Genomic DNA, 129,333 nt, shown 5'->3' with positions numbered 1-129,333 from the left:
TCAGTAGTTTTTGCTGTTTTTCAATAAGCTTAGAATGCCAGAAAGTCAAAATTTTAAAACTACTATTGTATTTTTCAGTCATCCCTACCTGATACAGTATGTGCAAGTGTAGTATGTTTGTAGAGTGCAAAGTGCATATGTACCACTTGGGTGCTGTAGCATTTTTAGGTACCAGTCTTGCACACTTGTGCACTACTATAAGTAGCTTATAATTCTGAGTAATTCCATTATCAGGATTTTAATGAGTCCTCTCTTCTGCTTGTACTGAAAACCATGAAAAATGCATGTTGCCTGTGGTGGAAATAAGTGGGCTATGCACAACATCCACATTTTCCAAAACAAATAGTGGCTGACTACTAACTGGGGAAAATTGTAAAGAAGGAGACTAGGATCTGCAAAACTGATCTACTGTAAACAGTCTCAAAACCTTAAGAAGCTTTGGATGTTCTTTATGCTCCACACCAAATATATGTGTGGGAAATCTCATTGCAACAGCAGAAATATAACTGTTTGTGGAGCCAAAGATCCAAGTGATCATGTGTTTTGTTTGGTAAAGGACAGTCTCTTTTAGTTAGCAATATACAGGATATTATATACAGTTTAGCTTTTCTAGTAAGCTAAGCTCTGTGGAGCTTATGGGATTCTGGCTCTGTGCCTCCATGTGCCACTTCCAGCTAGAGTGCCAGGAGCACCACGTGAAGACACAGAGCTTACTTCCTGCAGTTCCTGGTGCTGTGGCACACCACTAGGCTGGGCCAGACTGGCTCCATGTTGCACCATGCGAGTCCTAGCATTGCAGCTGAGAACCGCATGCTGCTAGGAGGTGACGTGTCAGGCTGGCCCAGCCCCATGCCACACCATGTGGGTCCTAGCTATGCAATGGGGAACTGAATACTGCTGGGATGGGCTAGGTTGGCTCTGTGCAGTGTGGAGTCAGTCTGGCCTGGCCCATCCTCTCAGTGGCATGCAGTTGATGGCTTGAAAAAGATATTTAGAGTTTTGCTTTTTGGGAATTGATTTATAGGTATATCTAATATAATAAAAGCCTCAGTCTGTCTGTCTGTAATACTTCAGCCCAACTGCGTGTGTGCACACCAATTGGCTGCGAGGGCCTAGAGTGTTATGGACAGAGGGAGCGAGGGGGCTCTCCATGCTGCCGCCCCTCCCCCACAACAACAGCTGGGGGGGGGGGAAGAGGGGAAGGAGAGAGGGGAGCGGGAAGGGAAAGTGGGTGTTTCTGGGTGGCAGTGCCCCCCGCCGCTGCCGTACCTCCCCCCCCGCCACCACCATCCAGCCCCAACAACAGCCAGCAGAGAGAGGGAGTGGCAGGGAAAGGGGCTATGTTGCATGCTGTCAGGTGTTGACAACCACTGCCGCTTGCAAGCTCCTGCCCCCCGCCCCCTGTTCCTGGGAGCTGGCACTGGCATGGGATGGAGCGACAGGGGGGGGCACATGGGACTACACTAGGAGCAGTGGGGGGGGTTGGGGGCTGCACAGGGCTGGATGTGGTGGGGCAGGGGATAAGGTAACACCAGGTCACAAGGCCCCAGAGTGGGGGGCTGGAGTTTTCTGGTTTTGGGGGAACAGACCAAATTAAGACACCAGAAAAGCTGCAAATTAGGCGGTGAGCATACAACAGGTTTATGAAAATGGGATATTGGCTGACAACACAGGACATGGACAGTGTGACGATCACAGAGAGAGACCAATTGGTGACAGCCACGGATGAAGAGTCATCAGGAGGGAAGGAGAATACAAAAGCAGGGACCTGAGAGTAACAAAGGGTCCCTCCCCATCCTCATCATTTGCCCAGGTCCTCCTCCATGCCCTCCTCTGAGAGAAGTTCCTGTCTCCATCTCCTGGGAGGGGTCCCCGAGGCCACCATGGACAGAGGGCACACCACCAGCCTGTCTCATCCACCCCACTGGGGAGGTGGGCCTCAGCATCCCACTTCCAGCCTGCTGACATCTGACACCTAAGAGAGAGCCTTCAGAGTGAAGCCTGCATCCTGGCCAGATGTTTCTTGACTCAGTTCAGCAGTTGAAACTTCACCATGTCCAGCTCTGAAAAAAGACAAATTGGAGAGTCTGGAGGAAAGCAAAAACATTAGAAAGTTTAATGTGTTTTGAGGACAGGTTGGAAGAATTAGGATTCTTTAGTCTGGAGAAGACCAAAGGGTTATTTGATAGAAGTCTTAAAATACAAAAACAGTTGCTATAAGGATGATGGTGATCATTTTTTCTTTGTGACAACAGGTGACAGGTAATAACAGGCTTAAATTGCAACAATGAATTTAACAATTGTTGATTTAGATTCAACAACATGAATAATTTTCTTTGAGAATAGTTAACACTGGAGCAGATTTCCTGGAGAGGTGGACTTCTATCACTTGAAATTTTAAAGAGCAGGTTAGCCCAGGGGGGTCCAATTACTTCAGCTGGAAGACCGCATAATGAATTTTGTTGAGCTGTCAAGGGTGGCATGGGTAGCCCTGCCTCTTGGCAGTTTCCCTACCCCCTAGTCACCTTCTTGGGACCAGAAGTCCCACTCCAAACCCCTGATCTTTGCCGGAAGTCCCTCTCCTTGCCCCAGAAGTATTCCTTTTGGGAGGGGAGGGGGACTGCCATATTGGAACAAGGCAAAAACCAAATCATACACTAAAAAAAAAAAAATCAAACATCTACTATAATGTTTTATTTTTTAAAACATTTGTTTGAATAGTGTATATAGAGGTGGTTGCATAATATCTGAAAATAGAATTACTCTTTTATACTGTGTTTAGGGGAGTAAGAGGATAGAGTGTGGGGGGATGTGGGTGTGGTAGGTGGGATGTGTGTGGGAAATTGTAGGTGTATGTGGGTGTCAGCCCATCCTGTTTCCTCCCGGCAGTGCACAGTTTCCCCCTGGATGGCTAGGGCCCACACAGCGCAGCATGGATGGGACGGGCCTGGTCGGACTGGCTCTGTGCTGGGCCACACGGGTTCTGGCCATGCAGTGAGGAACCGCATGGTACCGAGATGGGCTGGGCTGGGTTGGCCCTATGCTGTGCCATGTGGGTCCTGCAGTCAGGAACCTTTGGCTCTGGATATTTAGGACCCAGATGCCTTGTTCTGTGGGGGAGGGGACCAAGGCAGACTACTAGGGAATCCTACTGAATACCTTCTCCTTATTCAACACTGAACTGTTTATGACTACTTTTCAAACATGATTGTCCAACCAGTCATGCAGCTGCCTTTACAGTGTTTCACCTAAACTGAATTTCTATAGAGTTTCAAAGAAGGGTCTAAAAGACCTCACCAAACTTGATTTACATCACATCCACTGCTTCCCCTTCCATCCATCGGCATGTCCACACATGCAAGCATGTGTGCCTGCAGCAGCTCAAATAGAAGCGGTGCAAATTTGACTGGGGCTTTTTGCCTCTGCACATGTGCTTGGACATGCACTTTGTTGCGGAGCAAATTGTGCCACTTGAGACAAAATAACCCTGCCTGGCTCCTCCCGGATCTGCAGCCAGGGGAGCTAGAACCTGGGGCCAGCACCTGTGCTGTCCCCAGCAGTATAAAAAGCTGCCCTGTTCTGGCTCCATCAGTACAAAAAACTGCCCTGGCAAGTAGCTCAGGGCTACTCACTTTCAGGAGCTTCTGGCGCCCAGCCAGTTGGTACCTGGGGACACTACCCCTTGTGCCAGCTGGACAGCTGAAGCAGCCCTGAGAGTTCCCTGCACCCTCTACCCACTGCAGCAGTCTGGCAGTGGGGGCTGCTGCCTGGTTGTGACCTGCTGCCCACCTGCCAGACCTGGATGAGGACTGCACAGTCAGTAGAGGCATCTGCCCTTCTGGGCCAACTGCCAGTGGACTGGGCTACAGAGTTGGCCTCTGTGCGACACTGTGGGGCTCTGGGGTCTCCTGGCAGATCACCCCGAGGCAGCAGGGGGAAGGAGGGCCTGGGCTGGGGCTGGCTTTCTACCCTGTGCTGTGTGGGCAGGGCACCAGTGACTCAGCAGCTTGAGCTGCCAGTAAGTGCTTGGGGGTTTTGCAGTGCAGGGAACGTTTTTTTGTTCCCGCACGTGCCTCTTGCCCAGTCTCAACAGGGTTTGAGACTGGACAAGAGGCACGTAGGCTCTCATCTGAACACGTCCCATGAGTCTTATCATTAACACCTTGCCATCAAAGGAAATCAGATAGACAACTTTCTCTTGACAAATCCATGTTGGCTGTTAGTTATCTTGTTACTCTCTTGGTATTTCCAAATTGATTGACTGGTGATATGCTCTGATGTCTGTCTGTTTTTGTTTTTTTTTTTTTTTTAAGTATTTAAGTTAAATGCATCACTCTTAACTTCTTGAGCTGGTATGTCTTTCTGCCTCTTGTTTTCAAAGATGTACCCTTTGTTTACCCCTTTCCACCACATGTGAACTTCATGAATTTTCAGATTCAATAGCTAAATGGCTCTACAATTACTTAAGCCAAGTCTTTGAGTACTCTGATGTGAATCTCTACTGATGCCACTGAATTAAAAATATCTAGTTTATACAATCAGTCTCTAAGTACTTGTTCTTTTTCTACTTTAGGCTAATCACCTACCTTCTTTTCCTTGATGCTGTTATGCTAGTCATCTGATATTTGACCCTTTTAGTGAAAGTAGAAATAAAGAAGGAATTAAAAGCTTTAATTTTCTCCATATGATCCATTATTAATTTGCTGTCCCCATTCAGTGAGGTACCCTAAACTTTCCTTTTTTCTTCATTTTACTACTCAGTTATTTACAAAAATGTTTTCAACTGGGTTTTATTTATTTATTATTATCCCTTAGGCCCCATATACATGTTACACTTAAGGCATGAATGCCTTAAGTGGTCACCAAGCCACACATTAATTCAATTAACGGCATGATAAAAAGAATAAGCTACAAAGTTATTCCACAAAATGTATGTAATAACTTTGTAGCCACTTACAATAGTAAGTGCTATTAACTGAAGTTGTGGCCAGTGGGCCCTATGGCTGTGAACCCCATTAGCTGATCAGATATCCTAGCTGGGGGAGCCCATGTGCACCCCAAAATCTGGGAGCTCCTAGCTGGCTCTAGCTCCCAGCTGTAAAGGCACCCCATGCATCCCCATGGCTAGGCGACTATAGCTGACACAGGTGACTGGTAGAAGGGGTATGGGTTGGGGGGGGTGTGCCCCACCCACAATTGGCCCCTGACTCAGCACTGCTCAGGAGGGGACAATTTTTTGTCACACGGGCTGGTAGTGTGTTGTGTGTGGGGGGGGGTGGCGCTAAGCTGCGGCACAGAAGTATAGGAGTGGATATGGGGCTTTTGGCCTGCCCACAAATTGTGCCCTCCCCACAGACTCAGGAGGCACCAGTCATCCCTGACAGCTGATGTGATGGCAGGGAGTCAAGGTCAGCTGATAGGGGATTTCAGGTATGGGAGTGTATGGTACACCTCTGTGGCTAGGAGTTATCAGCTGAGGAGGCTCCCAGCTGTTGGATCTTGCTTCATGTCTGTGCAGGGGGAGCCTGGAACTGGGCTTCCCATTCACTGGCAATAAGGTGTGATGAGATATGATTTGTAATCCCAGTCAAGCCTCCTGCCATGCATGAGAAGTATGGCAGGAGGCACGATTGTGTGGATCGTTCATTAGATCCCATTCCAGCCTTTACCTGCACATGTAGAGGAGGCCTTACTAGCCATGCCTGGCCTTTTTTACTTTGTCCCTATTTATACTGTTCATACCATATTCTTGTAGTCCTCTGTCATGGGGAGAAACAAGGGAGAAAACCCCAAGGAGCCACAGGGGAACCCTGGGAGCAGGAGCTGGTCAGGGAAGGAAAAGGAAAAAAAAAAGAAGAAAACAGAAAAATTCTTACCTATAGCCAGAACCGCAGCGAAGCCAGAAATGGCGGCAGGACCCAAGTGGCTCGTTAGCCGCCTCTTTATACAGCTGTGGCCAGCTGATAACATCAGCTGCAGGAACCGGAGATAAAAGGAGCCGCGGGCAAGGAAGAAGGGGAAAGACCAGCTGGAGCACCAGAAGGAGAATCTCTCCCAGAATCCCCATGAAGGGGAGGACTGTGGGGGTTTGAATCCTGCAGCACAGGAGGAGAGACCCTTTATGAGGAAAACACTGCCGGCAGCGACGCAGGGGGCAAGAGTGCTGAGTGGAGACTGGGAGACAGAAGAGAGCAGGAGAGGTTTGAGACCTGGAGTTGCCTGCATAGGGTCAGCAGAGTCGGCAGAAGCCAGAACAACAAATCAGGTGGGACCGTAGAGGGCTCGGGCAATTTCCAGGGGGTACCCCAGGTGGAGGCTGAAGGGCACAGTCAGCGGGAAGGGCGATGGAAGATGGGGACTAGCCACATAGAGCCGTCTCGCCAGGAGACATGGGGGAGACACGCCGAGCGGGATCACCAGGGGTACAGTGAATCCTCAGGCTTGATAAAGAGTGAAGGGGAGGACTTGGAAGCCAACAGGCTGACCCAGACCCAGTCTAGGCTTGTCAAGGGTCTTAGGGGCTGGAGCCAGTTGGAGTAGGGCAGTCTGTAGGAGCAGGCGAAAAAGGGGGCAAAGGCCATCCCTTAGTATCTCATATTTCTTCATCGGTGATATTCTTTTTGTGTTTTTTTCCATTGCCCACTTTTGGAGGGGTGGCTAGGTGAGGAGCCCAGGTAGTTTACAGCCACAGGCATGGCCAGCTGGCTGTGAGGTGAAAGGGGGCAAAGTGGGCCTTTGGCCTGACTATCCTATAGCCTACTAGGAAAAGGGTGTGAAGCTTCAACTATTGGAGGGGCTTGGCCAAAGATTGTCAGGATTCAGCAAGGTGGGGTGTAAGGGCGAGGTAGAGGGGAGGTGGAGCCTCACAGAAAATTACTGTCCAGCGGTCCTATAAATGAGAGACACCGATAGCCAAACCCCACCACCGGGATAAGATCGAAGTCGTGGCAGGCAAGATTGGGGAGAGACTATCCGGGTCAAAGACACTGACTTGGGGACATGTAGTGTGTGACCAGATGTTCAAAGCCATGCAGGTACATCTTCCTTAGTAATATAGCCAATTTTCTGCTTTTGGTAAGACTTTTTAAAGTTTTAAAGTCATAAAAGAGCACATTTCAACAAGGATGTGGAAAAACTTGAGAGGGTCCAGAGAAGTGCCACCTGTATGATCAGGGACTTGCAAGACGAATCACACGAGGAGAGGCTGAGGGACTTGGGCCTCTTCAGCCTACAGAAGAGAAGACTGAGAGCCGACTCAGTAGCAGCTTACTGCTACGTCAGGGGAGTAACATCAAGAACTCGGTGAACAGCTGTTCACCAGGGCACCCCTGGGGAACACCAGGAGCAGTGGATACAAACTCCTGGTAGGCTGCTTCAGGCTCAATTCCAGGAAAAACTCCTTCACACTCAGGGTGTCCAGATTGTGGAATAAACTCCCTCCGGTGGTGGTGCAGTCACCTATCCTGGAAATTTTCAAAAGGAGACTGGACAGTCACCTCACTGGGGTCACTTGACCCCAGTTGGCTTTTCCTGCTTAGTGCAGGGGGCTGGACCCGATGATCTACAAGGTACTTTCCAGCCCCTAATAATGTATGAATTTAGACAGGAAGATCTCTTGCTATACTTCCTATCCTTCCTTCATATGCTCACATGTTCTTAATAGTGTCCTTTAAGGACAATATAGTCCTTTAACCAGGGATCTGGCCTACCCATAAACTTAAATACATATTGAATCCAGCCATTCCTGAGAGAACATGCTGCAAAAAAGTATGAGATTATAATGTAGGGTACAGAGAGATTATTTTTTTCCAATGTCACACTAAGTTGATTCAGTGAATAGTAAATAGTGGAACTGCATTGTGTTAGTGAGTGAAAGTTGGAGAGTCAAGCTGATTAATCTACTTTCCAGGTAAAAAAGTGATAGTAAATCATCAGCAACTATAGTAAAGCCATGAAAATGTAATTTATTTTTAACTATTAATCTTGAATCTAAATAATGTCATTATTGACTCTACATTTTCTGTAAAGAATGACCTCAAAGTAATTAAATGATAAGAAAATATAAATTAGATTTTGAAAGGTCCTTCAGTTTTTGATGGTATATGAAGACATTTAGGAAACTTGGTATGTTAATTTTAAAGTTCCACTTGTTAGGCATGGGAAATCTTTTCCTTTGCTCTTAATATTCTATGGCAAAAGTTTCTGAGGTGAAGCCTCACTCACCAAGATGCTCAGGAATTGACCCCGTATGTCTTCATGTATGCTTATTTGCCAAATCCATAATTTTTAAAGGAAAAACAATTTTAAAGTTACACATAGAATTTTTCAGAGAGTTTTGCTGTGTCAGAACATAATTGAAAATCTGGCACCATTGAAGTCTGGTAAAATTCCTACTGACTTAAGGCCTTGATTTCACACTGTGCCCTGAACATTTCACCTGCAGCTGACTGAATGAGGCAAGCTATTCTCCACTATACTGCACAGATGCAGCAGTATATGCGCTCAGCTACAGAATTGGAGCCACCATTTATTAATTAATTTCAGCAAAATACCCCATTACCTTTTCCCTCCGTTTAGGCTCTGTCCCAGCAAACATGAAGACCTGTCATTAACAGTTTAAATATATGAATAATTCATAGAATCATAGAAGTAGGGTCAGAAGGGACCTTGTAGATCTTCAAGTCCGACCCCCCGCCTGGGCGGGAGAAAAGACTGGACTCAAATGAATCCAGCCAGGTAGGCATCAAGCTTCCTCTTAAAGATCCCCAGGGTAGGAGCCAGCACCACTTCCCTTGGAAGCTGGTTCCAGCTCCTAGCCGCCCTGACTGTGAAGTAGTTCTTGTGGATGTCTAATATAAGTCTACTCTCTAATAACTTGTGTCCATTGTTCCTTGTCATGCCAGGGGGCGCTAGGGGAAACAGTGTCTCCCCTAAACCCTTCTGGTCCCCCTTAGTGAGTTTATAGACAGTCACCAGGTCCCCCGTCAGCCTTCTCTTGTGAAGGCTGAACAGGTTCAGGTCCCGCAGTCTTTCAATGTAGGGTCTGCCCTGTAGTCCCCAGATCATGCGGGTGGCCCTCCTCTGGACCCTCTCAATGTTGTCCACATCCTTCCTGAAATGGGGCGCACAGAACTGGACACAGTACTCCAGCTGTGGCCTGGCCAGCATCACACAGAGGGGGGGGATCACCTCCCTGGCTCTACTTGAGATGCACCTGTGGATGCATGACAAGGTCCGGTTAGCCCTGCCAACCGTGACCTCACATTGTCGGCCCATGTTCATCTTGGAGTCAATAATGACTCCAAGATCCCTTTCTGCCTCCGTGCTCTCCAGAAGGGAGTTTCCCATTCTATAAGTGTGCTGCTGGTTTCTACTGCCTAAGTGCAGCACCCTGCTCTTGTCAGTATTGAAACGCATCCTGTTTATGTCAGCCCACTCCTGTAACCTATCCAGGTCTTGTTGCAGTCTTTCCCTCCCTACTAGCGTGCTCACCTCACCCCAAATTTTGGTATCATCAGTGAATTTAAACAGGTTGCAATTCACCCCGTCATCCAAATCGCTGATGAAGAAATTGAACAGCGCAGGCCCCAGGACCAAGCCCTGGGGGACTCCGCTGCCCACTTCCCCCCAGGTTGAATATGACCCATCCACCACCACCCTCTGACTATGACCCTTGAACCAATCTGCAGTCCATCTGACTGTGTAGGCATCAATGCCACAGTCGCCTAGTTTTTTAATGAGGATGGGGTGGGAGACGGTGTCAAAGGCCTTGCTGAAGTCTAAAAAGACTACGTCCATGGCAACACCTGCATCCTTTGCCTTTGTGACCTGATCATAAAAGGCAATCAGGTTTGTCTGACATGACCTGCCCCTAATGAAACCGTGCTGGTTGCCCTTGAGCATCATCCCTGAAGCTGGCCCATCACAGGTGTGCTCCTTGAGGATCTTCTCAAAGAGTTTCCCAAGGACAGAGGTAAGACAGGCCTATAGTTGCCCAGGTCCTCTCTCTTTCCTTTTTTGAAGATGGGGACCACGTTAGCTATTTTCCAGTCATCCGGCACCTGGCTGAAGCACCATGAGTGCTCATAAAGCCATGCCAAGGGCCCTGCTATAACCCCAGCTAGCTCCCTTAACACCCTGGGGTGGAGAGCATCTGGACCCACTGACTTGAACACGTCCAGCCCCTCCAAAAGCTCTCTAACCCAGTCCTCCCCAACCTGAGGTCTGGAGGCATTCCCCTCGAGTCCATCTGGCATCACAGTGGGGAAGTCCCGATCCCTGCACAAGAAAATGGACATGAAGAATTGGTTAAAGAGTTCCGTTTTCTCCTCTGGTGCCACCACCAGATTGCCCAGTGTACCTTGCAGGGGCCCCACATTACCCGGTGCCTTCTTCATCCTCCCTATGTATTTGAAAAAGGACTTTTTATTATTCTTGATCTTGGACGCTATTCGTAACCCTATGTCCACCTTAGCTTTCCAGACAGCCCCCCTACAGGCCCAAGCAGAGGAGGTATACTCCTCTTTGGAGAGAGCACCCCCCTTCCACTGGGTGTACGCAGCCTTTTTGGCAAGCAGGCATTCCCGGACGTCCTTGGTGAGCCGGGGTGGCTTTCGGGCACTCTTGCCCCCCTTGCATCTTGTTGGGATGGACACCCCTTGGGCCCTGAGTATTGTTTCCTTAAGGAACGACCACTCATCCTGAACACTGAGTTCCCCTGCCCTCAAGGACCCCAGTGCCTCTCCCACTAGTCTCCTCAACTTGTTGAAGTTGGCCCTCCTAAAGTCTAGGGCTACCGTCTTGCTGCAGGCCCTTGACACCCTGTGCTGGATGGTGAATTCCAGCAAGCCATGATCGCTATTGCCCAGGTGGTCAAGAACCTGGAGGCCCCTTCATAGCCTGTGGCCAGGACCAGGTCCAACAGGGCGTTTCCTCTGGTGGGACTGCGCACCTCCTATGATTCTGTGATTCTATACCACGTGCCACACAGAGGCTGCCCATGCTCATGCCCATGCCCTTGGCCATACCAGCACCCAGGTTAGCCACCCCTGAGCTACTGTATTCTGTGTAGTTTTGGGCACTGCAATTCAAAAAGCATGTGAAGAAACTTGAGAAGATCTGAAGCTGATCAACAAAGATGATAAAGGGAAGGCAAGCTGTATGAAGACGTAGGCATGTTTCATTCAAAGAAGACCTGATTACAGGCAGACTTGATGGCAGTTTTAGACTTAATCTCAGAAAAGGTCCCTCACTATCAGACTAGGACTGTGGAACAAGCTCCATGTCAAAGATGTAGACTTCTCTGTAGGATGTTTTTGAGAGAAGGCAGGAAAGCGTATCCTGTTTTTGTGCAGTGAGTTGGACTAGATGATCTTTGGAGACGCTTCTAACCCTGTGATTCTACAATTTTATGATCTAGGTCTGAATGAAATGCATCAAACATTTAAGTGCATAGTATTTTTCAGTTCCAGTCAGTTTTGTAATATAGTATACAGGGAGTCCTTGGACTTATGACACAATTGATTCCTGAAAACCTCATCTTAAAACCACATCTTAAGTCGAAACGTTGTAACTTGGAATCAATTTTCTCATAAGAAACAAAGTTATAAAAGGGATTCGTTCCTGAACCAAGGCCCGATACCCTATTTTCACCAAAAATACCCCAGAATTTTGTACTCGATCAATTATAGATGACTAATATAGCTACATTAATGTATTTATTTTGTAAATAGCAATTGTATTGATTTGGAAGGACATCTTTGAGGTAACTTTGCTGGACTTTTTGAAGAGTTCTTGGCTGGAGTGTTCTCAGGAGTTTTGGCTGCAGGTTCTTCTGGAGTTTTGTTTGCTTTCTTAAAGAAATTGTCCAAGGAAGTTTGGACAGACGTTCTCCGGGGATATGAGCAACACAGTGAACTTGTTCGCTGGCATGGCATCGCATCAGACCAAGCATTGTAAAATCGAAACTGACATCATAAAGTTGAAGCAGGGTGTTAATTTATAAATGTTGCAAGTGCGAAACGTTGTAACTTGAACCGTTGTAAGTTGAGGACTGCCTGTACTTCCATTAAAGGTATGCTAATTGTAACAGCAAGCAACTATTTTGTACCAGCTTGTACTCTGTTTAACTACATCAGGGAAGAAACTGTCAAAGTGATGTTAAATGAAACTGTCAAATGATGGGGGCTAAGTCAGAATACTGTTTAAGTGCATACCTCAGATAAATGCAGAGACTTTTTTTAGTCCCACAGCTATGTGCTTAAAAGGATTGTACTGTATGGCTGTGTTTATTGCTGGTTACCAGTGGTTGGCCCAGGCTATTTGTAAGCTTGAACATACGCAGTAACATCTTAAATTTCTGTGCATCATAAAATGGGCTGTTTGTTGGATCATTTTTAGCATTGTAGTCTGACACCTACTTAACGCTCAGTGCATGTGATGTGCTATAGAGGGGAAGCCAGGAGAATTAATGTGGATAGTTTTAATTTTGATTTCATTTAACTTTACTCTTTTATTAGTAAAGACCTGCAGTGTTACCAGCCTCCAGCTCTCAAAAACAATGTTGTCTACTTTCTATGCCTTTAGGGTACCGTTGTGTCACACTCCCCAACGCTCAGGAGCGCTATGATTTGTTTGGTTCTGTTGAACAAAAACTGAAATTCTCATGGAGGTTCATTCCAGAAATGGAGGCAGGCACACCGGCCTTCACCCTATGCCTCTGCCCTGGCACCCGAGTGCCAGCTCTTCCAGATCTGGCTGCACAGCCTGGGCCCTGGCCCCTGGGCCTCCAAAGCCCAGAGGCAAGGAAGCCCAGGCCGGGAGTGAGAGCGAGCCAGCCCCTCCACTTGAGCCCAGCAGACATGAATGCCTGGTGCCCCTGGAGCGGGGGGGGGGGGGGGCACGGTGGAGGCAAGTGGGGAGCTGCTGCAGGCAGCCGTAGCACCGTTGGGGGTGGGGAGGGGTGGGGGTGGGGAGCGCTGACCAGTGGTTGGCAACTACCCACAGACACTGCTGGCAGCCAGCAACAATGACAGATTGCCCACAGATCCTGCCAGCAGTGTGGGCGGCGAGGGGTGGCAAGCAGCAACCGCTGACGGAGTTGGTGGTGCCTTTTCACAGGGGATGTGCTGCCACGCTCAGGAGGTGCACACGCATCCCCTCCACGTTGCCAGTGCCAGCAAATATCGCAAGACCCGCTGTAAAACCATACGCCATAGTGACAGCGAGCCTTATTCAACCCGTCTTCAAGCTAAGCTGTCCCAGTGCAACCCATGGTGCTAACTTAAGATGACAGGAAAGCTGAGCTAGGCAGGAGCTCAGGAGGTCACCTAGTCCAAGGGCTTGCTCAAATAAACCATTTCAGCCAAATGTCCACGCTGCCCTTCAGCACTTCCAGGGATGGAGGTTGAACAGCCCCTCTCAGCCCCCCCAGACCAGGGTCTGAATTACAGGGGAGCCTGGGGGGGGGGGGCCCATAAGAGACAGGAGCCCTCCTGTAAGACTTGAAAATCCTAACGGGGGGGTCTCCGAGTCTATTAGGGGCCCATGATGGGCAGCCCAGACCTCCCCGGGTTCAAACGAGCCGCCCCTGCCCCCTCCCCCTGCAGCACTTACACCGCCCCCGGGCCCTTCGCGGCGGGGCGGGGCCGCTCCGCACCCCTCACGCGTGTGCGCCGCCCCGCCCCGCCCGGCGGTGGGGAGCAGGGAGCTGCCGCCCCGCGCCGCTCGCTCGCTCGCCTTCCCTCGCCCGCAATATGCCTCCGCGGCCCGCCGGCTCCTCGCCATGCCGGGGAGCAGCGGCCGCGTCCCCTCCCGGCGCCGGGGGCTGGCGGCCGCGGTGCTGCTGCTGCTGCTGACGGGGCGACCGTTACCCGCCGCCGCCGCCGCCGCCCTCAGCTCTGGCCCCGGCCGCCCGCACCAGCCTCCGCAGCCCCGCGCCGCGCTGCCCGCCACCGCCACGGCTGCAGGTACGGCCGGCCTCGTGCTGCCTCCTTCTCTGACCGCCCGCACTTGGTACTTGTCCCCGCCGTCACCACCCCCTCCCCCGAGAGGTGTGAGCAGAACGAAGGACGACCCTGGACGACCCCCCCCCGGGGTGGCACTGCCCAGCCGGAGCCAGGCCCCCAGTGCTCAGGTTGTCCCTTGGCAAGAAGGGAAGGATCCCCGGGGCTCGAGCGGGTTTGGGGAAGGGGGTGAGAGACCGCCAGCACCTCAGCAGAATCCATCTTTAATATCCCCGCATCTCCCCGCTGCTGTGAGATGCTGGGGGGCGGGATGCATCTCCTCAGCTGTGTAGCTGTTTTCATTCAGCAGCTCTTCAGTGACTGGATGCTGGTGTTTGCGGCTGGGTGGATTGGGATGTGCAGGCCATGGGCCAGGGATACCAGTGTAGCTGTTTGTTGTTTTTTTTTCCCCTTTCTGATTCCTCCAAGGTGTCGCAAAAATCTTGCAGTGCGTTTGTGGTGGCATCTGCTGCGCCCAACGGGAACCTCAGGTTTCTTGCTTGGGGTGTGCGATGCTCACGCTCGAATGTGCGCAGGTTCCTCTGATGGCAGAAAAGGTGCTGTGCAGAGCAGGGGTTCTCTAGTTTGCCTGGTTTTATTTGAAATCCCTTTTCTAAACATTGTGAAATGAGCTGGCTGGAGTTGGCAGCAAACACTTGTGTGCTTGTAGTGCTGTCTTTCATTCAAAGATTTCAAAATGCTTTCAAACATTAATTATTTAGGCCCTTGCAGCACCAAGGCCCCATTTGGGAAAATCACTTCAGTGTCGGTTCAACTTCGTTTTTCTTTAGCAAAGCACAGAGGCAAGGGTCTACTATCCCTGTCTTCTAGGGAATTTAAAAATGCACTTGCAAGTACATCTGCTAAATTCAGGTCCTATTGTACATAAAAAAACAACACAGTCATAATTTTAACCCATTTACAGATGGGTAGGCTTCAAGTTGAAATGGAACCTAGGACTCCTAGATTTGAGTCTTGTATTCTAATGACCAAAGCATGTACAGGAGGAAGTAGTTGCTATTGATATGAATGCATTTAATGGTGAAAATCAATGTGTTTGTTCCTTTTTTTTCTACAATAGCCAATAAATTAAACAAGCATCAAGCAAGTTGTAGACAAATGAGTTTAAAATGTTTTTTGATGCCACACACACCTAATTAGTTTTTCATCAAAACACAAAATGTTGTTCATCAAAAATGTTTAAATGGAGGAAAACACTAGAAGCAAAAATGTCTGGGGGAACTACAAACCTATGGAGGTTGGTTGGTTTTTGTTTGTTTGTTCTTGTAAACCAAATACAAAATTTACCAAGTTCGGTTTCTTGGATCATGTTAAATAAAGCTGCCATTTATGACCAACCAACCCTAATTAAAAGGTTGTGTCAACATTTCTGGCTTGTGTGGTAAAGAGTTTATTTATAAGAAGCGATTTTCCTGTGAGGTCACTTAAAGGTTTAGATTAATGGAACTATGCTGTTAGATGATCTTCGTCTTGTTTTATTTTAAATAATACTTCTGGATGTTGGGATTTCATAGAGGCCAAAATAGTTTGTTACACAACTTCCATTATCTTTTTTCTTTTGAAAAAATAATTAAATACATTGAAAGAGAGGGAGAGACAGTCTGTACAGAATGGACTAGGCTCATTTTGGCCCAGGACTGTCCCACTTTCCAGTGACTATATTAAACTGCTTCACTGCCTCCTTGCTTGGTCCTCTGCTCTTGGTGGGGAAAAAGGGGCAGCAGCAGTGGAAGCTAGGTGAGGGAGGAGGAAACAAGAGACCCAGAGAGCAGCAGAAGGAGTAGGCAACGGCGAGAGGTAGTGACAGCCAGAGGGGACTGGTATCTGGCCCTGTGTGAGGAAAATGAAGAGACAAGGTTATAAGGGTGGTGCAAGTGCACAGGGTGAAAAAGTTAAGCAGTCATGGGCTACCAGTTGGAAGAGGCCTGATTTTAAGTCCGCATAGAAGCTGTATACACAGAACAACTGCCATCGGAGGTGGTTCAAGCACCTACATTGAACACCTTCAAGAGCAAATTGGATGCTTATCTTGCTGGGATCCTATGACCCCAGCTGACTTCCTGCCCTTTGGGCAGGGGGCTGGACTCGATGATCTCCCGAGGTCCCTTCCAGCCCTGATGTCTATGAAATCTATGAAACAAGGGAGAGGACTACAGGAAGAGAGACATGTGGTTATGGCTAAGTTCTGTGCTTTCTATACAACTAAACTCAATTTGATCTCTTCTGAGCAAGTCACTTACACCATAATTTTGGCAAATGGCTGCTAATATGTGTTACTTTTATTGTGCTAATGCGATAATGCTCATCAGTCTCAATTAAAGACCAGAACTCTGTCATGCTAGATGTTGTACCTGTCCAGAGAGCTTGTGTCTTCCCTGCGTCCTCAGTGCTGAACACTCAGATTATTACAGACATTTATAGCTACCTAGCTGACATCTGACGACAAGGCAATAGACTTCAGAAACCTGAACTCAGGGCTGAGTGCCAGATGCTATGAATTCAAACATCCTGTGTTTAGTCTTAAATATTTCTGTCTTTCAATATTCCAGTTTGTAAAATAGGGCCATTTCTTTGTTTGCTAGGGGAGATATGGACATAGATTAATGTTTCTGAGGCCTCCGACACCGTGAAGGCCAGGAGGTAATGAATAATTCTGTATGATGCAGAGTCTGGATGGTGTGTAATAGACAAGACGGGGGATGCTAATTGAAGGATAAGATGTCTTGGGCAGCTGCTTCAGCCCCAGAGCAGATCTGTACTGGATAGACTGCACTGGATGAGTTGGTCTATGGAAACAAAATAGTGATTGTATAAGTAAAGACTGTAGCGTAACACAGATACATAAAGGGACTGAGTCTTTATTTTGATATTTTCTCATTTTGGAGAGCTTGCTTTGTAACTTTAATATCTTCTAGCATATTTCAAATGTAATTGACATTTTCAGATTACCTATAATACAGCTAAAATCAGTATGAGATGCCTGTCCTATCATTTAGAAATCATACAAGCAAATAAATAACTGCCCGTTATGATAGCCACTACAACCTGTATCCTCTCTATCCATGAGCTAAAAATAGATGGAGAGAGGTGGTTTTGAAGTATGATTGAAAGGTTAAGAAACTGAGGTCCAGAGGACTGAGTAGGGGCTAAATTCCAAAACCAAAGACCTTTATGTTGAGGGAAATTTAGCTGGTTCAACATGGCTATTTTATTTTATTTTTTTTAAAACTCTAACAGCATTTTACAGGGGGAGAAGCAATCTCTCTTTTACATATAGGAGCTTTGTAGAAAGTGGATGAATGAAACAGTCTCTGAATAAGTCAGGGGTGGGCAAAATGGAGGATCTGGCTGGTGGTTGGACTACCATTTCCCAGTAGCCCTTGTCCTTCATGGCTGGGGTTGGTTTCCATGCAGATTCAAGCAGCAGTCACAAGGCCAGGGTTTCCGTGGAGACCGGCCCCAGCAGCACTGGCAGGGCACGCAGCAGGGTACAGAGCTGCCCAGCTGCGATATTGTGGCGGTGGCAGTGTGGTCCAGAGCCGGGGCAGGGGCATGTAGGCAGCTCATTGCAGCTCTGTCCCAGAGCCTTGCAATGGTGACGGCATGGTCCAAAGCCAGGGCAGAGCCATGATCTGCTGCCTGCATGTCCATGCCTGGGGCATGCAGGCTGCAGATCACAGCTCTGCCTTGGCTCTGGACCACGCTGTCACTGCCACAGGATCCCAGCCAGGCTCCAAAGCAGCTCTGTGCCTTGCTGTGCACTCTGCCAGCAAGGGTGGTTCTGGGAAGGGGCTTGGGGAGGGGTGGGGTGGGTTATAGCCACCTCAAAATTCCCTGTACCCAGCCAGCCACCCCTCCCAGCAGCACCTCAGCTGCCCACCCTCCACAGGTGGTGGCAGCTAAGCCTGATCCGTTCCTGCCCACATCACAACCCCCCCTGCCCCACCATTCCCTCCCCCCAGCCCTTGTACCAGGAACAGGCTGGTGCCACTGTTCCCTACCTGTGCTGCCGGGCCTGTCTGCACAAAAACCCTGGCCCTGTGCTATCACAGCATGACTGCTGTTAGGGTCTCCATGGAAACTAGCCCTAGCCACATGGGAAAGGGCTGCTGGGCAATGGATTCTACTGCTGGCTGGATCTGGCCCACAGGCTGGACTTCGCCCACCCTGGAATAAGTACTTGGGAAAAGGAAAGATCTCATAACTAGTTGAAGCTTCCCTCCGAATGAGATACATATGTATAAAGGGATAAGCACATGCTGCTATAAATAAATAAATTAACATTTATGTGAAGCTTTTCATCTTCAAAGCACTAGCAGTCCTCTCAGCAATCCTTTGTATTTATTTTTGCTTGGTGCAATATTTTCTTCCCTTTATGCCTGGAGAAATCAAGACACAAAGATGTTTATGTGACTATTTCAAGGCCACACTGTTAATGCATAATATTGGTGTGCTTGTAGAAGCATTTTGAATGTGTTCCTTAGAGAATTAAAGAGTTACTTGTAAAGTCAGAACACGAAACCCATTATTTTTTGTATTAAATTAAACCCTTATGAAGAGTCATAATCAGAACTGGCTTTTTTGGAACTTGAATTTTTTTGAAAATTGTTCAGGCCTCCAATTAAAAAAAAAAAAAAGTTGTCATGTTCTTTTTTGTTTAAACATTTGTGATTAGTAATCTGCCACAATTAGAGAGCTAATCTCAATATTGTGATGGTCTTTTCCCTTTTTTTTATTTTAGAAGCATGTTATTCAAGGAAATGTAGTGAAAAGGAAGGCTCAGGTCCTCTGCTGTCAGAACCTTTAACAAGCTTGTCTAAGATGACATCTTTCCTCTTGTGAATAGGTTACCTCTTTTACAGCATTTATTTTGGGATTGTAAGGATGGCCTTGAGTGTTTCAAAGACAGAGCAGTAGCAGGAGGAGAAACATCATTGCCCAGCCAGGCTCTACAGGTATTTGCAAAGTGCAGACAAAATAGAAACCTCTCAGGTATAGGAAAGAGGTAAATATCTCCCAAGTACAGGGTTGTGCACTGCAGAGTCTCATGCTTTCTATTAATTTGTTATTATAGTCCATTCCTTACTGGATGGCAGGCTACTAAGTATCACATATCCAGCTCTTCTATCTCTCATTTCTCCCAAACTCAGGTGCAGTTTTTTCTGTTTGATGTGGCATCTTTTGCAATTGCTGATTATTTGAGGAAATAACTCTCTTGGACTTTTTCTGTTTTTGGAATATTGGAATAGGAAGCATTTCTCTATCTCAATCTCTCTTGTAGACTAGCTGAACCATAGATACATAAGCTTTTGCTCATGAAAGCTTATGCATCTTTGATTCAGTTAGTTTATAACAGGGGTCCATACAAGCTACAAGGTCCATAGCTACTCTGCTTTTCGTCTGACTTCAGACTAATGGATCTAACTACCTCTCTCTAGCTTCTTTCATGCCATATTTACTTCTCTCTGTAGAATGAGCTATGTGGCTTCCTCCTTCCAGCTACCCCCTCTGCTTTGTGGTTACTGGCCACAGACTTAGTCTTTGGCAATAATTTCCCCAGTGTCATGCATTTTACAATGGCCAAGTGCTGCTAGGGTGTTAGTGTGTTGTGCTGTTTTCTGTAAAAATCCTTCTTGTTGGTACTTTTGATTTGTTTCTTCTAGTGGTTTGTATCTGTGTAGGTTAGGTGCTCTTCTGTAATCCTTTGGTGCTGGTAGCTTGCTTTTGCTGGTCAGGGGATTGAATTTGCTGAGCTTGAAAAAGTGGTATTTTATAGGAACGCATTGAGTTTTCATCTTATTAGGTTTTCTTTATACAGTAGAAAGAGTGTTTATGCCTTTGAGGTATGTTAGAGATTGAATGTGCTTTTCTCTATCTTCAGTAGGTGAGAAGAGGTGGGGAAAAAAGCCTGCTCTGCAGATGTCACAGGAGGTGTACAGCCTGAGCAGGTACACTGAGAAGGGCTCTGTGGGAGAGTTCTGCAGCATCAATGTGAAGAAAAGGAAATTTATGTAGCAGTTTCATGACTGATAACTGCATAGGACACAGATCTCTGCTTTCTAGGTGAGGGCTGTCTAATTAAGGACTACTGATGCAACCAGCTGGCATATTTCCCATCAAAGGAATTAAGATCCATTGTCTCATGCTGTCATTTCTGGGGTTAAATTTCCTGCAGATGGCAACATGGCTTTCTCAGCAGAAAACTATTAGAGCCAGAGCTTAACCAGTATGAAAGCATAGAAAAAGACTTAAGTATTAAAGTTTTTGAAAGATTACTAATATTAAACCATACCAATTTCTTCTTATGGTGGACTGAGACAGGATATCCTGCAGCCTTTATATTCCAAGGCTGACTTTTTGTTAGTGTTAGATTGTTTTGTTTGTTGCATTTCAAACTTATGCCCCTTCAAGTGACTAATACCTCCAGCTGGTGTTACACAGCTTGGATTGTGGTAAGATCAGTCTGCTTCACAGGGCCAGTATGAACAAGTTGTAGTCCTCCAGCATTCCAGGATGCACTGCTCTCAGCTTCTCCCATGCCCCATGGACGGTCTGTCTCCTCAGACACTACTGCCCCAGATGGCTGGAGAGTCAGGTGCAGGGGGCAAGACAGTTTTGTATTCTTTGTATTCAAAACATGTATTCAGAATGCTCAGTCATTAGAAACAGCAAGAAGAGATAGCTCCCCATGGCTGTGACTTTTTTTAGTAGCTCAGGAAGCTAGGACAAAATTATATAAAACTATAAAACTTGGTGGAGATAGGAAAATAGTGTAATAAAGGAATGAGATAAGGCAGTATGAAACTGCGAGGTGATGTAACCATTAGATGAGACAGTAACATATAGCAAAGGAGGAAAAAGAAGTTTCTGCTTATCTATATTTATTTTCCTGTATGTTCAATGACATGATTGCTCAGCTGCTGGTAACAGTAGCAGAATTTGTTCACAATATGGAAAGGAAGATGCAGAAACAAAAGGAAAATACAAGTCTGTTCTTTAGCAGGGGAATATGGAACAAAGATGTAAACCATCAGATACTGACAATGAGAGAGTGAGGCACTGAGAGAAGATGTCATTATTATAAGCCCATTAATTGTACTGTAAGTTCATGAAGCCAGTTGTATTACAGAGTAGTAGTGCTAGTAGAGTAATGTTGCAGTATGATTCACAAAACTCAAATTTCTCTTAATATGTTTTGTAAAGAGTGGGATGCAGAGTAGTGGAAGAAAAATTTTTTAGGGTTAGAGCTCAGACTTGGAAAATGGAATCTGTGATTTTGTCCTGAAGAACTTGTGACAGTTTGTAAGATGTGGCAAAAGTGAGCGTAACCCAGTAAGGGTAGGCAGGTTGCTACAGGTGGCAAGATTGCAATTTCTGCACTGCTTTCCTTTTTCTGTTGGTTCTGTTCATTTTCAGTAATTTGTTGACAGACATTAAATCTTCAAAGACCAACCAGCATGTGAAAACTGCTAAGAGAACTACTGTCAGGCTGAAAAGAGGGCAGCTCCAGGGTTTGGAATACAACTGTTGATCCGTCATCCAGGATCTGTGATGTGTTTTATTTATGAATTAAGTGGTAGAGGAAACCATTAAGGCCGAGTTATATGCAAGAGGCAAGTTGACTCAAACTACAATTAATCAAACTTAGTGCACATTGTTTTAAGCATAGCACCCTTGACAAAAAAGGAAAGTACTCTTATTCCCAGGGGCCCTGAGGCACAGAGGGATTCAGTGAGCTTAGGCTACTTAAATAATTTGGTGGGTCACTGACCCAAGTGAGTGACTCAAGGTCACACAGGAAGCGGGGGACTGAATTGGGAAATCCAGTCCCAAGCTAGCACCCTCATTGCAGCATCATCTTTAAGACTTTTGGTATGGGTGACATATTACTGTTCTCAATTAGTGTTCAGGAGTATTTAACATAAATGTAATTGTAAGGCTTCCTCTGCGGTCTCCCAGTTTACACTCTCCTTTCTTCCCACAAAAGTGCTCCATCATAGTAGCATTTTCTCCAGAAAGATAGGCTGAAAGCTGTTCCCCACAGAGCTCATCAGAGCCATTCTTGCAGTTGACTGGAGAGGTCACTGGTATGCCACTTAAGAAGCTCGATATCTTCTCTCCTGCTTTCTCAATGGGGAAAATGGAATGTGGCTCTTGTTCTGAATCCAGATTATCACATTACATGGTACTGTACTAGAACACTGAGCTAGCTTCTATTAATATAATTGATTTGGCATTCTTGATATAAGAGTAAAGTGAGATGAGCCTTTCTACTTTAGTATGTCTTCCAAATTTCATTTGCATTTAAAAAAATGACAGACATTACTTGACTAAGTGCAACATAAACCAGCAATTATTGTTTATTTAAAAACTTTTCTGTATCTATGTTGAACTTCCTTCTCTAGTATGCATGGAGAAATGTATGAAGAAATTGATATTACAGCTATTGTTGCATGACTGGGGACTATGTCTAGAAGTCTGAGAGATGTTCAGAAACCTCTCTCCAGCTAGGGAAGAGCTGTAACTTGAATCCACTTATTCCTGATCGGTGTTCCCTGCAGCCATGTCTGCATGGGCATATTATAGCAATCTTGTTTATTAACTCAGACTAAAGTTTTATGCCATTTCTCTTGTGGGATTCATTGTAGGATGTCTACCACATAATACAGGAACTGTGGGTCTGAGGGATAAACAAGCCCCCCCTTCATGATTCCTCTTCTGGTGTCCATTAACTTTTCTTGGGTCACTTTCATAACTGGTTTCAGACATCATGGAGGGTGAGTGCCATGATTGTGACAGTTATTAATTTGAAAAGTTTGATAAGCATCCATCTGGAGCCTTGCAGATTTATGGATTTGGCTTTGTGGTTTCATAGAGAATCTGATAACATGATATAGCTAATGGAGGAGAAGGACCAAGAGAAATATTAACTTCCACAGAGCATTTATGTATAGCAGCTTCATTCATAGATTCATAGATGCTAGGGTCGGAAGGGACCTCAACAGATCATCGAGTCCGACCCCCTGCATAAGCAGGAAAGAGTGCTGGGCCTACATTACCCCAGCTAGATACACATCCAGCCTTCGCTTGAAGACCCCCAGGGTAGGGGAGAGCACCACCTCCCTTGGGAGCCCGTTCCAGACCCTGGCCACTCGAACTGATTGGGAGGCACCGTGTCTAAGCTCAGTTGAGTAAACTGGGACTGATGGGACAGAATAGTGATGCAGAACTGGGAGGACCAGCAGTGGAGGACCGTCATCATGGCAAAGGCTACTCACCTAGAAATCTGAGCAGAACTTGCAGCAGAATATTTTTCATCAAAACATTGAAATGCTATTCCTATTTTCTTACTCAATACAATTTTCTTAGAGGTTTTTTTTCCAAATTATTTTCTTCAAAGTATAGATCCCCTGCAACTTGAGCAGAGCAAAATAATAACTATGGCTAAGTACAGACGGTCAAAAATCCTGAGACTAAACTGAGTCAATAGTCACAGGTTAGTTAGTCTAAGTGGTGTAGATTAAACCCATAAGCAAGTGATCAGACATTCACTTTTGATTCTGGGAATACAGCCACATGCCAGCAGTGGCTAGGCCAGAAGCCAGGGGGTGCTAGAGCATGTTTCTCTGCTTGGCTGTAGCAGGCAGCTTGGGCCAAAGCTAGTTGGCCCACCCTGTGAGGGGAGTTTGTAGGGGAGGTACAAAGCATCCTGGGATGCTGGGGGACTGTGAATTAACTTGAATCTGGAGAGGATCTGGAACAGAAGTTCAATTAACTGATTTAACCTAAATCAGTAAAGTCTAATGTTACATCCATCCAGGTTTATCTTAAACTAGTTTCAGCCATTTTGAAAGCGGTTTATGTGCTGGGCTAGGGACAGAAGTTACATGTAAACTGGTTCAAGTAATCAGAAACTGTTTTAAACTTGTAACAGAACAGAAGTTCAGTGCACATAGACAAGTTTCAAAATGGATGAAGCTGGTTTAAAATAAACCTGGTTGAATGTAGAATCCAACTTACCTGATTGGGGTCTCACTGGTATATGAAACTTCTGTCCCAGACCCCTTCCTGGTTTAAGTTAAATCATAGTCTCCCAGTATCCCATCATACTTTCCCTCTGCTGGGTTGGGCTGGGCTGTGCTGTCTGCTCCAAGAGAAATAGGGTTACCATATTTCCAGTATCAAAAAAGAGAACACCTGTGGGGGAGGAGGTGGAGTAGGGGGAAGAAAGGGGGAAGGGAGATATGATTGTGGGGGAGAAGGGGGTGCAATGATATGTCCATGTCCTGCCTCTGCCACTCGCTCCTAAGCCATAGCCATCCCAGCCCTGCTGCTGCCTCTCACTCCTGACCCACTGTACCCTGCCCCGTAGCCTGACCAGTGCCTCTCACTCCCAATCCACAGCCTCCAGCCAACCCCAGCCTTGCTGTCTCCGCAGTTTGCACGCTAGTTCATACACACTCTCTCTTTGGCTCTCTTACCTGTGAGCAGCTGCCAGACCCGCAGACAGCATGTGATCCCCCAACAGCCAATCACCTTGCTCTGCTGCTCCCAGCCCCAAGCAGCTAAGCTAGAAATACCCAGGAAAAGCCAGAGGCAGAGAAAAAACCTGGATATTTGCTTGCCTTTTAAAAACCTACCTGGACAGAAGTACAGTGGGCCAAAAAAGAGGACATGTCTGGGAAAATCCAGGTGTATGGTAACCCTAGAGAAGGGTTGTTGAGGGGAGGGGGTAGAGAGGAAGGGACTGTCCCCTCCCAGGCAAACCCCAGCTGGGGTCTAGGACCAGGGAGGGGGGTTAAAGCTGAGTACAAAGCTGCCCTGCTGCTAAACTTACTGAAATTTACTGTTGGCTGTGACTGGACTACAAATCCGAGAGGCACCTGGAAGCAGGAAGAGGAAGTGATGAGTGGCCCTGCAGAATCCTGCTGCTATGATTCTGGACTGCAAATTCCACAGACCTTGGGGGCAGCAGGAAGAGGAAGTGAATATACATTCCATGCTGGTTATGTGCCAGAGAGCTGTGCTGTAGCGTCCCCCAGCCTCTGGCCTGAGCCACTACAGGCATGTGGCTACACTTCCTGAATCTTCAGTGATTGTGTGTCCAGTTGTTTCTCAATTTAATCTCTGCATTTTACACTAACCTGCAAAGACTGCATCGATTCAGCCTCAGGCTTTTTGACTGTCTGTGCTTAACCCTGTTGTGTTATAGATTTGAACTGGTTCCTGATCACTTATATCAGTTTATGTGCAACTTCTGTCCCTAACCTATATGAACAATCCTGAGAGACCTGTTTTATCTTGTGATGTGTATGCTAAATGAGTTCACTGTCTTTGTCTTAAATTCTCTTTTATGTCACCTCCAGATTAGCATAAAGTATATTACAAAATTAATAGCATGTAAGTGAATTATTCTAAGCGCTAATGCCTTGATATTTCAAAATGCATAAAATGTTTCTTTAGCCTGCTTTGGGTCATTTACCTCATGAAATCTGAACTTTACTAAAAACGAACATTTATGAAACTATGAACAAGTGTAAAATTTCTAGGTTTTTGCTGCTACAATAAACTTGTTTCATGGAGCTCCCTGTGGTTCAGTGGTAGACTCTGTGCTTGCCACACAAGAGACCTACGTTCAGTTTCTGGATGCTTATATAAATACAGCTGTCGTCTGTGGAGGTACCAATTGTCTGGACTCAGTTTGGCCTTTGGATTCTGTCTCAGTGGCCTAAAGGGTAGATGGAAGAAGGTCTGGGCAGCCTCCAGTCCAAAAGCTCCTGCCTAGGTATATCCATCAAAGATCTGGGTGATCTCTCATGCGTACATCATGATCTGGAAGGGTCAATAGTTACCAAATGTGTTTCATAACTAGTGCACTTGATTTCTTTCTTTCTTTAATCCTTGTAATGGCCAGCATCTTGAATTGGGGAGGAAGAAGGAACAACTAGAGAAAGAGGTGATGGCATTGGCAAATGTAGCTGATAGTTTAGAGCTTTAATGCAGCAGGGATATTTAAGTATTGTGGCGTGTCTGCCTCATACCATTTTGAGCACATGGGAGGTAGAGGGTAAGTGCTGACCAGTTGGCGAGAGCCTTTTTCACCTTTTTCCAACATATCAGTAGACATCTTGAACTTGAAAAAAGTAGATTATGTAGTAGCTTTGAAACTTGGCTCATAGGACTTTTTGATGGAACCTCTCAAAATGTTCAGGCTGGCTACTGAGGGTAGTCTTCTCCAGAGGCTTTTCAATATGATTGCCTGGGTGTTCAGATAGGATTTGAGGCGGGAGGGGGGGTGGAAATCTATGGCATACATGGGTCCAACGGTACATTTGGGCATATTGAACATGCTGTCTTTGCTTTCTGCTAAGTAAAAGCATTACTTGCAAATATATAGTTTAGTTCTTCACAGTATGACCAGGTAGTGGGAACATTATCAGAGATCCTGTTCTGCTGCTTTGTCCTCGGGACTTCTGCAGCCGCTTTGACTTTGACTTAGCACTGTGAAATGTTCCAGGAGCATCCCATCTTGGACTGAGTGTTCATCTTGTCAAGAGAGAAATCATGGTTAGGATCCCTGAAACTGGCTTTTCAATAAGGTATCGGGGGAAACAGGAATATATTTTCTAGAATGCATAAGCATGCTCACTGCTACTGAACATTGAAAAGAAGCATTTTTACTTCAAGTCAGCAAGTAAATGTAGAAGTAATATCTGATAAAGATAACTGAGGAGCAGCAGCAGGAATATAATTATCAAAACAGTTGAGCCAGGTATCTAGTGATCAAGTATGTGGAGGTTTGTGAGAAACGGATTTGTAAGGACTATTTGAGGTCTTGTGAAAACATTTGAGTCTATGTGAACTCCGCTATGGAGTTCCTTTTCTTGTAAGGAAGCTTACTTGCTAAGAAATAAAGACATTATATAAATTGGTTTAAAATCCATTACTTGGGTACAGAGGATTTGAATTGACCTAAGTACAGTGAATCTGATGTAATATCTCTAGGTACAACAAGACTGAAGTGAAGATATGACGCTTCCTAATGTCACATTCTCTGTCTACTCCCAGACTTATTGGTCTGAGAAATAAATACTGCTGTAGCTGGACAAAGATCTTACTATATTTGCTAATCAGTGGTATTACATCATTTTAGTTTTAGTAAAGGTTCTTTGCAAATATTTGTAAATATTGGGTGGTTGTCCTTAATGAAATTCTTGAACAGGTATTCTTTATAACTGATAAGAAATATGCAGTGACATTTGGATAACTAGCCTTTTAGTTATATTGCTCCTATTTGAGTTTATACAAGCACATCTGTCTTGAGCTCGAAACCTTAAGGGCATTTAAATGTCATGCTTCAAGAAGGCACTATTTGTTTTCCTGTGGTTTTTGGTGCATGGAAATTAGTATGTGGAAATTGTCATGATTTGACATCTTGTAGCTGTCAAATTAAATTTAATTTGCTAATGTATTAATTCTATCCATTATGCAAGTAAGGAATATATATTTTTAAAGAGTTGTAATGGGTTTTTCCAGAGGAGATCTGGATGTGCTGATGAGAATCAGAATGAGCTAAGTCCTGTTCCACTCTGAAAATTTACCCTGATAGTATTGGAGTGAGAAAACACACACTGTCTGATTTGTAAGGTATGGTATAGTTCCTTCAAAGGAAATGCTTGTTCCATTAAAAAAATATAAAATTAGAAAACAAAAAGAATAGGAAACATTTCTGTACTGACAGAATAAAAGGGCTGGATGATTTAATAACACCTTCCCATATCTAACTTATATGGTTTTATGATGATGCTCAGAAGGAAATATACACCCTGTATTCCAGAACGCTACTTACGTAATAGCTTTTTGCAAAAAAATTTCCAGGATACTGATAAAGAATGCAATGCCATTATTCTTAGCCCAGTACTTTTTAGTGAGAATATTTCTTAAATTCTTTTCTATACCATCAACTTCATTCCAATATAAAATGGCATGGACATTATTTAAAAAAATAAAGTAAGAACAGCACAGATTTAGCAATAGCCAGTGAGGGGACGGAGATAAAAAAAAAAAAGATGTTCCCAAACAACCGCCCCCTTCCCCCCTTTGAAGTGCATGTACAAAGATGTCCTAGGGATGGGAGAGGTTAGACAGTTAAACAATAAGCATATTTATACTGATAATGCATTACTGGTTAACATTTAGTGCAGGGGAGCAGTCCAGCAGGGAAGGGAAATGAAGCCTATGAAGTTAAAGAGGAAAACAGTAGGTGACCTAATGACTTATCAGTTAAGCAGTTAGCTGCTCATTCACAGGTGCTCCCTCCCTCCCAGTGCACCAGTGGCTGCAGTGGTCTGGGAAAGCCCGTTTGCCTGCTGCTGCCATTCACAGCTTCAAGTAGGTTGTGTTGTGTGGTGGGGCTTGCCACTGCTGCCTCTTTCTCCCCACCCCCCATCAAAGGCCCCAGGGAGCAGCTCTCAGCAGCAGCCACATACAAGCTTCTGTGTATCAATTAACCGTTTAACCAATATATGTAGAGGAGGTTAAACGGATAATTTTTTTATGATATTTACATCCCTAAGATGTACCTGCTCTTGCAGTATCTTAGAGATTGTGATGGCAGAACTTACTTGTTAAAGTACTTCCGATCTCTTGCAGCTCTCCAGTTTATCTTTATTACGCATATATAAGGTCTTATTGTTTTATTACAGACTGCTTACATCAGAAATGCTGAGACATTTCAGTTTAGAGAGAAGATTTTTATGTGCATTAAAGAAATGAATTTTGAATAATTGAAAACTTCCAGAACAGATTTTTTTCTTTCCATGTTGAGTCTTTGTCTTCGGGAAAGATAATCTTTTAGTTTTCACAGTAACCAACGCTCTAGAAATTATGCAGTTAGGTATCTAATTGTCGCACTGAATATTTACATCAAAGAGAAAAAAAAAAAAAGTACTGTTACCACAGCAACTTCTCAACTAGGCGTAACTTCACTGTGATGCACCTAGAATTTACTAAAGTCTCTCTAATGTTTGCAGTATATGAAGTGAAGATGCATATATGAAATATACCCCAAGCATATACAATTTTAATCAAGTTTTTATTTTGTGACTTGAATGAGGCAAGGAAAAATGGTATGTAATCATGTAACACAAAACTATGACAATACACATGTACAAAAAGCTTTCTACAGAATGTCATCCTGAAAATCGCATATATCTGTAAATATTATGCTACCTAGTTCATAAGAATTTTATATCTGTAAGGGAAGGTTTTCCTCTAAATTTTTAATCTGTGTGTTTTTCTTTGTGAATTAAGCAATACTAGAAGAGTTGTGTCCTTACTTGGTTGAATGATTGTTGTACTTCTTACCAGAGGGAGTGGCATGGTAACATTCTCATGTACGTCTCTGAACGTCTGTCTCAGGCCTTTCAAGGAGGTGTTTACCTGTCACACAGCAGAAGCAAAGCAAAGAACTGGAGAGACAGTAATCTAGGCACATGAACAGAGAACAGCAAATGGGAGCTTGCTTTGGGGCTCACCAAAATCCTTTGAAATATCACAGGGAAAAAGGTTTCTTTCTTTTATGTTAAGGATGTAAGAAAAAAATTGCATACCCTTTAAAAAATGAACTCCTGTTTTACAGAAGGAACCTGCCTATTGAACTTGACACACATTCATAGATTCATACATGTTAGTTAGGGTTGGAAGGGACCTCAACAGATCATTGAGTCTGACCCCCTGCCTAGGCAGGAAAGAGTGCTAGGGTCAGATGATTCAAATGATGACCGTTCAAATGATGCTTAACTCTTATTTCTCCTTGAGAAAGCACTCGATATTAACATGAATTAATGAATTAACAGATTTCCTGTTGATATAAGATAAAACATTAAAGACCAAATTAGGGTGTTTTGTAAAGTTTCTAGTAACCATATACTGTAGCTGCTAGCAATTTTTGAAATTTAGCTAGTCATATTTCGTAATATCTCTGGAATTACTGTATTTAAAAAAGTCATGTAGGGAGTGTACTGAAGAAGGTCTATGTATTAATGCTGTAGTAGAGCTAATTCTTACAGTAGTACGGGGTGGCCAAATGCGGCCCAGATGCGGCCTGCCAGGCCATTCTATCCAGCCCACAGGGCCCCTAAAAAATTTAATAAATTAATATTTATCTGCCCTAGGCTTCCTGTCATGGCCCTCGATGGCTTGCCAAAACTCAGTAAGCGGCCCTCTGCCCAAAATAATTGCCCACCCCTGCAGTAGCATATATCACTTCATTTTTTTTCTCCTCATGTGACCTAAAATGTGTCAGTGCTGTCAGTAAGCATATTTCTCATATAAGGACAGAAGTGTAACTAGAACATTTTGAACCCTGGGAAAAACCCTGATGCGGTAGTTTACCCTCCTTAACTAGGGAGGGTGAGCACCCTCCCTGGGTGCAGATTTAGAGGGGGCACCTTTCGCCCTGGAGTTGTTGCTACAGCGGGTACAGCCCAGTTGTGAAAGTTGAGAGTCCCTGCACCTAGCAGCATATGGGTGAGGAAGAGTCGAATGGAAGGGTCTCCCTTCTCCTTGGGGTTTTTGCCATGGGAGGCATTGATCTCTTTTCCCAGTGCTGTTTGGAGGGAGGCAGCCTCCCGGGAGCCTAGACCACCAAGCTTCTTGCATTCCTCACCTATCCCCTTCAGCTCTCTGATGGTCAGCTCCCTGTCCAGAGTGCTGCAGGAGCTCGTTGTTCCTCTGCCCTTCTGGAGGTGGGTATGGGGGCTAGGCATGGGATGGTGAACTCTGGAGAGTGGTGGGGAGGTTCATCCTACCTTTCACAGGAACTCGAAGTCTATGATTGATAATGGTGTGGGACTCAGTCCTCCAGTTGCTGCTGCTACAGTTGGGGTGTGGAGTTCCAGATCCTAAACTTCAGCAAATATTTATTAATGTAAAGGTATTGTATATTCTGCAATGGATGCTGCAGTTACTTTAATAGCAGGGAAGTACCTGGGTCACTTACCACTAAGTTATCTATATGTTAAGATTACTATTAATAATAACAGTCTACTTCATTCTGTGTTGTAAATTGCCAGTCAGCCGTTTATACATTGTGTTTCATCTTGAATTTAGAGCAAATAATAGAGGGTACAGTATGATTTGGTTGACAAGGTTGAAAATACTTGCAACTTATTTGTTTAATTTTGCAAGTGCGAGGGAGCTAATTGAAGTCAGTGAGGTATTAGGGCCTTAATTTCACCAGAGTTTCTAGAATGAATCTTCTGCTTGTGTTTTACTGAACATTTGGACTGAGGGTTTAATTGAAAGTCTCGCTACTGACAACTAGATTACCAAGCCATTGGGTAAAGGCAAGGTTCTGTAATAAATAATATATGTGTTCTGTCCATTTCTCAAATTTATGATTTGTGATGTATGGCAGGTGAAATGTTAATGTGCCTAAGCAATCAATATGTCTGTAACTTACTAAAAACAGATAGATCATTTAAATCCAGAGGTCCAGGGTGTTTAGCTATTCTATAACATTTTACATTATTTTTGCATATAGGAAGTTATATTGCTTCTAGCACAGTTCTGAGGAGCCGTTAATTTTATGCATCAAGCCTCCCTAGTCTTTTTCTGTTCAAAGCTATTTATCTAAGATTATTTCAGTGCATATTTTGGAAGTTAGGCCTTCTTCTGACTTATTTCTAGAACAGTAAAATGACTGTAAGTGCTGAAAGGTTGTTTATATATTCATGATGGAACGCCCTGGCTTAAAACTAGGTAGGGATATGGAGTAGTTGGCCTGTTTGTGGAATATGTAATTGGAAGTATTATAAACCATTTCACTAGCACACATTTGACAAGCTAGTGATAATGCTTTTAGTTATCAGAATGAATTCCCCAGTGTCGATGAGCCACATTAAGTCCTGATTAAGGTAAGACTTCCTTTGGAATCATGGATGAATTTGTCGACATTAGTTTTACTGCTAAAAATATTGGAAGAAGAGCTTAGAAACAAAAGGCTAAGAAGCTTCAATATAAGTCTAAGGTTAAGCTCCTAATTCATCTGTCTAAAACGAACAGCCAAATGCTGTCATTGACCTAGCAGGTACTGTTGGGTAGTCAGTGCTATGAAAAACAGGTCACTTATTTAATTGTCACTATGGAATTTAAGGGCATTGTTTTAGACATCTATTTTTAAATAATGGTCAAGATCTCTGCGGTATAGGTAAATAATTTCTATAAGCTATCTCCATCACTGTAAATAAATAAAAATAAAAGGTAGGGCAAAGAGATGGGAATTTGGGCACCCCTGTGATGATACCTTTAACCTTGACATTTGTGTATGCTGTGTTTTTTAGACTGCAGAAATGTCAGCAAATTCAGTGCTATATAGTTTTCTAAAGATTTTTTTTCTCTTCAGAAGTGATCATAAGTCATTGTCCTTTTTCTAATCAAGTTGAATTATGAACCCACAATATTTTTGTCTGCTACATGCATTTTATGTAAAATTATTGGATAAACCAGTATTTTCCTCACTTCAGTTATGCCACACTGTATGCCTAAGAACATTTTCCTTGCATTAAAACATTTATAAAATTATAGCTAAGATATGGATAAATGAAAAATAGCTTTTATTTGGAATCCTTATATTGTAATTAAAATATATTCTGAACAAGGCAGGAATTTCTATGCAGCTTAAAGAAAAGAGGTCTTGGATCCCAATAGTTCTACATTATATATCATAATATTTCATCTTTTCCTCCTGGTGGGACCAAGATTGGGACTTTGGTTCTTTACTGAACCAGATGACAGAATGTCACCCACTAGCACCAGTTTCTTTCAGGACCCTGGATTTTGTTTTGGATCTAACAGTTACTTGTAGAACTGTCTGGTTTATTTTGTGATGGGTTCCTAGTTTATAATTGACACTGCATTTATTGAGTTTCATTTACTTTGCTGAATTTGCAGTGATTAATTTGTGTACTTCCATAAATATGCCTACTGCTTTAGAAAACAAGATTCTTTCCTTGTGGGTTCATAATCTATTACAAATGCAGAGCAGAGCAACATGGAAAGAAGGACATAGATATCTTGGGAATCATAAAGAAGGTTTGGAAGGGGCCTCAGGAAGTCATTTTGTCCAACACTCTGTTCAAGGTAAGTTCTATCTAAACCACCCTACATAAATGCTAGCTGCATTGCTACCTGCTCTTAAAATCTTCCAAGGATGGAGATTCCACTGCCTCTCTGTGTAAGCTAGTCCAGTGCTTAGCCACCCTCATGGTGGGAAAGTTCTTCCTAATATCCAATATAATTTCCCTCACTGCAATTTAAGATCATTGCTTCTTGGTCTTCTCTTCTCTGCAGTAAATAAGCCCAGTTATTAAATAGCTTTTCTTCTTGGGAAAGCCTTGCTTTTAGAGTAGAGGCACCCTGTATTTGACTTGAGGCACTCTGCCATAACTTTTGCATACAGCAGCACCACATTTTTAAAAAAAAAAAAGGGATTTATTACATTGCTTACTTCCTTGCAGAGGGGTTGGGCAGGCGGGGCCAGGCAGCAACTAGGCAGAAATAACCCTGAGTCTGCACTTATCTCCTCGCACCTCATGGCACCAGGAGATCTTGCAGCACTTCAGCCTCAGCACCCTGGTTAAGACTTTCTAAACCCAGGACAGAACCTGGGGAACCTCACTAGGTAGATAGATACCTTTTCCCAGTTAAATACATAGTCATTGACTACTTATTTTGAACATGATGATTCACCTACCCACCTAACAGAAATTCTGTTTAGACTGCATTTCCTTAGCTTATTAATGAAAACCTCCTGTGTTCTCATGTTTCCTTTTCTTAAAGATGATCATTATTACATCTGGCTTTCCTAGTCATTTGGGGCCTCACCTGACCTCCATGAGGTCTCAGAGGTCTCAAAGCCAGTAAGACTGAAATTACTAACCAGTAGGGCTGTGCAAGACATCATCATTTTGTTTTAATGTCCATTTTGCTGTTTTGAAGGGGCGGTATTTCGTTTTGTCATTTTGTCTAATTTTTGAAGTGCTGTTCCATTTTGTTTCGCTGTTTCAACACGTTTCAATGTTTCACCCATAGATTATAATGGGGAATCCTGAAAATGCTTAAAACTTTGACGTTTTGTGCCTAATTTGGATGAAAATTGCAGGGATGGTAGCTCCTTCTGAGGGCATGGAGCCTGCCCGGTTTCAAGGAGATAGGTGCAGAGGTGTCTTGGAAACCGCACCTCAAACTGGAAAAAGCAAAGCTCATGACACTTGCTGGCAGTGGCAGCCTCCCTTCATCCGGCATGCAGATCTGGGAGCCTGCACCCCAGGAGGGCTGTGCTGGACTCTTCCTGGGAGCCCCGGATCTGCACGGGCCCCCAAAGCTGCATGCAGGATGACAGGAGGCTGCTGCTGCTGCCTGGAACTGGCGCTGGGCACAGCCTGCACCCAGTGCCAGAGAAGACTAATGCTGCTAGCCCCAGGCAGCAATGGCAGCCTCCTGTCAGCCAGCCTGGTGGTGGGAGGCAGAGAAGAACCGGGGATGCGTTCCAAGCACCTCTGTAGCCCCATGGAGTTTGGACCAGTGGCGGGAGGTGGAGCACAGCCCTGGCGCTGCTTGCCTTCCGCCACTGGGCTGCGGTCTGATTGGCTCCATTAGCCACATGGAGTGCAGCCTGGCGATGGGAGATGAGCAGAACTAGGACTGTGCTCTGTCTCCTGCTGGTGGGCTGACCTCCAGGGGCTCTGTAGACCCACAGTGCACAGCCTGGCAGTGGGATGCAGGCAGAGCCAGGGCTGTGTTCTGCCTCGTGTCTCCAGACTGAGCTCCATGGGGCTGTGAAGCCGATTGAAGTGCAGCCCAGCAGCAGGAGGCAGGCAGAGCTCCAGTTGGCTCCTCCAGCCCCACAGACCTCAGCCTGACGGCAGGAGGCAAGGAAAACCAGGGCTACACTCTGCTTTGCCACCGCTGGGATTAGCTCCCTGGGGTTGCAGAGCTGCTTGGAGCACAGCTCTGGCTCTCCCCTGCTTCCTGCCACCAAGCTGCTTTGACACTTGAAACGTTTTGAAACTTTTGAAATGTTTTGAGTGCCCTCATTTTGTTTCAAAGCCTTTCCAAAGCTTTTTGTTTCATTTTGAGGTCTCTGCTTCGCGCTCGAAACTTGTTGAAACAGCTTTGAAATGAAACACTCAGCAAAACTTCACACAGCCCTACCAGCCAGTTCCTTGAGTACTCTAGAATGCATCTAGCTTCTTTAAGTAACCACTCACCTGGTTTTCAACTATGCTAGGCTGCTTATCTCCTTTCCTATCCTTGCTGTTAACTTTACTCATTGCCTGATAGCTTATCTTATTTTTGAAGGCTGAAGTAAAAACGGCATTAATACGTCAGCCTTCTCTTCTTCATCCATTTCTAGATTACCATGTGTGTTCAGCAAGGGGCTTACGCTTTCCTAGGTCTTTCTGAAATAACTGCAGATTCCTTCTATGCCCTTTGCTCCAGCTACATCTCAGTTCATGTCTTGGCTTTCCTGATTTTTTTTTTCCTTACATGCCTATGCAATACTTTTGTATTCTTCCCTAATAATATGGGCAAGTTTCCACTTTTTGTAGGATTCTTTTTGAGTTTCAACTAGCTGAAGAGTTCACTGCTTAATTAGGCCAGTCTGTGGCTGTATCCTTAATATTACCTTCTTGGGTACGACCAGCTCTCCTTGACTCCTTTTTTTCCCTCAAATTTGCCTCCCAGTTCCCTGAGTTTGTTCAGGGCCGCTTTTCTAAAGTCAACTCTATGGGCTCCTGCTCCAATCTGTGCTAATTATCATACAGACTCGATTGAGCTGAATGAGCTTAAGTTAAAGTGGCCTCACTTCTGTTAAGAAGTGCAGGAAGCTGAATACACAAGACAGTGCAGTGCATTAAAGTGTCCCCCCACCCTTACCCCAGAACACATGTAAAGTTGCCCCAGAAGATCAGGATAAACTGAAGCCTGAGGCTAGTTGGCAGACAAGGGTGGAGGGAGTTGTTCTAAGCTAAGGACCAGAAAGACATAGAGAAAGTGTAAGAAGGAATCAGTGAAGATGAATAGGAAGAAATGAAAGCAAGGATGAGATTTACTGTTTAAAATGAATGGTTCAAAAATTGCCTCTCCTGTATGCTATTGTTTGCATCTTTTGCAAAGAAATATCCTGTTTCTGAAGACAGCTGCTTTAAGACCATCCATCTGGTAGGAATTTAAGGCTTGAAAGTGTAAATTATTTACCTGAGTTGCTTTTTGCTGTATAAACTGTGCAAGTTTGGTTGTGGGAGTAGTAGCAGAAGTCCCTGTAGTACATTTAATGTTGTATTCACTCTGGGATCTTTTGTTATTGATAATGTGAATCTCAGGTATTTTCAAGCCCAGAGACTGAAATATATAGGGTGCAGTGTGGGGGAGGAATATTTTTTGGGGAAAAAGAGTTCTGAAAGTTGGAACTTTTTAAAGTTTGTGTTAAGTGGAGCACTGACAACTGCCAGAGTTTTATGTGCTTCTTAATTAAGAACATTTCTTAAAGTGCCTTCTAGTGCTGTATAGGAGCTGATGGACCATTGGATGAAGTTGTCTTGATGCTGACTCAGAATTTTTAAAAATTATCGAACATATTATCCTTAGTACTTAGAAGAATTTTTGGGCTGTTTAGTGAAATCTTATTGCTGCTGTGGAGTCCCTGCTGGAAAGTGCTGTCTGTTCAGGAATTTGGAGACACATCCCCACAGAAATATTAAACTTGATTAATTGCTCTGAATGCTGCATAGAATTGAAAGACGATAAATTTTGTTTTAATAGTTCTATTTTTTTTTTACCTTTTGAGTATGCTGGCTTTCAAATCTCCACAAGTCATGAAGAAGTATGATTAAAAATGTTATACATTGTTCTGAGTTACATTTTCTGTCCAGTTATGCTTGGATTATCCACATAGTATTTTGAGGCAGCATACTTATGGAGAAGCAACATTTTATTAGGCAAAACAGCATCTGGCCTGGTCTTTGACAATTACATTTTTCCATGTGTAGCACGCTAACTAACCATCTTGTAACCTCAGGAGGTCATCTAGTCCAACCCCCTGTTCAAAGCAGGACTGTCCTCAACTAAATCATCCCAACCAACGCTTTGTCTAACTGGATTTTGAAAAAATCCAAGGATGGAGCTTCTACCATGTCTCTAAGTAACCCATTCCAGTGCTTCACCACCCTCCTAGTGAGAGTTTTTCCTAATATCCAATCTAAACTTCCCTTGTTGCAACGTGAGACCGTTGCTTCTTGTTCTGTCATCTGTCATCACTGAGAACAGTCTAGCTTCATCCTCTTTCGAACCCCCTTCAGGTAGTTTGTCTGCTATTAAATCCCCTCTAAGTCGTCTTTTCTGCAGACTAAATAAGCCCAGTTCCCTCAGCTGTCTCCCAGCCCCCTCACCATTTTTGTTGACCTCTTCTGGACTCTCTCCAATTTGTCTACGTCCTTTCTGTGTGTGGTGGGTGGGGGATGGGGATGCAATACTGGACAGTACTTCAGGTGTGGCCTTACCAGTGCAGAATAGAGTGGAATAATTACTTCCCTTGACCTGCTGGCACTGTTCCTACTAATACAGCCCAGTAGGCTGTAAGCCTTCTTGGCAAGGAGGCCATTTACTACTGCTACAAAAGGCACTGTTGCTCTCTTCAAAGCCAAATCCTTGCCTCTCAAAAGTAAATGGGAGTTATGTCATTGACCCCAGTGGAAATTGGATTGCTGGAAACAAAGCTATTCTTCAACGATTCCCCTTGTGCTCCGACCAGATTGTTGTTTGAAGTGAATACTATGTTTTAAGAACTGTATCTGAGGACATATTTTGGCATTGATGCAAAGAACATAAGAATTACCATTTACTGGGTCAGACCAGAGGGTCTTGTTCAGTGTCCTCTAGCAGAGGGTGAATTGGGTATGACCAGGGTTTCCCCCCTCCTTTCCCTGCCCCCACTGTTCCTCTCTCACTTGCAACCTCCAACATTTAAGGTCTAGGAAGTTCTAATTTAGAGGCTGTATCTTTAACTCCCATGCTCAATAATTACTGATGTCTGTTTCCTCCAAGTATTTGTCCAATCCATTTTTTAATTTGTGTAAACTGTCACCTTCCACAACCTCTGGTAGCAGTGAGTTCCACATTTTAATTGCACAGTGTGTGGAAAAAACCCTTTCTTTTGTTAATTTTAAATGTACGATCTGCTACTTTCATTTTTTGGCCCCTACTTCTTGTATTGTGCGATAAGTAAATAATAAATCCCTATTTTTTCTCTTCACCGTGTAGTATTTTGTAAACCCTTATCATGTCCCTCTCCCTCCCCCCTGGTGTGTCTCTTTCTTTGAAGAGGCTTAGCTTCTTTAGTCTCTTCTCATATAGAAGCCCTTCATACTGCTGATCATCCTTGTTGTCCTTCTCTATATCCTTCTGAGGTGAGGGAACCAGAACTGGGCACAGTATTCAAGGTGTGGATGCACCATGCATTTATAAAGGGACATTGTGACACTTTCCATTCTGCTTCCCTTAAGTCTCTAAAACTTTGTCAATTTGATGGCAGCTGAGCCGATGTTTTTAGCAAACTGTCCACAGTGACACCCAGATCTCTTTTCTGTATGATAACAGCTAATGTAGAGCGCATCAGCATAGGTATAGTTGGGATTATTTCTACCCAGGTGCATCACTTCCCACTTAACTACATGGCAGATGAAATTCAATGTAGGTGTCCATTTGGTTAGTCATGCCAGATCCTTCTGTTGTCCCTTAGTCCTCCTTGATCTTTACCACTTCAAATAATTTTATGTCACCAGCAAATTTGGCCACCTCCCTACTTGCTACTTTTCCCAGGTCATTTCTATGTTAAACAGCACTGGTTGCAACATGGATCCCTGGTGGACTCCACTATTTACTTCTTTCCATCCTGAAAACTGATCATTTATACTCACTCTTTGCTTTCTATCTTTGAGCCAATTTCTAATCCATGAGTGGACATTCCATGTAATCTCATGACTAGTTAAAAGCCTCTGATGGGGGACTTTGTCAGAGGCTTTTTGGAAGTCCAGATGTACTGTATCACTGGATGGTCCCAATCCACAGCAGATTGACACCCTTAAAGAACTCTAGTAGGCTGGTGAGGCATGATTTTTCCTTTGACAAATGCACGTTGATTTCTTCCCAGCAACTCGTGTTCATCCATGTGCTGAACAATTCTTTTTTGTATTATTAGGATTGTTTCTACCAGTTTTCCAGGAACACTGCTCTGTATCCTGTTCCTCTAGAGAAGTGGTTTTCAACCCTTTTTTCATTTGCAAACCCCTAAAACATTTTGAATGGAAGTGTGGATCATCCTGCATTTAAAATGAGCTCAAAATACCATTAGATTACAAAGACTGTACCGTGAAGATTGTGGCATCACTGCAGAATGGATCATTCAGATTCAACTGGGGCAAAGTGTGCTGATCGGTTTTGGAAGCTGCTTACTTCAATAAAAATATTCTCATAGTATCAGTTTGTACTTCATGTACTTTACACAGCCAAAATAAAGTAGATCTATACTATGTAATGTCACTCCAGCTTCTTCATAGTTGAACACTAGGAGAACAGCACAGGCATGTTAAAGTCAAATTTCCCATCAGTGACTTCTTTTTCTTTCACAATATATAAAGTTATTTCAAGCATTGCTCATTCCTCACTGAAAGGGGTAATGGAAAGCATGGTACTGTATTTGTGCCTAATACTTAAGAGTGAGATTCTACACCAGGGATGTCAAGCTCACATTGTGTTGTGGGCTGGATCCAGCCTGGAGCACAAGAAAATGACAGCAGTGGCAGCTCCAGCTCAAATCTGGAGCATGTCATGGCAGTGGCAGCTCCAGTTCCAAAATAGAGCATGGGGTGGCAGCAGCAGCCCCAGCCACATGCCCCATGCTGGAACTGGAGTTGGAGCTTCCTAATCACCTTGTGCTCCAGCTCTAGCATGGGGTACGCAAGGCACATAACAGGGGCTGAAGGCACTCCCCACGCTCTGCTGCTGAAGCTGCTATATGCCCCCAGTTTCCAGTGTCCCTCTGATAATCAACTAGGCTGGAGAGAGTGGCCCGTGGGTTGTATGTCTTATACCTCTGTTCTAACACAAACTGTAGCCATAACTGAGTCAGCAACTGAGTTAAAATATTAGGTCTCCTATGCAGTTCCCCAGGTCAGAAATTGTCATGTATGTGGGTGCTATCCTGGTTGATTTTTTTTTTTTTAGACATTTTTTTTTAATAGTGCAAGACAACACTTCTACTCATGTTAGCATTTGCATTTTTACATATTGTAGAATGCTGTGTATGCCATAACAACTGTTCATTCTGGGTTTTAAATTCTAAAGAAGTTGTTTTTTTGTTTGGGTTTTTTTTGTTAAAGTTCATTGAATTTCTGTAGTTGCCGTCTACAAACAAATTAGTTATAGATTATATCCTTTCTTTTTCTCCTTTTGATTATTTTAGATGCCTGAAAGTAACTTTATGGCTTTTTATATTAGATAATAAATGGTAGTGATATAAATTGAAAGCTAAAATTGACTAATATAAAATATTTTACATTGGAGTTTTTCATTTTTCTATGGCTTTCTAAGCATTATCTATAAAAAAAAAAAAAAAAAAAAAAAAATTAAATAAAACCAAAACAATTTATTTCCATATAGTTAGTGTGTGTTACTTTTTACTTTGAAAATTAACTTATTAAGATCTTTCTTTGACCAATGATTTCTATTTTAGCTTTTGAATCAGATTTGCTATTAAGAATATAAATAATTATTTGTATGATATGAGGAGATATGTGGGCTTCCATTAGCAACATAATTCAATGCCAGTGATACCAGTTAAAATGTGCAGAACTCACAAATAAGTTTGGTTTTTTTTCTGAAATAAAATACTGTAATAAAATTACTTTGAGGTCACTTATGTCATATTTTAGACTTCTGGAAAAGCAGGATATTCTTGCACAAAATAGCGCTTTTATATTAATAGCATGCAATAGTAAAAGAATTTAACAAATGGCTATAATCTAGGTTAGTCTTTTCAGTTGGATTTGCAGGTAACTTAATATCTGTGAAAAGCAAATTGGAAATTGGTTAAAGAGAGCTTATCCCTGTATTTGGTAATCACTGTCAGAACATAACTATAAATTAATTTAATTAGATTTTAAGGGTCACTTATTATGTCATTTTAATGTACTGTGCAAAGCAATGAAATCTGTAGGGTATCAGCGCATTGTACTGAACTAAAAAATGGAGAGTAACAGCTGAATGGCAGTGCAATGTAGCAAGAGGCTTACTGCAGTATTAAATCAGCTTCTTGTCAATTAGTTGCTGTCACAGTTCACCTTCAAGAATATGGTGTGTGTGTGTGTGCGCGCATGTTTAAATATTTGAAGGTATTAATAGGTTCTTTTTCAAATATGCTTATTTTGCTACTCTCTATTATATGGGGGGGGACAAATTTTATTCCTTTGGGGACTTCTTTTTTTTAAAAAAAAAGCTCTGTCATGGACATAGGCCTGCATATTGACTAAGTTAACTTCCTGTTTGACAGCCCTGCATGATTACTATACATGCTGTGTTGCTAATGCATGGCAAGTCCTGATATTCTTAGAACATCTAATTTCCTCTTTACAGGTCAGTGCACCTTTCATATATCTAATTAGATTGAACAGAACTACCACAATTGTGAAGCATGAAAAAACAATGATTGGTCATTCAGTTAAAACCAAAGAAATCTCACAGCATGGTGCTTTCATCTTCCCAATAGGGTGGTAATCTTCTGTAAACAGTTTTAAGTCAGCTTTGCATTTTCAACTAGGATATTTTTTTTCTAAGCAAAGATGAGGAAAAAGCCTCTTAAGAGATGAAATACTTAATATGTTAATCTTACCTCCCATTCCCTCCACTGCATAAAACACTTACTGCATGGAGGAAACTTTATATGCCTAGAATGTATTTGCTTGTTTGAAACCAAGGCTCTCTTACAGTTCCATTTAAGTTAACAGTTAGCATTGTTCATCTATTTTGCTAGGTGTAGGGGGAAAACTTCACAACTTGAAACAGTGAAAAATGTCATAGTTTGGGTCTCAAATCAGAGTGGTATTACAGCCTTACTTGCCACATCTCTCCTAAGCTAGGTGCATTTAGGAGTCCTATTGTTCCATTTGTTCTACTGGCCAGTCAGTCAGTGGTACTAGAATTTATAAGGGTGGCTGCCTCGGTCTGAGGCAAAAAGGTGCTACTGGAGCCATGGACCACTAGCAGGGAGCTGTAGGGTACTGGAAGTAATATCTAGCAAAGGGATGCTTAGCTCCTGCAGAAACATGTTACTTGCTCCTTGCCTACTGCAGCTTAAAAACATAACAGTTACCAATGCCAAGTTGAGCCACAGCAACCAAGAAAGAGAGATTCCGCTCCAGTTAGACCAGGGGTGTCCAACCTTTTTGAATGTGGTGCCAGATCATGAACTTTTTATCACCCAGTGGGCCGGTAGGAGTGGGTGCTCACATGGCCTGTCCAGTCCGGCTGCAGCCTGGGGGCACAGGGGTCAAGGGGTGCTGCCTGACCCCAACATGTCCTCCCTGCCACCAGGGTGGCCTTGAGGATGTTCCCACACCTGGACACCTGGGCTCAGCAGCCAGGGGACATGTGGGGGCTCTGCAGGGGGGTGTAGGTTGTGCAGGGACATCCCCCTGCTCCCTCTCCCCTGGGGCAGCCCGAGCCCAAGCAGCAGGGGTCCCTCCCTCCCCAGGGCCCACGACTCACCACCCCTAGCGCAATGTCTGCAGGTATGGAGGTGGGAGCGGTGCCAGCTTCCCGCCCCAACAGCCACAGCAGCATCATCTCCTGTGGGCCCAGCTGCAGCATCCATCTGCGCCCCCTGTGCCCGCCCACCTGCTGCACTGCGACCTTTTCCAGCCCATGTGGCCGGTGGGGACCGGCACAGGGCAGGGCCGGCATGCAAATGAGGAAGGGAGGGGCGGGACTAGGAACAGAAACCCTGCAGTGTGGGAGAGGGGAGGAGCTGGCATGTAAATGAGGAAGGGAGGGCGGGGTGGGGTGAGGAAAGAACAGTGAAATGAGGGGGGAGGGGAGGAGCTGTACTGTGTTGGCAACATCAAGCTGATGCGGTGCATGTGGGAACCTTGCCCCTTCCTCAGCCCTTCAGCAGCCATTAGGAAGCGGCTGAGGGAGGGACAAGGAGTTCCTGTCGCAGCACCGTGGGCCACAGAAAATGGCTTGGCAGGCTGCACGTTGGACAAGCCTGAGTTAAACTCTTGTTCCTGTTGAAATGCCACCTGTTAGTTTGGAGTCGCTTTTCTCCCCCTCCCGACCACATCTGAGAGTACTAGAGGTATGATAGCCTTTCAGATGCATGACTTTTTTTCTTTTTGTTTTCTCACATGTTCCCTGGTTTTGCCCAAATACAGTTAAGTCCTGGAAAAATGCAAATGTCTGTCTAGATGTTGCCAGGACATAAGCAGTCAGTCTGGGTCTAGTGACCTTGGCAGTATTCTAAACATAACCATTTACTTGGATAAATATTACCTTCCCTCCGTTCTCCAAATTTCAAAATTTGAGATAAATGTCTTTTCATCCAAGAAGCTTTTCTAGTTTTTCCCACATTTTCTGTTGACAAATATCACTCTTGTGAGTAACACGGAATTTTCCCCTCTTTCTTCAGATATAAAATCTTATGGTAGTAACTCTATGAGGGCTTTAATGCAAAATCTGTTTTTCTGGTGTCTGATTTGAGAAATACCTGCTAGAGATCCCTGTATGAAACCATAATTGGCTCGTATATTCTTCTTTTTGTTTTCCTTCCGCAACAGATTTTTTTTCCAAGTGACAACTGAGACTGATTATCCTCATCCCGGAATATGTTGAACCATAATGTAACCATCTCCCAAGTGTTGATATGCATTGATATGAGCAGCAGAGAATACAGGCAACAGCTGTTCAGGAATTGGAGGCAGTGTCATTAGAAATATAAGCAAACTGCACAGACACAGTAAAAACATCAATTTTGTATAAATCCCAGTGTTTTTTTTTAATTTAATCCATTGATAATAGCTATTGCTTTGAAGTGGAAGCAAAAATGGAAGTTGTGTTCTTTACTTGGTACAGCTCCATAATATTCTGCTAAATAAATAATGTGTGTGTCTATTTGAAGTTTTCATTTGCATATCCATGGCCATATCCTTCCCAACAGTTACTCCAGCATTTTATGTTTTCTCTGCTGAGTCAGGTATATAGCTGATATAACTAATTTGCCTCAAGGAAAATCCAGGGAGATGAGTAGTAGCTGCAGACTGAATGTAAAAAAATCATACATTTACTCTGTTAGGTTATGATTATGTGAGTAGGATTGTAGAATAGTCATTCTTGCTTTACATTGTGACTGCTTGCTTATTATCTCATAGTTAAAAAGAAGGCAGGGTAGATTTGCACCATAGACCAATCAGATATACATCAGATATGTCTGATTTAGTTTGTAAGGTTCAGCTCCACCCTGCCTTTTACCTGAGTTCAGACTAACACAGTTAACTACTTCTGTCTGCTTGTGCAAGGCATTTGAAATTGTCAGTCAGAAAAATACTGAGAAGCCCAAATAATGTTTGTTTGTTTGTTTGGGTTTTTTTTAAATTGCTGCTGCTCATACAAATGCAAGGAATAATCTCCATATTTTATTAGCTATGATAAAAATATTTTGAAAAACAAAAATATGATAGAACATACCAGTCTTAGCTGTTTTTACCCATCAATTAATGTTAATTGCATTTTTTGTGATGGTCTAGAAGAAGGTCGTTAAATAGTTTACATAGTCCACAAGAAAGTGGTTAAATGCCAAAACACTGGCATTTCTAGTAGACCTGCCAAGAGAGATATCTTGTTTCTTTTAAAACGATGACAATCAAGATAGCTAAGAATTTATTTTTCTAATTATAGTTTTGTCAAATCCATTTAATATCAAGATATAGCCTACCTGTGTGGATTCATGACATATATTTGTGGTCACCCAAAATAAACATGAAAGCTTATTAAGTTGGGTGATGGTATTTATTTTCTAAAGCTTCAGTGTTATAACATGATTATCCTGCAGTACTTCATAATTTTGTAATATTATTCAGCCCATTTTATTGTTCATAATACAACACACTTGTAGTTCATGGCCCTGCATTCTCACCCAAGGCTTGAAATGAAGTCCTTATGTGAACGTCTCTGCGAATTACAGAAATGCAAGGCTGTCTTAAAAATAACTACAATATTCTTTAAGGTAAACTGAAAACAGATAGTCTTTTAGGCACCTTCTATTTTTTGTGCAGAAAAATAGTGACATTTTTAATCTGCATAATGTTCCCAACTAAGGAGAGATATACATGTCTTAATAGCACATAGAAAAAGATATCTACATTATGTATTATAATGATTTTCAGCACTAATTGAATTTGCTTACAACTAGAAAGAGTATAACGTTAACAATATCATTACTAGAGCTGGTTAAAGTAAATAGGAAAATTTTCTCTGCGATATTTGTGAAAAGCTTTTTTTGTTGTTTGTTTTTTGTCAAAGAACATCTGTGACCAACTGTAACAATCAAACTACCAGTGGTTGTAAGGACATCAGTATTTATATCCTTAGGTGAAGAAGTATTTATATGGGAGAATAATTGATCAGGTAATTACTCTTTCAGGCCCTTGCTGTAATAGCACTGTGACAGGAGTAATCCATTCATACTGGAGACCTGTGATTCAGTAATCACTCCAGTGTATTAGACCTGTATATGTTTCAGTGTACATTGGCCATGTTTATCCTTTCTTCTTTACCCTTCCATTAAGAATATTGAGAGAGATGTAAAAAAGCAAAGCAAAAAACCCCTCCATTTTTCAAGGAAGTAAGAGGTGATAAAAGTCTTGAATTAGCCTTGAATAAGGCTAATGTGCTGCTGAGGAGCACACCTTCCATCACTTTACACAAACCTGTGAAAGAGCCAAAATATTAGTAATGTTATATTTTTCTCACTTTGTCCTTATGTAATGCCCTTACTACAGTATTTCAGAGTGTTTGAGTATGCAGTCTTTCTTGAAAAACATGAACATATGCTGCCACACAAAATCATACTTATGTCTGAAATTTCTTATCTATTGTCATTAGGAATGACTCCCAGGATGGCTATAGCCAAAAGAAATTAGGTTAGAGAGAGAAATATTCTTTCATGTTATTTTGTGCATTTGGCTGCATTTTGTTGGCTGTATGGTTTTCCCCTATTTTGAGTAGGTCTTTATACATTACAAGGCAAGAGAAAAATGTATTTAAAGATAGAAATATGATTGACAAAACGGGTAAGGCAAACATGCTTGTGTGGAACCTAAATTGCATTTTTACCCTCTTCTTTAAATTGACTGTATAGTAAGTCGACAGTGGGTGCATCTACAGATACAGTTAGCATGCAGCAATAAATTCCAGCACATATTGTGCCAGCATTTATTGCTTCGGGCGCTGTGGCTGAATTGTGCACCCAGGACTGCAGCACATTGAGCCGGTTTGGAGCAGCCGTGCCTGGCAAGAGGCTGTAGGGGTCAGCCTGCCAGCCTGGGGCTGCTCCGACCTGGATCAATGTGCTGCAGAGGGGCTTGCTGGGGCACTAGGGTGCTCCAGTGTGGGGCTAGCCTGAAAACTGCCCCAGCACTAAAAAACCGATGTTCCCCAGCCAGCCCCATCACTGTTTACACTTGTGTTGATGCAGAGTAAATAACTCCACCACAGGATAGTACTTCTACAGAGAAGTATTGTCCTGCAGCAAAGTAAATTAGTTTACTCCATCCTAATATGGAGATGCCAAGACACTTACTGCAGAGGTAATTAGGCATCTCTGTAGTAAACATTTCATGTAAAAGTTCCCAGTTTCTGTTTTACTGAGGGAAATCTGGGAAGAGGAGAAAGGAAAAAAAAAATGAGAAGACATGGTTTCTTTTTGCAGATATTGCAAAATTTTGAATGCTTGAATCAAGTTATGATCACAGCTGTTGTTCGAACATAATTTTGCTAAAATAGAACATACCCACTTAAAAAACAAAAACAAACAGCTTTTGAACAATTGCATTACTTTGTGAAATTTAGGTTTCTTTGAAGGACCTAACTCCATCAGGGGTAGATCCAGGGGGTTGTGGCAGTGTCATTGCACCCTTCCTCCAACCTCCACTGCCACTGTCCATATTTGATCTGGGTGCACCAGAACCACCCCTGCCCCTTGGCAGGGGAGGGCAGATTTCCACTTACTGCACCTGCTTTTTCCTGCCCCCCCGGTGTCTGTCACTGGCTGGTGCTAGAAGGAACCCACCCTATACTACCGCCACTGTCCCTGGCTGACTTGGGCATGGGGGGCAGCCCTAGAGTCACTTCTGTTCCACTCCAGCCATGGGCTGCAGGGAGCAGCTGTGTAATGTGCTGGGCTTGGCAGGTAACAGTGGTAGTATGCAGGTGCCTTTTGCCAGCGGGGAATACTGGCAGGCACTGCAGGAGCACAGTTGTACCCCCTTTCTACCATCACTGTCCTCAGCTTCTGCCCCAACCCAGCTGTGGGCTACAGCTACATGGAGTGCCAGACTCAGCCAGGGATAGCAACGGCAGCGGATGGGTTTTTTCTTCCTCCACTTGCTCCTGTCCAGTCCTCCAGTATCCACAGCTGGCTCCAGCCACACCTTGTCTCATAGTATAAGGGGCAGTGTGCTGCACCTCCTTTAGAAAGTCTTGGATATGCCTGTGGACTCCACTGAGTAAAATAAAACCCAGAGCTAGGAAAATGTCTGGATTTACCACCAAATAAGGCTTAAAGGGAGAAAACCTGGTGTCCAGAATTGTATTTCATAGCAACCTTATGAATACAGAAACAATGTTCAGGATAACAGCTGGACTTTAAAGCATATTTATATTTGGAGAACAAGAAAGTTTCCTTCGAGAATGTAAATGTGATTTTTTTTTTCAAACATTTCTTTCTGAAGAGATGTTGAATAGCAAAACACAAATCTGTGGTATTAAAAAAGAGAAACCAAATCATCTTTATGTAATTGTATTAGTAATTATTCCAGCTCTGTTTGTTTCTTTCTGCATTTCGCATAGTTTTTTATTTGACCATGTTCATCTTGTTGCAGCTCTTATTCCATAAGCATATTCGCATTTAAAACAATTTAGCACTTTGGTTAGTGCAGACAGGAATTTCCTCCCCACCCCTTCTACTCCCCTCTCCCACTTTCACAGGTAGTTAGGTGTCAGATTAATCTGAGATCAAAGAAAAGGAAAGTGAAAATAAGAATAGAAAGAATATTGTATTAAAATGTGAACCTGTGGTGATCAGACTTCTTTTAAAATTCTTTGACAATTCATATAGTGCTGCTGCAGGTCAATGGCTGCTAGGTGTGAGATAGCTACAGAAAATGAACCGTGTGGACATTTTAGGCAGGATTGTGTTAGATGTCACATCAGTTAAAATGCTGGCAAGCAGGTCTGTGCTCAGCCTCCCACAATTGAATGGCAACCGGTGTAGCTTCATTACTGGTAGCAAAATTAAGAAATATAAAGAAACGAGATAGATTAAGCAACATGTAAGGGATGAAGGATAAGTGATCCGTAAGAGAGATTAATGACAAGAACGGTAGGATATGACTTACAGATAAGATACTTTATCTCTGTATTTCTGAAGTACCTATCATCATAAACTCTAGTCAAAGATTTAGGTATACCTTGGCAGTTCGAGTAAAGACCTTTTTTTTCTTCAGGAGAAGCATTAGTGTTGATTTAATGTGGGTTCTTTGGAGGAAGGCTTTTGCTAAGATGTACTGAATTCTGGAGGGCTTGTTTTTGTTCTCATTGCCAGAGTAACAGAGTTCCTGGGGGAAATACTGCAATTTAAAACCCTCTGAGACGTGTTGCTTCTCTAATGCTGTGTCCAGAAAGCCATTTGTGGGTTGTGTAGTTTGCACAGGCAGAGCTGTGCTAACTTTAGTTGAGCATGGGCAATAATCTTAAATTAAGCCAAGATGGTCTGGCCTGCTAAATGTAAGTTAGCAACTGGACTGCATTCCCTGGGTTCCTAGAGGGCTTATTAGCTCAGGTTGAAGTGTATACAGTCACATCTTCACTGCCACTCTTTGTGCTAGCTAGACAGTGGGGGAAAAGCTGTTCAGGGAAGTGCGGCATTTCCTTCATTGGCAGTTTTCAAGAAGAGGTTGGATAGGCATTTGCATTTGGAAAACACATAAAAGTAGCGCATCCTGCACTTGTGCTTGCGGTTGGCCTTCAAGTCTCTTCCAGCTCTGTGGTTTTCTTTTCTTTTTCTTTTCTCACTCCAGTCTCTTACAGCATGTTCATCTTCCTCTGTATTGACAATGTCTTCTAACACTTGTAGTAACATACCTCCACTACAATGCCTCCCCTTTCAAAATTAGGTCTATTCATTTTGCCTAATGAATGAACTACAACTAATTCCTTATCTACACTGCAGTTCTACTGATCTCTTATCTTGTTTAGCTTGATTTTATATATGGATCCTTACTGAATCATTTACTGAAGTCTGATGTGTTATATTTGTGTTATTTGTGGGTTCAGCAGGGGTGCTATAGTCCAGGAATGGGTTAGACTTTATTAATGCAGTAAACTAAATGAGAGGAATATAATTGGGAGATGGGAGATAAATGTGTTATGGAACTGCTTGGAATCTTTTGATCTCTACTGTATTTCCTTCAACAAATCTAAAAATCAGCTGTCTTTTCAAAGAAAGGTATCAATCCAGTTAGTGTGGCATGATCTAACTTTGGTAAATGCATATTGTATTATTCCATTTTCTATTGTCTCCATATTTTTAATTATTCTTTCTTTTAACAGTTATTTAAAAGCCTTGCGTGCTACTGAGGTCAGAATAAAAGACTTGTAGTTTCCTGGACCACTTCTTTTCCACTGTAGGAAATCTGTAAATCAGTGGTTCTCAAACATTTTAGCCTCGAAGCACCCCTCACTGGACTCAAGGCACCCATCAATATGCTCAAAGCACCCCTTCATAACTTCTGTGAATTGAATGGAACTCCACTTACAAAAACTAATTTATTTATTAGTGTGTTTACAATCTTGCAGAGGTACCAGGAAGGAATTAAGTCTGTCTGTGCTTATCGGCTTATCTCTTCCTACCTTGGTTATCTCTTCATACCTCCTGACATCCTGGTAGAGAATCACAGCTATAAATAGTGAGACCTCTAGTGGTTGTCTTTATCTCTTTTTTCAGAATCCAACTGCCATGGAAGCAGTGTATACATTGTATGGTATGTTTTATATAATAATCAGTTATTCAAACTCCATTGTGTATATGGTTCCTTTTTACTACATACATTGTGAACAGGGCAAAAGACATACCCTATAACTAAATTGAACTTTAGTGGATGCTTTAAAGCTGCTAGAGAAAATCTTCTATAAAATAAATGTTTTCTTGTGTATGGATATACTCAGCTGTTTCTTGAGTTTAATAAGTATGTTTAAGAATACTGATTTCTAATTTAGGTACCACTCAATTATGTACATGCATTTACTTCTTAGAATGCTGGAGAAAACGTTCAACAACATGTATTATTGACTCATGGGTGGCTGTTGCATCATTTTTGTGTTTATGATAATTAACACTAGACTGATCCAAGGCAGCTTTTGTTATACCTCTTCACTCTGATTGACCTATTATGTATGCTGTAACAAATGTAAAGAATTACATGCTTAAAAAGCGTGTGTCACTCAAATGTCTGCAGTTTATTCATTAAACTATTTAATTAAATTCAAAGGCACTGATTAGCAAATTATGTTTAGTGGTAGAAATAATTGTAAACGTACAAATACAATATTTCTTATACTAAAGAAAACAGTTACGTTGATTTAATACCTTCAAATATGTTGTTTAGCAGTTGATAGCTATATTTTTCTTTGTGGAAAAAAACATTTTCTGCTGCTTAAAAAAACACACATGATATTGTTAAACAATAAGACAACTGTTCTTTATACAAGCATGTTAATGTTGTTTTAATTAATTCAGTCTTCTCCACAACCAAAATACTTGGAAGATGGGGTTATTCAAAGTCCACCTTGATGAAAGTCTATAAATATTCCAATCTGTAGTGATGAAAGAATTTTATTATTCATAAAGTATTCATTTGAGTTGATGCTAGCATGGTATTCCCTCCACTACTGCATTCCAGCTGCCTATGCAGAGGTTCCTTAATAGCTTATTTGGAATCCAGGATGCAAGATTAATTAAAGTAATGCTAAACATCTTGAGAATAAGTGTTGCATGGAGATATTACCAATGTTCCCTCAATTCACAGCACACTGCACAGTCACTATAATTATAATGTCTGCAAGATACTGTGAGTATCACAAGGGAATGTCAAATCCTCTAATTAGCAGCATTTAAAAAGCAGAAAAATACAATATAGCAACTGCTTATAGAGAAGTGAGAATTTGACTTGACTGACAGGATAAAAATCTGATGGGGAGCAATAGATTGTGACTAACTCATTGTCCATTTTCCTACAGATACAGGTACTCATTCTAGATAAATTCTTACACTTACATGAATACATTCTTTCTCAGGCAGGTCTGCAGATTCTAACAGTAGGTCTTCATCTTACCCTGCTTCTTTTGGAGTTTGAGGATCTGTTGTCACCGCAAGCCAAAAATTAAGCTGCCGGTGATGTAGGTCTCCCTTACATGTTACAGATATTGCACAATTAACTTCCTAATTGTGCAGTTACTTAAGACCAGCTACATGTGCAAAGTAAAAAGCTATAGCTATAGATTTAGACCTTGAAAATGTGTACTGACTTCAAAGCTAGTTGCTATCCAGTTTTAATTTGTATGTGTAGCAGGGTCACAGCCACAGGAGTACACCTCCCAGCCACAAGAGTGTACCGTGCCCAGCCTGAAACCCCTTTGTCCTGAGGGTCAAGGTTGCTATGATTCCCAAGGCTCCGAGGTATATGAAACCTTCAGGATGTGGGAAGTATAGCAGTTGTGATCCCCAGGGCTCAGAGGTGCGTGAAATCATCTTGTGTTTTTTTATAAAGTTACACAACATCACTTAATACATTTTTGTAAATTACATGAACACTTTGCTTTCTCTGGTATAACTATGTAATAGTGGTAAAATAGCCCCCCTCTACATGTTACAGGTATTGTACAATTAACTGGAGACCAGCTATCACACCATGAAAATCTCCAGCCAGCTATAGAGTTATACCTCAAAAGATGTGTACTAACTTTATAGCTGGTTGCTATCAAAGCTTTAATTTGCATGTGTAGCAGGGTATTTCTCTGTGGCTGGGAGCCCCATTGGTTGAGCTGTAGGGGTGCACCATGCCCAGTGAAAAAAACTCAAGCCCTAAGGATTGCAGCAACCACAATCCCCAGGGTATGGGGGTTTCAAACACCCGCAAGCCTTAGAGATTGTGGTAGCCAGGATCCCCAGAGTCCAGGGATACATGAAATCCCTGGACTCTGAGGATCGCATCTGCCATGATTCCTATGGCTCTGGGGTGCGGGAAAACCCCTGAAGCTGGAGGATTGCTGCAGGTGCCTTCCCACCATGAGGGGTAGGATAAAACCCCCAAGGCTGGAGGATCACCATAGGGGTGATCCCCCTGTTCTGGGAGTGCAGTGATTCTCCAGCCCTGGGGGGGTCTCCCTGCACCCCGGTGTGGGGAGATCTCCCCTGTGGCAATCCCCCAGCCACAGGGGTCCATGGGGTGCTCCCACAGCTGGAAGACCCTGAACAGCATGAGGCTCTCTGCCACAAGAGCTTGCTTCTTGCTGCTGCAGGGGGAGCCTAGGATTGGGCTTCCCCTGCACCGGGAAAAAAGGAGCAATGGGACCTAATGTGCTATTCCACAGCCATACATCCTGCCATGCATATGTGGCATGACGGGAGACACAATTTTGTGAACTGTGCATTAGTTCTCATTGTGCCTTTACCTGCTCATGTAGAGGGGGCCATGGTAACGTGAAAAAAGGATTATTACAGTTGTCTTTAAGTATTACAGTTATCTTCAGCCCCAGCAGAGTCTGCTAAGCTGCCAGATCCTGCAGGCAACACAAGCTTAACTGTAGCTACCGCCCTCACTCTCCCTAAGACGAAACGTAAAGTGTTTGTCATGGGAGACTTCATCCTGAGGGGGACCGAGGGGACAATCTGCCTCCCCAACCCCTTAGCCAGGGAATTCTGTTGCTTCCCGGGAGCCCGAATCCGAGACATTGCGGAGAAGATCCCTAAACTCCTCCAGCCCACTGACTACTACCCTATGCTCCTTATCCATGTGGGCAGCAGTAACATGGCTTGGAGCGCTCCCGGCCAGGTCATTTCATAGATTTCATAGACATTAGGGCTGGAAGGGACCTCGGAAGAACATCAAGTCCAGCCCCCTGCCCAAAGGGCAGGAAGTCAGCTGGGGTCATAGGATCCCAGCAAGATAAGCATCCAATTTGCTCTTGAAGGTATTCAGTGTAGGTGCTTGAACCACCTCCAATGGCAGGCTGTTCCTAACCTTGGGGACTTGGACGGTAAAGAAATTCTTCCTTATATCCAGCCTGAAATAGTCTTTTAGTAGTTTATGACTGTTCAACCTCATCATCCCTTGGGGCGCTCTGAACAAATGTTCCCCCAGATACTGGTGGTCAACCCTGATAAACTTATAGGTGGCCATCAGATCACCCCTGAGCCTGTGCTTTTCCAGGCTAAAGAGTCCCATGGCTCTCACCCTGTCATCGTAAGGTCTGTTTTCCTGACCTCTGATTATGCACATGGCTCTTCGCTGGACTCTCTCAAGCTTCTCCACATCCTTTTTGAATTGTGAAGCCCAAAACTGGATGCAGTACTCCAGCTGCGGCCTCACCAAGGCCGAGTACAAGGGGAGAATGGCATCCTGGGATTTGCTTGAGAAGCATCTAAGGATGCAAGCCAGCATTTTGGTCGCTTTACTAGCTGGAGCATCGCATTGCAGGCTCATGTTCATCATGTGGTCAATGATGACCCCCAAGTCTCTTTCTTCCATAGTGCTAGCCACTGCTGAGCCTGTAAGGATGCTGCAGGTTTTTCTTCCCAAGGTGGAGAACCTTGCATTTATCGGTGTTAAACACCATCATGTTCTCTTCTGCCCATTTGCTGAGCCTGTCCGGGTCAGCCTGGATCACCCACCGGCCTTCTGGTGTGGGTGCTTTGCCCCAAAGTTTGGTGTCATCAGCGAACTTGGCCAGTCCACTTCTGACTCCAATGTCCACATCATTAATGAAGATGTTGAACAATATGGGTCCAAGGACAGAGTCTTGGGGGATCCCATTGGTCACAGGACACCATGACGATTGACTTCCATCAATTACTACTCTTTGGGTCCAACCATGGAGCCAATTTCCCAGCTAGCAGATCGTGGTGGACCCAAGGCCACAATTAGCCAGTTTCGCCAAAAGGTGATCATGGGATACCAGATTGAAGGCTTTTTTGAAGTCAAGATATATGACATCAATCTCTTCTCCCTTGTCCAGGTGACAGGTCACCTGGTCGTAGAAGGAAATGAGATTGGTCAAGCAAGAGTTACCTGCAACAAACCCGTGGTGGCTATCCCTTAGGATGTTGGCGTCGGCCAATCCATTAAGGATGGCCTCTTTAATAAACTTTTCTAAGATCTTCCCCGGAATAGAAGTCGGGCTGATGGGCCTATAGTTAGATGGATCCACTTTCCTCCCTTTCTTGAAGATCAGCACCACATTGGCCTTCTTCCAGTCTTCAGGCACTACACTAGAGCACCAGGAGTTTTCAAAGATCCGTGCCAGGGTCTGGGCTATGATGCTCGCCAGCTCCTTGAGCACCCTGGAATGTAGATTGTCAGGACTGGCTGACTTGAGGGTATCCAGCTTCTCAAGGTGTCCCTTCATAAGGTTACCATTAATGGAGGGCAGGAGATCTCCCTCGCCTAGACCGCCCTGTCCCATGGTGGGCATGGACATCCCATGGGACTGATGAAAGACAGATGCAAAGTACCCATTTAATAGGTTGGCTTTTTCCTCAGTGTCAATTGTCAGTTGCCCCATCTGGTTCAGCAGGGGTCCAGCGTTACCCTTGCTTTTCCTCCGGCTCCCCACATATCTGAAAAAGGACTTTTTATTGTCTTTGTTGCTTGAAGCTAGTTGGAGTTCAGTTGCAGTCTTGGCTTTCCTGTTTTGCTCCCTGCAGGACCAGACCAGTGCAGAATAATCCTCCTTGGAGGTGAATCCCATCCTCCATCCTTTGTAGACCTTTCTTTTTAGCCTCAGGATGTCTGCTAGGTCCCTGGAGAGCCAGGGGTCTGCTGTGCCCTCTTGCTGCCTTTCCTCTGAGATGGAATAGACTTAGCTTGTGCATTGAGGATCGTTCCCTTGAGGAGGAACCACTCTTCTTGAACTCCCCTCTCCCTGGGGTTGTGGTCCTTTAGGGCCTGACTGACAAGGCACCTAAGCTTGTCAAAGTTGACTTTTCTGAAGTCAAGGACTTCTGTGTTGCTGACTGACTTGCCAGCTTTGCGACCACTTAGATTTTGCTGAGTGATCCTCCCGCAAGATGTCCGGGTAATCGAAGACCCCCATGACAACCATGGTCCAGGAGCATGCCACCTCAGCCAGTTCCTGGGCAAACTCCTGGTCAAACTCAGGACTTTGGGTGGGAGATCTGTAGTAGACTCCCACCATTGTGTCCCCTGTGCCATGTTCCCCACAGACTTTAACCCAGAGGGTCTCCAGTCATCCACACTGGTCGCCAATATCAGCTTGCAGGGACATATAGCTTTCCTTAACATAGAGAGCTACACCCCTACCCCTTTTATCTACACAATCCTTCCTGTATAGGGTTTAGTCATCTATACCTGTGCTCCAGTCATGGGTGGAGTCCCACCAGGTCTCTGTTATCCCTATGACATCATAATTATTTGCATTAAGCAGGAGGACGAGCTGCTCCTGCTTATTCCCCAAGCTCCTGGCATTGATTATGAGGCTAAAGGGTCTGGGGCCACAGGTGGTGTTTTCTTCGATCTCTCAGTCTCAGGTTACGGGGTGAGGGGGAAGAGGAGGTAATAAACCAAAGACTGCAGCGCTGGTGTCATCGGGAAGGCTTTGGCTTCCATGACCACAGTCCGCTCTTTGGTGAGAGAGGAAGGAAGCTGCTGGGAAGAGATGGCCTCCATCTTTCTCCGCTGGGGAGGCGGCTCTTTTCAGCCAGACTGGTTGACCTGCTCCACCGGGCTTTAAAGTAAGCCTGCCGGGGGATGGGGGGACTACTGCCACTGCTGGCCCACTGAGCAACTCTTGCAAAGCCAGCAGGCCAAGGCACTTAAGAGAGCCTATCCCTGAAACAATCTGCAGGCAAGGCTGGAGCCCCCAAGGGGACACTTGCCTGCCTGTACACAAATGTCAGGAGCTTGGGGAATAAACAGGAGGAAATTGTCCTTCTGCTTAACACAAATAATTACGATGTCATAGGGATAACAGAGACCTGGTGGGACTCCACCCATGACTGGACCACAGGTATAGACGGCTATACCCTGTACAGAAGAGATCGAGTGGATAAAAGGGGCGGGGGTGTAGCTGTCTGTCAAGGAGAGCTATGCGTCCCTGGAAGCCGATATTGGCAACCAGGGTGGAACATGGCGCAGGGGACACAATGGTGGGAATCTATTAAAGACCTTCCACCCAAAGTCAGGAGCTTGACCAGGAGTTCACCAGGGAATTAACTGAGGCCACATGCTCCTGGTCCATGGTCATCATGAGAGACTTCAATTCCCAAAAATTTTGTGGGAAAACCACTCGGCTATATCCGAGCGGTTGCAAAGCTTTCTCTTGTACATGGATGATCTCTATCTGACACAAGAAGTCTGTGGGCCAACGAGAGGTAAAGCGCTGCTCAACCTGGTACTGGCAACCAGGGACGACCTAATTGGTGACCTAACAATCAATGAGAAGCTGGATGACAGCAACCACGAGCTGATCACCTTCACCATCTGCTGTAAAGCTGGCAAGACAGCAATACAAAAGTCCTTGACTTCAGGAAAGTTGACTTTGACAAGCTCAGGAGACTTGTCAGTGAGGCCCTAAGGGACCACAACCCAAAGGGGAGGGGAGTTCAGGAAGAGTGGTTGCTCCTCAAGGGAGCGATCCTTGATGCACAAGCTAATGCTGTTCCATCTCGGAGGGAAAGCAGAAAAAGGGCATAGCAGCCCCCTTGGCTCTCCAGGGAGCTAGTGGACCTTCTTCAGCTAAAAAAGAAAGACCTGCAAAGGATGGAGGATGGGATCCACCTCCAAGGAGGATTATTCTGCACTGGTCTGGTCCTGCAGGGAACAAACCAGTAAAGCCAAGGCTGCGACAGAACTCCAACCACCTACTAGCTTTTTATTATCAAGGATAATAAAAAGTCTTTTTTTAGATATGTGGGGACCTGGAGGAAAAGCAAGGGCAACATTAGACCCCTGCTAAACCAGAAGGGACAACTGACGACCAACGCCCAGGAAAAAGCCAACCTACTAAATGGGTACTTTGCATTGGACTTTCATCAATCCCACAGGACACCCCTGCCCATTATAGGACAGGGAGGCGCAAGTGAGGGAGATTCTTTGCCCTCAATGAATGCTAATCTTGTGAAGGAACACCTTGAGAGGCTGGACACCTTCAAGTCAGCCAGCCCTGACGGTTTACACCCTAGGCTACTCAAGGAGCTGGCTAGCATCATAGCTCAGCCGCTAGCACGGATCTTCTATAACTCCTGGCGCTCTGGTGAAGTGCCCGAAGATTGGAAGAAGGCCAACATGGTACCTGTCCTCAAAACTGGGAGGAAAGTGGATCTGGCAAATTACAAGCCCATTAGCCTGACCTCCATCCCGGGTAAGGTCTCAGAAAAAATCATCAAAGAGGCCATTCTTAACGGACTGGCCCATGGCAACAACCTGAGGGATAGCCAGCTTGTGAGTAGGTCTTGCTTGACCAATCTCATTTCCTTTTACAACCAGGTGACCTATCCCCTGGACAAGGGAGAGGAGCTTAATATTGTATATCTAGACTTCCAAAAAGCCTTCAGTTTGGTATCCCATGATCACCTCATGGCAAAACTGGCTAACTGCAGCCTCGACCTCACCACAACCCGCTGGCTAGGGAATTGGCTCCATGATTGGACCTAGAGGGTGGTGGTTGACAGAAGTCAGTTGTCACGGTACCCTGTGACCAGTGGGGTCCCTCAAGGCTCTGTCCTTGGGCCTATATTGTTCAACATCTTCATTAATGATGATTAATTGGAGTCAGAAGTGGACTGGCCAAGTTCGCCCATGATACCAAACTCTGGGGTAAAGCATCCACACCAGAGGATAGGAGGGAGATCCAGGCTGATCTTGACAGGCTCAGCAAATGGGCAGATGAGAACCTGATGGTGTTTAACACTGAAAAATGCAAGGTTCTCCACCTTGGAACAACCTGCAGCATCCTTACAAGCTTCACAGTGCTACGCTGGCTAGCACTATGAATGAAAGGGACCACAAGATGAACATGAGCCTTCAATGTGATGCTGCAGCTAGTAAAGGAAGCAAAATGCTGGCTTGCATCCATAGATGCTTCTCAAGCAAATCCCGGGACGTCATTCTCCCCTTGTATTCGGCCTTGGTGAGGCCGTAGTTGGAATATTGCATACAGTTTTGGGCTCCACAATTCAAAAAGGATGTGGAGAAGCTTGAGAGAGTCCATAGAAGAGCCACGTGCATGATCAGCAGTCAGGAAAACAGAGCTTACAACGACAGGCTGAGAGCTATGGGGCTCTTAAGCCTGGAAAAGCACAGTTCTCAGGAGGATCTGACGGCCACCTATAAGTTTATAAGGGGTGACCACCAGGATCTGCAGGAATGATTGTTCACCAGAGCCCCCCAAGGGATGACAAGGTTGAACTGTTATAAACTCCTGCAAAACTGTTTCAGGCTGGACATAAGGAAGAATTTCTTTACTGTCCAAGCCCCCAAGGTCTGGAATAGCCTGCCATCGGAGGTGGTTCAAGCACCTACTCTGCCTTCAAGAGCAAATTGGATGCTTATCTTGCTGGGATCCTATGACCCCAGCTGACTTCCTGCCCCTGGGACAGGGGGCTGTATTCAATGATCTTGCAAGGTCCCTTCCAGCCCGAATGTCTATGAAATCTAAGTTGGAAAACAGGTGTTCAATGGGATTGTCAGTTTTCAAGAGGTGGGATGTTTCTCCTGGGATGAGATGTTGATGTGAATGCTTTTATTCAGGAAAAATCTTTTCAATATGGTGAAGGACTGAAAGACGCAGCATGAACTCTGGTTATGATGCAGAATATTTTCCTGACTCTGGATTATTTAGCAGAACTAGTAACAGAAACCACCTTTTTTTTTATATTTTTAGACTCATTCTCAAGAAGAAAATAGTTTGTTTTAAGTGAGTATGGTGCTATGGTTATTGATTTAGCTACACCCCTCCACCCCAAGTTCTGGTATCAGTGTGTTACCACCTCAAGGCATCAGAACCTCATCTGTCTTTGGGTAGAATCCCAAGATTACTTCATTCAAAACAGATCCTGTGGTATTATATAGATCAAACATGCTTAGTTTAAGAGTTCCAACTTGCTTAGCCTACCTTGGTTCTTTCTCTTGGAAGATTTGTCACCAGTGGGTTCTACTAAACCACAAACAGCCTTTTTTTAATTAAGAGTTTTGCCAATTGAACCATCGGAGCAAATAATAAAGTAAGAGTAGTTAATCAACAAAAAATCTGCACAACTTTTGCACAAGTCTTGTGCTCCTACCTGTGCTTGAAGTGCATGTGACTGTTTCACACCATTTAGTAGAATCTGTATGCATCAGAATGTTCCGCACACTGTTCTCAAACACCTGCCTCCTCTCTTACCTGTTTATGGTCCTTTTTATCTATGGGTTCCCAGCATTGTCTGTAACTTGACTAAAGCTAAGAAAATAGAATCCTCCTGGTAAAAACTTGGCATTTTCCTTTAGCCCCTACTTTTAGGGGACCTACCTGGGAGCCTTATAAGCAGCCTGTCCTGTTTGCTTATTTGTGTCCACTGCCTGCCTTATTCAATCAAGAATGTGTGGAATGAACACCCAGTGTCCTGGTTGACATTTAATATTCCTAAGTTATTTCTGCCACTCCACAGTTCTCTGTAGGATAAATCATTTACTTTGGGTTAGGTCTATACTACAAAGTTTCGTCAGCAAAGTTTAATAATTTTTTTCACACACCTAACTAATAGTTATACCAGCAAATCCCTAAATATAAATGCAACTTATCCGAACAATCTGTCTCACCATAAAGGGGCTTTGCCAATGTAGCTAAGTTGGCAAAACTTTTGTGTTGTAGTCTTATATTGTATTGGTTTTGGAAAAGGATAAAACACCATCATGGGAGGCTTTTTCATAAAAGATACAGGAATGTTCTATTACTGTTATAGATAGATTTTGTTGGAGTGGCAGCATTTGTTGCTTGTGAGTTTATTTCACTAAATTACAGTGATGCAATGCGCTCCCATATTAATATTTTTCCTCTCAATCTTGGTAGCTTACAATTCCAAGGCATTATACCACATGTCTTACAAAGTAAGCTTTGTAAAGAGAACATAGAAAGAGGAATGAAAAATCACTCTACAAAAAGTGTCCATTGTGTGTTCCATCAGCATCACGTGTGCTTTGGGTAGTGCTGAATAACTGCAACAACTGTTTTGGTTGAACAAATGCATTCTGAAAGCTAAGATTTGGCACGTGAGAAAAATCTTTATCAAAATGTACAGTCAGTTCATCACAGAGTATGGTCAGTATAAGACAAATGATGACCTCTAGGTAAATATGCTTAGTTACTAGGGCTTATGACCTGTTGCCTTTTTCCCTATCACAGGATCTGTGTTTATACTGAAAGTTCAAGTAAATGACTTTGTCAGTCATCAGTACCTACGCCAGGCAACTGTAGAAGTGTTTGTTAACTACACAAAGACAAATTCCACACTCACTGGAAACAATGGAGCAGTATTGATAAAAGTTCCCTACAAATTAGGACTCAGTTTAACTATTGTATCATACAAAGATGGCTACATGTTAACACCCTTACCATGGAAGACTGGGAGAATGCCAAGTAAGTAAGACTCTTAAAATATTGTTATTCCATGGAATGTATATACAATTAAAATGTTTTCCTTTCTTGGATAATCCATTTAATTGTCACCAACTGAACATGATTGAGTCAAGTGAACCGAAGTTACAAGTGAACACAAGTATAAGAGTTAGTGACCCTTCAAGTTTGACAAATTTATGTGGATTTTTAAAATAGAAATTCTATTAGTTGTTGAAAATCCAGTAAGAAAGATTATTGCAGTGGGATGGCAGTATTCTAAGGGATGTGTTTGGGAACACATTTGTTTTGCTCATTGGAGAGTGAGCAAAGGGTCAGCTATGTATTTCAAAGTTCTTAAAATCATATAGTACCTAGAGGCAAGAATGTTGCTTTGCCTCTATGCAACTGCTCTGATTCCTTCCCTCCACCATCCTAGTCAGAAATGGGTATAGGATTTTACACATGGGGGGGTGCAGTTGCAGCAGCTGGTGCTGCACCCCCATCTCCCAGCTTCCTTCACCCCTTTCCTCTCAAACCAGGGCAGGCAGACCACACCACAGGAGCAGCAGCTGGGGACTTAAGTCCCAAAGAAGGTAAGAATGCCACAGCTTCCCTTCCTCTCTATGCTCAGAGGCCCATCCCCTTCCCTCCTGTTTTTCCCTCTTCTCTCCCACCCCAGCCTACTGCTTCTGAGCTCCACAATATCCTGGTGGCAAGGGGAGCTCTTTTTCACTCCAGCTGGGTGGCTTGGGAGCTGAAGTCATGCAGGACCATGGCAGTAGGAGCAGTAGTGGGCAGATATGTTTCTTCTCCCTGTGCCTGTCCTCCAGGCTTCTGGAGAACACCTGGGAGGAGCAGGCAGAGTTGGGAGGAGGGCAGGGTGCTCATGCATCCATTGCTACCCCTGGGCTGAGCCCAGCCCCCATGCAGTACAGCTGGAGTGGGCAGGAGCTCCTCTCATCCCCAGAACAGCAGGGACACTGGCAGCAACAGGCTGGGAAGAAGGGAATGGGGAGGGAGAAGTTGAGGCAGGGAAAGGTTGTGCCTTTGATCATGCAGAAGAAGGGAGGGTGGGGTATTTATAATTTCAGGACTTAAGTCCCCATCTGCAGCTCTTGTGGCATAATCAGGAAGGAGGCAGGTGGCCATGCCACAGCACCCCCTTTGGATCCACCCCTGATTCTCGTCTGCAGTACATCTTCATGTATGGCCTGTTTTTAAGTGTTTCATTTTGTTCGCCAATATAGTTCTCTTATGAGGTGGTTAAAGTGTCTTTTTGTTACAGAGAGAGAAATAGACTGTCCAGGAACTTAAATCATGTGTATTTATCTACAGACTATGTACGGCATGAGGCATGTAATGTAATCTTCACTGCTCGGCCTGTACTATTCAGCCATAAACTAGAAGGGGCCTATTGCTCCATCTGTTTTCTTTGACATCATTCCTCTTGACAACTGGTTCATCATAGTTCAAAATTGTATGTTTTATCTGAACTTTTTCTTCAACATTTCCAATCTTAACCACGTTTTCTTAATGTGCTCTTTTTCCCAGTATACTCATCTGTGACACTTTCATTGTTTCCACAAAGCCAAGCTAATATATGGCTGTTTGAAGATACTGTTTTAATTACTGGAAAACTGTCTGGTAAGTAGTCCATTATGCAAACTAGGATGTAAACAGTTTGTGTGAAAAACTTACAAAGCTTAACTAATGAATGCATGTGTTTTTGCTGAGAAATGAATATAGTCTGGAGAGAAGGCAGAAGTCTTTAGAGTCCTGATGCACTTTAAAAAAGAGCTAGTTCATGGCCAGCACAGTTACTAATGCAGTTGGCCTCCTGAGTATTGTTCATCTCTAGTAAAGAGAAGTATGCATGTTACTTATTACACTCGGGGCCAGATTCTTTACATATAAATTGTCAGTGTTCTACTGAATGAGGATTTACATAGGCAAAGATCTGGTCTTCAGACTCTGCATTACTATGGTAACTAGTAAATCTCCCTCCAAAAGTTCCAGCTTTCCATAGATATGAATATTGCTTATAGCTTATGCAGATATTAGGCTGTTATCTTTGTAGTCATTATCTTATTATCTCCTCCCTAACTTGTAAAAGATTTCAAATAGAAATCTACTGATGTTTGATGTTGTGTGCATATGAATAGTAATGCATTTTATGTTGAGGTGGGAGGTGGAGAGTGGATTAAAGATGTCTTCTTTGGAGAAACAGTGCTATTATACTAGGAACATAAGATAAGTATATTTTACTGCTTTTGCATTATTTTACTGCTTTATAAGCCTTTGGTGAGAGAAACACAACTATTTATTTGAAATGTATACACCTCAGGGAAGGTAGAGCCTGGAGAAGGCATGCTAGAGTTGGGACTTAAGAGTGAGGGTGGGAAAGGGAAGAGGAGCTCAGCTTTCCGATAACATCATGGTGTGGAGTGATAGTGGCAGGTGGTGGATTAGAACTAGACAATAACAAGCATAGAGTAGTGGGATGCAGTAGGTTTTATGCTGAATGAATTTCTAGATTGTCACAGTGAAAAGTGTTAGCTCTGTTTGAAACCTTGCTAATTTAAAAATGTTTTTCTTTACAGATGCCAAATCTCAACCAAGTGTTCAGTTTCCCAAATATTTAATAAAACTTCCAATAAACCACCATATTACAAATGTGACAGCCTATCTGACAGTGCCACAACAATTTTTGAAAGTGGACAATTTTCTCTACACAACAGGGATCCTTCAAAATAAATCGGGTATATTACCTTTGTTACATCTAAGTTTGTTCTCTGTGTGTGTATGTATGCATGCATTTATATAAAAATGTGTATATATGCTATGGAAGATTCATTCTTTAATAATGAAGGCCTGAAAGAGCTCCCGTTGAATTTAGTCGACTTCTTTCTGAGTTCCATAGGATCCAGAATTGATATTATAAGTACAGCAAAATTTTATCTGGCACCCATGGGGAATCGGGGGTGCCAAATAACAAAATATGCCCACTACCTGAGAGGCCGCCTCTCCTGCTGCCCCTCCCTGGTGCGTTGCTGCCCCCTCCCCCAGCGAGGGACAGGGAGAGGGGCAGAAGAGAAAGGGGGAAAGAATTGTTACTGTGGGGGCTCAGCAGCACAGGCTGCTTTGCCCCGGGCCGTGGGGGCTCAGAGAAACTGTAAGTGCCACAGTGGGCACTTCTGGTTTCACTTTTACCTTACAAGCTGGCATGGCGGTTAATAGAGCATGCCAGCTTGTAAAGTGCCGGATAACACAGCTTTTACTGTACTATACTACAGAGGAGTAACTCATGGCCTTCTACACCTACCTGCATATCTAACAAAAGAACATAATATGCTGCTACTCTTACCTCCTGCAGAGATAAATATGCTATTTTCTGTCCAGACTAGTTTCCCTTATAGGATTATAACACTTTTACTGTATTGTGGCAAGGCCTTAAACTGCAGTGTTAGCACACATGAAACTCCCATTCATTTAAGTGGAATTTGAAGGTGTTGGCTATGTTCTGTGTGTTCTGCACATTACAAAATACCTTACTGTGCCTGAATTTGATGCAATATAAATTGCAATCACTCTTGAAGTCACTGGAATTTCAGTAATTTATGGGCAGATCCTCAGCTGATGCATTTCGGCTGTAACTTTTACCTATTTGGGTTTGGAACCATGTCACCCAGCATAAAAATAACAGGGAGACTAATCTATCTCAAATACTTAATCCATGTTGTTGTATTATTGACTTAGTTACAGTTGATCCGTGTAAGCCTGTTTAAGCATAGTGACACCAGCTAGGCACTCTAAACATACAAAGAACAAATGTAATAATATTTTCCACACGTGTCTATAAAATATCCTTTCAAGGCAGAGATTCCATGACTTGGTAAAAATTACTTTTAAATATTACCTTTTTAAAGCAAACTTATTAAGGCACAAGCAGAATCAATACTTATTTACTATTATGTCCTAATCCACCTAGTTATGTTGCTATCCAGAAGATCACATTGGAACCAACAGAGGAAAATAGGGTTGGAAAGGACCACAAGAGTTCAACCTCATGCTCAAGGCAGGATAGTCTAAGCTGTCCCAGACGACTAGTATTTCATCACCCATTTCTCTTTTTCAAATACACAGCGACACACTCAAATTCATTGCGGTTCTATTGTTCCCTTGATTTGCAGGGGATGATATTAGTGATATATAGTTTCTAGTTAACTCATTTGTGTGTCATACTCTGGTTTGTTTAATCTGCAATTAATCAAAATATTCACAAATACCAGTACCTTATTTATGTGTGGATTTTTGAGGATGCCAAGAAAAACAAGTTGTTTTTAATGCACCTTTTGAATTTGAAGCCTCAGATGATAAACAGTGTTTCTCACCATTGAGCTTTTCTTTAATTCTTTGATGTATTCTTAAATTATTCATAGGATCCCAGAGAAATAGCTTGTATCCTAAGGCAGGTAGGGGATAATTGAGATCTGGTGTGCTGGTGGTTCTCTCACAATTGGCTTCTAACAGTGTGCAAAGCACTAATATCATTCTGATATTTAATAATTCTGTTTCAGTCTTCAAAAACCTGTCACACTAGATTCTGAAGCTTTTGTATCATATGGTGTTTATTGTTGCATGTTAGTATAAAGAACAAGGGAGCACACTTGCAGCCTGCACCATAAAGCAGGTTGCTTTGAGTATTTTGACAAGCCTTGAGTACTGTACCCCACGGTCAACTCTACAAAGCAACATCCAAATAACAAATGAAACCTTTCAGTAAAGTTTTATTATTAAACCTGCTTGATACATTTGCAAAGTTCTCAGTAGTCACTTAATACAGGAGTTTGATTTTGATTATCGTTTATATTTATACCTGTCCATACATTTAGAACTCAGTTTTTTTCTGAACAGGTGTATTGTATTTAAGGTAGAATGAGGCTTCTGAAGCCTGTAATTAAAAGCCTCTCAACAACCAGAATTTGCCAAATTGTGTTCTGCCAGCACTGTTGAACCACTTTTATTGTAACTATATATTTTGTTGTTAAAATTTTTGAATAGGTATAACTACAGAATGGTACTCTCAATAAAAGGTGACCAAAGAAATGCTTGAGTTTTTTTCTCAAGCTATATTGACATCTTGTGATCCATATATTCTTTGATGGGTTGCATTTTTTTTCAGTAAATTGTATTTTTTTTTTATAAATACATGCCAGTATGTGTAGTTATAGGAAGTTATTCCATATGTTTTAGGTTTTAAAAGTATTGAATTGACCCCTCTTGCTGCAATATGTGTAAGCCTCCTTTCTGCTGGAAAAGAATTGAAAGTGAATGGTCCCATTCATATTACATTGCCTCTTCTACCTACAAATAATGTAAAATCAGGAGATGCTATACCTGCATGGACATTTGATCTGAAAACTGGTATGTTTTTGATAAATCCTTCAGTATACAGCTTTAACATTAACATTAATGCTATACTATATTTAGTATTAGAATGACGTGGGGTATATCTGTGTCTTACAGAATAATATCCAGCATTATTTTTTTCTTAGTTGGGTCACAAATATTTTGGGAAGAAGTTCTCAATTTTAAACACGCATCTTAAATTTAGAGGGAGGTCTCCCCCACCCCCCGGGAACATAACTGTTTTAACTGATTCAAACAAAAACACTGATGTGAATGTTACAAGTATCAAGAATCATGTGGATGACCTTCATTTTCACAATAATATAATATTTGGACATTAGATATTGTAACAGTATAAATGTAGTGCATGCTATGAGCTTGAACAAAAAGTTGAAATTAAGGTTGTTTGACTATATTGTGTTCCAAAGTCATGTCTGTAAGGGTTGCTTGAAATAAAGTGACAACACTGGATGTGACACAACTTAAGATGACTTAACGTATTATTTTTTATGAAAATAGAATATTTTAGGCAGAACCATTGCTTTTTCTAAAATGTAATATACAGTATCTCCATGTAAAATATTTATAGTAACAACTATACTGAAACAGATCAGTAGTCCACACCAGGAATGACCAACCTGTGGCATGTCTCTCAGGTGGCACTGGCAACCTCTGCGTGGCATGCAGCGGATGTGGAAGGGACCAGGTAGTACAGTGGCAGATAGCAGAGCAGCAGATCGGACAGGGCACATGGTAGGGGGGAAAGCAGAGCAGTGAATTGGTCATAGAAAGTAGTGGCAGTTCACACAAAGGAAGGGGGATTGGAGTAACACTCAGAAGGTGTGGTGCTTGATTTGTGGCCCACGTGCCAGAAAGGTTGCTCCCACTGGTCTATGCCATCCCAGGGTGTGATTCAGATGCACCAGGGACAGGCAGAACTCTCTCTAAAGCATTATATAGTCCTTTTTCTTGGGTATCCTGAGTCTAACTGGTTTATTTCTGAGACAGAAACCTTTATTATTAATTTTTTTTTCTGTTAAAGTGCATTGAAGTATGCCCCTTTATATTAAAATATGTGTCCCTGTATTTTTCTTAGTATGTGCTATTTTCTGTGGAGTAGAGTGGGGAAGAAAAATAAAGCATGTTAACTTTTATGAATATTCGCCCATTTCAGATGTTTTATTTCACTTGAGCTAGAATTTTTGCAAAGCTGAACATCATTGGAATTGAATTTTTTTCCCATAAAAGAAGATCTCTAAAACGAAATGTAAACCCTCTGTACTTAGGGTTAATATATAAGTTATGACCATTTTGTTTTCTTCAGAACCCACTTTACAAAATTCCTGGTATTCTAAAGTGAGATGTGTTGTTCATCTCCTTGCTGTTCCCCTTAGCATGTTCTGGTTTGTAAAACAGGTTGTTTTCCACTCTTAGAATTTCAGGCATGGGTATATTTATTACTTAACCAAGTATGAAGTATGTTTCTTTTTGTCTCGTCTACAAATATGTGAGCATATGTTGCAGGAGAATGGCAGATCATAATGCTTGTCCTTTATACTCCAAAACAGATGGTGGTGAGATCTCTGGTCTAACAGTAATCCTGCCTTGGACTAATTGAGCTGTTTCAGCGTTGTATAATTTAAATAGAAAAAACAGGCTTTTTCATTTTGTTGTAGCCTAGTGGATTATTATGGCTTGTCCACTATGTGATAAAGCCTAATGTTGGACTCTGTTCATTGTGTGTAAATTAATAGCTTTTAACAAGATTACAACTAGTCTTTACACAAATAAGACCTAAAATAAGAGAATATGAATTAAAAATGGTTTGTGTTGGTGGAAATCTACTTTGGTTTTACTTTCTATTTTGGTGTAACAGCTAAAGTCAATTTAAGTGAAAGCATTAAAAAAATAATTGAATTTTATTTCAAAGTAAACAGTTATACACAGGCTTTCACTGAAATATCTAAATCAATTCTGGGAGAGAGAGTTAGTTTTTTGGGGGGAGGAGGAGTTGGTTTTTTGTTTTGTTTTATTTATGTATTTATTTTATAAGCTCATCAAGCCCTGTTGTATGTGAAAGTATCAGAACAATTTCATTTTCTATATTTCTTTCTGACAGTATATATTTTCCAATGTTTTCTTTTGCATAATACCTTTCTGTGCTTGTAGGAGATTGTATGAAACAAGCCATGTCCCCTGAAATGCATATTAACTTGCCTCCTTTTTCAGGTGCCTGGGTAAATCGTGGGCTGGGAATGGTAAAGGAAGCTAATGACCATTTAGTATGGAAGTATGTTGCTCCACACTTAGGGTATTGGATAGCAGCTCCACTGCCTGGAACTACAGGTATTGCATATCAATAGAAAACTAAAATGACCAAATAATCTAAATACTTCTAGTCTTAATACGGGTATATTAGAAGATTTGTTCATAATTTAAAAAAAAAAAGAGATGGATGCATGTTAGAAGCTGAAGGTGTTTTATCTACATTTTTCAAGCCTGTTTCCTAGAATTGTTAACTCCAGTATTACATTGAAACTATTAGTTTTTTTGGGAAAAAGGGAAGGTGGAGGATTAAATGACCAGGAAAATTCTTTGACATTTGTTTTCATGTGTGTGACAGGAACACAACCAAAGCATCATTTTTTGAAAAAGAGGAAATATTCTGGTTGAAACCTGCTGAACGGTGTAGAAAAAATACTCCTCTGGGTCAAAGGAGGCAGTCTTCTTCATCTTTTCAATTCCCAGCTGTCTTTTGATGGGGAAAGGGCCAAGCTATACAGTACTGTCACTGTCTGGGTTTTATCAAAAAGAGAAATGTGAACATACAGAACAGAGGAGCATCTGGTACCATATGCCTGTTTTTGCACCCAGGAACACAAAGGGGAAATACACTGGGGGATCAGTACTGGGGGTGGGACTGGTCGGGTTGAGTGGCCCAAATAGATACTGCCTGTATAGAAACATACAGCCTACATGCTACAATTATGCTTATTCCAGAAATGAAAATTAATATGGTGAAATTTTGGAATGACAGAATATGATTTCAGAATCTAAAAATAAAGTAATGGGATGGGACAGGAGGTTTAAGCTTGACACTTCAGGGATTAGTATTTTGAAACAAATTTAGATGTATGCTACAAGCACCATTTGACTAAACAAATGTAAGGGCAATACTTTGGTGTTTTGAGACATCAGCCCCTGAAGTCTGATTATATTTTATATTATTGTTGTTGTTGTTATTATTGTTGTTGTTATTATTGTTGTTGTTATTATTATTCTGAAGTTGCTGAAATGGAGAGTGTTAAGATGGCTAGGAAACTATAGTGTAATTTATCAACTGCAGTTTTGTACAATAATTAGTTTTTGGCATCTAATTTTTGTCTGTTTCTGTGTTTGAAAAAATCTAGATTCAATTATTAGTGCAGTTTCCAAGGATATAACAGCCTATCATACAGTGTTCCTAACAGCTATATTGGGAGGTACTGTTGTCATTATTATTGGATTCTTCGCTGTCCTTCTTTGTTACTGCAGGTAAGGAAAAAAGAAAATCTATATCCTCTGTGTAAACGGGATTTGAAGTTAACGAACAGCCCCTTCTGTGTCAAAATATTATTTTTTCCCCCAGCAATATGCCTAGGTGATATAAAATATTTCATACACCTCGCGTCTTAAAATTATCACTATATTAATATAACATTGCACGTTAATTATGCATATAAATTCCTGCAATAGTTTTGGAACAGTTTTGGTTTGCAACTATTTGCTTTCAGCAGTGCATACTGTTGAGTCTAATATCAGTGTTCAGTGCGGTTACTGCATTCATCACTCATATTTTCCCAACATGTCCTCTATAATTATCTTCTATTTCCTTTTGCATAGGGATAAATGTGGTCAGTCACAAAAGAAGGAAAAAAATACAACTAAACTGGAAGTTTTAAAAAAGGACCAGACAACATCAACAACTCACATAAATCACATCAGTGCTGTCAAGGGGTCATTAAGGGTAGGAGATAAATCACAGTTATACTCACCTAAGATTTCATCTTATAGCCCTCAAGGAAAGACTACTATAGAAAGAGAGGACAAAAAATCCCGGGGCAGTTTTAAAATTTATACAGAAGATGCCTCGTATCAGTCATCAAATCAGAGTAGTCATTCAAGGAATTCATCCCAGTCCTTGGATCCTAGTGCTGGAGTTAGACACATGCAGCAGCCAAAGCATATCAGCAGTAGTGTTTCCCAGTCTCCAAGGGCTGTTCAAGACCAAAACCTATATCTTGCAGTAAAAGAAGAGATGTTTGGGCTTTCCCATATTCCAGAACAACTCATGCATATATACAGTCAGCCTATTGCCATCCTTCAAACTTCTGACCTTTTCCACTCTCCTGAGCAGTTGCATGCTGCTAAGTCAGCTACTTTGCCAAGAAAGGGTCAGTTAGTCTACAGCCCTGTGATGGAACCCATGAATCGTGACAGTTATACACAGACATTACCCAAGATGCCAACGCATATTCATCCACAGCCCCCAACCTGCAGAGATGAGAAAGCCATAGTAGATGGTCAACAAGGTTTACCTTCCCAAAATTCAAATTGGGATCGGTACACCAACAACTTGCTGGAATCTGTCTCTGTTCCTGGGACACTGAATGAAGCAGTTGTAATGACCCCATTTTCATCTGAGCTTCAAGGTATTTCAGAACAAACATTACTGGAGCTTTCCAAAGGAAAACCATCCCCACACCCCAGAGCATGGTTTGTGTCACTAGATGGAAAGCCAATTGCTCAAGTAAGGCACTCTTTTATAGATCTGAAGAAGGGCAGAAAAACAGATAGCAATGACACTAGTCTGGACTCAGGAGTTGACATGAATGAACATCATCCCAGTCGAAAACTAGAGAGGGAGAAAACTTTCATTAAAAGCATGCCTCATTCTAAGATCCTTTATTTGGAAGATTTGGATCTGAGTAGCAGTGAAAGTGGGACCACTGTTTGCACCCCTGAAGATCAATCTATGAGACACATGCTGGATGGAGGAAGTGGATCAGTTGCAGAACAGCAGATTGAAGAACCAATAAGAAGAAAAAATAAAGCAGAAGGTCATGAGTCCAGTACTCCTCCAAGTAAAAAAAGGGGTAGGCCACATATGGCTAAAAGAGAGAGCAAAAATAATATTTGGAAAAAGAGAGAAGAGAGACCCCTTATTCCTATAAACTAAAACACAGTGTGTTTAGTATTGTTGCTCCTCTTGGGGATCATGCACTGTTTTCTCTTGGCTTCTTGCTGTAGATTTGCAAGGTTGAATTTGTAAGGAACGGTCTAAATTGTTTTCTAGTATCAGGTAAAGTTACAATTTTTAATGTGCAAACTAAGGATTATAACTAAGAAATTGATATAAAATGTGAATTTGTCACTCAGAATTGCTAATATATAAGTTTTCCAGTCGTTATTTTTGGCAATCTGAAAAAGAAGGCTTCATTTTAATAAGCCTTTCATTCTTGGGTACACCTCTGGGAATGCACAGCTACAAATGTAGGCACTCAATAAAGAAGGTATTTTTAATGTTGCTGGCATTGTACTAGTTTAGGAGGTTCAGATGTTTCTGAAATATTGTATCTAACTGAAGTGACCATGCATAGTATTTATAAATTACCTTTGCTGTGGTCCTAATCACTGCTTCATTTTGCATTGTTTAATCACATTAGTATGGTCTTGAAATAATTAAGGACTTGATATCTGTCCACTCTCAACTATTAAAATGTCAGCTAAATCCTTTTTCATGTACTGTTCAATGTACATTGAGCCAAATCATGCTGAGTTGTAATCTGGGTTGCATCAGATTTATACTATTGTAATTAAGGTAGAACACGATACGTAATGTTTAGGGATCTACCTAAATTGTGAATGGAGCTGATTTTGCAGCGTTTTTGCACCGAGCTCGCCCCTTGCCACGGATCAGGCTGCCTCTCGTGTGGTCTCACCCCTTGCCGCTGATTGGCATGTGACGGGAAGTCCTCTAAGCTAATCAGCTGTGGGGGGGCAGGGAAGAGCGGCTGCTGTCTTGGCTGTTCCAATTCCTATGTTGTTGTCCCCACCCCCCTCACTCCCAGTGGGCTGTGAGGCCAGGCTGCAGCGGCCAGGAGCACCACTGGCATCCACTGGGGAGCCAGAATGTTGTGTTTAGGTGGGGGGCCGGTATTCTTGGGCAATGCCCGATTTTCATGGTTTTCTTGAAACCACAAAGTAGGTCCTTAGTCACGTCCAACAAAAATATTATAAATGTGGACAAATAGTGCCTTTGCAGGCTGTGAGGCTATTTTTTAATGATAACGATTGACATCAACCAGTGTCAATTTTCCCCAGTCTGAGCAACTTTTGTTATAGGCTGTGCATCACAAGGGTGTTAATCAGACTTTAGAAAACTGATTGCTTGTTTAGAACAGGAAGAAGCTGAGCTGCAAACTTGGTCTGCAATATAATAGAGTCTTGATTATGAGTTACTGCTCAGTTAAATGGATACCAAAAGTCATGAATGCATGAAATGTAACTAAGATATGTATGTATACGGGGAGGAAAAATCCATCAGAATATATTTTATGTTTAAAAAATAATTTTGTCAAATTAATAGATTCTGCTTTGGCTAACAGAAAAGTAGATGTATACTCTTTAACATGCTTTACATAATAGGGTGTCTTTCAATAACTTTAAAGGTGTTTCTCTGATAAGTTGCAACACTTTGGCTTTGGTAATTTAATTTCAAACTATCCTAGTTAGGATAGTTTTTAAAAACATTTTTAATCTATGTAGAAAGTTCAGATGGAGGAGAATATATGTGAGTAAAGCATTTCACTGAATGGCCTAACAAAGTCCAAGGGAGATAGACCACGGAATCATTGACTTTTAGATTTCTCAGCAACAACAGAGAACAGCCCATAATGCTGATGGGATTTTGACAATGTAGTGTCAGCTCTTCCAAAACTGAAAGATAATGATTGTCTTGTGACAGAGTTGGGACTGGGGGGGTGGGGGTAAAGGACTTAAAAATGAACCCTTCTAAAGGGAAAAATATTAGAGTGGAAAGCATGTAGCTTCTTGCTGATTCTCATTTCCAGAGTGGTTTAGTTTCAGTTAAATCAGTTTTTACAAAAATGACATATCTGTTTCTAGGATGTTTTGACTTCTCAGATGTTTATGAGTGCCATTTGTGTCATACTATGAAAAGCCATCACTTTCCCCTTAAACATGGAGATAATGTGTGCACACATACTATGTAGATAAAAACTGCTAAAGATTAAATTCTGTTAGGCATGTTTCTTGTCCAAGATCTTCCTTAGGTATTTAGTCTTTTGCCCCTTGTAGCTGTAATACAGCACTCAGGTTCTATACAACATTTCTGCCACAGGAGTGGTGTACAGCAGTCTTTTACCTTGTATAATGTGGCCAATGGAGTCAAGTAATAATATTTTTGCATAAACCATCTTCTTTAGACTAATACTTTGAAATACCAACAAATAAGAAGCGACATAGTTATAAGTAAATAGGGTATGAAAGCTTCAAGATTTTCAATAGGATGAGTAAAATGGAGGGTAGCTTTCTGGTAACTTTGCTAACTACGTACAGAGCCATGCACAGGAAAGGAACTGTCATTCAGAATTGTTCATGCTAGTGAACTGCTATCTAATCAAGAATGTGCCTAGTCCATCCTCATTACAAAATCTATAAAAACCTTGCTTTATACTTGGTATTTTGAAAAACATCTTTGCTGTCAGATTACTAACTGAATAATGATCCTATCTGATCTCAACAAGATCCAGAATACAGGAAATAAAAGTTTGATTTGCTCATGTGCAGTAATTTGTACCAAAGAGGATTTTTTTATTAGATATAAAAAAAGCAAAGAGGACTAATGGTAGTCTTTAATGCAGTAATACACAAGTTAAAATGCATTAGCTTATTAGATATTGCCAATGTTTAGTTTTGCATTTGGAACACGTTTCAAGGGTAAAACACTACTTGGACCACTGAAGAACTCAAGAAGGTAAATTACCCTGCTGAAGTGCCTTTCTTTTTCCCCAGACCTATTTTATCAGTAGGACACTTGGTGACCTAAAAAGCACACGTACACTTTTTTCTGTTAGCCAAAATAGAAGCGTCACTACTAAAATTACCTAGTCTCTGTAATATTTTGTTCCACAAATCTAGTGGTTTTGTTTTGGAACATAGACTCTTGCATGTAGATAATAACAGCACTCGGGTCATAACCCACCTACAGTTTATTACATTTGGGAACCATTAGCAATATATTGTGAAATAGGTTAGAAATGATCAGGTAAAATAACACTTTTAGGGATTTGAACAACTTTTTGTTTTTAACACAAGGGGCCTGATTCTGATCTCAAGGCAGATATTTTGAAATGAATACCTTTACTTTTATCAGGTATGAAACTGGTTTGAGATCAACATCAGACACCATTCATTTAGTATCCCAAGTGTAATATACACCTATCCAGAAACTACATATACTAGTTTGGGTCTCATGCTATTTAATTGAACCTGGAAGCAGTGGGGAGACCAGAAGGAGGATGCTCATTGCATCACTCTTTTTTTTTAACCTTTTGGGTGTGACCCTAAACTCTCACTCATCTTCCATTCATTGACCTCAGTGGGCTTTTAGAAATGCAAAGCAACTAGGACTGGTTTCCAGCATTTATTGAGGACACTTTTATTGAAATAGTTTTAATGTAAATGTGTGCCACTCTTACAGCAACAGGCACAGTACACTTTTATGCTTAAATTTTGGGATATGAAAGCAGTTTTTAATGATAAACACTTATCTAAGCCTTGTTTAGGGGAAGTACTAATGTTTCCTGCAAAAATGTGATGCCATTTTATAGTAGTCCTTTATAATAGTTACGCAATTCTTAATTTTAGCATTTTAAAACTAAAAACGGCCAACTGAAAATTAGTTTGTCGCAAGTTAAATTTCTGAAAATTTGTAATGTTTTCCAAGTAGTGGGGTATTATTACACTGTTCAACTGATGGAATCACTTAAAGCACATGTCATACCTTAGTGGATATTTTAGATAGCAAATATTTTTACATCTTAGTAGTTACATTTGGAAAAGGGCCCCTTTTAATGCACATTCGAGCATGAAGCTCACAGAGGCCAATTCTGTGAGGTGCTAAAGCCCACTAGAGCTGATGGCACTCAAGTTCCTTATGCCTTGCAGGATTGATTCTCAAATGTCAGAGAAGCACTACCATTGCCTTGGCAATCATTTCCCACCACACTCCTGTAAACATGTTTGTTTTCCATTCCAAGCATACCTAAAGCTCTGTGTCTTTTTGAAGTGTTTCTACCTTTTGTATTCTTTTGTCAAAGGTGTCTTTTCATGTTTCAGTGTATTTACTACAGTACTACTGTATTTATTGCTGAGAATGTAACTAAGATTTGTAAAATGTTATATAGTTCATGCAATATAATAAAATAGTTTTAAAAAGTTCTTGATATTTTTTTTAAATTCAGTTAATATGGTTTAAAAGAAACATGTTGCAGACAAATATGCTGCTTTTAGACTTGTTTGCTTTAATCTTAGGGAGAAGAGGAACATCATGTGATCTCTACATGAAATACACTTCTGCCTGTGTCTGCCCCTTTTCAACAGCCTGAGCAGCCCATGGGAGGGGTGTCAAACTCCCCTGAGCTGCCTGGGCCAGATGTGGACCATGGGGCTCAGGGTTAATGCAGCCATTGTTCTAACCCTCACCACTGATGTGGTGCCAACAGGGCTCTGTACACTGGAAGTTGGCATTAGCTCCTACCCCTGAATTCCTGGCCCCTCAAGTACTGTTAGACATATCTTTGAAACCCCTGGCCTATGTGATCTCCATGGGTGCTTGTATGTGATGGGGGTTTAGTCCCCTAAATTACAATGGTCATTTTTTGTGATGATTAAAAGCCTACCTTTTCAATCATGGACTTGAGTCACTGTTATGTTGAGGTACCCAGTACTTTTTTATTTTTATTTTTTGCAGAGCCTGCCCAATGTCTCCTGCAGCCTGGGGGTGACCTGCCAGCGGACTGAGCAGCCCCTGACCTGGAGGGGGCCATCCTTCCCCCTACGGTGGTGGTGCCTCTCAGGGCAGACAGGTGCTGCCTCAGCTTGGGGAATAGTTGGATTAAGCTGGGCTCTTCCGAGCTTGGGCAACACCTGCCTGCTAGCTATTGCCTGGGCATCCCTGGGGGTCACTGCTGCCATGGAAGAAAGGAATGAGACCCCCTGCAGCTAAGGGCCCACTGGCAGCTTGCCCCACAGGCCACAGGAGAGGTGGGCAGGCTCCATGAAAAAATAAAAAGGATTGGACCCCTTGCTGATTTTTCCCCCCTCTCCCCCGCTGAGCCTGTCTGCGTGAGCTGCCGGTGGGCTGAGCAGCCTGAGTTGTAGGGGGCCCTGGTCCTTCCCTCCACAGTAGTAGTGTCCCCCGAGGCCACCCAGGTGGAGAGCTAGCAGGCCAGGGGCTGCCCCAGTTTGGAGGCAGCACCCCACCAGTTCCAACTCTTTCCCAAGCCTACCCACTGGAAGCCTGCCAGGCAGTGCTCCCCAGTCAGGCTTGGGGAAGAGTTGGATCTGGTGGGGTGCTGCTTCCAAACTGGGGGAGCCCCTGGCCCTCTAGCACCCCAGCTGGGCAGCCCTGAGGGGTGCTGTGACTGGAGGGAAGGACCCAGAGCCCCCAGCAGCTCAGGGGCCACTTGGCCCACTGGCAGCTCTCACAGGCATGCTCAACGGGGGGAAAATGAAGTGGCCAGGGGCCCGATCTTTTTGTAGAGCCTGTTTGTCTCTCCTGTGGTTAGGGAGGGTGAGCTGCCAGTGGCCCCTGAGCTGCAGCGGCACCCCATGGGACCACCTGGGCAGGCAAGTGATGTTCCAGCTCAGAGACAGCGCCCAGCCTGATCAAACCATTCCCCAAGCGCAACCACCTGCTAGCAGCCCACCCTAGCAGCCCGGGGTGGGGGGGCGTGCTGGGGGAATAGGGGGAAGGACTGGGGCCTCTTACAGCTCAGGGGCTGCTCGGTCCACCAGCAGCTCACCCTCTGGCTGCAGGAGACACAGGCAGGCTCCCCAAAAAAATAAAGATGGGGCCCCTCACCGCTTTTGCCTTCAGCCCACCTATCTTGCAGCTCGGGGGAGCGAGCTGTCAAAAGGCTGCAATGTTACAAACAGCTACATTGCAAACTAAACTACATATGGATATGGTTTATGTTGCAACATAAACTCATTTATATTGCAAAAAAACTATATGTGTACAGCATGATGTAATTAAATTGAAAAAATGAGCAATTTTCGTCATGTGTACAAGCATCCCGTGATCCTAGTGCTGATTGCTTATCCCTTACCAAGCCAGGGCATAAAGACTTATTCACATAAACCAGAGGAAAGACCAATTTCCTTGTTAATTGCTTTTTGTAATGTGACTAAACTATGTAATGTTAGATACTTACCCAACTATCCCATCATGCTTCAGAGTTGGCACTTGTAATTAGATTTAACAAGATAGGATCAACTATTTAGAGCTGGCAGATTTTGAAGTCATCAATCAACTGGGGAGAATCTACCTTTCCAGAGCTCATATGGATAGAACAGGCTGCAAACTCTGCTGTAAAAATATGTACACAAATGAAACTTAATTTGTAGGAATATACCCAATTTAGCTGTGTATTTTTTTTCTGTTTTGCACATACTTACCACATGGGAAATTTGTTTTTAATTTATTTATCAAGAAGTTTTGGAATTAAAATGAAAAGCAGGCTTTTAAGCGTGGGATAAATTTACCTAGCCTAACTTACAGAAATGCATTTTGCAGTTTAATTAGCTGCACTTTTTTGTAATTAGCACTGATTTAATTTCAAAATTATTGGCTAATACTGCTGCGGCTGCATTTAGTCATAGGCCTATGAAAAGAAACATTTGCAATTGTGCTGCAGCTAAATTACTTTTAATTCCCATACCACTAAGATGGACTACAGAGCTAGAGGAAGCAAAACTAACACTTCAAGCCTGCATTTTTTCCTGCTATATTAACACTTGTTCAAAGGGGCTTTATTGTTGATTGTATATAAATCTGAATTACTGTTGAGGAAATTCTGATTTTTTAAATGTTCTCTTGGTCTTGATGTTTGACTTTGAATAAGGGTATTTGGATTTGACCCTAAATTCCATATGATGAGACAGATTGGTATTAGGGTGGCACAGTAATTATTTCATGCAACTTGCTGTTGCTCTTTCTTGGATGGAATGGCCATCAATTTCTTCAGAGTAAACATTTCACATCTGTGTTAAGGAAGATTATTACTGAAGTAATTTGATCATCTTGCAGATAAGGAAATTCTGCACAGTGCTGAATCTGAAGCATTCTAAAGGTACATTTTAAGTCTTGAACTGTTCCTTGGGATCATTCAGACCTTCAACCATGCTGAACAAGATCATCTGTCTTTCCACTCTAAGTACCAATTTGTCTGTGGTTCTCTAATCAGAGAGAGAACCTGTATGGATTTAATAATGGTCTTGAAAAAAAGCCTTCAGTCTCCTAGCAGGTGGCACAGATGAAATAGTGGTTGCTTTAACCCAGGGCTCTTAAACATTCTGATGTTTACTGTAATGTTTTTAATGCTTAATCTTCCTGAACAATAATTGCTTTTATGTTCTGCATATTTTCAATAAAATACATTTGTTTGCTACTACAATCTATTTACATATGCTACAAATTAGTTGAAATAATTTTTTCAGAAAATGAATGATTTTTCTACTTCCATGAGTAACGAGCGACAGGTTTGCTCAGTAACAGCTGATTCTTTGCAACAGTCAAGGAATTTGGACATGCAGTTGGTTCCCTTTATCTGATATGTAAAAAATACGGGCAAAATTAAAATCAGTGTTATTCTTGTTTTAAACCATTATCATAAACATAGAATTACATTTCATATATATATATATATATACACACAATAGTATAATTAATTAGGGTCCAATAGAGCATGTATGTATGTATGTGTAGAAAACAGATGTAATAGTTTTACTGCAAAAAAGTTTGAAGTACTATGCAAAAGTGGAAGCTGATTTCTGATCAAACAAAGACAGATAGCTGGGGAAAAGTAAATGTCAAATAATTTAACAAAATGAAACCTTGAACACTCTGATTTCTTATTGCAAGTATCTTTATATTTTTTTACTATTTTAATATTTCTGGTTGGCTTATCCACAGCTGTTAACAAATTTTAGTGGATTTTTTAAAATGTAAATTGCTAATTCAGTGTGGATCTTTTTAGTTACATATACTCCTGGTTAAATTTTCATTACACACACAAGGACTGAAGCTGTATGGCTAAACTCCTAAACATTATCTAAAGATTATATAATTTCCAAATTAGATAGGAACTCCCTGCCTACAATTTGAAACCAGCCTAGCCTCTTTTATTTTTTCAATGAAAATATAGGAGGAAAAGCTAGGATGTTAGCAAAGAAATAAGAGCTTTAATGTAACATTGATTACAAACAGATTTTTCCTTGTATTTAAATCTTTTTACTAAGATTTTATTGAAAATGACACATGCTAGTTTAACTTATTTTTTTATAGCTCTGAATGACACATTTGCTCCAATTTATTGCAAATAATTCAAACACCCTGAACTTTATATAGTTTTTCAAAAACTAAGATGTATTTGTGGTGGAGGGGTTGATAAACTGATGTTGGAGTTTGAAGATGAGAGTGCATCAAATATATGGACCTTAAGGTGCAGATTTACTTTCAAAAGGAACTAAAACACCATTACAGACTTCCATTTTTCTCATGAGGTATATAAATACTATCTACTCTCTTTATGAAACTTAGAGCCCATTTTTATAAATTTTCTCGATTTGATTTTTAAAGTTAGTACTTGAAACTAATCAATAACATTAAATAAGTATTAATTGAGATTCCAGGAATTGTATATCTCATTTAATAGACATTAAATTAAGATTGTTTGTTTATTTATTTACTTATAGTCAACAAACCCCTCAGTTTTGAGCTTCAGTTTAGTGAGCCTATTTCAGTTATGGGCAGAGATGGGTTTTCTGAATTGGAAATTTTTCCAGTGCCCTAAATACAGCGTGATCTGATTTAGCATATTTATTTGACTTACTTTTTTAGTTTTGTTAATTTTATGTCCCAATAGCCACAAGTATTTGAACTGAAATATTTGATTAGGAAAAAAATTAAATACAGCACACTTAGTGTGTTTTAAATATTATATTCAAACAAATTCAAAGCTTTATGTGGAAATAAATTATTTTTATTGGAATACTTGTAAAAATAGGAAGACAATACACAATAGCATGTACTTTTCTTACCTGGTTTGTTTAACTTTAAGAAAAAAAACAAAGGCACTGAAAACTGTTGACACACTAATTTTAGCACACCCAAAGAACTGTGCGTGCTATGCTATGCCTTGGTTGTCCACTCATCTACTTCAATGGAGTTTAACTCTCTTCCACTGAGGTCATTGCAGCACCTCCAGTTTCACTGTCACTATCTGTAGAGTCACTTGCACTACTTATTAGTTCCATTTCAGAATAAGATTGAGGCAAATCTGATTCAGAACTACTTGAACCACATTCTCCTTCGCTAAAGCAGGGGTGGGCAAAATGCGGCCTGTGGGCCAGATGTGGCCCACCAGCCCATTCTATCCAGCCTGCGGGGCCCCTAAAAAATTTAGAAAATAATAATCTGTCCCTGGGCTGCCTGTCATGCGGCCCTCGATGGCTTGCCAAAACTCAGTATGCGGCCCTCCGCCCAAAATAATGGCCCGCCCCTGCGCTAAAGGATGGTTTTATCAAAGTCTATGGGCAAGGGCAATTTATCATCACACTGCATCTTCTTCATTAATTGTGCTTCTGACTGATTCTTCAGAAGTAAGAGATTTTGAGAACTAGAAACAAGTTTAGCAGTGCATTCATTTGTTAATCTGTTCCTCATTTTTGCCTTGAGCTGAAAGCCTTCCAGTTCTGTTCACAAGAAGCTGCTGTTGGTAGAATGCTTAGGATCCTTAGAGCAATCCTGGACAGCAGTTGGGTGTTACAGTATCTCTTCCACCATGTGAGAGGAGACGTATTCTCTGCTCTCTGCCAAATGATGTCTTTGCTCCAAAGTTTTTCTTTTGTGCAGTACTCAGCAATGTCTGTCATCATGGTTATTTCGCTGATGTTGGGGACATTCTTAGCTACTTCCATAACTGTATCAAGAGCAGTAGATAATTAATCTTCTGATAAATGTTGTCCTCTGTGTTGAGGATCCAAAAGGCTTTCATGAACTGGATGAAAGCAAAACTCTTAGTAAACATTTCTTTTACTTCACCTCTATCCAAAAGAGAAGAAGGAGGCAAAAGCTCAATTAGATTTTCAATCAGTTGTCTGAATATCTCTGGAATATTTGAAAAGCTTGGTGCATCTCCTTCAAGTTTATTGACAGCCACTGCAGCTGGTAGTAGCAAGTTGAATGCTATTTGAACTCAAACCCAGAACACACTGTTGTCGAGAAACTACTTCCGAATGTTCATGGGAATAATCTGGGATACCTATGTCATCTATTGAAGCACACTGCAAACAGTTCTTTGTACGAAGCAAACTATGTAAACACTTTGTAGCCGAGTCCCACCTAGTTTCCCCTGGCAATAAAAGTGCACTTTCCCTCCCCTTCTTTTTCTCTAATTTCTTCAAAGTCTGATTAGCAAAATGATGATATATGATGGGCGCATTAGTTTGTAACATTCCCTCCAGTATTGATTTTCACTTATGGAAAGAGGTGTACCATTTACAAATGTAGCTTGAGCTAAAGTCTCATTTGCTTTTTCTTGATCTTCTTTTGACATTTTGTCCACAAAGCTTGACTGTCTTGAACAGCTACTCATAGTGGATTGCATATCTGGTGATGGTGATCTTGAAAGCAAGGAGCCTGCTTCTTCCCCCAGACCTGGCAGCTCAACATTTTCATTTTTTGCAAATCTGCTATTTCACTTGAGCTACTACTAAGTTCCTGAAGCAAAAAGGGGAAAAGATTTTTATTTTAGCCTATTCTAGTCTGGCCTCAGCCATCAGAAGAAGAGGAGACAGGAGGTTTGCTTCTCTCCTCCCTGCCAGAAAGAACAGTCTGCTGCTCAGCTGCCCTGGGCCTGCAAGGCCAAAGAGAAGTATAGTTTGGCCTCTACCATGGTGGGGAGGACTAAGCTCACTCTACTGGGTTGAAATAGTTAACTTTTTATCTATCATGTAATTAAAAAAAATATATTGTTAAACCTAAGCCACTTTGGGTGCTCAGTGCAAGCAGAAAAGCAGGATACAAATATTGTAAATAAATAATAGTCCAGAGTTGCATTAACAACTTTTAAAATTAGAATGTTTTAAAACAATATAGCTGCTAGTCTGTACTGTGTGTTGTTTAATAGATTAATTTGTCTGCTTATGTAGGGTTTCTGAAGTAGACTTTTCTCAAACGTTGTTCCACTACTTCATTGTATTAGCTTTCTGTATATAGCTTATAGTTCCATAGTTTCTAGGGTCAGAAGGGACCTGAGTAGATCATCGAGTCCGACCCCCTGCCATGGCAGGAAAGAGTAGTGGGGTCAAATGACCCCAGCAGGGTGTACATCTAGCCTCCTCTTAAAGACCCCCCAAGGTAGGAGCCAGCCCCACTTCTCTTGGAAGTTGGTTCCAGATCCTAGCCGCCCTGACAGTGAAGTAACGCCTCCTGATATCTAGCCTAAATCTACCCTCTGCCAGCTTGTGACCGTTATTCCTAGTCACTCTTGGTAGTGCTTGGGGGACAGGGACTCCCCCAGTGCCTGCTGGTCCCCTCTGACTAGTTTGTACTCTTTCAAGACAGTTTCTACATGTTATTAAATGTTTCTGCATTCTTATTGCATTAGCACACTCCTGCCCACCATATTTACATCTACCAACTTTCTTCCTTCAGTGATTTGAACTTCACCATAATGATGCCCCACACGTTTTTTTTCTGATTAGGCATTATTATGACTACTTCAAACAAAAATCACTAAAAAACTAACATCTTATGCAGACACTTCCAACTTCCCCAACTCAAGAAAAGAAAAAGACACTGCTCTGTGTGTATGCTGAACTGAAAGGAAACAAAAATGAATCAGTTTTAGTTTTGCTTTCACTTGCAGTCTGAGATGAAATAAGAATTTTAACTTTGGTTTTGATTTGACCTGCATAGCCAATTAGTTGAATTCATAACTTGCTTTTTGGCTTGGATTATTATGTGAGTGTATTTACCCTCCTGTTTACAAATCAATAAAACATATATGTACTCTCTCACACAATTCCTAGGGATAATAATCTGAAAAACATTAATTACACCTTTGAAACTACCAAGCTTGTCTAATATTGTATTAGCATCCATTTATTGTTACTAATTAATTTTATGAAACAATGAATGTTTAGAAATGGAAAATTTCCCACAGAAAAATCAAGCCCCACATCTCTGGTTATGGGTATTATTCCTATTTCCCCACTGGCTAAATTAAGCTACTACAGTAGTGTAAAGGAGACGTAAACTTGTTGGAAACTGCCACTAGGAAGTTCACTATGAAAGAAAATAAAATAGAGTCAAAATATGGAGCACAAAATCCAATGCGTTAAGACAGTAAGATCTATTTATTTATATAAAATAAATTGTATGATATCATGACCTGTTATTCAGTGAAAATCCTTCCATTAATAAAACTGGTTCTGTTTTAAGACTCAAATTATGTTTAGGTAGTCTTGCTAAAAGCCTTCTTTCAGGTTTGGATTTTTCTGCAAACCTGCCCTCCCCTTTTGATGATCTCTGGTTAATTGTACCCAAATTAACTTTAAAGTTCAAATTTCCAGGAAATCTTACAGATGTTGAACTTTGGTCATTTCTTCCTTTAACAGCAGTTGCTTTCTTCAAGTTGTCATAGTCAACTTGACACACTTCTGTGCCTCTGTCTGCATTACTTCCAGTTAGGTCTCTGATGCTACTGAGATGTGCATCTCTTTTAGGTGCAACAGAATATGATTTCAAGGTACGTGTTTTCTGGACAGTGCTAAGAGGGACATTTTTTAGGTGCCTGGAAAACTGTAAAGTCAGGTTTCCATTTGTATTATGCTGGCTAGAATGAGGTTTTCCCAGATGAAGGTAGCTTAAGGTAGTTAAATTTAAATCCTGTTGAGCATCTGATGGATCTTTGCTGGCATGAAGTTGTTTGAGGCTAACTTGAGAAGTTTCAAAAATATGTCCAAATTGTGTTTGCTTGGACAATAGTCCAGTTCCAGGCACAAATAACTCTGGCTCCATATGCTTGGCAATTTTACTCAGACTGGTTTGAGAGCCTGATGGATGGACATCATGATTTGCTGGAACGTCATTCCAAGTTAATGGATTGTATACAATATATCCATCAACAGGGCATGCATTTTTCTGGTGCAGCAACCAATCATCAATACATTTCCTATGGAACTTAAAAACAAAACATGGGTCAAATACATAAAAAGTGGCTTATTTTTAACTATGCCAGTTTAAGTACAAATTATTCCTGAAGACAAAAATAAATAAAAATTCAAAGTCTGATTCTCCAGTCCCTATGACTGTCCACTCTCCCAAGAAGAAACCAAAAGTAAATTCACTAATCTCCAGGTTAGGTCAATGTGAAACTGGTAAATGTTAAGAGAGTATTTACTGAGGCAAATGGTTTATCAGAAGCTAAGCTGTCTGCTGTAAACCAATGCACTTGAATTGTTCAATATATCAATTAAGTTCTTAACTGCTCCTATGAAGAACAGAATTGCATCTATGCTCACTGACACATAAAGACTTAGTGCTGACTCCAGTGTTTTCTCCTTATATATCTTTGGTAACTATTGATGCTGGATTGATTGTGTCTACTTCCAAGCAGTAGCTTTGCTTTTCTACAGAACAGTAAAAATCATCATGAAAAATGGTGTCATTCTGTCAACAAAAAGAATGCTGCTAGTCAGGTAGACATCTTTCTCAAATTCTTATAATCTGGAAATGTTTTATATGGGTCTAGTAAAGCACTGGTGCAGACTGCTTTTGGTGCACAAGTTGCTAGGGTGCTCTTAAAAAGATAAGTGGATCCAAATTATGTAACTTTTATTTATAGTGTCAAGTTATACACAACGCTGCAAGTTCCAGGAAAGTCAACCTTTTTACTCCGCAGAAGTATGTTGAGAACACAATCAGGTTCCATAATTAAGGACTACAAAATCAGAATCAGAAGCTACCTTTTTATCCTGTATTCTTTTTAAGATAGATAAATAAAACCCAGTCTTAGATGGGTGTTTAATGGGATCAAAACATTTGCAAGACAGAAAACTACCTACTATTAAAATTTAAAAATAACTTTGTTTTCACACCCACAGGAGTGGTGATAGGCACTAGAATATTTGTTCCAGGCACACATCAGTTAAAAGGAAATGAATGGAGAATGAGGCTGCACAAGCAGCCAGTGAACAGTACTCTCGAACATTCAGAGCTTACTCTACAATGGTGCACACATCACTGACAATAGGGAACTGTAAAATAAATACACATGGGCATATAGTATGTAAATATTAAGCCACTCATAACTTTAATTAATTTCCTTTAAAGTCCCTGGACTTTCTCAATAACGTTGCCATTGAGCTACCTACATTTAATTGATAATACTGTATTTGCACTGCCATCTAAGCAGTGAGTGTAATCATTTGTTGATAGGCATAATATTAAGAAACAGGCTAGTAAAACTATGTTGAACGTTAACAGATTAAAGTGCTGATAGTCTTGAAATACAGTATGATAATAACGAATCAAATTATTTACCTAATGATTTGTTTGCTGAACAATCATATTATTTTCTATGTTTAAGTTAATTTGATATGTAATATTTCATGAACTTTGTATAAAATAAATCTCTACACCACACAAGCATGACAACACAGATTAAGAATGCACTTTTACCTTGTGATTACATGGCAGGAGTCTTGCATACTGACCAAGGCAAAAGATCTTCAAACACAGTCTACACTGCAGGCCTGGAGCAAGTAAATTGCTACATTTCCTAACCAATGTGCAAGGTATAGATTTTACAATGTGCTCTGGGATACAATTGGTCCTAAAAAATATAAAAAACAGAATACGTTTCAATAAATTAGAAAAAGAGCCAATGAAACTGACATTTTCAAAGTGGAAAGCTAACCTCTGGTATAGGAATATCAGGTTCTGGTGAGCTGATTATTGAGTAGAGTGATTTTTTTTTACCTAATCAACAATTTGCAATAGTCATTTCAAAGACCCCAATCTTGCTAAAGAATAGCCACAAATGGATCTTCCCCTAAGAGAAATAATTATGATAATTTATTCAGACTTCCTGTAATATAAGCTACAGAAATTCACCTAGCAATTTCTACATCAATCTTCCTGGTTGAGGGATTACTTTATTTTAGAAGAACCAAGGCACAAAGAAGTTAAGAAATTTGTCCAGTCACAGTCTACATCTATACCAGTGGTGATCAACCTTCTTATCTTGCAAGCTGAGTCCATCCATGCACTGAATTTGGCTGGAGAGCCCAATCCAGCTGTGGGGAAGGGGCATGGCCTGCTGCTGACTCAGCTCTGTGGGGGGAAGGGGTGTGGCCCAGTCCCAACCCCACCAATTAAGGCTTGGCAATTTGGCAACAGAGAAGGAGTGTTGGGAGAAATGTAATGCGCAGTCACAGCTTCCTTTAAGCAGTATAGATGTACCCCACAGGAAGCTTGTGGTGCAAAAGCAGAACATTATCCCTGAAGTCCTGCAATGCTCTCATGCCTCACTAAGACACTGTGGGAGATGCATACATTGCAGGATTAGGGACCATACACAGTAATCTGTTCTAGTACTGAATAGTAAATTTAAGGGTGTTACTCTGAAGAGTATGATGGGAGACCACTACTGTAAGGACAACTGATCTCTGAGCCAGGTCAAATGGGCCCATTCTGAAACACACTCACAGTTTAAGATTCTGCTTCCAACTCTTTAGGTATCTTGGAGTGGGTTATCTTTAATACAATAACCTTGTTAGTATAAATATATGTACATTTATAGGAGATCAAAATTCATATTTATCTGAGCCTGTTTGTCCTCAAATTCAGATACAAGCAAATTACATTTATTAAAAATACGGATGAAAGTCTTGTCCATTATCCACCAAAATGTTATAGGATTCTACCTTTCCTATTTCCAAATCAAATGATTCATCTCAGTAATAATCTGCTCCTAAAAAATACTAACCCACCTACCTCCACATTTAATTACTTTGTAAATGAACAGGATGGGTTTTCTTTGCTCTTAACCGAAAGGTAGCTCAGAGCATGACAATTTAAAATGCTTTTCCAAGATGCATGGCGTTAGTCTCTAAGCCTAAGTGAAAAGAAATTCACTCACCTGTAAATTACGTTTAACTTACTTTAAGTACATTAATATGATAAAGTTAATATCTGCTTTCTAGAAAGCATTTCTAAAAACAATAAAATATAAATATACTGAGTTGTTTAAATAATGTTGACTATGGAAACTCAAAACTTAAACAGTATGGGAAACATGGTATCTTACTTCTGAAGATGTAACATCTCTTCTTCATCTTGTGTATTAATGTTTTTTAAATTCCCTCTTGAAGCTGATAATTGTGAAACGTGTTTAAGTGATCTCCAACTCTGATTTCTCTTCTATAATATTCAGAAAGAGCTTATAAATAACCACAGAATATAGCCCAAAAATAACTGAGGAAGAATACTAATTCAGAATTTGGTTCTTTGTAAATTTTGAAAAGAGGAACTATAAATATTTTAATAAACTCATTCTTTATCAGTTTCTGTAGCAGAAAATACAGGTTAATCATGTTCTGACTGAAGTCCCTTTCCAAGAAGACTTCCTTTTCTCATCTAAAGCTTTGGAAAAACCTTAAAGTATGGTGTGCTGACTCATAGCAGTTAAAGACCATCTTGACGCATGTCAAAAAAACCCTCTTATCCTTAGGCAAAACTGAAGAGCTAATGTTTCTGGGTCTTTTAAGGCAAAACTACAGGAAAATCAGACGTGTGTTTGACACTGCCCCTTGCATCCAAGTCCATGGTAACTGCTATCCATATTATCAATGCTTTGGCTCCACAAAACAGTGTAGCAATATAAAAGAATTAGCCAATTACAGAAATGTTCAAAATGAGTCTGCTAAATCAATAGCTAGCCCTCTGGAACCTGTGGGAGGACAGCACATTTCATACTTATAATCTCCTGCCTGAGCCCTAGGCCTTTATATTCAGCACTCCTCAGAGCTATGGCTCCAATAAAACCACACCTGATGGAGTTAGCCAGCTGGCTAGCTGGTTAACTCCGGATATCGTTTGCAGAGATCCTCATGCTGGAATGAAGCAACTGAGAAGTTAAGTGTATTATTTTTTCCACAGAAGTGCTACCAGACACTGGAGGAGGAATGTTTTTTACCTTTCTCATTTTCTTGACTCCTCCATTATCAAAAGAGAGCTGTATCAAGGCCCAGGCCAAAAATAGAGACCACTACTGCAAAGACAACTGACCTCCTTGTAATGTAGTTAGAGGCTAATTGAGAACATTCTGAAGTACCTTCTAAGGCAGTGGTCTCCAAACTTTTTTGATTGCGCACCCCTTTCAGTAAAAAATTTTTGAGCACGCACCCCCAATATATGTATATTTATATAAATATACATCTAAATAGAAGTTCTAATATTTTCTTCCCGCACCTCAATGGATCATCTTGCGCACCCCACTTTGGAGACCACTGTTCTAAGGTGTTCTTCCTAATTCTTTATGGGCTTTTTATTGGGCTGTCTTTTAACCAGAAATCCTCTTCAGCGCATATATTGTTTTAAAAGAACAGTTTATTACATTTCCATATAAAATATTCCCTGTATTTGTCTATTAGACGGCTTTGGATGCAGTGTAATAAAACCCAGTACCATACCTGTCGAAAGGTAAAAACATGTGGAGGATGGCAAAACTTTTTGAAACATTCATGGCATAGGTGATATTCAATACACTCCGTGCACCTAAGAAACACAACAAAATAGGAGGCTTGTAGAATGGACTATTAACATTTTAGAATGATACATAAAAATAAAGAAAACCTTTGTTAAAGTTTTGGCATACGAAGTCCTAAATTACCTGTATACACTTAATCTAACTCAAACTTATTGGAGTGTTGGTAAGTTTTTAGGAAGCAACACTTAATATTTATCAGTTTTTGGCTAAATTTTTCACAGAAGTCTACACCATGTGCTATTCTTACCTAGGGGGAAAGAGGGACTATTTAGGTTTCTGAATGAGAACAATTTACATAAGAAAATATTACAGATAATAAAGCTTGTACAATAGGGTAGATAGGTTCATGGTATTCAAAAGATTCTAATTCAGGATGAAGAAATCAACATTGATTGCTGACCATGGGCGATGACCTGGTGAGGGGGCTGTGGGTGTTTAACCACCTGGGCGACAGGGCGATCATCACCTGCTGGTATTCAGCATCCAGCGCAAGGTGACAAAGGCCTGCAGCAGAGCAGCAGCCCTGGACTTCAAGAGGGCAGACTTCAATGAGGTAAGAAGAATAGTCAGGGAGGCACTGAGGTCCCAGAGGGGAGGGGAGTCGGGTGTCCAAGAAGAGCGGTCGCTCCTTAAGGAGACAATCCTCCAAGCCCAAAGAGAGGTAATCCCAACACGGATCAAAGGGGGCAAGAGGGTGCAAAAGCCCCAATGGCTCACCAAAAGCATCTGGGAACATCTAGCTAAAAGGGAGGCATACAGCCAATGGGAGGGAGGGACCATCACCAGGGAGGACTATACCTCGGTTGCTCGTGGATGCAGGGGGCCGGTCAGGAAGGCCAAGGTGGAGATGGAACTGGGACTAGCTACCCGGATCAAGGACAACAAAAAGTCCTTTTTTAAATACATACGGGGCAAAAAGAAGGTACCGGGTAACGTGGGGGCCCTGCAAGACACGCCAAGAAATCTGGTCGTCACATCAGACAATAAAGCTAACCTATTTAACAGTTTCTTTGCTTCCATTTTCCCGAGCAGGGACCATATCAGTCCCCCAGTGGGACCCCCTCAAGCCCCAGGGGAGGCACACCCAGACCTAGGGTCAGGGAGGATCTAGTCAGGGAATTTCTGGAGGGACTGGACATATTTAAATCAGCTGGTCCAGATGATCTCCACCTCAGAGTGCGGAGGGAATTAGCAGAGGTCATTGCGGGACCCTGGCACGGTTTTATGAGCACTCGTGGTGCTCTGGTGTGGTGCCAAAGGACTGGAGGAGGGCCAGTGTGGTTCCCATCTTCAAAAAAAGGAGGAAGGAGAACCCAGGAAACTATAGGCCAGTTAGTTTTACCTTGATCCTAGGCAAGCTTTTTGAGAGAATTATCCTGGTGCATGTCTACGAGGGGCCAGCAGGGGAGATTATGCTTAGGGGCAACCAACACGGGTTCATTAGAGGCAGGTCCTGTCAGACCAACCGGGTGGCCTTCTATGACCAGGTCACCAAATCCTTAGATGCAGGGGTAGCACTGGACATAGTCTTCCTGAACTTTCAGAAGGCCTTTGGCACTGTCTCTCACCCCATTCTCATTAAAAAACTGGGGGACTGTGGTGTCGACACCTGCACAGTCAAATGGGTCACTAACTAGCTGGAGGGCCACACCCAGAGAGTGGTGGTGGATGGATCATTTTTGACCTGCAGGGATGTGGGCAATGGGGTCCCCCAGGGCTCGGTCCTTGGTCCTGCACTGTTCAACATCTTCATCAGTGACTTGAATGAGGGGGTAAAAAGCACCCTGTTCAAATTTGGTGATGACACTAAGATGTGGGGGGACATGGGGATGCTAGAAGGGAGGAATAGGCTGCAATCGGACCTAGACAGGTTACAGGGGTGGGCAGATGAGAATAGGATGGGTTTCAACACTAACAAGTGCAAGGTGATGCACCTGGAGAGGAAGAACCAGCACCATACCTACAGGCTGGGGAACTCCCTTCTCGTCAGTGGAGAGGCAGAAAAGGATCTTGGAATCACTATTGATGCCAAACTGAACATGGGCCAGCACTGTGGGGATGTGGTCAGGAAGGCCAACCATACCTTGTCATGCATTCACAGATGCATCTCAGGCAGGTCCAAGGAGGTGCTCCTCCCTCTCCATGCAGCATTGGCCAGGCTGCAGTTAGAATATTGCGTCCAGTTCTGGGTGCTGCACTTCAAGAGGGATATGGACAACATGGAGAGGGTCCAGAGGAGAGCCACTCACATGATCAGGGGGCAGCAGGGCAGGAGGAGAAGCTAAGGGACCTGAACCTGTTCAGCCTCCCCAAGAGAAGGCTGAGGGGGGATCTAGTGGCCTGGTACAAACTAGTCAGGGGGGATCAGCAGGCACTGGGGGAGTCCTTGTTCCCTCGAGCACTACCAGGAGTGACTAGAAATAACGGTTACAAGCTGGCAGAGGATGGAGTCAGACTAGACACCAGGAGGCGCTACTTCAGTGTCAGGGCGGCTAGGATCTGGAAACAACTTCCAAGCGAAGTGGTGCTGGCTCCTACCCTGGGGGTCTTTAAGAGGAGGATAGATGAACACATTGCTGGGGTCATTTGACCCCAGGACTTTTTCCTGCCATGGCAGGGGGTTGGACTTGATGATCTGCTCAGGTCCCTTCCGAAGAAAAAACTATGAAACATAGCATACTCCTCAGTAATGGGGTTAAAAAACAAACTACCCATATGTTATATGGGTATAGCATATAACATAGGGACCAACAATAAAGCAATTTTCCAAAAGTGAAAAATCACTTTTTGAAACACTGATTTAAAATAACTTGATGGCTGTTCTGGATTGATAGAGAACCAGATTATGGTTACTATTTTATTTTTAAAAAGAAAGTCAAACTGAATTTTGGTACATTTGACCTTGATTCAATTCCCAGCAGAACTAACTTGAAGAAAAAACATCCAGTCAGCATAAATATTCCAATTCTGTAAGAAACTTTACTCTTAACAAGAAGTAATGCTGTCAGTGATATTACTCATGTGAGCAAGGTTATTCATAGGGCTCTCTCCAGTAAAAATCACGATTTCATACTAACTGAATTACACTAGACAACTGTAAGTGGTGACTCAACCTCATTACATCAGTGACTAAAAGATCTCAATAGGTGTCTGTTGCACATACCATTGTAACACAAAGTGATCAGAAATCAATAGTAAGTGGTTGACGACATACTCAGTTTTAAGTTAGAAGAACTAATGTAATCCATTTTACAGATAAAATTTATTTTCCAGGGAAGTCAAAAGGTAGAATAAGCAATAAGTTATATATTTGAAGGGATACAGGTAAAATGTACGTACTCTGTATTCATAAAAAAAACTTACTTGTAGCATTTTCCTTGAATTGGAAATACTCTGCAGTTATTACAGGGGATTCCAAGGTGTCTGTCAAGCCTCATTTTCTCTGCTGCAGTCACAAGCTGACCAGAGTTCCTGAATTCTTCTATAATGAGCTTTAATGGTGCAAATTCTTCCCTACAGAGGGGACACTTTACCACAGACTCATTCTCTAATTCACCTTGGTGATCAGCCCAAATCTTCATACATGTGATGTGAACATTGTTACCACAGCTGTACCTACAAAAACAAAACACCATCAATTTCTGTACCTGTCCATAAATACTTGGTCAAATCTGCTATCTCAAACTAAATATCCTAGCTTTTTTAATTACAACAGTGTTTTATAGCCTTTCTTTTCTTGCAGTAAAATGAGGTGTATATGTAATGAGAGGTGCTTACTAGTAGGTTAAAGCTTTCCCATTTATAGATTTGTTGCAGCCAGAATTGTGTAGAAATGATACTTCTTTATAATTAGCAAGTAAAATCAGCTCTTGCCAGATGTATAACATGAAAAGCAAACTATTTACTTAACCTGCAGTAAGTGATGGGAAGCATTTTCTTTAGTAGTTCTTCCTGGCAAATAGGACAGACATCCTCCACATCAATTTCTTTCTGATTAATGTATCCATCATCCTCTTTCTCTAATGTTTTGGTGGAGAGAGCTTTTGCTTTTGGGCTAGATGGCTGTTCTTGATGTAGTCGTTGAAGCACATCATTGATTTCTCTTTCCAGGAGACCTAATTGAAAGGCATCTACCGAAAATAAACTCAAAATGAAGGCTCTTTGCCAAACTTTAACACTTGGAAATATTCAGTTGTTACAGGTGTCAGTCTATATAATCTGCGTTGTACAATGTCAGTTTTGATACATTTATAGCCCAAGAAATATTGCAAATCTAAATTCCTCATTTGAAATTAATTTTGAAATTTAAAATGATGGTGTATTTACAGCTTCTCACCTAAAATGATCTTTATGGCAGAATGTGTTTTGTTTTGTAATTTTTAATAGAACAGATATTTAAATTTAGTTAAGAGGTTAATGTATGACCAATATCCTGAAACAATTCAGAACAGACTCTAAACTAAAACTCTTTAAATTACACAGTTTATAAAATGGCATGCTTTGCTTCTAGGCCAGAAAGTCATAGATTCAAATTTCATGTAAGCACTTTACCTCAAATCCAAATGCTGACATTGCAGTATAGCATTAGTGGTGTTACAATGTTGGAAGTGAGTTTACATTTGCATTAAATATTAAAATACTATTATAGTGTAATAAATTAGTCTAAAAACAACACTGAGACGATCAATGTCTTCCATTGTAAGATTTTCCATCCAGTTTGCTCCCTTTCTTAAAAAATATGATTGTAGATAGAGCTCTTCCCCCTTAACAGCCAGCACTGCTAAATGAATCATCTGGAAAGTCAGGCTGTGCACTTCCTGATGCCTGCAATATAGGTTTTGTAACAAGAAATAAGAGAACAATTTTACTGATAATGCATGGTTAATAGGGGTCTGCGAACCGGGCCATGTTCAATTCAGATTCGGCCTAAATTAGAGGATTTGATTAGTCAATTTGGATCACTGTCCTGGTTTGATTCACCTGAATCCAGATCTGAAGATCTGATGCTGATTTGGAGAATCAGCGATTCAGCAATAGACACAGCTTTAAATGTTTTTTCTATATACCTCAAGGTTCCAGGAGTGACTTGTGAATGCTGCGATGGTGGGGAGGACGGAGCATCTCACAGGAGTGCACTACCGAGCACATGGGGGGGGGAGGAATCTCCCCCCCACACCCCTGGCTCAGCAATTGGCTGCAAGGGACCCCAGGTGTACCCCCCCCCGACCCAGGAGGCACCAGTCGCTGAGCTGATGGGTGAGTCCTCTGTGTGCTCCGTGGCGGACCAGGAAGCGGACTGGAAATGCTTCAGGTCCACTTCCAGGTCTATCGCTGAGCGTGCTGGGGACCTCCCCCAGCCCCGCGCTCCTGTGGGATGCTCCATCTGCCCCACCATCACAGCGATCATGAGCCACTTGGTACCTTGACATACGTAGAAAAAACATTTAAAGCTATGTCTATGTCCGAATCTCTCCGAACCGATTCGGAGGGTTTTGATTTGATTCAGAGAGATTAAAGGGTCTCCTGATTTGATTTGGACATTCAGCTGCTGAACTGGGTCAAATCTCTGCCAAATCGAATCAGCGACCAAAGTTTCGCACAACCCTAATGGTTAAAGGTTTATGTATAAACCAGGTAACTTTTTCTTGAGGTGGTGTGGCCTCTGAAAAGCACACAGTAAAAAAAAAAAATTTGCAAAAGTTTAATTTTATCAAAAAAGTTAAACCTACATTATTCTTACCACCTAAAAGTACAAATATAAATAATATGAAATTACTACTTTTCTCAAAATAACTATTTTGATAATGGCTGTACTTTAAGGTTTATATTTATTGTTTCACTCAGGATGAATATTTTTAGAACTTCCACTTCACGTCTGTTTTGTTTTTTAATTTATAAAAAAATATATACATCGGTCCCTTTTTCTTCTCTAAAACAATTCTGTGAACAATAAAGCCATGTCAATGTACTTCAACTGAGAATCTGGCTCATAATATCCTAAACTCTGTGAGATTTGATAAATGGAATGATTCTGGCCCATACCATCATGAGCAACTTCAGTGAGTTTTAGGGATCCACAAAAAGCATATCCCTCCAGGAAAAGACTGGACACTAGACCATACAGAGGCATCTCCAACTTCGTTTACAGGGGCACTATTCAGAGCCTTTAGGCACCAAACAGAACAGAGATTTGGGATATGGGTATAGTTTATTGCTAGTATAGGCAAAGACTGCACAAATCTGATGAGCTCTGGTAGGTATTCTAATTTATGCTGAAAAGCTCATTGGCCTTCAGCTGGCCCACAATCTATTTGGCACAAATGTGGCCGAAAACTGAACTGTATTTTCTTTACTTAGCCAAATATAACACAACATCTGCCCATGACTACAAAAATACTTGTTAAGTTACTGAAATACATGTAAACAGAACATTCTTTGGAATACCTAGTCTGCCAGGTGCTCTAACAACAGAAATAATCTCCTCCAACAACCCACAAGTGTTGTAAATTACTAGATTTTTAACATCAAACATTTTACAAGGGTAGTTTCAGAAGCAGCTGATGTTGTTGATGCAATAAAAGAGATGTTCTGTCTTAGAAAGATGAAGCCAAATCTTGGCAATGGCCTGAAGTATAACAATTTTATATGCAGTTTAGGGAGAAAAAAAACAGCGATTGAAAAGTAACCCTACAAATTCCAGAGAACATTGCCTTTGTAAATTTAAAAGCTGTTGCATTCTTTCTGCAATATATAAAATTCAAAAAAGAGGGTAAAACCTACATTCATGATTTCTTGGAAGTTTGAATTTCTTCAACAGTATCCTAATGATGAACGACAAAAAGATTATCATCTTACAAATTAAGCTAAAACAAATTACTTGCTAATTCAGCCTTAGATTTGGGGGTACAACAAAAGGCTTATGGTACTTCAGAGAAATATAACATTAGCATTAAACAGCAAAACTATACCTTGGTCTGCTACAAATGTATTTTTATTAGGACCTTTATTTCACTTACAGAACTATGGAAAAGGACTTGAGAGTCTTGGTAGACCACAGACTCAATGCAAGTTTGCCATCTGATGCAGCTGCATAAAAGACTAATTTGATTTTAGGATACATCAACAGAAACATTAGGTGCAAGGCATGGGAGGCGATAGTACCTCTCTACTTGGCACTGGTTAGACCTCATCTGGAGTACTGCATGCAGTTCTGAGCTCCACTTTGTAAAAAGGGCATGGAGAAGTTAGAGAGGGTCCAGAGGCAGGCAACAAAGATGATCAAGGGCTTAGAAAGCAAGCCATACAAGGAGCAGCAAAAGGAGCTAGGCATGTTCAGCTTGTAGAAAAGGGGACATGATAGCAGTCTTTGAATACTTGAAGGGCTACCATAAAGAAAAGGGAAAGTACCTCTTGCTGCTGAGGATGCAAACCAATGGCTGGAAGTTGCAGTTTAATATTTGGAAAAACTTCTTCACTTTTAGAACAGTGATGCAGCAGAATAGACTGCCTAGGGAAGTTGTGGACTCTCCATCACTGAAAGTGTTCAAGAACAGGTTGGCGAGCCACTGGTTGGAGATGATCTAGATGTAGTGCCTATGTTCTACCATGGCACTATGTTTCTGGGCTTGGCTGGTTGCCCCCCTGCTCCTTTTTCTGCTATATGTCAGGTGTTTTTAAGCCTTCCTAGAAGCAGCGGGTACTTGCTACAGGCAAGGCTGGGGACTTTCACTGGGGTATGCCAATGCACCTGCTGGGACCAAAGCCAGAGGTTCCTAGGGGGTGGTAGCGGGGAGGGGGCAGAAGTTCCGATTCCAAGCCAGGTCAGAGCCGGAGCACTCAGCATCTTGCCCCTCCACTCAGGGTCAGACTGACACCATATCTGGGGTAAGGAAGGAATTTTACCCCATGGTCAGACTGGTACACAGACTGTGTGGGTTTCTGTTTTCCTCTGTAGTGGGAGGTATGTGAACCTCTACCCAGAATCTCTTGAGCACATATTGACATTTTATGGAAGAAGGACATTGGCTACCATGGTTCCCCTGCTTTACTTGTGACTGGTTAGTGTTAGGTCTGCATTGCGTCAAGGTTGACAGTAGACTTATGTAGAGTTTGGTTAGTTTTTATGGGACGGCTTGGATAGGGATGATCTTGCCTAAGGCAGGAGGCTGGACTAGATGACCTCTGGAGATCCCTTGCAGCCCTACTTCACTATAACTTCTCTTGGCAGTTTGCTTAACAACTTTATCCTGCAAACCTCTTTTCTACTGGTTTCTATGCTATTTTCTAACCCACACATGCACTTCATCCAAGACATAGATAATATCCCTAACAGTCCTTTATGTAGGAATTTTTAAAATCCACGTTAAAATTCTGTTTACCAATTTTTTTGCTTACACAAGGAACAATATTAAATTATAAAAATATGATTGGTGACCTGTTCAAACGGTAAAATGGGGGAATGCTGAGGCCAGGAATAACGGTCACAAGCTGGCAGAGGGTAGGTTTAGGTTAGATATCAGGCGCTACTTCACAGTCAGGGCGGCTAGGATCTGGAACCAGCTTCCAAGAGAAGTGGTGCTGGCCCCTACCCTGGGGGTGTTTAAGAGGAGGTTAGATGAACATCTTGCTGGGGTCATTTGACCCCAGTATTCTTTCCTGCCATGGCAGGGGGTCGGACTAGATGATCTGCTCAGGTCCCTTCCAACCCTAGAAACTATGAAACTATGAAATAAATTCTTGACACTTTTTTCCCTTGAAACTTGAAGTTTTTTTCCCCCATTCACTGGGGGAGGGAAAAGCCTCTCACCTTGGGTTTGAGTAGGCCAGGAGACAGGCAGCTGCTATTGCTCTGGCCCTGACCCGGGCTTGGAATCAGAACCTGTGTGTGGTGGGGGAGCTGGCATCATAGGAGGCAATGGCAGGGAGGGTAAGCAGTAGGAGTGACAGGAATGGGACAGGAGATTCGGTCGTTTGAGTCTACATTGCCTGGACCCTGCCACTGCTTTCCCTGCTGAAGTACTTCCACATATAGAATCTGATGATTGACGGGTTGTCTTAAATTTGAAGTCATCCTAGATTTGAGTAAATATGACACTCCAGACGAACTCCTTTGTGGATGGAGAGCTAGTGTGGAGTACATTAGGCACTGTAAGATTCACACCTTATCATACTTCTGCTTAACTTGTGTATGTAACTACCCCTCCAGGTGGAACAGGTGCTACTTAAGAAAACCACCTCAAAAGACATTTGTGTACTGCCAAACAAAAAAAGAGACAGGAAGGCAAATACTACATCACCATTACTAAATACCAAGGTTGAAGGAGCTCTTTGAGCCAAACTGAAATCCTTCAGCATTTGGTGATCTGTCCTACTGAAGTCAACAGGAAGTAGCCCAAGTTACACTAAACAGCAAATACGGAGGACGTAAAAAAATGCAAGATGTATTTCAAAGAGACCACAGCTAAAGGTATAAAATCAAACAAGATGCTTTCAGAACGTCGGGACCAGGAAGCTTGCAGCTGTGTCAACTGAATTGGCAGAGCTAGTGGAAGAAGGTTGAGGAGACTGCTGAGAAGCTAAAGATTTCTTGGCACAAGCCTTTTGCAAAAGCGGATGACACTTCTTGCACCTGCTGCCAATTCCTAATAACAAAGATGAGTTCCTTCTAGCAACCAACCTGTTCAGAGACACTGGGGAAAACAGATAGATTAGAGAGCAAGAAGCTGCTCTTTACAGAGGCAGTGCTAGCTTGTTCCTGTCATTCCAAATCTGTCTAGGTGCTTTCTGTTTAATGACATCAGATACTTTCTGGTCCCAAGTAAGGCTTGCTGGGCAGAATGTCCACGTTCAATCCAAAAGGCTATTTCCTACAGCAATGCCAGGTTTTCTACCCTCCGGTCTCCTCTTCAGTAAAGGTAAATTCTCTTATCAATCATTTTTCATTAGAATCTACCTGATCCCTTCTAAACTCTTGGTTCCACAGACATTAATTACCCTCTCTTCTTTTTAATGCTCATGTTGTTTCCGAACCACCATACGACAGCAGAACTGCAGAACAGTTAGCTGCTCTTGGTAAGGAAGCTCTTAATTCACAGCCAGGCAGAGTGATTACAACTTGTTCCAATCTTAAACTGAGTAATACAGGCCCAGGACCCTGCTTATTAGTAAAGCTTCTAGTTTCTTTCTGCTTGGAGAAAAATATGTGCTGTGTTATGGTGTTTAACATCGATAAATGCAAGGTTCTCCACCTTGGGAGGAAAAACCTGCAGCATCCTTATAGGCTCGGCAGTGCTATGTTGGTTAGCACTACAGAAGAAAAAGACTTGGGGGTCATCATTGACCACAAGATGAGCATGAGCCTGCAATGCGATGCTGTGGCTAGTAAAGCGACCAAAATGCTGGCGTGCATCCATAGATGCTTCTCGAGCAAATCCCGGGACATCATTCTCCCCTTGTACTCGGCCTTGGTGAGGCCGCAGCTAGAGTACTGCATCCAGTTTTGGGCTCCACAATTCAGAAAGGATGTGGAGAAGCTTGAGAGAGTCCAGAGGAGAGCCACACGCATGATCAGAGGTCAGGAAAACAGATCTTACGATGACAGGCTGAGAGCCATGGGACTCTTTAGCCTGGAAAAGCGCAGGCTCAGGGGTGATCTGATGGCCACCTATAAGTTTATCAGGGGTGACCACCAGGATCTGGGGGAACGTCTGTTCACCAGAGCGCCCCAAGGGATGACGAGGTCGAATGGTCACAAACTCCCGCAAGACCGTTTCAGGCTGGACATAAGGAAGAATTTCTTTACTGTCCGAGCCCCCAAGGTCTGGAACAGTCTGCCAGCGGAGGTGGTTCAAGCACCTACATTGAACACCTTCAAGAGCAAATTGGATGCTTATCTTGCTGGGATCCTATGACCCCAGCTGACTTCCTGCCCTTTGGGCAGGGGGCTGGACTCGATGATCTCCCGAGGTCCCTTCCAGCCCTAATGTTTATGAAATCTATGAAATCTATAATGCACCTCACTATCTGCCACCCCCTTTTCAAAATCCTAGATCTGCCCATGTGCCTACCCAATGCCCCAGGTTGATGAATTCCTACAACAGCTTGGGAAGGCCAAACATATATTGACATTGCACTTAACAAAGGGATACTAGTCAATACCCCTTGCTCCAGAGTCCCAAGAGCTAATAGCGTTCCCAGCTCCTAGAAAGCATCAGCAGTTTGGAGCCCTCCCCTTTGGTCTCCATGGTGATCCTGCCACGTCCCGGTGCCTGACAGGCAAGGTTGTGCTGTCCTGCTGTGGCCCATCTTGAGGACATGGTGATGTTCACCAGCCTCGGGGTGCAGCACTGCCAGGTATACAATAATTATCATATTTATACAATCATTTCAATCCCTGTCTGATGTATGATCAACAACAGTAAGCAGGTTCAAAACGTGGGGCAATTTTTGAGACACTTAATTGATGCAGCACAGGTAAAGCTCAAGTCACTCTCAGAGAGTCTTAACCAACTTCTGGGTTTGCAGCACTTTTTTTTAATAATGGCTTTGCCTTGACATAAAGGAAGGCTTCAACTTGGAGGACCCAGTTCTCACTGGCTCAACAGCAACTTACAGTGAGCAATATGAAGTAAATAAGATGACGACTTATTTGCTTCGTTTTTCAGCCTATGATAGCTTTTCAGCTAATGCGATCAGTTTGAGCTTCCAATACGGTAATTTCATATTTAAGACCTGGGGAGCTGCTGGGACAGGACGTCCTCAGAGAGGCAGGGCAGGATGGTGCTGGGGCCCTCCCGGGTCGAAAGCAGCGAGTGCCCCCCGCCCTCGGGAACCGAAATACTTGGGGCAGGGGCTCAACGCCGCGCCACCCGGCGCTGGGGCTCCCCAGGCTCGGGGAAGCGGGGAGCGGGGGCTGGTGACGCTGCTGAAGTCCCAAGGCCGAGACCCTCCGTGGAGCTGCGCTCCCACCCTCAGCCCCCATAGGGCCGCGCCAGGCCCCTCCCTTCTCGCGGGGCGCGGGCCGCTACCAGCACAGGTGCGCGCACAGGTCCCGCTCTCTCCGGAAGGCGGCGCAGGTGCACGAGTGCGGGGCTCCCAGCAGCACCTGCAACAACAGGCCGCGCTCAGCCGCCGCCGCCGCCGGGGGGCGAGAACGGGGTGGGCGGGAGGTGGGGCGCGAGGCGAGCCGTACCCGTTGCGAGGGCCCGCTTTCCTCGCGCAGCACGAAGGCGGTGGGGCCGAGCTCCCGCACTATGCGCATGGTGCAGCGCAGCGCCCGCTCCTGCCGCCGCCGCAGCGCCGCGCTCTCGCCCGGGCTCCGCTGCCGCGCCCGCCACATGGCCGCACAGCGCCCCCGCCGTTGTGTCGCCACGGCAACCGCGCGCGCTGTCCCCGCCCACCGCCGGTGTGTCGCCACGGCAACCGCCGGCCTTCCCGCGCGCGCGGCTGGAGCGCCCGTGGCTCTTCAGCGGAGCCCGGGGGAGGCTCTCGGCTGCCCCGAGCTTTAGCCCGGGCTGGGGTTCATCCCAGCGGCATGTGGGCACCAGCGGTTGCACGGATTTCTCCTTTTCCAGGGCCGGGCTAGGTCTCCCTCTCCCGAGTGTCCCCGCTCAGCCAGTATGCCCCAACTGGCTAGATTTTACATTAGGTTTTTTTAAAAAAAAACCCAAACTAACCCAACAAACTAAGTTAAAAGAAGCGAAAGGTGTGCCATGAATGCCCTCCGCTTTACAGTTACACCTCAGGCTCTTATTCAGAGAGAGTGCCTTCACAGCAGCCTCCGGTCCTTTGCTGTTAGCCAGGTTTGCCCCTGGGGTAACATTGCCACAGCTGAACTCGGGAGCTGTGTTACTGCAGGGGCAGGTTTAAAACCAGTGAAGGAAAAGGAGCCTGTGAAACAGAAGAGCAGCAAGCTCAGGAACAGCTAGCAGATAGGGAGGCTGCAGAAGAAAATTCAGACCGTTAAAAAAGGGGACTGTGGCTAACACCTGTGCAGTGGGAAGATTGGTAGGAAGCAGGGAGATGATCGTGAGCCATGCCAGGCAGCGTGTGCATAATTGTTGAGCCACAGGGTCGCATCCTCAGTGGCCTGACAGAGGAGGCTGTCATGAGCCACCAAGTCAACTGACCCCGTCAGCACTGCCTAAATTGAAGTGCTGATGCATTTCTCTCAGGCTGTTGGTTTTAACGTTTGAGTGGGGCAGGAATCAACTGCACCATTGCATCTTCCTTAGATCTGCCCCTAGATCTAAAATGTGAAGGTTTAAAATGCAAAACAGATGAAAGTCAGGCACCCAAGTCCAGCATTGTGGAAAAACCTCTGCCCAGGAGCTGCCTCACCCTACAGGTGCCTAAACTCTATAGTTATCTCACTCTCTACGTTAAAATTTGCCTGGCACCCAGATGTATGTCCCTATGCAAGCCTGGAACTGCCTCAGCTTTGACAGGGAGGGATAAGTTACCAGCAGGTCCAGGCCTGATGTGATAGGGAGCCAGAAACTAGATAAAACCTGAAGGGTTCATTCACTTCAGTAGATTTCCAAAGCATGCCTGTCACACAGACCAGTATCATCCAATTCCTCGCACAAATTAATGGTGATCACTATGTTTTAAACGTGGCTTTTGGTAAGTGATCCTCTCTTCCACTTTTCCATAGTACATAGTCGAATGGCTAAGCACTTGCTCAGGAAGTGAGAGAGTCAGGCCCCCATCAGGGGATTAAAAACAAATGTGTTTCAATTTCCCCGGGAAGTGATGCTGGGCTTTCAGCTGTTGGTGTTAAAGTCTCCGTCACAGGAGGAGATCAGGGGTCTAGATTCTGCTTCAAGGACTGTTCACATGTGTTATCTAAAGACTTTCACATGCCTAATGTAATGCAGTGTACTCCATATATATTAGGTAATGTCAGTTCCAATCTGTTGCCTACTGTTACAAACTAGTTATTTGCATGTTGGTTAAATGCCTACAAACCACATCCATGTATAGTATTTTTGAGCCCCTACTGTCTTCGTAATTTAACAAAATTACTTTGTAATTTAACTATGCTCCCCAAACTGCAGACTGTCACTATGACTGTCTACTTTTTAACTGATTGGACCCTTTTGGCAGCTGCAAAAACAGTGAAGGGGAAGTAGCTATCCAAGAGCAACTATTAGAAATCTGAAAATGACTAGAGCCATTCAGTGTCATGGCTACCTTCATTTTCAGTAGTGATCCCCAAACTTAGCATTACAAACCTTGAAGGGAGCTAGTTAGTTTCAGAGCTGTTTACTCAGTGAAGGCATACCTTACATTAAATTCAGACAGGTGCATAGTCTAAGTTAGTGCACAGCCTTTTTGCAGTTTTGAACTTCAGCTTTAAGCATCCTTGTGCTTCAGCTTTAGGCATCTTAGTCTTTTTTTATGGTCTGGCCCTTAACTACTTGAACATTTATGTGAACTCCTCACTTTCACTGTTTTCATCCCTCTGTATTTTTGAATAATATAGTCCATTAAAAATAATACACCCAAGCAGAATTTTTTCAATGATCTGTTCATATTTTTCCTCTTTGCTGTTAGAGAAATTATCTCAGAAGCTTAAAAATAACATCTTTGTTAGTCTGATTTTGCCCTCTACCATCTGGCAAACCTTGAATGTTTTCCAATAAAGTAGAAATTAATGTTGCTAATGTACCAGCATCATTCTGTAGTTTACAAATCAGTTTTACAATTCACTTGTTTACTAATTATTTGTTAGTAACTTGGTTTTTTGTGCAGTCAGTAGAGAGAATTGTTATATTTTGTTTCTTTTCAGCCTTTAAATAAATTATGGCAACTATTTATTTCTTTTAGATTAAGCATTCCTCTCATTCTCTAAGCATCCTTGTCTAATTCATTTCCACAATAATATCCAAAAAGCTCCTACCATTCCAATGAAATATATAGAGTGAACAAACAAACAAAAAATCCATCCTCTACAATTCTGTATTCATCATTTTATCAAGTGTCTAGGAAAATAATGATGACAGAATGGTATGTCTTCAGAGAACATTGCACTTCCTATTTTTGTGACAGTGCTAGTTCCAATGTTTTCATAATACATTATATGTACAGGTTAGAACTGTTTCATTGTGCAATGGGAGATAGTTTCCCACCTCTCATGGCAGTTTTATTTGTGAAGGTCCCAGGAGATGCCTAGGAGACTAGAGACTGTGCTATCAAATCCTTAGTGCATGGCTAAGTGGAGTTACATCACCAAGTCTTATTCCCTGAGCCTTGCCTTTTAACAGAAGATACCTTAGGAAAATAATGCAATCTAAGGTTGTAGTATTTCTCTGAAGGGGAGCCACTGAGAGGTCAAAATACAACCCTCGTATCTGGCTTAATCATTCCCATGGTCTTTCCCATGAAAGGATTATAGCAAGCCTGAGAGGCCCTCTACTAGGTTTTCCATATGTGGGGAAGGGTAACAACCCACTTATTCAGCATCCCCTTCTCCTGTGGATCTTGGGCATTTGATTGCTCTTTGTGCATTCAAAAATTGTCCTTCGTACTTCGGTACATTTGTGCTAAAAGTTACAGAAATAATACTGTGGATAATGGTGATGATGGTTAACAATCATGATGATAACAGTAACAATGATTAATTTTTCTAATATTAGAACATCCCCTGGTTATAGTGAATTAAACTATATAATTCAGGTATGTAAATTTCCAGTTTTGCAAGTTTTAGCCTTGCAGGTGATGAACAGCAGCACATTCAATCTGCTTGTAGCACATATAAAGGACAGTTTTATGCCTGCAGCAATATTTTTGACCAGCAGGTGGTGCATTTTGCTTGGTTAGAGAATAAATAAGCTAAGTTATAGAAGGTAACAAAGTTCTGCAACAATATAGCAATCATCCCAATATGATTTAATATCACAATTAAATGTCTGTACCTCTAATTTTCTCAATTAGAATTCAGGTGGGTAGGAGTTATTCCTTTTGAATATGTTTGAAAACTGTATTGTTATCTGTATTGAGTATGGAACAAACAGACTCTTAAAGTACCCGGGTCTTACCTGGGTGTGATCTAATTGTTCTTGAAAAATTTGACAAGATTTGCTTTGTGAGACAATTGTTCACACCATTCTTTTATTACTACTAGTATTGAGTGACAACGATCAAAGACCAGTGACAAGGATCAGAGCCCTGTTATGCTAAGAGCTACAGACAATTCAATGTAATGATACAACTGAAAAACAACTTCCTTCTTCAGATGTTTGGTTAACAAAAACATTCACCTGTGGGGCTGCAGTTGTCTAAACTTTGTGAAAAAGGATGTGCAACTTTTAGTTTAAAGAGTTCAACCATTTTTGAGTTCTGGAAAAGTGGTGAAAAGTACCTTTTCTATTGTACACAAATTTCTACACTTAGAAAACTAACAACCCCCCCACAACCAAAGTAACAATTCTTAGAACTTATCTGTACTAACAATATAATGATTATGTATGTAAATACAATATTCTGTAATATTTATTAATATTCAAAGAATCTGGCTGCAAACTGGTTTACTAGCTAGTGAAATTTTGTCTTCTGCATAGGGGAAAGCAACTTTTCAAATTTATCTAGGGATTTCAAAGTCTGAATAAAGGTGGTGGGCTTTAAGTTTTTTTAGCTTAGTTTCTTTGAACTATTCCTCCTCTATAGCAATCCACAGCACTGAATAAGGTTTCACACTACAGTTGATAATACCCTTCTACTGAGCTGCATGATAACATATTATTATGTTGGCGGCTGCAAAACCTCCCACTTCAGAAGGCCTGTGTAGTATGCATGGATGAGTTTTGATGTTAACCTTAAAGGTAGGTAGATGAAGAGTGAAAACAATTTATCTGTTGTACTACTATATAATCATACTGGAAATATATACATTAATGGATCATCTGAAAAAGGTTTTTGATGTTACAGTATCTTTCATTTGTGGGATTCCCTGCAGCTCTAAAAATATCTATATCAAGTATATGCACATTTGAACATGTAAGCTTTCCTCCTGCACAAAATATTACTAGGAAAATAATATGTTTAGCAACTTATGACCATCATTTATGATGTTCCTGTTATTATCCCAGTGGTCTTAAACAGATGTTTGCTAACAATCCCTGTTTGGTATTTATGTACTTAGTACCTGTATCATACACTAGCACCTTGAAGTCCCAAGCAAGTCAAGTAGGAACACATTATGGGCACTGACAGATGTTCAGGCCCCTGCTCTCACTCATGGAGCTTTAGATAAATTAAAGAATTAGAGCACTATAATTAGAATTAGATCGCTTTAATTAGAGCAGTGAATTAGAGTGCCCCACCCTCTGGCCCAACAGACATTTTGTCTGTGAGCCCTTTAAAAGTAAGCTGCTCCTTTTACAAGCTGCTGGCTTGAGCTGGAGGGTTTGGGGGTGGACCAGAGTGTTCCTGCCTCATGGGCCTGGCCTAGCTCCCCCCAGGGGGGTTGGGCAGTGCTGCAAGGCAAGGGAGCTCTGATCCATCCCCCTCTCCAGCTCAGGCTGGGCAAGCCAACAGTTTGTGAAAGGAGCAGCTTACTGCTGATGCCTTCCTTCTCCCTGCTCCCCCCTCCTCTGGCTGACAGCCCCAGGGGCTGGGCTGGTCTTCATCAACCCAGCCCCAACGTGTGAAATATCCACAGTACAGAACACAAGTTCCTTAAGGCACACTAAAGCAGAGCACCTTCATCTGATACCTTATTTGAGCAGGGTTAATTTTTCATGCTATCAGCCACTTTAAAAGCTCTCTGCAGCCATGCATATATGTCATGGCATGGCTGTAGAGTGCTTTCAGGGGCCTGATTGCATGAAAAATGTAACTTCTGTTTGCACCCTATGATAGTCACAGTAGATAAAGATCTAGAACAGTGATTTTCAATCAGGGTGCTACAGCACCCTGGGGTTCCCTGATAATCTGCCAAGTGTCACATGGGATGCCATGCAATGCTACTACCATTAGATGTGCAAATATGATTTATAAAATAAACCCAGAGTTTTTCAAATAGGAATCCATAGTGGTAAAAACAGTTTGAACTGTTGTGGTCCTTTTGATTTTTTTGCAACACAAGAATTGTTGTATTACTTTTCTGTAGTCAAAAAATGATTGAAGCCTTAGGACTCTTCTGCACACGCAGATAAAGCAGGGGTGGGCAATTATTTCAGGGAAGAGCTGCTTACCCAGTTTTGGCAGGCTGTCGAGGGCCACATGGCTAGCCCCTTGACAGGGCCAGCACCGGTGGGGCCCGGAGCGGGGCGCAGGCTGGCAGGGGTCCATGGACCTCGGCAGGGCTGCATCAGCAGGGAGAGCAGGGAGCTGGCCAAGCCCCATAGAGCCCCTGCTGGCCAGGACCCCATGCTTCTGCCACCCTGCTCTGGGCCCTGCCGGTGCTGGCCCCAGGACATTAGTGTGGGTCCTGTGTTCCCACTGGCTCCCCACCCACTCACACCCAGTACTCCCCTGTCCCAAGGTACAGGCAGGGGGCAGCACACAGCCCTGACCCCCTGCTTGCCAGCAGGGAAGAAACTGGTGCTGAGTGCAGGGAAAAGAGGCCCCTCACCCACCCCATGGCCGGTGCTCCCTGCTGCAGGTACTCACAGCCCTCGTGAGGCTGTCTGGAGTAGGCACAGGCAGTCCCAGGCAGGCTGCAACTGGCTGCAGCGTGGGGCACCGGCCACGCAGCAAGCAAGGGGCAGCTCTTCCCCACATTCAGCACCAGCTTGTAACCCAGCCCTGCTGCCACCCTGGCAGTGGGGCCAGGTTACAAGGTGGTGCTGAGTGTGGGGGGGAGAGAGGAAAAACAGCCCCTTGCTCGCCCCATGCCCGGTACCCCACCCTGCAGCCACTTGCAGCCCGCCTGGGACTGCCTGTGCCTGCTGCAGACAGCCTCGCATGGGCTGCGAGCACTTGCAGCAGAGAGCACCACTAATGGGGTAGACGAGGGGCTGCTTTCCCCTGCACAGGGAAGGAGCCCAGGGAAAAGCTGAGCATGGGGTAAAAAGTGGCCCATCCCCCACCCTATGGCCGGCGCTTCCTGCTGCAACCACTTGCAGGCCATGTGGGGCTGTCTGGAGCAGGCACAGGCAGCCCCACGCAGGCTGCGAGCAGCTGCAGCATGGGGCGCCAGCCACAGGGTGGTGAAGGGGTCACTTCCCTCCCATTGTGCTCCTTTCCTGCCTTGGGTCCCCCCTACCCTTCTCCCCGCCCCCCCACTTACCTGTGATTCCGGTGTGGGGCAGCCACATGCTTCCAGCTGGGCGGGCCCCTCTGTTGTTGGAGCCTACCGGGCTTCCCCTGGGTCCTCCTGCCCTTGCTTCCTGTCATTTTTTACAGAACCAAGGGCAGAGAAATATTAATTTTCTACATTTTTTAGGGGCCCTGCAGGCCGGATAGAATGACCTTGCGGGCCGAATCCAGCCCACAGGCCATATTTTGCCCACCCCCGAGATAAAGGCATGATGGGGTCTGATGCATGGCAGGAGGTATGATTTTGGGATCACAAATCAGATCCCATCACACTTCATTACCTATACAGAAAGAAGATGGGCTCCCCCTGAACCAGTAAGAAGCAAGCTTCTGCAGCTGGGAGCCCCATCAGCTGACCTGGCCTATCAGCTGTGGCTGCACTCCAGTGGTCCCCGTGGCAAGGAGATCGCAACTGACATGGTGTCCAGCTGCCGGGGTACTCCAGGCACCCTCTTGGGTGGGACACAGCTTCAGCTGTGGTTTTCCAGTCATGGGGATGCATGGGACACCCCTGGGGCTGGGAGCCCTGTCAGCTGATGAGGCTCTTAGTCATGGGGGTTATAGTGGGAGAGGAGCAGGAAGCAGAAAATGTAGACGTGCTCTCCCTTTTAGTGTCTGCTGTCTGCCACCGTGCAAGGTAAATCAGTGGTGTTCAATCTTTTGGCCCCATGGGCCATATGAGTCTCACAGGGCTGATTTGTGGAACAGATCTAGCTCCATGTACCTGGATTGGGCCCATGCCACCTCCACCTGCCCTGTGTACCTGAATCAGGCCCCTTGGGGCCTTGGCTGGCCCCAGCATTCCAGGATTAGGCCCTGGGGCCCCACATTGCCTCCACCCAACCCTGCATGCTGGGATCAGGCCTCATGCACTAGAATTGCACCCATGCTGTCCCTGTCCAGGGCTACCACTCTGCTACTGAATTTTCAGGCCCAGGGGAACCCTGCAGGCCAGGTGATAGTGCTGGGGCTGGATCTTGCCCACAGGCCAAGGGTTAAGTACCCTGGAGCTAGACAGACCTACGGTCTAACCAAGTAAATGTTTTAAAACAATTTAGGGTACTCAGATCCTCATCCATGCTGAGGATTTATTAGTGCCTTTATTTAGTGCCAAATGAAGACTTCAGGTGTTGAGGCCAAAAGCTGCAGTGTCCCCCGGGTTGCTCAGTAGGTGGACTTTTGACCTACTGCTAAAGGTGACCTACTTAGAGATGGTTGACTGACTTAGAGAGACAGATGCCCAACAACAACTGAGGTAGCAGGAAGAGTGTTGTACCTTTGTGAGGTAGCATTGGAGGTGCTTCGTGGCGTATGTGACATGTCTGTTGGGTGCTGGTTTATATAGGGTGATTGTACCTGTGGAGAGGAGTGACTGTGTGACTGTGAGAGATTGAAGCTTGAGAGATTGTGAGGAATGGGTCAGCATGAGTGAGGATTGGGGACGGTCAATACCTTGTTGTGATTGACCGTGTGTTGTTTGGGTGAGGTCCTGGGAGGACAATATCCCATGAACGTCTTGATCGTCATGTGTCAGAGTGGGTGCGGACTGAGGCAGTCAATCTCCTCTGTGTGTGTGTGTGTGTGTGTGTGTGTGTGTGTGTGTGTGTGGAGGTGAGGGCCTGGGAGGCCCATAGGGTGGCCATCATAGAGGACATTCCAGTTTTCTGCTACTCTGTCCTTTATTGATATGAAACCCAATGCCTTTATGTCCTCTGTTTTTTATAGAGGACATAAAGGTGTTGGGTTTTGTATTGACAGAGGACAACTGGACTGTTCCCTATGATGGCCACCCTAGAGGTCAATTTCCTCAGAGGAGTAGCCAGTGCTGAGATAGTGAGAGTGAATTTGTGTGAGTGGTGTGGTTGTTAGCAACTGTGTATTGAGAGAGTAAATGAGAGCAGGGGTTGCTTTCTAGCAACCTCTCTGGGAACTCCTTCTCTATTTATACATCTTGTGTCTGTTATGGTTACTGATAGTATTGAAATGCAGCACTGTCATTGATTGTTTTGTTGTTGATTATTTTTGTAGATCTTGTTGTTTCAATCCTTGATTCATTACTCCTCATATTGTGTCTTGTGTGTGTTTTATTACTAATTAATCACTGTGGCACTTTGTGGGGCCAGGCTGCAAGCCAATGCCTAGTGAGAGCAACCTGCCCAATTTTCCTTTCATTTACTGTTTGCCAACTAACTAATTCATTGATTGGCTAATTGTTCATTTAACACAGGTGATCCTTTTTGCATGGGAGAGCAATAGCCTAATGCCTGTGTAGCCATGATTCTGTCCTATGTTCCTAGCAAACATGTAGGGTTGATGTATTCTGTGAATAATAGCTTTGAGAATAGTCTTGGGAGGCTGTTATTACTAGTGTAAATTAAAGCAGCCTAGATATTATTCAAATTATGCTACAGTCTCAGATTGCCCCTGATTAATCTCAGGACTGGGGAAAAGGGAAAAAGCAGAAAAGTGGCAGAGAGCCACTTATGTCTCTTTTCTGCTTATGTTTTCTGATCTCTGTTAAGATACATGTGAGGGTTTTGTGGTTGAGTATGAATTTCTTATTCATATGCTAAATATTTATTCTGTTTATTTAAAAGGACATGAACTTAAAGGGCATGGCAAAACAAATAAAAGAGAGCTTGCTTTAAAAAAAAATCAGTCCTGCAGCAAGGTCTTTTTTGTTTTGTTTTGACTTATTCACTTCTTTTTTTCAACAAACAACATTCCAGCTGTTTGTTATTGGAATATTATGTACCAGATTAATCTAATATAACCTTCTTAGGTAGACTGGTTGACAGGGTCAGAAAAGATGGGAAGACTGGCTGCTTATGCTGCCACTAATATCTCATAGTATATTAACTAGAAAGTACAAGTGACCAAAAATTAGCCGGTAATATAATACGTCTAGTAGCATCAGCTGTTATTAAGGTGGCCTGATGCTTGTAGGACTGTTTTTTCATTTGTTTATATCTTTGCCTAGCTTGAATTGCTTGCCTGAAAGTTTTGATGAGGGGGTGTCTGCTTCAGGTTGAAAGTTTATGAAAAAAAATCAGCCAAACTGTTTTTCATTATTACTTTAGAGGAAATTCATTGTTTTATCATCTTAAAAAAATATGACTTTTTTTTAGATGTTTTAGGATCAACCTGTTTAAAAACAGGGCCCTGAATTTTGTCAAGCAGGTGGCTTTTGTGTCAGACAAACCTTTTCCTGTTCCTCTGAAAATCTGTCCAAATTTGGACAGTTATAAACTTTGGAAAATTTCACTTAACAGCTGCTTAGTTAAGTAACTTTGCAACTAAAAATGTCAGAGATTCTGTATACCTAAGTAGCTGACAGGTAAAAGGAATCAGTGACTGTCTGGGCAGTGAATGACTAGGATAAGAAACATGAGAAATAAGACTGGGCCTGTATAGGCAAAGATAACAGGAACTAGGGTGAGGCAAGATAAACAGATTAATAGGGATGGGATAAGAAAGCAAGCATCATATTGGGAAGGAGAGAAAGAGAACTACCAGACAATCTGTGACCACTCTTGAATTTTTCCCTCCAGAACCTACAATGAAACTGAAGGTTCCTTACATTCACAATTCTTTTTCTAGAAGAAAATATCTGTGAAACTCTCTGACAAATATAGCTGTAACTTCTTTGACAGTGTTGTGGTTAAAGGTTCTGTGAAACATAAAGTTATGAGTCTCAGTATTGTACCTCCAAGTACCCAATAGATGGAGCTATGTAGCAACAAAACACAATGGACTATAGGTGAAAGGTTTAGACTCTAGTTGGTGTCCCTTTGGCTAAATTTGGTAAAATGAAAAGAACAGGAATTTTACTTGAAGTGTTGATATTTTAGGTGATATACTATCACTTAATGTTTCTGTGAATTTACTATTAAAATTAAATTTCTAAAAGAGTACCACTTAATTGATTACTTATTATTTAAAAAAATAAAAGGGTTTTTCTAGCTCCCTCATTCATTTTGATATGGGATTTTTCCACTGACCGGCTAGCACCCTTATCCTACAACAAGAATTAAATGGGTGTGTGGGGGGGGGAAGAGGTATTCTTTACCTGGTTTGTTTTGCAGGACTGAACATCTGTTAATTTGTGAAACTGACAATGGTGAAATTGCTGTGAATGAGAAAAAATGGAGGAGTTTGGGCTTTATTTTTGCTAATTTAATCTTTTATGTATGTCATTGTAAAAGCTGCTTTTAGCCAAGACTTTTAGTGGAAAGCAACCTGACAAGACACTCCAGAATAATGAGAAAACAAAGCCAAGGAGTGGCGTAAAGGTGTTTTATTATTCTGTTTAGATTTTTGTATTTCTTATGCTCTCAAAAGTAAAACATGATTCATTGTTTTTGGAATACTTTAATATTGACTGACATTACTCTCTCCCAGAGCTCCAACCATGTGGGTACTTCGCTTCACAGCTTGCCTCTTAACATGTCCTTGAAGGAAGGAATGATAGTGAATTTGATGTTATGGCTGTATTGATCTACTGGAGATGCATCAGCTCTGTGAAAATGGAATTGGTCTTATACTAACTTTGTTGCATAAACTAGCTACCCTGTTTCTAAGAGATACTAGACTAGGATTGTAGCCTCAGTGTCATTAGCTGTTTTGAAAGAACTGGGAAACTAAGGATGGTGGATCAAGCTCTGTGTGCGTTTTGGTTTTTCTCATGTTTTTCATCAATTGACTCTATGTCTATTAAGGTCACTGATGATCACCTGCATTTTTTCATGGTTTAGATTATGTGACCAAGCAAACTCAAACACACAGTGGCTTGCAGACAGATATGATGGAAATGCTGCCAGTGCCTACAGTTAGGATATCAATGTCGCCATCAGTCATAAAGGCTGCAGGAAGGACTTCATCAGGTTAGATGAAGATAGCATTGACATATTACTATGTGGTTTTTCAAAGGTCAGAGTCATTTTCTGGGTATTTGGGGATAGTGGTTGTTAATCTCTGTGTGTCCCTCTTAAGGATACCTCATTTAGCAGTTGAAGTCACAAACATTTTGGCAACAAGGACAGATTTAGTGGTAGAAAGCTTTTTGACGTTTGCTGATATAAATGATGGCTTTTGGGGCCATTTTGAGTGCCTCTGGTTGTTTCAGATACAATCAGTAAATGAAGTTCACAATTGCATGATCATGTCCATAGATACATTTTCTATTGTAATAGTGGATTTTAAGTAGGATTTGCAGAGTTAGACTATACGAAGGACTATGGTATGATAAGAGAAGCAGCATGGATCTTTTCCTTCATATTTGTCTCTCTCATTTTTTTATGCTATATGTTTGATGCAAGTCAGCCAAGGTGCTTTCATTCTCTAGTGAAAGCACTATAAGACTTGCATCAAATATATAGCATAAAAAAATGAGAGAGACAAATATGAAGGAAAAGTTCCATGCTGCTTTTCTTATGATATAATTGGGTCTTCTGGTGTTAAAATTTCCAGGGGGAGTCCATATGTGCTAAACTCAAGCAATTTTTAGTGTTCTGCCAAATGCTGTCATTGAAAAATGCAGGAATTATTCAAACCATGAAACCAGTGCTAACTCTCACTGGGGAGGTCTCTGAGATTTCATTTTACATGGTTTTATATGCACACAGCTGCTTCAGGCTGCATATGTACGTATGAAGTTTTCCCCTTGTGATGTTCTCAAAGTACTTATAGGCAATAAGTCTCCTCTTTGAGCTACTCTTGCTAAGAGGAGCAGGAGCTTCACAGGACACAGTTTATAAAGTTGCCTGGTTCTGCTACTTGATGAGTTGTACTACGTGTGAAAGAAGTGAGAGAGTTTCATTTCTCACTCAGGGGTCCTAATGAACATATTTACATTCATCATACCCAACTGCCCTAAGATTAATTATCTGCTAAACCCTATGAAATATTTTTGTATTCAAATTAAATTCTTAATTGAGACACTGAATTATAAAGAACAGTATCTGGCACAGAATAGCTCCTCAGTTACTAAACTACAATTCACACTACCCAAAACCATGTTGTGGGCTTTTTGCACTGAGCTGTTCCAGAGTAAATGATATCCATCTCTACATAGATCCTTGAGGTTCAGAACCCTCAATGAATTTAATGGTAACTACATGCTTAGTCTACAGCACCAGGCTCAAGCTATCTCAGTCACTTAGAGTGTAGATAGTTTTCTAGGAAGCAGTTGCTTTTGTAATTAATTTTATACCGAATGTATGTAGCTAGAGAGAATAAAACTAACCAACAAACTCTATTTTCCCCCATGGCCTTTATTTCTTTTTTACATTTATAGTTTTCTTTTTTGTTTGGTTATAAAAGCTTTCCCTCTTGCGAGATTTACCATGATCTAATCTTACACAGACAGATGTGGAGATAAAGTTTTCAAATGTGGCCCATGCAACTTCACACAGTCTGTTCTGGTTGCATCTGTAGTAGAATGGAGATAAGCAGGAGCTGCTTGCCCTGTACTTTTTTTTCTTTCTTCCCATGAGCAAATTTGTGCTGGGGAAACAGTAAGGAAAAGAGGGAGTCACACTTGCATTTGCATGCATTCCCTGTTGGAGTTAGCTGGCTTTGGTGAGAGAAGTAAACTGCACCCCAGAAAGAGGTGTCAGAATACAAATCTTGTCAGGAACACATGAATGATTGTGATTATTGATCAAAATTTCTTCATCAGGTAGCAGCTCTCTGGTGCCTCCAATTAGCATCTTATTGCTGTGCTTTGTCTAGTCCTATGCTCTGAAGACTGTTCCTTAAACTTCTGTGACATTGTTCATTATAAATAAAACTTCTTTTCTCCCTCCAGGCCTCTGTTGAAAATTTTATTTAAATACTTTTATTGAAGAAAAAGCAGATAGCTTGTTCTCAAGATGAATCAGAGCTCCTAATTTTGTGAAACACATGAAATCTAACTATTTTGGCTGGCTTTCTATTTCTGGCAGAGACCATGAACATTTTCAGCTAATATAAATTATCCAAGTTGAACTGATTTACCTGGAAGTGCTTTTTGGAAGTTTTAATTTTTCCCCATAGTCAGTATGTTTTCCTTTTCCCTAGAATAATAGCTTTTGGCTCTAAGCAAATAATGCTATGCATGAATGTTGATGATGTATTTGTTTGAATTTACTTGGGCTAATCTTTAGTTAGAGGTACTAATAAATTTGATTGTTTTTCTAAAAACAGAAACTGCTGACGGTGATGGTATTTTTAAAAGTTTAGGTGGACTGGATTCAAAAGTTAGATGAAGGAGCCAGGAAGATTGAGGTAGCTTAGTTATGCACCTAATAAACTAATTAAATAAGATGTATAGAGAGCACAAGCTTTTGTGAACTCAAGCTCTGTTGCCCTGTGGGGTCAGGCCAACTCTCAGGATCTCAATATCATGCTGTTGGACAGGAGGGCATGGTGTACAATTGCATGTGCACACACTCAAAAATCAATTAGGTGCATACACACACACTACCAACTCAGGCACATACACATCTAAGATTACCAGCCTAGGCACATGCATACCTATCAAGCACATACACACACCAAAAATTAGACAACAATCAGTTGTTAATACCCACACATTCAGTACACGTACACAGGTCACTAATTCGTATATCATGCACACGATGACATATATGACATATATGTCACTAGTTCACACACATGCCACCCACCTACACATACGCACAGGTAAGTTCCTAACTTGGATGGTACAGTGTGTGCATGTGTGTGCTTGGGATACCTGGGGGGAAGGTTAATGTGAGCGAAAGTTGCCGGGACCATGGTTAGAACTGGTAGACTAGAGAGAAGCTGGGCTGAGGAACTGAGGCTTGCGGTTACTTAAGGTCAAGTGGCCCCAGGGTTACACAAGGTCACTGGTGCTAGGGTGGAAGCAAGGGAAAAAGCCTGGTGGCAAGAAGGAGGCAGCTAGGAAAGAGAACTGTGTCCTGTTTCGTTCTGCCCATTGGTCCAACCTATCCAGATTGACCTGTATCTGCTCCCTGCCCTCCGGTGTGTTAACTTTGCCCTATAACTTACTGTCATCTTTAAACTTGGACAGGGTGCTCTCCACACCCTTGTCCAAATCGCTGATGAAGTTATTAAATAACACTGGTCCAAGGACTGAACCCTGCAGGACACCACTGCCTTCCTCCTTCCAGGTTAAAAATGACCTATCCACCACCACTCTCTGTGTGCAGTCCCTCAGCCAGTTTGCCACACACCTGACCGTGTAAGCATCCACTACACAGCCTGCTAGCTTCCCTATTAAACTAGGATGCAAAACTGTATCAAAGGCCTTCTTAAAGTCCAGGTAGATGACATCTGCCTCAGCTCCAGTGTCAAGGCAGTGTGTTACCTGGTTGTAAAAGGCTATAAGGTTTGTCAGGCAGGATCTACCTGTGATGAACCCGTGCTGGTTTCCTTTCAGCATCATTTCCCCTGCTGGGCCTTCACAAATGTGCTCTTTAATGATTTTTTCCCAGTGTTTTTCCAAGGATAGAGGTAAGACTGATAAGCCTAAAGTTACCCAGCTCATCCCTTCTCCCCTTAAAAATGGGTACAATGTTGGCCCTTTTCCAGTCCTCAGGGACCTGGCCAGAGCACCATGGGTGCTCAAAAAGCCGTACCAGTGGCTTAGCTATGACACTGGCCAATTCCTTCAGCACCTGTGGATGGAGGTCATCCGGGCTGGCTGACTTGTACCCATTCAGCCCCTCCAAGTGCTTCTTCACTAAGTCAACACTAACCATTGGTGGTCTAGTGCCTCCCGGACTATGTTCAAATTGGGGGAATTGTCTTGGCCCATACTTAGGAATACTGAAGTGAAAAACTCATTGAAGAGCTCCGCCTTTTTCCCTGTGTTGACCACCAACTGTCCTGATTTGTCCTGCAGGGGCCCTATGTTACTCTGCACCTTCCTTTTGCTTGCTATGTAACTGTACAAGAAATTTTTATTGTCCTTGATTTTTGTAGTCAGCCTAAGCTCCAGTCCTGCCTTGACTTGCCTAACTGATTCCCTGTAATAGCATGTCAGGGAAGTATATTCCTCCTTGGTTGCTGTCCCCCACTTCCACTGCCTATAAATCTCTTCCTTTGCCCCCAGTCTTTTCTGGAGTTCCCTATTCAGGCAAGGGGGCTTTTCTGTCCCATCACCCCCTTTCCTGCATAATGGTATAGTCTCCTTTTGTGCCCTAAGGATCACTCCCTTGAGAAACTGCTAACCCTCCTAGACCCCCATAAGCTCGATGCTCTTGAGTTCAGCCACCTCACTAACTAGCCTTCTAAGTTTACTAAAATTGGCCCTTCTGAAGTCTAACACTTTAGCCTTATTGGTTATTTTACTCACCCTTCGCTGGGTTGTGAATTCGACCAAATGATGGTCACTGTCTCCCAGGTTACTGTGCACTCACAGGTTATCCACGAGATCATCCCCTGTTGCTAAGACCAGGTCTAGCAAGGAATTACCCCTGGTGGGACTGGACACCTCCTGGGTTAGGTGGAGGTCCTGCATGCAGTTTAAGAACCTACATGAGCAGTTTGTTTTGGCCATCTGCTCCTCCCAGCAGATGTCTGGGTAATTTAGGTCCCTCATGAATTTTAAACATAATGCTCCAGGTAAGGCTTGAACTCACAGTCTCAGCATTGCTTTGCAAGTAATGCTGTATAAGTACCACGAGCTAACCTATTGCACCATGGGAGCAGATTAATAACTTTTAAAGCAAAGTTATTGTCTTCAGTGGTGTTATTTTGGACCTATTTTGAAATCTCTGAGATCTGGTTTTGAAACAACGCGGGGCTATTACTTAAGCTACCTGCAATTTCCTCCTCCTGCACTAGAGGTCACTGTGCTACTCAAGGTTCAGGCAGATGTGGCAGTTGCTTGCATTACTGGTGCATCCCTCTATACACTGAGCAGTGGACTGGAGGGCAGAGGACCAAAACATGGATTTCCTGCTTCCTTCTGAGCTTGGAAGCAATGGTTGCATCATATTTAATATTTTATCTGCTTTAAAAGTTATTTTGTCTTTAAACTGTAATCTGCCTTAAGATTTTCTTGGGAAGGGTAGCTTACCTGCTCCAGTGACGAAATAAGGAGCGGGTGGGGTGAGTTGTGGAGCTAACAGCTCAGGAGAAAGCCCTTTCCTTTGATTTGGAAAGCAAACCTGCTGAGGTTGGGGTGGGGGGGGATCCAAGGGATCCTGCTGGAGAGTGTGGGAGAAATTGGGGCTGGCTGAGCCAGCCAGTAGGGTTTGAAAGAGCTCTGAGCAGAGGAGTGGGGAAACTGTAGAACTACAGTGAAGTCGGAGCCTGCATGTATATACTTTGCATACATTTACTGTTAGAATTTTTAACCTGTAACTAACTATCACACAGATGCACAGAATGGCAGGGGAAGTTCCAAACCTAGCTGCTTCTTGTCTCATACATTTCATTTCTCCCTCTACACATCATTAATGTGGCATAGCCACACAACTGCTTTATCATTGATGCTTGCTTGTGGCTCATCTTGGGTGCATGGGTGTGCTGCACATGTGAGGAGGTGATCAACAGTCTTGGTGCATCACCACACTCACATATTGGACTGTCCTTTAAGTCAACCTTGTAGACTCTGGCATTAAAGTGTCCAGCTCCAGAGTGAATCCTGTTTAGTTTAATCCATAAGTTGTGGGGGACCTCATGTCCTGATGGATAGGGTGTTGGGTTGCTTATGAAGCACTTGAGATGAGAGTCAGTTTCATCACACTTTTGGTGGTGGTGTTCAAGTGCCCATAGGGTGCTGCTACCACACTGTTGCAGTGGTACCTGTGCTTCCCATCTAAGTGAGTTTCTCAACTTTAGTCTTTTATATACAGGTTGCTCCAAGACATCATGAAACAGGTGCTCCTGGTTTTGTTGAGTATGCTGAGCAAGGCCAAGAGGGAGGGCAGGACAAAGGCCTTCAAGTGGTGTCCCTTGTTAGTAGCTACATAAGTGAACCAACTGTGTCAAACTACTTTCAGCTTACCAACATACCTAACTACCATCTATCATTGTAAACCTGCCATCATGATGCAAATCCAGCTGATGGTCCAATACAGATAATTAAAAAAAATCCAAAACGTTTGATCATTGTGTCATATGTCCTATGGGTAGGGACTTACATAATTCATGAAGGCTGCCTCTGTATTTCGTGGTCCCAGTGCAGCTCTGGGTATCATTTTCATGGCGGAGCACAGTAGGGCCCTCCATACCTCTGGCTGAGGGGTCCCAGAAGTCCTGCCTGTCCGGGACACTAACAGATGGCCACCTGTCAATCTCTGGGGAGGGATAGGCCTTCCAGGGCCCTTTGGCCAATCAGAGGTGTGAAGGGCCCTCCCCCCCTCCCCAGAGATTGACAGATGGCCATCTATCAATCTCCAGGGAGAGGTGGGACTTCCAGGGCTCCTCAGTCAATTTCCCTTGCTCTCCTACCCCTCCTCCCCAGCCCTGTGCTCCAGGACACCAGGGCTTCTAACCCTTTTATGTTGGCAGCTGTCTTTTTTCTACATGTGGGCTTACTGCCATTTTCCTGCTTTTCTGTGGGGACTGGGATATTTCATGGGGGGACCTACCAAATTTATGGTTTCCGTGACAACCGCAAAATCATGAATTTGGTAGGTTCCTACCTATGTGCATAATCCAGTCCAAGATTACTCTGAATCATGATGACCACCCAATAGTTAGATTCTATATATGGAAGTAATTAGGTTCTATACATTGTGTTACAATTTTCCATGTATAGAATCTAATTTTTGGAGGATTGCCTTAAATGTGCCTCTACCTTTGATGCAGCACAGAAAGCAATGGCAGGAGGGTAGGCAGTGTGGGAGGCAGTAGAAGGACAGTTGATGGGGGCACACAAAGTTTTGGGAGTCAAGCAGCTGAACCCCTTGCCCACCCACCTCTTGCTGCCTGTACCCCCTGCCACCTGTCCTTCCTCCTCTGCCTGCCCCCACCCCTACAAAGCCCCACAGCTGCCTTCTCCCTTTGTTGCCTCTGCTTCCATAGCCTCCGTTCCTCTGCTTCTATCTTCCTTGCAGGAAGTGGGGTGGGGATGGAGGTGGCAGGCAGCAGCTGTGGCTCCAACCTCTACCCCAGGTTGGGGTTAGAGTTGGAGCAGGTTTATATCTCCCCACCATCTTGTACTTGAATCCAAGACAAGGATCTTTTTTCCTCATGTTAAGTGGGAGAAAAAAAGTCTCATCTTGGAGCCAATAAATGCTCTAATATACACATGCAGTTAATGCTGTAGGAAAAGATAGCACTATTTATGCAGTGTGGAAACTTTCAGACAAGTTGAATTAAGTTGTTGAATACTTTTTAAACATGTTACTTCATAACTGTGTAGAGCAGAGAACATATCTGATTAGCTGTATGGTTCCTTTTTTTGCCCGTTTGCAATATGACTAGTATTTAGGGTATCCTATAGGAGGCTGTTTTAATATTGATTTCAAATGTGTTCTACTTTAAGAGATTTTAGTCAGCAGAGAACAGTGCTTAGCCATAGCTTGGCTAGAAGCCACTGCTGATTAACAAAACCCTAAATATACTCTTTGATGGGAAAGGAGGCTTTTTATATTTTACACACTGCCTAATCTTTAAGGCTAAGTACAGACAGTTAAAAAGTCTAGGGCTGAATTAATTCATTCATTTCAAGTTAGTCTAAGCTGCAAAGATTGAACCAATAAGCACATGAATGGTGTGTACCCCGGCGGCTGGGGGGAGTGTAGTGGTGGTGGCAGGAGCCTGGTGGTGGTGAGCAGGGAGCTCCTACAGATGCCTCTGGCACTGTTGGCAGCAGGGCAGTGGCAAGTGCCGACCATGTGTTGGCAACCACCCGCAGGCACTGCTGGCAGCCTTGGTGGTGGCCACAGGTGATCATGGACACTGTCGGTGGTGCCTTTTTGCAGGGGGTGCACTGCCATGCTCAGGGGGTGCACATGCACCCCCATGTATGCCCTACCCATCACCCCATAATAAGCAAATGAACGGACATTCACTTTTGATTCAGGAAATGCAGCCAGATGCCTGCGGTGGCTCAAGGCAGAAGCTGGGGTGCTAGAGCACAGCTGTCTGGCAAATAGCCAGTATGGGCTATGTGTTCACTTCCTGCTGTCCCTGACATCTCTGGGATTTGCAGTCAACAATCATAGCAACAGGAGTCTGCAGAGTTGCTTATCACTTCCTCTTCCTGCTTCCAGGTGCTTATGGGATTTGTAGTCCACAGTCACAACCAGCAGTAAGTAAGCAGGGCAGGGTAGCTCTGTACTTGGGGGGAAGGGAAGTTTAACTTCTCCCTGGCCCCAGACCTCAGCTGAGGTTTGCCTGGGAGAAGGGCGGTGGAGGGGACAGTAAGCCAGCCCCTACTGCTCCGGCTAAGGAGCAGAGGGGCATGGCCAGCCCTGCTTTCTGGAGCAGAAACCGCAGCCCAGCCCAGGCCAGGCCAGGGCTGCAAAATGCTGGAATGCTGGGAGACTCTGATTTAACTTGAAGCAGAAAGGGGTCTGGGACAGAAGTTTCATAAACTGGTTTGACCTAAATCAGTTAAGTCTGATACCACCTTCAACCCGATTTATCTTAAACCAGTTTCAACCATTTTTAAACTAGTTTATATGCACTGAACTTCTGTTCTGTTACAGGTTTAAACCAGTTTCTGATCACATAAACTGCTTTATGTATAACTTCTGTCCCTAGCCTAATGGTTTGGTCCATTTCAGACTCAAGGTACAGAAATAATGGATAAAAACAATGTATTCTGGCACCATAAAGTAAATTACTCTTGATATGGCTGACTGCAAATCACTTTTAAAGATTTGAGCCTAAGTGTAATGTGCTGAATATGGTGCTGCTTTTTCTAATATACTTCAGTTTACCGTGTAGAAAAGGCATTGTCTTGAAGGACTAAACTTTCAAAAAGTGCTTTTTGTGCTAGCATTACAAAAAGGTTAGTGCTGACAGTTTTTTATGTATATGTATTTCCTATCTAGTGGCCAGCCCTCCCTGCCCATTTCCTTCAGTGATATCTGGAGAGGATCTGATAAGCTTTATGCTGCTTTACGCAGGTCAGAGGGCATTGTCTTCCCCTCCACTCCAGCAGCCAACAACAAAGTCAGACATATGTTATCACCATCACATAGGAAGCTGTGATCCTGCTTGTGTTCAACAGAGCACAAATACAGGAAGAGTGTCAGGTTGGTTAAAAGCTGATTGAGCTTTCCTAAGATAATATTTAATATTGTACATATAATACTACATATGATTAGATTTTACCAAAATGTGTTCAGTATATTTTGAGTTACTGCATTTTGCCTTGTTGCATAAGAATAAGCAACTATTAAAAAAATATAGGAGGTGCCATTTGCTACAGAAAATGTGCTATATTTTGTACATCATTTTAAAAATTGGTACTTGATAAACAGCATGATTGTTATCTACATATCTATATAGACATACAGACACACATACAATACTATATATATACATTCTTACAAAACTTACCTACAGAGTATATATATAGCTTATCTTCTCATGTATTTTACAGCATGAAATACTTTTAGTCATTTTTAGTTTATTGTTGGTGGATATGAGTTTTCCACCCCTTGTAATAGCTTTTTGGCACACAAGCCAGTCCACAGCTCTGTAGTTTGGACAGTGATGACCAATTTTCTTCTCATTAGTACTAATTTTGGATCCAAATGCAGTTTGTCTTCAGTTTCCGGTACATTGCTGACTGCTGACTTCTTTAGGAAAGTCTTCCCGACACTTTTTATTTATTTATTTATTTTTTACTGTTGCACATAATAGGTTAGACACTATCCTCTGGGTTTTGCTTGATGCAGAAGTGAAGGCAGGGAACACTCAGGGAGCCAGTTCTGGCTCCTTATTCTAAGGGCTAGCCCAGACCCTCCTAGGCACATGAGGCAACTTGGAACTGTAACCAGGAAAATCAAGGGTTCAATGTCAATGAAAGGTTCTCAGTTTATTCTGCATTAGGAGCTGATTAGAAGAGTTCTCCATACTCACAAATGTGCCCACTTCTGTACAGTAGTGTACTTTGTGGGGAGAGGGGACCACAGTGGAGCCTTTGTATGGGACATGAAAATAGTTGTCACTGCAGTGGTAGCTGGTCATGCTGCTGTCATCAGGAGCTGGGGCTGTCCTTTGTGTCACAGCTGCCCAGGGATCAGACCTGCCCTGATATGCCTCTGCTACTGTAGGAAGGGTGCTAGAAGAAAAGTCTCAATATCAGCCTTCATGCAAGTGAATACACTCATGTAGGCTTTCCTACTTCATGTGAACTATTGCTGCAAAAAGACAGGATATTATGTCTACATTTGGCTTTGTTTACATTTACCTAGTCTGGTGGCAACTACTGCCATCAGTCTACCACCCTTCCCAATCCTCCATCAGTATGCATGCCAATGTACTTCTGGCAGGTCTGCATAACTCCACTACAGTAGCTATGGTGCTAGGGCATGGAGCACACTCTGCTTAGAGACAGACATTCAAAAAGTCTGAGCCTGAATTGATTCAATCTTCACAGGTTAGTCTAACCTGCAGAGATTGAACTGATTTGCAAATGGTTAACATTCACTTTTGAATCAGGAAGTGCAGGCATATGCTTGCAGTAGCTCAGGCTAGAAGTCGGGGGGTGATAGAGCGAGCCTTCCCTTCCACAATGCTGATCTGAGGCCCTGGCTGGATGTTCTGATTAGGGAAGAGTTTGAACCCCAACCATGGCCTGCACAGTCCCCAGCCAGGGGGTGCCTGAAGGGGTAGGGGGAAGCAGCCCCTGCCAGACTTTTCCCAGCTCACTGCTCAAGGGGCAGGAAGTGTTGCCAGACCCCAGCACCTGGCTAGCACTCTGAGGCAAAAGGGGAGTGGGGGGAAGGATCACTGCTTCTGCAGAGTGTATGCATCTGTTATTAAAACAAAGCCTCTCCTATTAGTTCAAGCTCTTCTTAAACAGCTGGAGGGACATTACCATCTGAACTGCTGATTATTTCCAAAAAGCTCTAAGTGGACACTGTTCTGTCTACCTTTGTTCCAGTGAAATTGGAGACACACACAGACATCTCTCAGCATTAGCTAGCATGAGGGTGACATGACCAGATGCTGGCTGGGGTCTGTGCTGCTGGGGTCCCTGCTGTGGGAGAGGAGGACTTCCTGCTTGAGCAGTGAGTGAGGGGAAGCTGGGGCAGGGGGAAGCCAGGCAGACACTTTTGTGCCTGCAGTCTCCACCTCTTTCTCAGACAACCAGAGCTCCAGTTAGGGAGAAGAGGGGTGGGGCCAGCCCTGCCCTCTCAAGCAGACAGCTCAGCCCAGGGATGAAAAGCATGCTGGGGGACTCTGATTTAACTTAAATTAGGAAGGGATCTGGGACAGAAGTTCCATAAACCAGTTTGACCCAAATCAGTTAAGTCTGATACTACATTCTACCAAGTTTATCTTAAACTAATTTTGGCCATTTTGAAACTGGTTTATGTGCCCCGAAATTATGTTCTGTTACAGGTTTAAACCAGTTTTTGATCACTTAAACTGGGTTATGTATAACTTCTGTCCCTATCCTCTGAGAAGGCTTTAGATAGTGACTGGACTATAGCAAGTGGCTGAAGGCCTATTCCATTTGGAAGAGGTGGAAAATGCTATAGAGAGGCATTGAGTGACACATACTATTTGCCTGCAGAATTGGAGTTCTATTGGGACAACTTTTTAATGGAGACTAAACCTAAGTGTGTTTTTGTGTAGTAGATAAGCAACAAGAAGAAATGTTGGGTATGTAATAAATGATGCTGGAGAGTGGCATCTTGTCTACACCTTCATTTTTCTTGTCCAGCTAGAGTGCAGTAATATAAGCTAGTGTATCTAAGCTGGGTTTCAGACCCACCAGTAAGTACCACCAGCGCAAAAAATATTTTACTTTTGTGTAGCATCTACCAGCTAAAATTGTAAAATAGATAAGGCTTGAGTCAATGGAAGTGGAATTATCAGAAGTAGGGGTGCACAGAAAGAGATTTTGGGGACGATATCAATGACCGATTTTTAAGGAGCTATACTGGCTGATACTGATTCAATTCCAATATGCAGCCCCACAGCTTGCAGACCGGCATCCATCCTGCTGGTAAGTCTGTTGTGGTGGGAGGGAATGGGCATAGGGGGCACAGATCAATGCCCCCACAGTGAGGCTGGGGTTGGCGCAGGGGCAGATGCTGCCCAGATGGGGTGGGGAAGGGCACTGGACAGAGCTGCAACTCATCTGGGGGTGCAGGGAGTGAGGGTGCTGTGGCTTCCACTACTGCATGCACCCTAGGAAGGCATGGGGGGAGTGTGTGCTCCCAGATCTGCATGTGGGGTGGGCTGCTGCTGCGGGCTGGGGTCAGGGCTGCATTGAGTTATTTCTGCCAGGGACTGGGCCAGGCTGCGCTTGGGGTAGGTGGCATCAGTGTTGGCGGGGGGGGGGGGGGCAATGGGAGGGGTAAAGCAAATGTTGGGGTGGCTGAAACCCCACTAAGCCCCCTCCCAGCACTGCTTCCACCTGCCTGGAGTGCAGCTAGGCCCAACCCCCACTGGGAAGATCCTGGCAGATTCCCAGCCCTAGCCTGCAATGGCAGCCCCCCACTCGCCCACATGCAGATCCAGGGCACATGCCCCACCCGTGCTTTCCCAGGGTGCATGGAGTGCCCCCCCCCATGCCCCCATGGACAAGCTGTGGCTCTGTTCTGTGCCTCCCTGGCTATGCAGCACCTGCCCCTGCCGCAGCACCAGTCCCACTCCCTCCTTCACCACTGGGACCTCTATCTGCGCCCCCCCGACTCTTGCCTCCCACCTTGTCCCTTCCCCTACAACAAACTTACGAGCCAGATCTGGCTGCTCTCCACACTGCCTGGCTGTGCTTTTGGCCATGTGCATGCTGCAGCTGTGGCTGTGTGCATACGTGTGGCATTTATGAGACACATTATTGGCCACGTCAAACAAAAAAAGCTGATTGCTGATGCTCTCAATTTTCCTCCTATCAGTGTTGATCCAATATACCAATATATTGGTGCACCTCTAATCAGAAGGCATAAGTAAATGAGGAAACAGATAGATAGAGGGCATGGAATAGGATTCACAGGATTTAAAGATAATTTCTATGGATCTTTTAGTTCACTTGCAGTAGGAGGGAATGTTGGATGCACGTGTGTAACTAGAATGATATGGGGAGTGTAATAATATCACTGGAAAAGCTTTGCTTCTGCAACTTTCTATGTTCCTGAGTGTTTTGCTCCCTGACTTAAGAAATCTATTGGACTAATGCTAGATGAAGCTGAAAAGGTCTATAGGTTTAATGAACATTAGTACCAAACTTACCTGAAAAAGCCAAAACTCGACCCTTCAATCTGTGTCTGTCACTGGTTCATAGAAAGTAATGAGGAACTCTTCCACTTCCTAAATTCTAAAGGAATGTTTCTACAGTTCTTCTGTAATTATACTTTTTTCCCAGTTTTATATAGTGTCCCAGGCTTGAAATCTTGGTGTTTTGATTGGTGGAGCCCATCCACCAATCAGGAGGCAGCAAGAGGAGTTAAGTCAAGCCCCTTTCCTGAGGGGAGGGGGAGAGGAGTTTCCTCCACCTCTGGATCTGATTGAATACTGAAACGCTCAGGTCCAGAAGACTTCAGGGGTGGAGCCCTGGAGCATATAAAGGAGCTGTGTGCCCAGCAGGAGGAGAACACATCCGGGACAGAGAAGAGTGGGGCTTAGAAGAGCTGAGGAGAGCTGCTCAGCAGGGCAAAACAGTAGCCCAGAAGCACCCCTGAAGACTTCCATCAGTGGGGAATGGTGGATGGCCTCAGCAGCTAGACTCTCAGTGTGCAGCACAGCGCACGGCATCCGGACCCGGGGAGCTTCATGAGGCGGCTCTGGTCTGCAACCTCTGGCATGCGGCCAGAGACACGGTACACAGGCTGGTGCATGGAGTAGGACCTTTGGAGTGCTTGGGCAGCTCAGGTCCTCAACCCCCAGAACAAGGCTGGGAGCTCAGTGCAGGAGACACTGCATGGAGGTTCCAGGAGCGGACCAAGCCTGGTGCTGCATGAGGGAGCCCAGGCCTCTAACCCATAGCAAAAGGCTGAGTCTAGGGAGCCAGACGGTGCTCGGGCTACTGAGCCAGTAGACAGGGCCAAGCCAGAGGCCCCAGAAGCCTTGGATAGAGGAGCCCCATTCCAGCAGATAGAGACCCCCCTGAAGCCCACTGCAGGTGAGAGAGCAGCTTGGCACAGAGGATGAGGGCCACCCTCCAGGCCTGGGAGCCATGAGTTGCAGGGAAAAAAGGATTCCCACAGGGAAGGGGAAGTCCCCTCTGCTTAGTTAAGGGATCCTGAAAGTGGAGGTCCCACTGGGAGGGACCCCCTAAAATTACCAGCTTCCTTGTAGGGCTTGGGAAAAGCCCAAGGGCATAGGGGTTTCCCCTTGGGATTAAATTTATCTTTGGGGTTCTTGTGCCATAAGTGGTGTGATTTTGTGAATTCTCATGTTTGTAAATTAGTAGATGAGTGGCATCCTAGGGCTCTGCTGGGACCCCCTGTTGCTATTATTTCATCTGTCGTTTATTTGTATTTATCATTCACCCATACTTATCTATAGTTTATCTGTTAGCTACCTATGTTTATTTGGGGGGTTTATCTGTTTCAGATCAGATACTTACCTGTGACTTACCTGTATCTGGAGCACTGGTATAAGGTTTTATGGCATTTACCTAGAGGGTATTGTGTATGTTATTTGTTTAGATATCTTATATATGTTTATATCCATGTTTCTTTTCCTTGTGATAAGTTCATGTAAATACATTCATATATAGTTAAGTCCCCTGACTGTCCTGGCCTGGTTCTGTAGGGACGGAGGGAAACTGAGTGGTCTGCAGTTCCCCCACAGAACAACTGCAAGCTAACAATCCCCTTCAATTGGAGAAGGGGAGCACATACCCGAGTTACCTGGGTTTAACCCAGTTGTTGCTTTACAACTTAGGGCCGTGTTACACGATAATTTTGGGCTCCTGAATTGTCAACATCTAAAACTAGTTTTAAGCACGTTATGTTGCTCAAAGTTACACCTCTTCAAGGCAAGATTATCTCTGATCCATGTTACACCAAGGTGTAGCAAGTCTAGACAGCACCTTAATGTAAACACCCTCCTCTCCCCCCTCCCACTGACCCTGATCTGGCCCAATACCTCCCCCACTACTTATTTGTGGCTGCCCATGCTGTCTGTCTCAGGGAGCAGGCAGGGGATGGAAAACC

The 129,333-nt window shown here is 42.9% G+C and overlaps 2 protein-coding genes across 4 annotated transcripts; one reads left to right on the top strand and one right to left on the bottom strand.

Annotated features, from left to right (window-relative positions):
* Nucleotides 1-13,683: 13,683 nt before the first annotated feature.
* Nucleotides 13,684-76,795, top strand: FAM171B (family with sequence similarity 171 member B). Of its 3 annotated transcripts, XM_090045277.1 has the most exons (9): nucleotides 13,684-13,967; nucleotides 61,032-61,265; nucleotides 61,784-61,837; nucleotides 62,796-62,888; nucleotides 63,845-64,003; nucleotides 66,498-66,668; nucleotides 68,883-68,999; nucleotides 70,064-70,187; nucleotides 70,536-76,794. In XM_090045277.1, exons 1-9 carry the CDS (start codon nucleotides 13,784-13,786, stop codon nucleotides 71,869-71,871), a joined length of 2,472 nt encoding a protein of 823 aa, XP_089901403.1. In that variant the 5' UTR covers nucleotides 13,684-13,783; the 3' UTR covers nucleotides 71,872-76,794. The 3 variants fall into 3 exon arrangements, with proteins under 3 accessions (XP_089901403.1, XP_089901405.1, XP_089901404.1); XM_090045279.1 differs by lacking the exon at nucleotides 66,498-66,668 and having other exon boundaries at nucleotides 70,536-76,795; XM_090045278.1 differs by lacking the exon at nucleotides 61,784-61,837.
* A 4,177-nt stretch (nucleotides 76,796-80,972) lies between these two features.
* On the bottom strand, nucleotides 80,973-102,125 carry ZSWIM2 (zinc finger SWIM-type containing 2). Its single transcript, XM_090045276.1, has 9 exons — nucleotides 101,970-102,125; nucleotides 101,806-101,882; nucleotides 96,560-96,600; nucleotides 93,690-93,909; nucleotides 93,143-93,394; nucleotides 89,703-89,787; nucleotides 88,319-88,431; nucleotides 86,689-86,842; nucleotides 80,973-85,188 (listed from the first exon to the last, which is right to left on the bottom strand). Exons 1-9 carry the CDS (start codon nucleotides 102,114-102,116, stop codon nucleotides 84,391-84,393), a joined length of 1,887 nt encoding a protein of 628 aa, XP_089901402.1. The 5' UTR covers nucleotides 102,117-102,125; the 3' UTR covers nucleotides 80,973-84,390.
* Between the last annotated feature and the right edge of the window lie 27,208 nt (nucleotides 102,126-129,333).

The sequence above is a fragment of the Crocodylus siamensis genome, chromosome 4 (assembly GCF_052110815.1).
Source record: "Crocodylus siamensis isolate JL-2025a chromosome 4, ASM5211081v1, whole genome shotgun sequence".
NCBI lineage: Eukaryota > Metazoa > Chordata > Crocodylia > Crocodylidae > Crocodylus > Crocodylus siamensis.
Note: the sequence above shows the minus strand (reverse complement) of the source record. Positions and strands in the feature narration are given on the sequence as shown.

Excerpts from the sequence above, each read along its gene's own strand:
- ZSWIM2 (XM_090045276.1), bottom strand. The coding sequence starts at position 102,116 with ATGTGGCGGGCGCGGCAGCGGAGCCCGGGCGAGAGCGCGGCGCTGCGG. Across the intron at positions 88,432-89,702 it reads ATGTTTTTACCTTTCGACAG|AAGAGAAATCAGAGTTGGAG; the intron begins GTATGGTACTGG and ends TGAATATTATAG. Across the intron at positions 86,843-88,318 it reads GAGATGTTACATCTTCAGAA|GACCAATTGTATCCCAGAGC; the intron begins GTAAGATACCAT and ends TATATTTTTTAG.
- FAM171B (XM_090045277.1), top strand. The coding sequence starts at position 13,784 with ATGCCGGGGAGCAGCGGCCGCGTCCCCTCCCGGCGCCGGGGGCTGGCG. Across the intron at positions 64,004-66,497 it reads GATCCTTCAAAATAAATCGG|GTTTTAAAAGTATTGAATTG; the intron begins GTATATTACCTT and ends CATATGTTTTAG. Across the intron at positions 69,000-70,063 it reads TCCACTGCCTGGAACTACAG|ATTCAATTATTAGTGCAGTT; the intron begins GTATTGCATATC and ends GAAAAAATCTAG.